This window comes from Notechis scutatus, chromosome 4 (assembly GCF_049901735.1).
Source record: "Notechis scutatus isolate UNSWTSFEM ecotype Mainland chromosome 4, rNotScu1.2, whole genome shotgun sequence".
Lineage (NCBI taxonomy): Eukaryota > Metazoa > Chordata > Lepidosauria > Squamata > Elapidae > Notechis > Notechis scutatus.
In genome coordinates, this window is record NC_142012.1 from 48,313,317 (window position 1) to 48,450,839 (window position 137,523).

Genomic DNA, 137,523 nt, shown 5'->3' on the forward strand with positions numbered 1-137,523 from the left:
TAGTCAAGACCTTGTTGATGATCCAAGCTCTGTAAAGGACCTTGGAATACTCATCTCTAATGATCTAAGTGCTAGAGCCCACTGTAACTACATAGCCAAAAAGGTGTTAAGAGTTGTTAACCTAATCTTACGCAGCTTTTTCTCTGGTAATATCACACTACGAACTAGAGCATATAAAACATTTGCTAGACCAATACTCGAATACAGCTCATCAGTCTGGAACCCACATTACGTATCTGATATTAGCACAGTTGAGAAAGTCCAGAAATATTTCACAAGAAGAGTTCTCCACTCCTCTACTCGTTGTGGAATACCTTATGCCACCAGACTTGAAATTCTAGACCTAGAAAACCTTGAATTACACCGTCTTCAGTCTGATCTAAGTATGGTATATAAAATCATACATTGCAATGACTTACCTGTGAGTGAATACTTCAGCTTCAACCATAACAACACAAGACCACACAATAGATACAAGCTCAAGGTTAACCGCACCAAACTTGATTGCAGAAAATACGACTTCAGCAACAGAGTGGTCAGTGTCTGGAATACTCTACCTGACTCTATGGTTTCCTCCCCAAACCCCAAAAACTTTAACTTAGACTGTCTACTATTGACCTCACCCCTTTCCTAAGAGGTTTGTAGGGGGCGTGCATAAGCGCACCAACGTGCCTACCATCCCTGTCCTATTGTTTCTTTTATTTTTCTTATATGTACCCATTTCATGTATAACTATGTATATACTTATACCTATTATCTTGTAAGCGATTGACAAATCAAAATAAATAAATAAAAAATAAAGTATGCTTTTCACATAGGGAAATAAATTAAAATGTAATCAGTTATTTCTGTATTAAATCATCTATTCACCAATGCATCATAAGTATCACCAAATCTAGTTTTTAAAAACTCTCTCTATTAATTTAAAATGCTTCCTTATTCATTGCAGAACATCTCATAAGGTCTTGTAGTAGAATCCTTGTTAAATCTATAGTAATAGATTCCACTTAATCAGACGTGACTCCCATGTACTGTGTAGCACAAGAACAGAAAAGCTTATTTGAAATATAAAATGACTGGGCTGACTGTATTATTGTTATTCCAATTTAAAATGAAGATAGCGGACACTGGCATTTGTATGGCATATGAAGAAGAGATAGGGATAAAAGATATAGGCATTGAAATTAAGAGGGTTCTTTTACTACCTGAGAAAAGCCCAAACCAAAACAAGAAGTGAAAAGCAGAGCAAGGATTGGGACAGCAGTAAGAACAGAAATTTGGTAAAATTTTCTTGTTTTAATTCTTATTATTTAATTTGCTTCACTGTCATCAGATGTTTGAATAAGCGCCAAATCAGGATGCTTCCAGAAGTAGCTTGAATTTGAAATGTCCACATGATTTCCTGATATAAACTGAGAAAGCAACTCTTCTTTTAGTTCAAATTCTTTTTTGTGCTAATCTCTATAAAGTGAAAAGTTAAGGAGGCATAAAGTCTCTTTCACACATTAAAATTCTAAATTACATTTAGCATTTCCTGGAACGGAGTCTGAGCACTGTGTCTGAAAAAAAGAGAACCGTCTTGTCCAAACCATCAGTCTTAGTTTTAAATTAGAGCTGCGGCTGCCACATATGGATATCTTAGAGCCGTGATGGTGCATGCAAAGGCATTTGTGCCAGCACGTGAATCACAGGCAAACTTACCTCACTGCGCATGTGCGCACCTCCCAGCTTATTTTTGGCTTGTTTGAGGCCTTTTTTGGCCTCCTAGAGGCTTGAGGACAGCTTCCACAGCCTTTCCAGGCTGAAAAATAGGCCCATTTTGTCACTTCCTGTAAAACCAGAAGTGACAAAACAGGTATATTTTTCAACCTGCAAAGGCTGCGGAAGCTGTCCTCAAGTCTCTGAGAGGCTGAAAAAGGCCTCAAACAGGTCAAAAATAAGCTGGGAGGTGCAGTGCAGGTAAAGGGGCAGCAGGGGGGATTGTATGCGCATGTGCAGGGGTTTGGGGGAGCATGCGCATTGCCTTCTGGGTGCTGGCATGTGAGTGCGTGCACTTGCACGCACACACAATTTTAGGCACAGAAGCCCAAGAAGGTTAGCCACCACTGTCTTAGAGCAATTCCAGACAACCAATCTTCCTTAACTTTAACTTTTTGTTGGCATCTACTGGTCATCCAGATGTTTGCAGTAAAATATGATAGGCTTACTTTTAATTTCTTTTAAAGCTCTGAATGTGTAAAATGCATTTAAGATTGATTCATCTTGCTCTATTTTCAGAACTATTCAGAATGAATGAAAATGCTAAATCATATTTACATGATTTGGCATTAACCCTGTTTTGCATTAATCATGTTTAAAAGACTCACCCAGTGAACTCCAGTGAACACACAGAAAAATGCATTTTGACACACCATTTCACTTTCCAGCAATCTTTATAATGTTTGGATAACTATTAGTTTCTATTCTGGTTTGATTGTCCAGAATGGGATCCTCCTAACTAGTACTGGTGAGAGTAAGGCCTTGAAACAGAAAATTTTTCTTTAAGTGCTGGGCAAATAAAGTTGAAAAAGCAGTTTGCAAGTATAAAAGGTTCCATTTTGGAACTCACCTGTGATGACTCGGGGCATGGCACAAAGGCAATATAGTCAGATAATCAGTAGGAGTCCCTTTATTAGCTCCAACTTTGCCCCACTGTCCTGGTTACCTTCTGGCTGGAGAAAAACTCTCCCAGGAACAGCCTTTGGCTGCAGAGAATCAAGTCCAAAATGTGGTCAACAAAAACTGTAACTATAAGTCCAATCAAGGCAGAATGAGGTAATTAGTCCAGCAGGGCAGGAGCAAGAATTCCAGATGAAGGCACAGCAATAAGTCAACACAGTTCGCAAGACATCAGGAGCACAGATAACCAAAGTCAACACAAGATAAACTCACATTTGTTCCCAACAGCTGCAGCACTCAGCATGCATTTCTTTTAAATTTTCTTCCCAGCTGTAGCTAATGAAGAGAATTAGGGCCCTTTCCTCCCCTGTAAGCCATGCAACCCACGTTGCTCTCTTCTCCGTTCCTCCCTGCATGCCCTAGGATGAAGAGGAGGTGGGCCTGGGTCTTCCTCTGAACTCCCTCTCCCTTATTCTATCTCTTCCCTGCTCTGCCCAGCCGAACTTTGCCCTTCTCCAGTTTCTTCCACAGCCAATGAAGCCACACTCCCATTCCCTGTCAGCTGTTCATCTTTCTCCTTGGATTAAGACTCAAACACTGATTGCTCCAGAATTCATAGAAATATACGGAGAGGGAAAGAGATAGACTTGCAAGATTCCATTATTATAGTCATTCTCCATAAAAGTAGTTTTAGCCTTCTTGTAAAGTTCATTTCCTGGTCTGATTTACCCAGTGGGACTGACATATGTAAGGATCTCATCATAATCATTCAGCTATTATTAATATTCTTCCAACATACTAGAAAATCTGCCTATTTCTCGGAAACCCCAATTTGATTAGGATTATAGTGTAGAATTAAAGAGAACACTTAAAATGTACAGATCAAGCAATTGTCAAGGTGCCAGAAATCAGTTAATTGCCCAGAAATCAGTTAATTGCCCAAAAAAAGCTTTATAAAAGCTTAATTAAAAAGAAAATGCACGCTTTTGCTTAAGCAAATTGGGACTGACTTTTTTAGACTGTGAAAAATAAGAGTAGCTCCTATTTTGCAAACTAATTGCTTGCTCGTTGCATGAGGGAAAACAGTGTTTAGAGGCTAGAATTCCACTTGCCAGATGGGAAGAGTTCTACAGCGCACCACAGCACTTCTATCTTTTTATCTGCATTTATATAAACTACCACACAGCATTCCTCCTTGTCCACCCAGTCTCCTACTCAGAGAGTCTTAAATTAGCTAATCAAGTGAAAAGTGAAAAGCCTCCAGCTGTAATCTCAAACACTAGATTTACTGAAAGGAAATATTGATGTTACTCTGGAGCAAGGTCCCAGTCTTGCCTTGCCTTTTTACCCTTACTAACAAATGCCAAAATGCCAAATGACTGGATCCAGTCCATGACTGTTCCCATTCCTAAGACTAGTAACAGCACAAAGACTTTTTACGCTATCATTCTGATATTCTATTCTGATAGTCTATTAAGTACTCCTAGTGAGCTATATGCCTGCTTATTATAGGTAATTGGATTCATTGTCTTGATCAAGAGAAACTCCTAGGTGATAAGCAGGATTTAGAGAGAGCAGGTCAAGAGAACCATGACTTAATTAAAAAATAGCATGTGGGAATTTATTTGAAATTAGAATTTATAAATGGGACTTTCAACATAAAGATGCATTGTGAATTGCTTCTATTCAGGTTTTCAGCCATGCTATCTTCCAAAATATTTTGCTTCCTTCAAAAGTCTTTGCATTTAAAAATTATCTGTAGTAATGAAAGTCTTGCAACAGCAGGAAGATGACTAGTGAAGGATTTTTTCCCCAAGACTAAAGGCTTTTATTTTTAACAATGCATCTTTCAACTGCTTGTCTCCTATATATAAACTAACTGGAAATGAAGCTACCTTAAGAAAACCCTTTCCAAATTCTAGCCCTTTTCATTGCTTTGTCCACAGTGATAGCCGGGTATTCTGTTCAGAGCATGGTTAATATGAGCCCTGATTAATGGAATCTCATGCTCCCCCCCTCCCACTTTCCACCCATGCCAGGTAAGAAAATACCTATTGATTTCCTGTCTGTGATTCTATCTTTTGATAGAAAGTGGGGAAAAGTTATAACAGTTATCATTCTTCCTGTCACTTTTCTAGAAAGGGAAACTTGACCAACTCTTGTCAATTTCACCAGGAAAGTGGGGTGTGGAAAATTTCACTAGTCTACTACTGAACCGGTTAAGTCAGAGAGCAGGGATTAGTGAAGAGGGTACCAACAAAGCATATACCAGACAAATGGAATGATAGGACAGAGTGAAGCTGGCAAGCAGGCACAATTTTTGAGGCACAATTCAGGTGGCTTTTGCCTTCCTAGACAGTTGACAATGACATCATTTATTACACTGGGATAAGCAGGAAGTGCAGAGCAGCCCTGAGAAAGAATTCACATGTGGAGAATGAGTGCATTATTAATATAGTAAATATAATATCAGGGTTCTTTCCTGTGAAATGTCATGTGCTGTTTCTGAAAGCTTTTGCTTTCTTAAGCTGCTTGAGGAAAAGTCAGATAATGTGGTGTAAGATAAAGATTATATTCATTTATCAGTTACAGAGTTTCTAAATTTCAATTGCTGATATTTTGAAGTACTAACCTTTCCATTCCTTGATTATAACTGCCATTTGTATATGTCAGCATTTTCTGCACTTTATTTTGTTTTGTTTTATTTTTTATATTTTTTTAAACCAAAAATACAAATCTCTATTCACATTAACAGTGTTTGTGTCATTATTAATAAATACCTCTCCTTTTATACATAAACATCAGCTCTTATTTTTATCCTCCACCCATTTGTGCCACCTATCCCAAACCGCATAATAGTCCGAATCATCTTTGCCTCTTAATTCCATTGTAAATTTATCCAGTTCCGCACAATCCATTATTTTTTGTGTCAAGTCTTCTTCGGATGGTATCTTTTCCTTCTTCCATCCCTGTGCGAAGGCTATTCTTGCCGCAGTTATGATATGTATAATGATGTATCAGATGACCTTGCTCAATTTTCCCTTAATTATTCCTAATAAGAATATTTCCGGTGTGAGTTCTAATTTGTGCTCTGTAATTTCTAATAACCATCTTTGTACCCTCATCCAATATTTTTTAACCTCTGGACACTGCCACCACATATAGAAGAACGTTCCTTCTTTGTGTTTACACTTCCAAAATTCTGCTTTTGTGTTTGGATAAATTTTGGCCAGTCTTGCTGGGGCTAGGTGCCACCTACAAAACATTTTATATTGATTTTCTTTAAATGCTGTTGACAATGTCAATTTTCAGTTGTCAATCCACATTTTTCCCAATCCTCTGAATTTATATTATGCCCTACATTTTTTGCCCAGGCAATCATTGATCCCTTTACTATTTCCTTTTCTAATTCCACTTCCAACAAATAGTTATATATTCTTGTTATAAATTTTATCTCCTTGCCTGTCAAAATTTAGTCCAGTTGTTCTAAGTCCTTTTCTATCCCTTGTTCTTCTAAGTCTTTCCTAAGTTTTGTCTGAATTTGTAAGTATGACCACCAATCTATAATTATGTCTTGTTCTTTTAATTTATCAATCGTTTTTAACTTCCCCTGATTATCTAATAGTTCTTCATATCTGATCATTTTCCTTGTATCTCTCATATTTGGATGTAATATCGCTTCCATTGGTGAGACCCATTTTGGTATCTTCATATAATGTTTTCTTTTAACCTTTTCCCAAGTTTGCAGTAGTGATTCTCTTATCAAATGTCTATGGAAGTATGAATGTGTCTTGTTTTTCTTGTCCCATAAGAAGGCATTCCACCCTGCTTGGAGGTCATGGCATTGTTTTATTTTATTTTAATGAGGATTGTGACAGTTTCTGTAGTATATGAATGCATAAAGAATTGTAAATGCTTAAGAAAATTGATTTGCAGCCAGAAACCCTACTTATACAAATTAGTGCTATGCTAATGAGGAACACTTTTATGAGAGCGAAAGACTGGTCTAATGAATAAGGTCTGTAGGTCAAAGTCCTCTGCTAGAAGATCTGATGGATTACCATCTCAATGTGTCCTTGGCTGCCAGAATCCAGGAGAGCTATGTCTCATAGTTTATAGACTCAAGACATGAAATACAAACAAATCTCCCTGATGTATGTTCAACATACCCTAGAGACAGATAAGAGAGTGTTAGAGTAGAATTAGCCATCAAGGAAGTATAGCAGTACATTTGTTAATGAAGACAAGAAAGAAGGGTGAGTCTAATTCAGAAAACTAATAGAAAAGGGAGAACATTCCTAGAGCCTAGTTAGCAAGATGATTGCCATTTTATTGCCTGCTGTTTGACAAGTGTGAATAGAATGAGAAAAAGCTGAGCGTGGGTTCGTCTCTTTATTCTTCTCTTTTCTTTGCAGTTATGAGTAAATGCCAACTTTCATGCCTAAATTCTGGCTTGTGCTTACTAGTCCAAATCAATCATAATTTTATTTTTTTGAAGATGATATTGGAGCAAGGGGGGGCGGAGTTTCAATTTTCTCTAATAAGATAGAAGTATGAGACTGGAGGCAGGCAATTCATATGTTGAATTCTTAACAAAGTGGGAAAGGTATGAAACAAGCCCTGTTCTTATGACCTAAGCACTCATGTAAGAGTCATTATTTACTGTGAGATAGTAATAAAGGACTGAAGCTTTCTTTTTTTAATTTTAAAAATTACATTTACACAAATGTTAAAAAAAAGTGCTGGGTTTCCATCATCCAATCATGCTGCCATATTGAAGCCAATGATTGTTGCTGCAGATCCCTTGGAGTCAGTTATTTACTTTTGAGGCAGGCAGCTTTTGCATGCTGTGTCAAAGCGGCAAAGTTAAATACTTATAATGTATTATATTAGCTGGTAGTTGTTGTTTTTAATCAAGGTAGCTTATCAGAATTAGTGAATGTGCTTGTCTGACTTTGTAATTTGTCTGCCATGAAACACACAAACTGAGAAATGAATAACCAGTTCAACCAGGAAATATACAGGTCCCTCCAATGATGTGGAAGAAACAAGTATCAGTCATTTCATTCTTAATAGAGATGTATTGTATAAAGATAACAATTATATTTTTTATTCATGTTAGTTTATTGCAGGGGTCCCCAAACTTGGCAACCTTAATACTTGTAGACTTCAACTCTCAGAATTCTCCAGCCAGCTATGACCATCATTAAGTGTCGTACATTATGATTCTCGACTCTTGACGAATATATCTTTTCTTTTATGTATACTGAGAATATTTACACCAAGACAAATTCCTTGTGTGTCCAATCACACTTGGCCAATATTCTATTCTATTCTATTCTATTCTATTCTATTCTATTCTATTCTATTCTATTCTCTGGCTTACTGTGCCAATGATGACCTTTACATTCTCTTATGACAGGCATTTCTAGCCCGAAAGATGTAGAATTTACATCTCCAATGGGAAACACAAAGAAGCTATGTGCAAGTCAATTCTACTGAACAGCTAGTTATATCTACACAATCAGGTTTTTTTTCATGCATACGTACTCATGCTATCACACCGTTATTTTGCATCCGTTTAGAGTTAGAAATGTTACACAGAACCCAGAAAAGGATTATTTGGGCAAAGAATGAAAAGCATGAAGTAAGGAAGAGAAAATGAAACATACATGAAAACCATTTATGGTGTTTATCTATACTTTTATTTTCATGAAAGCCAGGAGAACCCATTTCAGTTCATACTTCATTTCACTATTGCATTTTATGTTTCATTTTTATATTTTTAAACTTCTTACCTCTCTCTTTTAGCAGTTCTCTTCAGCTCCAGCCAATCACAACTTTCTTCCCAAATTTAACATATTCTTTTATTTTAGGAAGTTGGTTATCATTTATTCTGTTGATACAATCAAAACACTTCAATGTATACTGCTCACTCAGTTTAGTAAGTATTAAATCCATATTCATTCAGTACCCATTCACCCTTGAAACTATTTCTTTTTTATCACATATACTTCCTATGCACTCCATTCCTTTTATATACAACTTATCTTTATGTTTTACATCTCAAATTTTACTTCCAGATAATGATATGAAAAAAAATTGCTTCTGTAGATTTCTGCATTTATGTTAAATTGTGTTCAATTATTTAATTATTCCATATGACATATTCAAAATTACTCATTAAAATTCTAAATTCTCTTATTGTTATTAATTCACCTTATAATGTAAAAATATCTATTCCATTTATCCCTCTTTCTCTAACTTCTAGCCCTTTTTTATTAGCCATCATCTCTCACTCACAATAAAGTTTTAATTATTTGTTTCTTAGCTTGTCTCCCATATTCCTCTTTTGGATCTTTATCTCTATCTATTTCCAGTTCTTGGCCCTTCCTGTTAAACATTTCTCCCTTCTCTACCCAATTCCATTGTCTCATTTTCAAGTTATCTACTCTTACTCCTATTTCTCTCCCCAAAAAATCTCCCTGCAGTTCCAATTCCTGTTTAACTTCCCTTGAAATACTCTCCCCTTGGTTTATTTAATTGATCATTGTCATTTTTATTTCTATCTCCTTTTTGTCAATTTAACAAACACAAACTTCCAGAAAATGGCACACGCTGAGGTATTATTTTCTGTAAATTCTGTAAATTCCAATTCAAAGGCTAACCTTTCCCAATTTTCCAGATGTGTTGTATTTCAACTGCCAGGTTCCTATAAAGTAGTTTAACTTAGGCAGTTAAGCACTTTTGTGTGGTTCAGTAAGCTATTTTAGACATTAAAAATGTTTGTAAATATATTTTGCTCTGCTTATAGGTAACCATTGTTCAGCGTACATATTTTATCAAGCAAATGTGCCTACTTCTGTATTTGGGGTCTCTAGTTTAAAAGATCATAAAGTTTACAGATATGGTAAGGTGAAACTATGTGGCAGTCTGGAAAATTTTCAAATATGTGCACCAAATCCTAATATTCTCAACAATATCCATGTTCTCTGCCATATTCTGATTGCTGAAGCTTTGATATTCAGGAAGACTATACTAAACAGCTATTATCAGAATAAATAACAATAGACAAACTGTGCAAATGTTCTGACACAATATAATACAGTTTCCTGAATATCAACTTTACTGAATAAAAACTTCCGTACACATGAAGTAAGATGTCATGACTTGCACCATTTTTGTCAAGCTATTCTTTTCACCGGCTAGTTTTTCTATATGTTTATATAGTTAGGATTTATCCATACAAATCTGAAAGTCTTTGATTAACATTTGCTTAAAAATATGAATCTAGTAATATGAATCTCACAAAGCTCACATTAGATGTTACTTTTGAACAATTCCTCAGATCAATTTTTAACTTAATTAGAAAAGTAATATATGACAAGCCAAACACCTTCTCATACTTGTCTATGTATCAAATTGGAAGAGGTTTTTCTAACTTCCAGGAGACAAACAAATATATTAAATATATGTTCAACATCTACTACAATGGCAATAAAGGCTGATTGCAAAACACCTTAATTATTTCAAGATAATCTGAAGTCTCAAATTTTCTTATTTCCATCCATGTATAGGGGAATTCATTACAGTGCTAAATAATATTCCTGGGTCAATTCCTGGGTCTAGGAAAGAACAGGTCATTTCCTTTGAAAAAGCTTGTAAATACAAAAATTTGTAAAAGTTCATCCATCACTATTTGGAAACCCACATATCTGGCTTCATTAGTATGCACAAGAGAGTCAAAGTCAGTGCCAGACCTAGTCAGAAATAAGGTAACATGACACAAGGTGAGGTGAGGCGAGACCAGTACAGAAGCCCAGAAGAGCAATCTAGTTAGCTGGTGTAAAAGTAGTACATCCCCCATGGTGCACCAAGGATAGAATGAACTAGCAATCTAGGCTGCCAGGACTGCGTTGTATCTAGCATTTGTGGAGTTCTCTGATATTGTATGCCATATGCTAAATAAACAAACAAACAAACTTGCATATCAAGATTATGACCAGTTAAGAAGTGCTTATATAAAGAAATACTAGTTCACTAGTACACACAATCACTGAAGGTTAGAAGTGAATATTTCTGTTTCTGGTTTTAAAAGCAGCCTTATAAAGGGAAATCAGGATCAATATGCATACCACATCTAATGCTGGCTTTATAGGTCTCCCTCCCACAGTTGGAAGTGCTGGTTTCAAGGACAGATGAAGCACAAAGCTTGTGACAAGCAGCAATATATAAAGACCACATGCATACTGATCTTGATATGAATAGAAACTGACAGTCCCATTAATACATGGATAAAGAGATGTATAGCATATATTCATATTTCAAAACTCTTGATTATTGCTACCATGATATCAGTGTATGAAATCCTGTCAATAAATTCAAATTTTTCTGTAGCGTTTTAAAGATATCTTCATAAACTAATTTTTTTTAAAAAAATGAATAAAATTATCTTGTCTTGAATTAGAAACAGGGTTTTCATAAGGATAATCCTATTTCCTATTTTCTAATTATAAGAATGAACTGATCAATTGCTTCAATTTAAATCCTGTCAGAGGTCTATTGGTTTACCCACCTAAAGTAATAACTTCCCTTACAAGATAAAATCAGTTTGCAGAAAATATTTGCCTGTGTTTCAGAAATATATCCACAATTCTATTCTAACCATATTCACACAGAAGAAATATCTTCTTAAACAGGACTTTATTACCCTTTCCTGGGAACAAGCTTCATTCAATTAATGGACCTGTCTTAATTTATTAAATAACTGATTACTTGATTATGTGATGCCAAATTACTATCAGCTCTTAGTGACCACAAGATGTTCTGTTTCCAGCCTGGTCCTTCAAGTCTTTTAAAATGCAACCATTGTCACTGTAGTTGAATTCATATCTCTTTCTGCTGGTTATCCTCTTCTTCAGCCTCATGGACATTACAGTATCTTAAGTTGGTATTTGAAGACTCTTGTGTTGTGAAATATTTCTTATCTGTGATCCTTGGCAGTCTCGTACAGTTTTGGCAAGGTTTGTGCTTATCAAAGTTAGTTTGCAGCAGCCTTTTAACTGGGGATTCATAAGAATCATTAAAAGGTTTCCGTTCCCTTTGGTTTGTGTTTGTTTTATTGGAAAAGGGTTTGGGTCAGAACAGCTGCCAGTTCGCACTGGTTCTCTTGAGCTTTTGACCCTGCCCACCTGTCCTTTCATGTCCTTTATTTCCTGGGTTTTGAGCTCAGGTGAGTTGCGGCAGAGCAGATTGCCACACCTCAGCTGTTTGAAGCTCTCATAGAACCTGTAGTGAAAAAGGTTGAATCCCATCACTGGCTTTGGTCCTTGGAGTTGTGAAGCTTGGACACAACCTAGTGACTGAACAACAACAATCATTGTTTGAATTTCTAGGAATCAATTGCTATTTGTCTATTGATGTCCATACTAATTTGAAATGAAACCTCTTCTAAGTTCAGAGATCTTTCAGAAGACTTTCTCTGTTCTATGATTGTTATGATCTTTTATGTCTTTACAGATGTTATTTTAATACTAGATTTTTAAAATTGATCTAACTGATACAAAATTGTAAGATCGCTGTCTTTCTTGGCTTTAATTTATTTTATGTTCTTGGCAATTTTTACCATGTGTTCTGACACCCAATTTGCTTTATTCTATTTTTTGTTTTTGGCAGTCTCTTTTTGCATTGATCCTTAACAACTTTGATTTCATCCCTATACTGTACATAAGATTTAGCACTTTAAAGCAATTTCTGATGTTTTCCTTGAAAGTGATGGGTACACAGCATGCTAAAAATTAATATCATGGAGATTGATTGGCTTTGTCTTTCTGTTTTAGCTTGACTTGGAACTAGGATGTAAGCAGTTCAGTGTAATTATAACAGTTAGACTCTGGCTACATCTTTTCTGTTTTTACTGAGCCCTTCTATCTCCTTGTACCAATAATATAGCCAATTTGATGTTTATATATTCCATCTGGTGATGTCCATCTATACAGGCATTGTTCTGAAATTTTAAAATCAGCATCTGAAAAAGATGGAAGAAGCCTGGCAGATAAGTACCTGAGGCTGTAGTGTGGTAGTAAGCAAAGGGAAGTAATTATTTATAGAAGCAGTTATACAGTTAATAAGCTCCAGTTAGTAGACATGGTCTCAAATTAAGCAAAATATGGACAAAGTGGTTGTAAAATGTGCCTACTATTTTTCATCTATCAAATGTACTTCTAACTGTCTAGGTTAATTTAATTTATGGTAGCACTGTAATTCAGGTTTCATTGACATTGTAATAGTCTGTGCATCTGGCATTTCATTCAGTTTATGATCTAATGTGAAATATCTTATATGTAACAATCAATGTTTTAGACCTGTTCCATTGGACAGACTACTACCCCATATAGAATCAGTGGAAGGCCACCTAACAGCCATGTAGTTATGATATTGACAAAAGAAATTATTTGAAGTCTAACTTACACATGAGAAAGAAAATATACTTCATTTCCTGAAATGCGTTTCTTCATTTCATATGGCCCAGGTACTCTCCTCAAACTTTCTTGTAAATTAGTTCTTTAACTATATGTTTTAATTGTGTAATCGTATTTAAAATGCCTTTAATTTTATATAGGTTTTATCTACCTTTACTAATGTTATTAACTAATGGTATCAGATTCTATAATTAAGTCTATTGTAATTACATTTGGAGACAATCCAAATCCAATCTTTATTACAGTTGTAGACCAATATTTGGAGACAATAGCACTTTCAATTGCAGTAGAAATTGAACTGCAAAATAATAAAAGTAAATTGCTAAAAGTAATCCAAAAGATTGCCTCTGTCTGTTTGGTCCATCTCCAAAGGAAAAATGATCTGCCTTTATTAAGAAATCTCAAAATGAAAGAGCTGGAAATTTTACTTTTGTTAACTATGGCAGCTACATCATTACCTTTTTAAAAATCAGATATGGATACGGATATGGATTTAGGTATGCATATATTTCCTATATATAAAACAGTAGTCATTAATGAATAATTAACATTAAATGAGTACATTAATGGCAGTTTTCTAACTTTCACCACCATTTTATAATTTCCACAAATTTATCTTTACTTTAAAATATAGCAAGAAATTTTCACTGGCAACTAAATATTATCTGTTTCTCAATCTATGAGATTTTTTTTAAAAACTTTCAGTTTATGTAAGTCATTCGAGAATACTGAGAATATTAATACTGACTATTGTTCACATATTATGAAAAATAAAAATGAAGTGTATGTATGCCCATACTAATAACACCTTTGTTAATACAAAGCTTTCATTTTACCTTGACTTCCCATCTACCAAGAAATAATGTGCTTCACCTAAGGATGGTATGGTGAACAGATTTCAGAAAGCAAACATGTTTGCTAGTCATTCTAGGTAGGTATCAAAATAATGCCCCTAATAACTGCTTCCCGATACTTAATTTTTAATTAGATGGGGAACTGACAAAATAACCCACCCTTCCAAAAACACAGTCTTTCCGGTGATGTTATTCTATGATGCAAAAGAGAACCAGTTGGATTCTTACAGTGTAAGTGATCTTACAGAAATGCCCTCTTATCAGAAAACCAGATGAACTATTTGCAGGAACTGCAAACCAATAATAATCCTTAAAGAAAAAGTTAAAAACTCAAACAGCAAATGCATATACTTCAGCTGATTTCAAATGACAGCGATTTATTAATTCAAAAAGAGAAGAAGTTTTGCAGTAGAAATAGATAGTGGACATAAGTCTTTCTAAAGAAGATAATACTGTATATAGGTATAAGTCCACTGAACAAAGGTAACAACTAGAATCAAGAGACATATAAGGTGTTTGCAAATGAAACATGGTCAGAGCATTCAGAAGGAGACAATGGAAAACAAGATACAGGACTTCGACCTCTGAAGAGAACCAAATAAGTAACTATGTTCTACAAGAAGACAATGACTCATAATAAATTGGATACATTTTAAGGTGGGAATCAAATAAACACATGATGCATGCTGTCTGCCAGAAGAAAGAATCGGGGATATGACAGCACAACTTACAAAACTAATCAAGCCCATTCATAATCATCCTTTCCTGATGACATATGCGGCTAAATTATGGTGCAAAGAATAGCTATAAGCCAGGAATAAACCTTACAAGGACAGGTAAAAAGGTATTTGGTGAAGGAATGGCAAGCTTGAGTAGGAAAGTTTTAAAGTTAACTTGGAGAAAAAGAAATCTTGAATAAATTAGAATTAGAATTCTTTTATTGGCCAAGTGTGATTGGACACACAAGGAATTTGTCTTGGTGCAAATGCTCTCTGTATACATAAAAGAAAAGATACATTTGTCAAGAGTCAAGAATCATAAAGTACAACATTTAATAATAGTCATAGGGTACAATAAGCAATCAAATCATACTAGGAAACAGTCCATATAAATTGTAAGGATACAAGAGACAAAGTTACAGTCATACAGTCACAAGTGGGAGGGGATGGGTGATAAGGAGTGATGAGAAGATTAATAGTAATAGTAGTGCAGACTTTGTAAATAGTTGGACAGTGTTAAGGGAAATATTTAATAAATTTATCTGAAGAACCTCAGATAAGCATTTGTGCTCTTCAAAAATTAGAAGCATTGTTGCAATGGGGCCCTAAAATTCAGAAGCTTCCTATGCTTGGAATATTGGGAAACAAAATGAACTTTTATTTTTAGTTACAGAAAGACAAATAAAATGTAATAGTTACAACAGACCCATAAGATGAGTGGAATACAGAAATAAAAGTACAGTTTTTGTACACAAGGAATAGAACAGGGGTGTCCAATTTGCAGCCCGTTGGCCGGGTGCGTCACGCACTGGCCATGCCCACCCCCATTTTAGTGAAGGGAAAAAAGTTGTATTATGTCACATGACAACAACATGACACTGCAAGTTTGACACCCCTGGAACAGAGCAATATAAAGGGAGAAAGAGTTGGTCTCTGTGTTAAAAATATCCATTCCAAATAAAATAAACTAAGATTAATATAATGAGTGAATGCATAGATCAAAACAATATTGTTGTTAAAGTCTTATCATTACCCACACAATCAATGAAATGTATATAATACTTTTAAAGAACAAATTGCAAAGTTTAGCATGTGAAGTTAATTATACCAACATGCTAGGAGACACATTGTCTTAAAATAGTTTCCTGATTTTTCATGTCTTTGCAAAAGGCCAGAAGGGTCAATGACTGTGTTTTATTAATGGACTAGGAATGGAGCAACATTTTTCTTTAGAAAAGAATGAGGAGTATGTAAATTAATCAATTGGTAATATTGTTCCGATGGCAGGAAAGACTTTCTGGATAGTCCTATTCAAAGTTCTGCATTGTGTTTTCAATGAAAAACTTAATAGCTATGCATAATTGGCCAGGACAGGATGTCTGTCACACAAATCTCCAAAGCTCCATTTGATATTCCATTCCTCTTAAGTTTATTTTTCCTTACCAAGAGAATATTTGAGGGAGAGGTTAATTTCTAATTTTCTAGAGAATTCTAAATGTTATCTATTATCTTAATAGATAGATTCTGAATATCCACATTTAGTCTTCCATGAAAATGACATTCTCAAGTCCAACCCACCATTATCCAATTCTTAAGACAAAAAGCAGGCTTCTCAAGCAAAGTAGCTGGCCTTTCTCATAGCCACAGTCAAAATGGCCATAGAAGCACAGAATGGCCATATAGAAGGGGGACAGATACTGGACCAAGCAAAACAAGCAGTTCATCAACCAGATCTCATCATCCCAAGGTTCCTCTTCCATATACTTTAGATGGACCAGTTGAGAAGTTTTATGTTGGGATAAGAAGGCAAACCATGTGACTTTTGCATGGATACCTAAAACCAGGCTGCCTCAAAATCATAGTAGAGGTGCCCCCTACAAATGATTAACAGCTTGCTTTTATGTTGCTGTAAGCAGAAAAATAGGAAGAAACGTATGATTCTATATAGTTTTAATCAAAAATGGATTTAAAATGTTTAACACAGCACTGTTGTGTAAAATCCTAGTTGCAGGCTAAAACCATCCTACCATCTCTAGGGGCTTGGTTTGCATCTTCTTTTGGTATATAATCTTAAAAATATGGCTAATTGCAAATGCCAAAGTCTGAGTAAAAGCATTCCTCTTCATTTTCCTACCTTAATGGTTTGGTTTGGTTATTATCTGGCCTGTAAAAAATTCTAGAAAACTACAAGGCTTGAACATTATGATGGCCTTTAAGCTTATCAGTTGTCATGGCTTTAGAGTTTTCCTATAGACTATTGCCTAAGACATAATTGCAGAAGTTTGCAATACATTTACTGCATTTTACATACATATTTGGGGTGAATTATAAATTGGAATATAATATTTGAATCATGCTAATGTTATTAGTCATTATAACAACAGAACACTTAATTTTTGCTTTCACAAATAGTGAAAGTCACAAATAAGGTCATCTATCATACATTATTAGATTGCACAAATGCAGTATAAGGAAACATAATCCATGATTAATGCAATATATTGAAGGTTAACACAAAGATTCTTTAATACTGGTTTGGGGATCAAGGGAAGTTGCGAAGTTATAGGCAGGTAGGAAATGTTTCAGATTTTCTGTACTCTATATTTTTTATTATTTTAAAAAAATTTGAGGAAGGGGTTAATTTCTAGTTAATTTCTAGTACTATGTTACAGAGCACCTGATTATGACATTGAACATGTAAACAAGCTAAATTCACTACTAACATGGGCAACATCCTGCCCACACGCTTTTATCTTTCTTGGTGACTTCAATCTACCTCATATTAACTGGGCCCTAAACAAATGTACAACTGAACCCATACATGCAAACTTCTACAACACTGTTACAAATCTGGGACTAGAACAACTAGTAACCAACAGTACTAGACTTAACAACTGCCTCAATCTCATCTTCTGCAATAGTTTGAATTCAATTTATGGAATACAAACTAAAGAACCCTTTTCTAACAGTGACCACAATATGATTTACTTTTGTCTCAACATACGCCCACACTAAAATCCACACATGGTTGGAAAAAATGACAAAAAAGCATATAGATTTGAAACCAGAAATATTTTTATTGGGAATTTTGCCTGAAATATATAGTAAAGACTTGAAATACCTGATTGTAAATGTATTAACAGCGGCTAGGATTGTATTTGCTAATAACTGGAAAAAATGAGAAAATACCATCACAGGAGGAAATCATCAAGAAAATATTGGGATGTGCTGAAATGAGTAGATTGACATTTGAAATTAGAGAACAAGATGATAAACAATTTTATAAAATTTGGGATCTATTCTATCAATGGTTAGCCAATAAAATATAGTAATGAAATATGTAGACTTTTAGAAAATAATAAATATATAAAGATGTCTTCTTTTCTTATTACATCTACAAAATGATTCTAGGATAGATCTGGGATGATAATCTGAATTGTCATAAAACAAATTAAGTAAAATATGATCATTTTGGAAAACATGAATGAATAAAAATATAGTCAAATGATTGATTAATAATGATATTAACGTATTTAATATATTGATTGAAAATACGAGATTAAATACAATGTAATTATAATTGAAGACTATGAAAGGGAAGCACAAAACAATTTGTAAACCAACCGGCACACTGTATGTACATATATGGAAGATGATTTGATGTTTTTATGTTTTGTTTGTTTATGTTTGTTTTAAAAACCAATAAAAATTTATTAAAAAATCATCACAATGACGTAATCCCCAATTATGACTTCAAAAAAAGCAACTATGATGTTATAGACAACGATCTCTCATCCCTTCATTGGCAATCTCTATTCATTGGATGCAATACTGTTGAAGACCATTACAACATATTTTTACTTGAAGTCAAAAGAGTCATCAAACTATATGTACCAATAACAACTCCCAAAATGAGAAAAAAAAAACAGATTACCCATAACAATAAGGAAACTTCAATCCAAAAAGAGATCACTCTGGCGGAAGAACAAATCTGGTCACATTGCCAACTTCAAAAGCTGATACAAAAATTTATGCCACCAGATAAAGACTGAATGCATTAATTATCACATTAAACAAAAGGAAAACCTTCTACGCACCAATTCCACCCGCGCTTTTTACAATTTTGTAAACAACAAACTAAAAGACTCAAGGTCCATCCCACCCCTGAAAGGACCTAATGGTAAAGACTGCAATGATGACACCATTAAAGCCAATGTCTTTAACACATTCTTTGGCTCAGTATTTGTAAACAGCAATGGATCATGCCCAGCATTTCCTAGCTGAACCACAGAAAACTACAATGACCTAATACATATCGATTTTACAGAAGACAATGTTGAAAAAGCACTACGCAATCTAAAACCATCTCTATCTATTGGACCGATGGAATATGTGCCTACTTCTTAAAAAAGCTATCTACTGCCATAGCAGAAACTCTAAGCATAATCTCTGAAAAATCTTTCAGGACCAGCTCCTTGCCTAACCTATGGTCACAAGCCACAGTCATCCCCATCTTAAAAAAGGGAGTCCCCAGCCTAGTTGAAAATTACAGACCAATCTCCTTATGCTGTGTCACCTGTAAAGTCATGGAATCAATTATTAACCAATCCATTATCCTCCACTTAGAGACAAACAACCTACTCTCTAATAAACAATTTGGTTTCAGAAAAAAACTGCTGTAATCTGCAACTCTTACACTGCAAAAACATATAGACTACACAACTCAATCAGGGCAGAACAATAGATGCAATCTATATAAACTTCTGTAAAGCCTTTGATTCAGTGATACATGACAAACTACTCCTAAAAATAAAATCTTATGATATCTCGGACAACTGCATAACTGGATAGAAGCATTCCTGTCAAACAGACAACAAATGGTCAAAATTGGGAGTGTCCTATCAAATTCTGTACCTGTCAATAGTGATGTCCCCCAAGGCGGTGTTCTAGGACGAACTCTCTTTATACTATACATAAATGACCTCTGTGGTCATATTAAGAGCAAGTGCGTTCTTTTCGCTGATGATGTAAAGCTGTTCAATACCACAGACAATACTGCTACCCTTCAAAAAGATCTTGACTATGTATCAGAATGGTCAAACAAATGGCAACTTCAAATCTCAACAAACAAATGCTCTGTCTTACATATTGGCAAAAAAAAATCAAAAAATAAAATACAAGCTGAATAGTCAAGACCTTGTTGATGATCCAAGCTCTGTAAAGGACCTTGGAATACTCATCTCTAATGATCTAAGTGCTAGAGCCCACTGTAACTACATAGCCAAAAAGGCATTCACCGTTGTTAACCTAATCCTATGTAGCTTTTTCTCTGGTAATATCACAGTACTAACTAGAGCATACAAAACATTTGCTAGACCAATACTCGAATACAGCTCATCAGTCTGGAACGCACATTATGTATCTGATATTAGCACAGTTGAGAAAGTCCAGAAATATTTCACAAGAAGAGTTCTCCACTCCTCTACTCGTTGTAGAATACCTTATGCCACCAGACTTGAAATTCTAGACCTAGAAAACGAATTACATCGTCTTCGGTCTGATCTAAGTATGGTATATAAAATCATACATTGCAATGACTTACCTGTCAATGAATACTTCAGCTTCAACCATAACAACACAAGAGCACACAATAGATACAAACTCAAGGTTAACCGCACCAAACTTGATTGCAGGAAATATGACTTCAGCAGCAGAGTGATCAATGTCTGGAATACTCTACCTGACTCTGTGGTTTCTTCCCCAAATCCCAAAAACTTTAACCTTAGACTGTCTACTATTGACCTCACCCCTTTCCTAAGAGGTCTGTATGGGGTGTGCATTAGCGCACCAACGTGCCTACCATCCCTGTCCTATTGTGTCTTTTATTTTTTTTATATGTTCCCATTTCATGTATTCATAACTATGTATATACTTATACCTATTATCTTGTAAGCGATTGACAAATCAAAATAAATAAATAAATAAATAGTTTTCTCTGAATGTTATATATTAACATATAATAAAGCTCAATTCTATAAATCTGTCATTACATTCATGAGGCTTATATTACCCAGTCCCAGGGCATATTGAATACTCCTCTCTTGTCTTTTTTATTGTTGTTTAAGTAGAGAGGTTAAGTACAACAATAGCAACGAAGTTTGTTTCCTGATTCAAAGGATGTACATACCACTTCTTCCTCCAATTTATCCTGAAACAACAATGTTATGAGGAAGGTTGTTATGATAGAAAGTGAGTAGCTTAGAATCGGTGAACATTTAGGGCTCTGTATGGTTTTGAAGTTGTGTCTCCATGACCCTAGTCCAACACTTTGGCCCTTTCATTACAGTGGCTCTCACTATTTAAGTCTTGAACTGTATATCTTTTTTATCAAAACTTTTATTTAATGTTAGTACAGCAACATTTCAGCATTAAAATAAAGAAGAATGGAACCAAGGAAAATAAAACAGTCACTCAACTTTCCTTAACCATAGAGAATTCTGTCCAAATTTTAATATCAAATTAAAATTCTCAAGTGGAACCAAAAAACTTCTGCACATTTAAACCAAGCCATGTGTTTTTGTGTTTGTCATGAAATGACTTCAAAAATGATTGTTTTAATATTACATCTAATATCTCAGTTGGTGCCCTAAATTGAGTGATTGGTTGTGAATACTGAAGCATAACTATTTTAGATATTCTTATTGCTGCAGTCCTGCTAATGAACATAAATGTCTATCAGATATGGCTGTTTAAGTTTAAGAGGCTGGAAAATGAGAAGAAATTAGGGAAGTTTATTTCCAAATGCTTTTACAGTAAAATTATGAAATATGCTTGAAAATCTATTCCCAAACTGAATTCTGCTGAGCTAACTCTTCTCAGAAAACATGAAACTCTTCATTAAAGCAGATCTCATGTGAAAAATTAAATCATTCTCCCATTTCAACACTATTTCCTTAATCTATTTTAAATTAAGATTTCTTTTAGAATGATTCTTGCGGTCTAGGAATATCAAACAATGTCAATGGAAGCCCTTTTATTATTATCCTTTAATACTTTTTTTTTCAGAAGTTTCATGTTGATTCAGTTGTGTGCAGTTATATTGATCCTTGTCTGTCCTGAAGTTTGATATAGAGGAATGAAAATTTACATGTCTGTTTTTTACTTTAAGTAACACGTGCTAAGCTTTTCAAATACATTAAGTTTAAGAGTGCATTAAGTATTTTATGGCTTTGTTTGTTGCAGACAGAACCAAGAGTGAAAATTTTTACTATGCCAAATGATACTTTGCTTCCAATATATAGGAAACTTTATTGTTGAAAACTACTGATAAACTGCGGTTGTTAAGAATGTCACTGTCCAGCTATGTAATTTACAGAAACTATATTAGTTCCTAATAGTTTCAGAGTTTGAATCACAGGGCTTATATTAATTTACAATGGCCTGGCTCTATGTTCCAATGAAGTCTATAGGTCCCTAATCTCACTTTTCCAAGATATCTAGCTGTTTCACACTTCTAAGAAAATCAGTCTCCTTTACTTCTGTTGCCATAGTGGTGACTTCTCTACCATGAGACAATTCAAGGGTTGCCTGTTGTTATTAAATTCATTATATGCATTGTTTGCATTTCTAAAGTTAAATTTTAAGGAATTTTATAACTTTTAATGTTATTGTGATTGCTTTTATAAATATTTGCTTCCTTACTCATATATGATTCAGTACTATAAAATATACAGTACCCTATAGTCTGACACTTAAAATAATCCAATTAAAAATCTAGATATTGTAGACTTCCGGCTGATGTCGCTACGAGACCAGAAGCAGAGAATGGAGGTCTCCGTTCCTGTGCTGGCTTCTCACCATTTGTGGGCTCTGGACAGAGCCGAAAGCCACCTTGGATGGGTGGAAAAGCTAGGACAGGTGCCCGGTGAGGTTCCGGGGGAGAAGGCAACTTCCCCATGGGAATCCTGAGCTTGCTCTCTACGCCATGACAGAGAGAAGAGCAGCCAAGATGGCTGCTACAAAGTTGGGACAGCCGAGAACTAACTAAGCAAAGTGCTGGAGAGGAGATTGGGAACGGTGTATGGAGAAGGGTGAGAAGAATCTGGTTTATTTTTATTTACCCCAAAAAGACTATAACAGAAAAGATATATAAAAAATTGTATCAGTGGTGGTTTGGAAGATTGAAGAAGAATCGGGAAATACAAAGAGTTTAAAAGGAATTAATTTGGACTAATTTGGAATTGGCGATCAGACAGGATTTGGCACAGGAAGGCATTATTTTAAATGCTGGAAATAATTGTTCTAAAAAGGAAATAACATTTTATTTTTGAAAGAAATGGAAAAAGGGTGGCTGTGAAACTGGATTAAAAGTGCCACCGGTTGACGAAAGAAAAATCCTGCAGATCCCTTCAAGCTAATGATTTAATCAAAAAAGGAATGAAAGGAAGATTAAGACCTCTGGAAGCTGAAACATATTTAAATTAAATAGTAAGGAATATGAGAAGACATTACCCCTGAAATTATTGGTGACTTTGACTGATTAACATTGGGAAATAAAGATTGGAGGACATTCACCTTAAAAATTAATGAGACGCTGGTTTAAATAAAACAAAAACTACTGGATATTGGACAATTGGAATAATAAGTAATAAAAAGATGAGTGATATATGCAAAGAAATAAAGGTGGACCTTTGAGTTATGAGTGAGATATGGGACAGAGCTTTGGACTTATGCACTAAAATACAGAACATAGAGATTAATTCAGAAATGACGATGGAAGAAGAAGAAGAAGAAGAAGAAGAAGAAGAAGAAGAAGAAGAAGAAGAAGAAGAAGAAGAAGAAGAAGAAGAAGAAGAAGAAGAAGAAGAAGAAGAAGAAGAAGAAGAAGAAGAAGAAGAAGAAGGAGGAGGAGGAGGAGGAGGAGGAGGAGGAGGAGGAGGAGGAGGAGGAGGAGGAGGAGGAGGAGGAGGAGGAGGAGGAGGAGGAGAGGGAGGAGGAGAAGGGAAGGGAAGGGAAGGGAAGGGAAGGGAAGGGAAGGGAAGGGAAGGGAAGGGAAGGGCTAGAAAAAAAAGAAACCAGTGAAACAGAACAAGAGGAACAACAAACAATACAAAAGAAGATAAAAGAAAGCGAATTCAAGATATTAATGATTAATGTAATAAACAGAGGGGAGATATTAAAATTGGATTGCTGATAAATGAAATAGTTAGGAAATTACAGAAAGGAGATCAGAAGACGGTGGGGATAAATCTTGAGAAAAAGTATCAGAAAATACTGAAGAATGGAGGAAGTATTAAGGGAAAAAGCCAAAAGATGATAGAGAATGGTAAGCAAGCCAAAAAAACAATGAACTAAGACAGGAAGAGAGACTTGGGATGATGGTTAGCAATGGAAAAGAGGGGGACTCCACATGAAGAGGTACCTTAGTAGTAAAATACATATAATAGATTTTGAGGAGCTTGGATTAAGAATAAGAAAGAATAAGAAGGAACGATTAAAATGGAATAGTTATGAAAATAGGACTTTATAATAGGTCAATTAAGTAAAATAGATATATGTTTATAGAAGATATACTTAAGGTGGTTAATACTTAAGGTGGGAAATGGAAGGCTAAGTGGAGATTTATAGAGAATAGATGTAATTATATAGTATGGTATAATATTTCTAATGAATTATATATTTTATTATTCATGTGTATAAAGCAATGAGGATATATAAGTTTGCTATTATTGGCTAAAAGAAAATAAGATGGAAAATATACTTGTGTAAAAATGAGGAGTTAGACTAGAGGGAAGGGAACATTTAGAAAATAAAAATATATGCAACAGTGGCAAATGTAATATTGGAAAGGGGACAATATAAATTAAAATGAAATTTTGAATGATTAATGAATTGACATGAATATACTAGACTGTAATATGTTGAATATAAGATCAATAATATAAGATCAAGGAAGATAGAAATTGATTAAAATAAAGAGACTGATATAAAGTAATTTATGAGAATACAAAGAAGAAAATTTGGCAATAGATAATGATGTGATGCTAGAAAAAGGTAATGATTAATGAATTGATATGGATAGACTAAATGGTAAATATGCTGAACATAAGAATATATGACCAATGAAGATAAAGATTGATTAAAAACAAAGAGACTGATAAAAGTAATTTATGAGAATATAAGAAGAAAATTGGTAATAGATAATGATGCGATGTTAGAAAGCTGTATTTGTGATTGTGGACATGATGGATTTAAAATGTAAAACACCTGGAACCACACTGCTCTCTCAAAGATGTATTTGAAAAGTAAAAAAAAAAAAAAACTTTGGAGGGGGGAAAATCTAGATATTGTATCACTCCGGGTACCAAAGTTGCTTTACGCAATCCCACTGAATTACAGTGGTGAATTAACATTGTTTTGCTGTTCTCTTCAAAGCCATCACTGATTTATTCACTAAAGAAGACAAAAGGTAGTCATTAGTTAATGGCTGCAATTTTTTCAGATGATCATTAAGGAAAATAGTGAACTATGACTCAGAGAGAGAGAGAGAATGGTTGCTCCCATTTCATTCAAATAAGCTCTCTGTATAATATTCTGTGTTTATTTTGTTTTAGTTTCTTGCCCCCTCCCAGAGCAGAAGTTGCTTAAACAAGCAATATTTTCCTGAGCTGTTTTTCTCAGCAGGGCAGCACTTTCATAAAAAATGCTAACTACAATTTAATAAGTTCAGATCTATGACCTTAATTAGTTGATTAGAATCCTCTATCCAGCTCCCAATTGTTGCTTGAAACTGGCTAGGCATTAATCAGTTTCATCCTGAAGGCTTTTGTTGTCATAAATGCTGGCATTGGTTGGAAAATGTTTTTTTTTTTAAATTACAATATATTAACATTGTATTTGTGAATGGACTCTGAGGCAGTTGTAAATGAAGACTACCTGTGTGTTTTTCTCAATTCCCAAGACAGTTAGTTTATAAAGTACTTGCAGTAGAATAAAGGATGCAGGATGATATAGCTAATTGGTTTGTTTTCTCCAGCAGATTGGTGCAGAAGTGCTTTTGTAGATAGTTATCATTAAATCTCATTTTAATTGTTGATAGCAGTTTATTAAATCTGTCCACAGTCAAAGCTTTCCTGTGTTGGACAAAAGATGTTGGCACAGTAAAAGGCTGCTGAAAAAAATCTTCCATTTCTACATGCCATTTTGGATATAGTGGCACTGTGGAAGGTCGTTGTTATTTCAAGAGTTTATTTTTTATTTTATTTTTATTTTAATTATGAGAATACAACACAATATATCCAACTTAGCTTTGTTATACCTATATACATTTTACTTCATCATTTGTAATCTCCTTATTTAATATATTAATTACAAATTAATCTACTCATAACTACTAATATTTCAACCTTGTATTCTGCTATATAACCATTGATAAAATTTATTCCATGTTTTATCATATTTAGACTCTCCTTTCTTTTTTATTTCTAAAGTTAACCTAACTGATTCTGCACATGCCATAATTTTTCATATTATTTCTGTTTCTGGAGGTATGATTTCATTTTTCTGTATTGTGCATATATTATTCTGGCCGATGCCAATACATGTACTATTAGATACATTATTTCCTTCTTAAATTTTTCTGATATTATTCCTAGGAGAAAAGAATTCTGGTTTAAATGGAATACACTCTCCCACCATTTGTTCTATCCATGTTTGAATCAGTCTCCAGTATTTTTTGCAGCATTGCAAGTTCACCACATGTGAAGAAATGTGCCTGATACATCTTTACACTTCCAACAATTTGGAGATATATTTTTAAACATTTTAGAAAGCCTTGCTGGCAGAAGATACCACCTATAAAACATCTTATAAAGATTTTATTTATAAGCCAAAGCCAATGTTATTTTCTTATTTGTGGTCCAAAGTTTTTTCCATTTAGCCAATTCAATATTATAACCAAAAATTTTTTGCCCATGCCACCATTGTTTCTTTAACATGTTCTTCCTCAAGGATTATAATATATATCTATACAATATTTTTATTAATTTATCATCTGTCTCTAACAATAGCTTATCCAGAATTGTTAATTCTTTGTTAATACCCCTTGTTTTTCTTTATTGTATGAATCTTGATTGTATTTGTAAATAAGACCACCATTCTATATTTATTCCTTGTGCTACTAGTTCTAATCTAGTTTTCAGTACTCCTTGTTCATTCAGTATATCTCTATAAGTTACTATTTTCTCCATATTTATCAAGTTTGGATGTATAAATGCTTCTAGTGTGGAAAGCCAAATAGGTATTTTCATGTAATTTTGATATTTGATTTTGTACCAAACTGTTAACAGTGTCTGTCTTAAATAGTGTCTCTAAAAATAATTATGTGCTGTATCTTTTCCATACCATAAGAAGGCGTGCCAACCTATTTGAATATCATGACCTTCTAGTTTTAACAATTGTTTATTTCTCAACGTAATTCTTTCTTTTATCCATGTTAGAGTTGCTGCATAATATTATAACTCCCATGCAGGCAGGCCAAATCCTCTTTTTTCTTTAGTCTCTTGCATCACTTTCAGTTTAATTCTTGGTCTCTTACCCTGCCGTATACATTTTGACATTAGTTGGTTTAGATTCTTGAAGAAGCCTTTCTCTAGTTTAATAGGAATATTTTGAAATAAAGTATTTTTGGCAATATATTCATTTTTATAACAGCTATCCTGCCCATTAGAGAAAGTTGTAGATTCTTCTGTCTTTCTAGATCCTTCTTAATGTGAGTTGTTAATTTAGTATAATTATCTTCTCTTCACAATTTTAATGGCCATTTCAATGAAAGCAGGATTGAGATGTGAAGAGCCAAATTGATGTGGTCATCATTTTGTACTGGTCTAAGTAAAGATGGACAGCACTTCAACTAGTGGGGAAAATGGTATGAAGTCAATTCCTTCCTCCATTCCACAGTGGCATCCATGGGTAATGAGGAGTAAAAAAAAAAAGGCCAGATGGTGCAGGTGTCATTCCAACGCAAGCCCCTTTTGGACATGTGCACAGAGAGGAAGAGCTTGCATTGGGTTATTACATCTGATCTTGCCTTTTTAAATTCCTTGGCTGCATATGACATTGCTCATCTATTATATTAAATAACTGCAAGTTTAGATTCAGTTCTTTCAGATGCTGAGAATATATATTCACCTCCCTATGTAAGAAAATACACTAGCTGTTCAATGACTGCATCGCTGAAGGGTGGTACCTCATGCTATTGATGAGAAGACATTAATCACTGAGAAGTGGTAATCTTCGTGCCTAGAAAAAAACATGTGGCATTGAAAGAGAATACAATTTGAAACCAGCAAGAGACAGGATTGAAGGCTAAAATCAAATAATAATGTACAGCTCTAGTTCATCAAGACTCAAGAGTCCATATTTCAGTCAGCAAATCTTCCGAAATGCTGATATAGCAGAGACTAGTCCAAAGCCTGAACGCTTAATTGCATTTTGGGCCAATCTCATTTATATACTATGCATTCCCTTTGGAGCACACTTTTTATTGAAAGTATACTCCGGAGAAAAATATGTTATCTAAACATTAGTGATTCTTACATTTTCAGGGCAGTTATTTTAAAAGGGGGGGGTCCTAAAGTGTTATACAGCTGGCAATGATGGTCTGCTAATAGAAGAGATTTGTAATATTCCATCATACCCTCAAAACTGTTCTAGAAGATTGGAAAAATATGAAGCTGAATAAAGGGAAAAGTTAAAGAAATTAATGCTGGGAAGATCCATTATATGTGAAGAAATATGGTTAAAGAACAGAATAGAACAGAACAGAAAAGAACAGAACAGAACAGAATAGAATAGAATAGAATAGAATTCTTTATTGGCCAAGTGTGAATGGACACACAAGGAATTTGTCTTGTGCAAATGCTTTCAGTGTACATAAAAGAAAAGATACATTAATCAAGAGTCAAGAATCATAAGGTACAACACTTAATAATAGTCATAGGGTACAATAAGCAATCAAATCATACTAGGAACAGTCAATATAAATCGTAAGGATACAAGCAACAAAGTTACAGTCATACAGCCACAGTGGTAAGAAGATTAATAGTAATAGTAGTGCAGACTTTGTAATAGTTGGACAGTGTTGAGGGAATTATTTGTTTAGCAGAGTGATGGCATTCGGAAAAAAACTGTTCTTCTGTCTAGTTATTCTGGGGTGCAGTGCTCTATAGCATCGTTTTGAGGGAAGGTGTTGGAACAGTTTATGTCTGGGGTGTGCGGAGTCTGTAAATATTTTCACAGCCCTCTTTTTTACTCATGCAGTATACAGGTCCTCAATTGAAGGCAGGTTGGTAGTAATTGTTTTTTCTGCAGTCCGAATTATCCTCTAAAGTCTGTGTCTGTCTTGTTGGGTTGCAGAACCAAACTAGACAGTTATAGAGATGCAGATGACAGACTTAATAATTCCTCAGTAGAACTGTATCAGCAGCTCCTTGGGCAGTTTCAGCTTTTTGAATTGTCGCAGAAAGAACATTCTTTGTTGTGCTTTTTGATGATGTTTTTGAGGTTAGGTGTCCATTTTAGGTGTCCATTTTATAGTACTTGTAATAATTCTGTTACAATAAATTAATGTTTGATATTTGAAATGTTTCCCATACATTTGGTATCATTTATACTTGGGTTGGGTATCCCAAGAGAAAGATAAGGGTAAGTTGAACAATGTGACAATGAGTTACATCAGAAACATATGAGGTAAAACAAGAAGAAAAAATAAAAAATCAATTGGTAATGAATGGATGTGGCTTGAACATAAGAACGAGTGATCAATATGAAAGAAACATTTTCTGGTGCTTTGATTATATGGGACAAGAGAAAAAGAAAGTAAAAAGGGGTTTGGCTAAATGCAGCTAATGAGAACCTTCAAAAAGTAATGTATAAAGCTATGCATGGATATCACAGAAATAAGGGTAGTTTGTAAAGAGATAAAGAATGTAATGAATAGTGCTGTTGTAACCTATAATTTTTTCCTTTTTATTTTTTCTTATCTCATAACTGTAATTTCTTTGGCTTATAATTATATACCCATCTTCTTTGCTGAATATTGTTTATCTGAAAAGAAATGGCACAATTTATATATATGCATGCATTTATTTGTAGTTTAACGATCTTAGCATGAAAAAATAATGATCCAAATTATCAAGGTTCTATATGATAACTGCAAAAATTATGAAATACAATTTAACAAAGAGATTATTAACTCAATTCTTTATATATCCAGTCTATATTTTTGAATTACAGCTCTGACCAATAGCTATGCTGATTGAAGAATTTTGGATTTGAGGTCCAAATACATTTGGAAGATACTTTAGCATATTCAGGAAAATAGCAAAGGAAAAAGGAAACATTAACATCTTAAAATCCTTAAGATATCCATCTATCTTCCATCTTGTCTATTTATTTTTCTGTTGTGTTTTTTATATTGTTTGCTATATTGTTTGCTATATTGTGAGCTGTCTACTTGGTTTGAAATTAGGCAGTGCCTAAATCAAACAAATAAAAAAAATAATTAAATTATTTTTTAAAAAAAATTAAATTATAGGTCGGCAGACATACTATTAATTTGAATGTGAACTGACTGAGCTCATGATGATGTGTGAACTCACCTATCATGGCTAAGAATTACATTAAACGATGCCAGTATGGCTTGTGAAACAAACTATTATTTTAAAATCCTGACCAATATAATCTGTGAACACAATTTCAGAGTATTAAGGCAATCAAAATATTTGATTGAATTACAATAGATGCTTTCAAGGCTTTCGTAAAAGAGAATTTAAGACAGGGTCAAAGCAAAGGGTCTGAGATCATGCTGCTCTACTAAAATAACAGTACACAAAAGGCTTTCAGTCCATTACAAAGTACAAGTGGGTCAGCTATGCATACCGTTTGAGTCGTATCATTTATGGTGGCTGATTTTCAGCATTACTTTGGGGTTTTCTAATAAGTACAATAAAAACATCCCAGCCATTTCCTTGAATCAATAACCAAAAGCCTTTCTATATTAGAATCAAGTTAATGTGAAACCTGACAAAATTAATGTTTGTGCTATGTATGTATTTCTTGCTCACTGCATTTTATTAGAGTTTGTACACAGACTGTTGAAATATTAAATCTATATGACAGTTTCAAAAGTTGTTATAGTTACAAATAACAGCCGGTTACATTAACAGTCCATTCCATTAATAGTAACTATGGTTGTCAGATTTTTATGCTGTATTATATTAATTTTTTGCTGGTTGAGAATTGCCATTCTTTTTCATGCGCTGCCAGCTGCAGAAAAATAGAGTCATGGTCATTTCAAATTTCCTTGATGTTCAATTATATGAGCTTTTAAAAATGATACATTGCCCACTTTTTAATTAGTAAGAGTAGTGGCTTTAATTAGTGCTGTGTCATCAGTTTTTAAGATTGGCAAAATAAAAGAAATATTATTTGTAAGAAATAAGATGACATTCCTTTTCTTGCTCCCTTGATTTAAATAATTAAAATACCTACCAATGAATATTCCACTTTCAAAAAATAGAAAACTGTGTTAAAACCAGGTTTCCAATTTTACCTATATTTTGTAGAAAAGACATAGAACTATTTCATATTTGTTTTGTCTTCTACTTTGAACATAACAAGTAGCAAGGTTATTTAACCTACATGACCATGGGTCATATATTTTATCGAAACTCTCCTATATCTAACATAGAATAATGCTAGGCAATAAATATAATATTGGCAGGTGTGGCTAGTGAACAAAGTACCTTTTACTAAGACTACACTTACTTTTGCAGTAAGACTTATCATACGTATTTGATGACAGGTCTTTAAATAGTAAATATGTACAAATAATTTGACAAAGTGTCTTGTTCATGAGCTATCCTTAGTTACTTCCTATCCTTGAAGCCATGAAACGGCTACAGTGTCCCAAATGTACAGCATGTTTGTTTCAGGATGTTCCTGAAGTCTTTCGGAAATATATTGCATGCCCAAAAGACACGTCCATCAGAAATGGTGCACTTAAATAATCACACAGTTGAAAAGGAGCATTTAGGACACTGAGTCCATCCCCATGTTCAGGACAGTAGTGCAGGTTGAAACATTCCCAACATTGCAATCAAGCCTAACCTTAAACAAACATATTCTTTGTGTGTCCAATCACACTTGACCAATATGAATTCTATTCTATTCTATAAAAGTAATAATCTTTCACCCTCTGAGGTAATTTATTCCAACTATTAAACAATTCTTACTGTTATTAGGAAACACTAGGAATATTATCCTGTAGTTAGCTAAGAAACTAGGGTATATATTTTAAAGGATATTACTAAAATGAGGCAAAACAACAGTACAAAACAAAATATAAAAGATATAAAATGAAATTTGAGACATGGAAGCTAACTCATGACCTGGGCTTCTTTTGGTCTAAAATTAAGAGAATTATTTGAATGAATTCACAATTGTTTGTTAAAAATATTGTCCTTAGGCTCCATTAGTAATATAAAATATCCAAGTAATAGTGAAAGTAGTAGTACTATAAAATAACCAAATATTCAATATATCCAAAATATATTTATTGAAAGGAATGCTATACATTATTTTTTAAAAACAGTTGGAAAGATATAAAACTGACTAAAAGCAGAGGCTTCTGATTCTTCATATATCTTCCTTCATCTATAGATTTATTTGTTCTTTTTGACAGAGAAGAAATTTTGAGAAATTTGCTCAAAAATTCTTGCAAATTTGTTCATTTTCCCCTTTCTGTCTTGTACAATTTCTACATGTTATAACATTGAATAGAATTAATGTTATTAAAAAGATTTTGCTGTTCTAATTTTTGAAAAATATTAATCCTGATCTTTATTTTTTGAATTTCCCTTATAATAAATACAAATAAATGAATAAAAATTTATTCAATTACAATTCACACACAGTTTCAATAAATAATATAGTAAATAATATATCTACATTTACCAGAAATTACAGATTATTTAGCAGCATTTTCAGAATAAGAATATAAATTAGCAATTCTTTTGCAGTTTTATATACTTATATAAATCATTTTCTATTGATCAAACAAATCAATACATAGTACTTAAACTGAAGATTTATGATACATTTAATTCATTTGGAACCAACCTTCATCGAGTAAAACCCAAGATCTTGAAACATTGATATTGGTTGAATGTTTTCATAATAAATTTTGTGATTTTGTGACCATCATTATCCATCAAAGTAAAAAACAATGTCAATGGCTGGATTATACCTATTTTTCCTGGAAATTGCAGCATTTTTTAAAATATGTTTTTATTGAGTTTCTAATTTTCAGTATAAAGCATCATAGTTTCAACAACATTCTTGACATCTATACACATTCTTATCATAAATATCTTAACACAATGTATTTATATTTATCTAATATTAATTAATAACTTTAATTATGATCGTTATTCCTATATTCATACATAATTTACAAATTTACATTTCACATTCTTAAGGTTTCTTATAGTTAAGTTTCTTGTCTTATTTTTTTGTTCTGTTTGCTAACCAATCATACTATTTATTCCAGATTAGGTAATAATCAGAGTCATCTCTTTCTTTCAATTTCAACGTTAACATATTCATTTCAGCACTTTCTGTTACTTTTTGTAATATCAGTTCTTCTTTAGGAATATTGGGAGTTTTCCATACCTGTGCAAAGGCTATTCTGGCGGCTGTTGTGAAACAATCTAAAACCAAAACAATCTAAAACCATCTCTATCTATTGGACTGGATGGAATATGTGCCTACTTCTTTAAAAAGCTATCCACTGCCATAGTAGAACCTCTAAGCATAATCTCTGAAAAATCTTTCAGGACCAGCTCCTTGCCTAACCTGTGGTCACAAGTCACAGTCATCCCCATCTTCAAAAAGGGAGACCCCAGCCTAGTTGAAAATTACAGACCAATCTCCTTATGCTGCATCACCTGTAAAGTCATGGAATCAATTATTAACCAATCCATTATCCTCCACTTAGAGACAAACAACCTACTCTCCAATAAACAATTTGGTTTCAGGAAAAAACTATCCTGTAATCTGCAACTCTTACACTGCAAAAACATATGGATTACACAACTCAATCAGGCAAAAGCAATAGACACAATCTATATAAACTTCTGTAAAGCCTTAGATTCAGTGGTACACGACAAACTACTCCTAAAACTAAAATATTATCGTATCTCTGGACAGCTGCATAACTGGATAGAAGCATTCCTGTCAAACAGACAACAAATGGTCAAAATTGGGAGTGTCCTATCAAATTCTTGTACCTGTTAATAGTGGTGTCCCCCAAACAGTGTTCTAGGACCAACTCTCTTCATGCTCTACATAAATGATTTCTGTGATAATATATTAAGAGCAACTGTGTTCTTTTTCGCTGATGATGTAAAGCTGTTCAATACCACAGACAATATAATAAATACAAATAAATGAATAAAAATTTATTCAATTACAATTCACACACAGTTTCAATAAATAATATAGTAAATAATATATCTACATTTACCAGAAATTACAGATTATTTAGCAGCATTTTCAGAATAAGAATATAAATTAGCAATTCTTTTGCAGTTTTATATACTTATATAAATCATTTTCTATTGATCAAACAAATCAATACATAGTACTTAAACTGAAGATTTATGATACATTTAATTCATTTGGAACCAACCTTCATGGAGTAAAACCCAAGATCTTGAAACTTATTGATATTGGTTGAATGTTTTCATAATAAATTTTGTGATTTTGTGTCCATCATTATCCATCAAAGTAAAAAACAATGTCAATGGCTGGATTATACATAATTTTTCCTGGAAATTGCAGCATTTTTTAAAATATGTTTTTATTGAGTTTCTAATTTTCAATATAAAGCATCATAGTTTCAACAACAGTCTTGACATCTATACACATTCTTATCATAAATATCTTAACACATTGTATTTATATTTATCTAATATTAATTAATAACTTTAACTATGATCATTATTCCTATATTCTTACATAATTTACAAATTTACACTTCACATTCTTAAGGTTTCTTATAGTTAAATTTCTTGTCTTATTTTTTTAGTTCTGTTTGCTAACCAATCATACCATTTATTCCAGATTAGGTAATAATCAGAGTCATCTCTTTCTTTCAATTTCAACGTTAACATATTCATTTCGGCACTTTCTGTTACTTTTTGTAATATCAGTTCTTCTTTAGGAATATTTGGAGTTTTCCATACCTGTGCAAAGGCTATTCTGGCGGCTGTTGTGAAACAATCTAAAACCAAAACAATCTAAAACCATCTCTATCTATTGGACCAGATGGTATATGTGCCTACTTCATTAAAAAGCTATCCACTGCCATAGTAGAACCTCTAAGCATAATCTCTGAAAAATCTTTCAGGACCAGCTCCTTGCCTAACCTGTGGTCACAAGTCACAGTCATCCCCATCTTCAAAAAGGGAGACCCCAGCCTAGTTGAAAATTACAGACCAATCTCCTTATGCTGCGTCACCTGTAAAGTCATGGAATCAATTATTAACCAATCCATTATCCTCCACTTAGAGACAAACAACCTACTCTCCAATAAACAATTTGGTTTCAGGAAAAAACTATCCTGTAATCTGCAACTCTTACACTGCAAAAACATATGGACTACACAACTCGATCAGAGTAAAGCAATAGACACAATCTATATAAACTTCTGTAAAGCCTTAGATTCAGTGGTACACGACAAACTACTCCTAAAACTAAAATATTATGGTATCTCTGGACAGCTGCATAACTGGATAGAAGCATTCCTGTCAAACAGACAACAAATGGTCAAAATTGGGAGTGTCCTATCAAATTCTGTACCTGTTAATAGTGGTGTCCCCCAAGGCAGTGTTCTAGGACCAACTCTCTTCATGCTCTACATAAATGACTTCTGTGATTATATTAAGAGCAACTGTGTTCTTTTCGCTGATGATGTAAAGCTGTTCAATACCACAGACAATACTGCTACCCTTCAAAAAGATCTTGACTATGTATCAGAATGGTCAAATAAATGGCAACTTCAAATCTCAACAAATAAATGCTCTGTCTTACATATTGGCAAAAAAAATCAGAAAATAAAATACAAGCTGAATAGTCAAGACCTTGTTGATGATCCAAGCTCTGTAAAGGACCTTGGAATACTCACCTCTAATGATCTAAGTGCTAGAGCCCACTGTAACTACATAGCCAAAAAGGCATTAAGAGTTGTTAACCTAATCCTACGTAGCTTTTTCTCTGGTAATATCACAGTACTAACTAGAGCATACAAAACATTTGCTAGACCAATACTCGAATACAGCTCATCAGTCTGGAACCCACATTACGTATCTGATATTAGCACAGTTGAGAAAGTCCAGACATATTTCACAAGAAGAGTTCTCCACTCCTCTACTTGTTGTAGAATACCTTATGCCACCAGACTTGAAATTCTAGACCTAGAAAACCTTGAATTATGCTGTCTTCAGTCTGATCTAAGTATGGTATATAAAATCATACATTGCAATGTCCTACTTGTCAATGAATACTTCAGCTTCAACCATAACAACACAAGAGCACACAATAGATACAAACTCAAGGTTAACCACACCAAACTTGATTGCAGGAAATACGACTTCAGCAACAGAGTGGTCAATGTCTGGAATACTCTACCTGACTCTGTGGTTTCTTCCCCAAACCCCAAAAACTTTAACCTTAGACTGTCTACTATTGACCTCACCCCTTTCCTAAGAGGTCTGTATGGGGCGTGCAATAAGCGCACCAATGTACCTACTGTCCCTGTCCTATTGTTTCTTTTATTTTTCTTATATGTACCCATTTCATGTATTCATAACTATGTATATACTTATACCTATTATCTTGTAAGCGATTGACAAATCAAAATAAATAAATAAATAAAATAAATATGTAGCTATAAATATTTTGTTTCTTTTGGTATTCTATCTTTATTAATTCCCAAAAGGAAGGTTTCTGGTCTGAGCTCAATCTGATAACCAGTAATCTCTTGAAGCCAGTTTTTAATTTGAATCCAGAATGTCCTAGTCTCGGGGCATAGCCACCACATATGATAAAACCTTCTTACATTTCAAATTAATGGAGTAGACAGTTGAACTGTACAGAGACAAGTAGAGAAAAGTAAAGTCCTACACTTAGGCAAGAAAAACCAAAAGTACACATATAGACTGGGTGAAACCAGGCTCAATAGCAGTAACTGTGAGAGGGATCTTGGAATCTTAGTGGACAGCCAGCTAAATATGAGCCCGCAGTGCACAGCAGCAGCCAAAAAAGCTAATGCAATCCTAAGATACATTAACAGAGAGATACAATCAAGATCAAGTGAGGTACTAATACCACTCTATAAAGTCTTGCTGAGACCACACCTAGAATACTGCATCCAATTTTGGTCACCACATTATAAAAAAGATGTTGAGACTCTAGAAAAAGTACAGAGAAAAACAACCAGGATGATTAGGGGACTGGAGACTAAAACATATGAAGAACGGTTACAGGAACTGGGCTTGGCTAGTCTAGTGAATAAAAGGACCAGGGGAGACATGATAGCCATCTTCCAATATTTGAGGGGCTGCCACAGAGAGAAAAGGATCAAGCTATTTTCTAAAGTGCCTATTTTCTAAAGGCCGGACAAGGAATAATGGATGGAAACTGAACAAGGAGACATTTAACCTGGAAATAAGGAGAAACTTTCTGACAGTGAGAACAATCAACCAATGGAACAGCTTCCCTTGAAAGTTGTGGGAGCATCATCACTTGAGACTTTCAAGAAGAGATTGGACTGCCATTTGTCAATGGCTTGGGCAAGGGAATGGACTAGATTTTCCTAAGAGGTCTGTAGGGGGTGTGCATAAGCGCACCAATGTGCCTACCGTCCCTGTCCTATTGTTTCTCTTATTCTTCTTTTATTTTTCTTATATGTACCCATTACATGTATTCACAACTATGTATACACTTATACTTATTATCTTGTAAACAATTGGCAAATCAAATAAATAAATAAATAAATAAATAGATGACCTATAAGGTCCCTTCCAACTCTGATTATCTGTTATCTGAGACAAATTGGTTTGGAAAAATGATTCAGTTTCATGGCTGAGCATTACTCATAACTCTAACCCTAACTCTAAGTGAAATTTTCTCACGTTTCTTTGTTTATTCTAACATCCTTTGGCCATTTTTCATATGGAAATTGTCTCAGGAGAATCTATTATCCTATTTTGTACAATCCTTCTGTTTTCTGATGAGCATCCTTTTTACATTTATTTTAAAACTAATGAAGAAAAATCTACCTAAAGTATAATTTGCAATATAAATTATTTTAAGTTAATCTGCTTCCCAAGAAAGGTTACCTTAAAAACTAAATGCTGTATAAACAGCTTCCATGGAGGTCCAGCTAGCCCAGTATGTCTTAAACCACAGGACATTAAAGATCATAATGCCATAAAAACTTTTTAAAGCATATATTAAATGAGATTACTTAATTGAAAATACAATAATATTGCACTTGTTTGTTTGTTTAATTTATATAGCCACCCATTTGTGACCCGAGGCAACCTGCAATTAAAACATACAGTAACAAAACTTTTTAAAAAATAATTCAGTCATACAAACAACTATTTTGCTCTGAATATTCAATTGTGTCCAATTTTTGGACTTTGATAAATCCCACAGTTTTCTTGGCAAGGATGTTCAGCTCCTTCCTATAACTGAGAGAGTGTTACTGGCCCAAGATCACCCAATTGCCTTTGTGCCTAAGGCAGAACTAGAGCTCACAGGCAGCGATGGGATTCAAAAATTTTAACAACCGGTTCTGTGGGCATGGCTTAGGTGGTGGGTGTGGCTTGGTGGTCATGTGACTGGGTGGACATGGCTTGGTGGTCATGTTATTGGCTGGGTGTGGCCAACTCAATATCACTCACATCGAGGCACGCATCTCCTAACCTGGCCTCTCATGACTGTGGGGATGCTGCAACAGTCGTAAGTGTGAAAAATGGTCATAAGTCACTTTTTTCAGTGCTATTGTAACTTTAAATGGTCACTCCACACAAGCAAAGTACCAGCAAAGGAGGAGAAAAAAACTCCAGAGACGTTCCTGAGACAGGAAGTCTAGACCTGCCAAGAATGTAATAAGAGTTAATGGAGAGGCAGTTCCTGTAAACAACACCAGAATGTTTCCTTCCTGCCTTCCTTACAGGATTAGGCCAGTAATTTCTTCTCACAACTGGTTCTCCGAACTGCTTAGAATGTTAACAACCGGTTCTGGCGAATAAGTGCGAACTGATAGAATCCCACCCCTGCTCACAGGCATCCAGTTTCTAGCCTGATCCCTTAACAGCTACATCACAATGGTTCCTCCTACAAACAATGCAAATTAAAACTATGTAGAACAGTCACTGGAGAGCACAGTCATTCAAGAACAGCACAGCCATTTTCTGGGCTGCAAACTGAATGGTTGTTAGAGTTATTTGTTGCTCTTACAAAATACATCTTGACAACCTTTTAAACATTTTAATGTATGAAATTCCTTTATGCATATTAAATTTTATAATGTAATGTAGTTGTGAGAAATACGGTTGAAAAGTTACTTTTTTATTCGATATCTTTCATTTACCATATCTACCTCAAAACAGAAGACCAAAATCAGCAGCTAATTCATATTTTCTTCCTTTATGGATTTTAAGATTAAGAAAAGATGTGCAGAAAGAGGAGATCATTCCCATATTAGATGACCATTAGAATACGACAAAAAGATGTTTAAAATTATCTAACCTACCATCAGGTGGGGGGTCTAGGACAACTCACTGCCATAAGCTTGCCACCACCAGCTAGCCTCTGCCACCTCACCACTGCTAAATCACCACAGGACAACTCCACATGGCCAACTTGCCCAGGGATAACTCATGGTGGGAGGCCAGAGGCAGAGCCAGGAGGGTGAATGGGCAGAGCTCAGACAGTGTTGGGGCAGGTAGAGGGGAGGCAATGGTGACCAGGAACTTCCCATTTTTACTCCCCCCATTGCCATCGCCACTGAGCAGAGCTTGGAGTTGCTGCTAATGCCACCACCACACCAGGCTCAGAGCTGCCCCCGATGCTGCCACTATGCCAGGTTCAGACTTGATGATGATGATGATGTCATGCTGGGCATAGAGCCATTGCCATCACTGGGTGTGTTGCCTGGTGTGGCATTGCAGCAATCATGAACCTGGTGCATTGGCAGTGGTGGCAGTGAGGGTTCTGAAAATGGGAAATTCCCAGCCACCGCTGCCTTCCCACTCTCTGCCCTGACTGCTGCCACTCTCCCTGGTCTCTTCTGGTCAGAGCCCAGAACTGTGGCAGTGGTAGCAGTGAGGGGTGTGAAAATGGGAAGCCTCCAGCCACCACCTTCTCACAACTCATTCTGACCTCTACTGCCATCCTTGGCCTCTTCTGCTTGGAGCCCAGCGCAATGGCAGCACTGGGGTATGTGGAAATGGGAAGCCCCCAGATACTGCTGTCTGCTGTTGCCTGCCCTACCACACTTTGCACCCTGCCCATCCACTTGCATCCTGCCTGGCTCTCCCTCCGGCCACCAGCAACAAGTTATCCCTGCAACAAGTTGGCCACGTGGAGTTGTTCTCTGGTGACTTGACAGCAGCAAATTGACATAGGTGAGTTGGCAGTGGCAAGCTAGCCACAGCGAGTTGTCCGATTCTGTCAAATGGATGTCTAGATGTTTGCATTCTGTATAAAATAGTCCTAATCTACATTATTATGTAAGGTCAAATGGCAGCTCCAGTCTACTACTGTATATTAGATTCTACTAATATCTAATATGAGTTTACTAAAAGAAATGTAATATGCATGACTGACTATTTTATAGAATATTCTTTTGAAATATACCAAATATATAAAATGAAATAGAAAGCAACGTAAACAAAAAGCATATAGGAATTTCTTTACATAGAAGAAATACAACAAAAATTACAGATTGATAACTTGTTAAATAAATATAGGAAGAAATTTTTAAGAATTCCAATTAAAAGAACATGACAAACAGCAACGTTTGAGAAGTAACATGCAGCTTTATGTCAGATGTGGGAAGTGCAAATTTTTGCTCCTCAACAGTTCATTGAAAATGTATGAATGTAAGCAAATGTATTGTACATTCATTGAATTAGAGCAAACATATTGTAAAATAAATGAATTATGAAATATTTTTCATATACATTTAGAACTTAAGGCAGAAAGGATGACTTGCAAGGATAATGGAGAAATATAGTCAATGAAGTTAGTGTAAAGAAGAATTTGTATTGTTCTTTACTTTTTAATGTCTTTACTTTAATTTCTTTGATTTATTAACTCTTGCCCACATGCAGACCTCAATATATTTACCTATATCTCTCCAGCTAACAAAGATTGTAAGAACTCATTTTTTAGTCATGCTGAAGCAGAATCAAGAGCTTTGATGTAGTGAACGTGCCTTCTAATTTTCCTATTTTTGTATAAACATATACAGTATTTGCCTGAATTATAGTAACTTGAACTACACAACAACCTAGTAGTGGTACGGAGGTTAGAATACCATATTGCAGGCAAACTCTGTACATACCCTGGATTTCGATCCTGACAGGTCTCAAGGTTGATTCAGCCTTCCATCATTCCAAGGTTAGAAAAATGAGGACTCAGATTGTGGGATGCAATATTCTGACTCTGTAAACCACTTAGAAAGGGCTGTAAAACAGGGGTCCCCAATCCCTGGGCCATGGTCCACTAGTGGGTTGCAGCTCCCCAGAACCAGGCATACCATTCACACAAATGTAGCTGTGACTATGCCCACATCTGCACCTACCATTTGCATGAAACCATCCCCTCTCACCCCCACCTACCCTCACCCAGGTGGGCTCCCACTTCAGCATTTTCAAAGCATCAGGTATTTTTCCTTCTCTGGGGCATCTTGAGTATAGTTTTGGTAATATCTTGTGTAAACTTTCAGCATTTCAATCGTAACCCAGTCATTTACTGAAGCTTTGCCATTTTCCATTGATTTTATGGCACTTGATATCTGACATTTCCTCTTTGTGAGTGTTGAGATCAATCCCTACACTCTCTTAAATCACACTATGACACCAATGAACAACTAATGTCTAAGAATAAAATATATACTCTGCAAGTGTATGTACAGTTTCTTGGTTAGGTTCTAAATGGATCCATCAATATTTAAAGCATAGACCAAATCCCTTACAAATTTCTGTACTATTTTAACAAACAATTCTCTTTCAAGATAAATTATTAACTTAATCTTTTCTGTTCCCCAGTCATTCACACTGACAAAGGAAAAATAGGATCCATGCAAGGACACAGCACAGTAGGGTGATTTTTTTTACAGGGACTGAATGACTGTCTCCTCTTTTTAATGACAGATTTCTTCAGGGAATTCCTTAGGATCTGACTCAAGGCACTGGGTTAGATTTGCCTTTCACTAAGCTATATTGCTCCCCACTGGCTTCTCAAATCTGATATTGTTTCTTACCTTAGGGTTCTTCTCAAATGTTTCCCAACGTAGATTCCCAAGTACTTGCTGGACTCTTCCTCAAACTATTACTGTTTCTCTCCAAAGCAGCTTTCTTTGAATTTAGCTATTATTGATTTTTCATGCCACCTTTTCACCTTTTATGTCTACCAAAAATCCATTTCTTTGCTTCCTGGGGCATTTTTAATTTTGTGGAAAAAAATGGTTTCAGGTTTTTAGTTGAAAATTTGTATTTAGAAATTTGTTCAAAACAATTCATTGACTCTTTTATAATATCTTTTCATCATGTATTATTGCCAGATCATATTATATACAAACATTAATCATACATAGCAATCAGGACTAAAAACTTCATGGACATTCTTCCAAGGTGGAACATTTTCCATCCAAAAATCTGTGAATTATGCTGTTTCCTGAACCAAATTACAACTGAACTTTCACACTGCAAAGGACAATTAGACAATTTCTCAAAGTCTAAAAAGAGAAGGATTAAAAAGAAAAAAACACCACCCTTAACCTAGCTAAAACATATTTGCTTGTTCGTTAGAATCTTATTTTTCTCTCAACAATAAAGTCAAGACCAGTTGACTTTACAATCAGCACTGGATCAGCAATTTCACTATTGGATGAGGCATTTCATAATAAAAGGAAATGGATAAACAAATTGAATAGGAGAAAACACACTAAGTCCAAGGCTCCTTCTTCATTTACAATCGTAAGAGATATAGTAAAGCCCAGCAAGGACTGTGAAGCTAAACAATACTAAAAGGCTATACATGGCAGAACTTTGCCATCACTATAAAGGTCAACCTCTATCTGTTTTAAAGAAGTCAATTTATAGGTTTTGTCCATCCATGCAGCTAGAATTTTTAAAGTATTAAAAAAAATATTGCTGACAGACAAGTATCTCTGCACCACCTACCTTAACATTTATATGGCAAAATATTGATTTCATCTTGTCAAGTTTTGAACAGCAGCAATTATTTTTGAAGTACTGAGGAAACAGCAAAAACAGTCATTTCACGCCTAGTGCTCTTCTCCTCTAGTTGTTGCTTGCAAGGCTATCTTTATGTTTTTATGTATTTCAGGCCAATCCCCACATGTATATTCTGACCTTAGAAGGTGCAAAGTGGCTTAGACTGGAAATCAGTCTATCCTTACAGCATCCTGTGGAAGGAGAAACTAGCAGTGGCCAGCATGAATGCTACCTTCCTGTTGTTTTGTCCCCTGAGGCCTTAAGGCAACTTGAAGACAGTTGCACTATACCTAGTTACCAAATTTAAAAATCAGAGGTTGAAAGCACCTGCGTGGTGGGGCGGGCTGTAGGTGTGCTTGGAGGAAGATTTGTGTTGTGTGGGAAAGCAGAAAGGAAGAAATTGTAGCCAAGAGAGTGAAACAACAGTCAGCTCAACAGCCAACTGATAGTGAAACAGGAGCAGGCTTGGACGTCATCAAACTAATAACAGAGAAGCGGAAATGAAAACAAAGCCCAGCAATCTAATCACCCCAGCAGAGATCCTACAGCCTCACTGAGATCCTACAGCCAACCAATAACTGATTAATCACATTCATTTTCCCGTCCTAGCACAGACTAAGAAACTGCAGAGCCAACACTTTAGCAGCAGTTCAGAACAGCAGGTAACTACCAGAACTATCTTGGATAAGGCTAGATAATGGCTAAAGACTGTCTTATAAGCTTCAGGCAGCAATGGACAACAAAATTGTTGGTAGAACTGTTTGGAATAAGAGGAAAACATAAGCATGGATAAAGTCATTAATATTTAATATGGCATAGTCTTAGTGACAAGTGTTAAGGGAAAACTGGAGAAAGTAAGTTACTTTCCTAATTCCACTAGGTCAAGCCTGTCAAACTAGGCCTGTGGGGTAGATACAGCCCGCACAGGCCATGTCCATCGCGGCTCTGCAAAGGCAAAAACCATCCTGATACATTGCGATACAGCCCAATATGTCACGATATAGCCTGTGATGTGATCGGGTTTTACACCCCTGCACCATGTAATAAAAGCTTTCTGGAAATCCAAGAAAGATAACAATAGACTCTTTGTTGATAGTCTGCACCATTTCTCAAACAAACCCCTTATGTAGCACATGAAGAATACACATTAATAGGAAACTAGGACTTCAGTCAGCTAAAAATCCTGAAACAATACTTCGTATCCATTAGCTTAAGACCATGTCACACAATTATATGGTGCATTATTATTGCTCAGTAACTATGCAATAACCCCCAGGCTTGTTGAAGAGTAGATCAGTGCTACCATTACCATTTATGACTTTGGTCCATCAGCAAAAGTTGTCTTTTCCATGTCCTAAGTGTTTGCCCAAGACAAATACGATACTAAAATAACTGTATAATATCCATATACTGTAATTATATGAATCAATGCACATTGTCTTCTGTGTTTATGAAGAACAGGATATAAGGAAATATCTCTCTTAATGGTACCATTTATAATGTCTGCATAATTCATTCCCTTCTGGCTTGATGCCCTGTCATTGCAAATTTTTAGTGTTTTATAAATCCCATCTAAAATATCTCAGAAGCTGCCAGGCTTCAAAATGAAAGACTTGGCTTCTTTTCATTTTCACATATGGTGAGGTACTCTTCAATCCCATTCCCTGGCTCACTTTTCAGTTCTGCCTCTTAACTTATCCTTAGAATCTGACTTGATGTTCAGGTACACTACTGGATTCATTCTCTATAAGCTGCTTCGTCAACTCAGACTCCAGAATGTTTGTGTAAACCAAACCTACCATTTCTTTAAAATCTTACTGAGGAGATTATCAGATTATTATTCCTTTGCCCCACCAATGAGAGAATTACTAAAGATGTTCCATGAAACTATCTACCTGTAGGACATGGTCATTAGTTTGCTGAGAGATAGAAGCTCTATACATATTGGTACTGTTAAAATTATTATTGCTATTGGAAAGGTATATATACAATAAGCACCTTCCACTCTCAAACACAACAGATGTTATGCATGCATTGACTGGACACATCAGTATATTTATATTTAGCTCTATCATATTTTGTCAGTCTTCTAGAAATATCAGGTGAAGAAATTGGAAGACTTACTGTCAAACAGTGCATTGACAGTCTAAAGTCTCCCTAGTTCTTATTTCAGCCTGATATTGGGTTGTAAGCCTGATTATTTGGGTCTCATGATACAATAAACCACATGACTCATAAAATCAAAGTTCAGCTGACTTGGTGAGGTTTTAAATAGAATATTTTAACTTAGCTTTCAGAAATGTGTAGCCTGTTGTGAACCTTCAAAATATGACATGGAAACAAGCAGAATAAATTTAAGAAATCAGTATGCAGGAGCTAATTATTACTAATGGATTATTTACAATGGATTAATGTAATTTTATGCAGAACTATCCTACTCATGTATACTCAGAATTTAGTCTACTATCATTGTTTTTTTCCAGATGTGAATGAACACAATTATAATATAAATCTCATTCTGGTTGTCAAATCAGCCTAAATCATTCCATGCCTAAAGAGGTTCATCATCATAATTACATTACTATCAGCCATGATTTATACCAGAAAAATCATTCTGGCTCTGGTAAGAAATTGTTACATAAAAAGTCTTTAAATGTTCACTAAATCTCATAGTTGTTTTTCTATATTTGCAAAAAAAAAAAAAAAAATGGGGAGCCCATTTATCACTTACTATGTGGTAAACCATAATTTTTCAGGCAGCAAGCCCAGGTCTGAGGTTCATATCATCATCCAGCTTAGCTGAATGTCATAGATCCTAACTGGCTGGCATGGCATTCTCATCTTTGTCTTTCGTCTTTCATACTCCAAGATTCAACCAATGTTGAAAAAGAACTTTGTGCCTAACTGGATGCCAAACTGTCCTTGGAACACCTTTGCAGTTCTTCCGCAGGAGACAGAAAAATACTCATTCTGGCATTGTAGTAAGATTACATAGCAGTAGAAACTTAGGAAAAACAGATGAAGGCAACCCTTACTCTGCCAATTCAATTTGCCATGCTGTGGCTCACAGCTGGGCTGGCATTGCAAGTAGTTAAGACTATCAATCTCAATAGCATTTACTTTTAGAAGTGCGCATGGGATTCAAATATCAATCTTCATCCTTCTTTTTCATATCAAAAAAAGGACACCTCACTCAGTTGCTGCCACTGAGATCCCTTTTTTAACCTCAGATTTTTTTGATGTTTTTTCATGCCACAGAAAACTCTTCAGAAGCTATGCAATTTTTGTTCTAAAGTCTCATGTAAACCACTAGCTTGAACAGCCACACTTCAACTTTCACAGTAAACAAGTCCTACTATCACTGACCTTTAAACCTGTAGATTACTGGCCAGATAATTTAATGTAAAGACTAACAGTAACTGCAAGGAGGTAGAAATGGGACAGAGGAATGCTGTGTTATCATAATAAAGCAATAGTTAAACAACTATTTGGCAGCCTTATAAATCTCATAAATAAACAAATCAAATCTGAATGCCTAAATGTTATAGTGCTAACATGCAGATCTTTTAATGAACAGCAGTTGGAACAAGGGTATATATCAACTTTTTTATGATTCCACTATTCCAATATTTTTTTTCACAGCTCCTCTTGGGAAAGCATTATTGTATCAATGAAAAGTAATGTGGTTTGTTGCATATGTAGTCTCAGTGATGTTTACTGCTTATAATTGAAAGGGGACCAGTTAATCCCAGCTGTGGAGGTCTGAGGATATAGAATATCAGAGAAGCTATAACTGACATTCATGGGGGCAAGGCAAATGCACAGGACAGAAATGTAACCTAATTATTCACTTCTTCTGCTATACAAGATAATATGTTCTTAAAATCCCAAGAAATTAATTGAATATTAAATATCTATATTTATAATGTATTTTCATTCCTGAGGATATCTCAAATACTTCAAAACAACTTATGCAGAGTTTCCGGTTTGTCGGCTTGCATGGCGGTAGGGATTCGCGGCTGCGCGATCCTGCCGCGCTAGCCGTTTTGGGGCTTCGACCGGACGGGTGCGGAGCAAGGCTGCCCTGCAGGGTAGCTGAAGGTAAGGGGATCCGGAGGAAGGGTTTGGGGTGTTGCAGACCCCCTGGCCGGCAGAACCCCTGTTACCAGGGCGGTGCAGCGGCGGTCCGTAATGGCCGCCACAAAGAAGTTGACAGCCGGGCAAGTATGCGCAGGAGGAAGAAGAGAAAGTTATTGAAAGTAAAAGTTCTTCTTGGTCGACCCAGGGCTTTGAGATTTATTTAATTTAATTCCTGGAAAAGATGGTTTTCTGATGATTTCTTCCACAAGAAAAAAAAGCGGCTGTTTTGAGGTGCTGAAGGGAAAGTTTACTCTCCTCCCGGCGGAGATTAAGCCGGAAGGGAGAGGATAAAGAAAATATATAAATTTGGATCTTGTTGGAGGAGATGCCTTGAAGACTTGAGGACAGAAATACAATCTTAATAAGGCTTTAAAATATAGACTTGGATTCTTTTTTTTTATTTGTTTGATACCACCCTGGAAGAGGAAGGGGAATTTTGGCTTGCTTGGATTTATTGAGGATTGTGGATTTTGGGATTGTTTTGCCTTTCTCTCGGAATATTTGGTTGGTGTAAGAAGAAAGAGGAATAAAGAAAAGAAAAGACTTATTTATAATGGCTTTCCTTTTGAAGACCTGAGGGATGAATATGAGCAAACAAAAGCAATCTGCAAAGATGGCATGGAAAAAGCTTTTCTATTTCTAGAAATGGCGCTGGTCAATTACCAACAGACAATGGAACAGATGGAAATGGAAGAAGAACAACAAGGAAGAGGCGAAGACGCCATCTTCATTGAATTCCAAAACTTATCTAAGGAAGAAGGAAGGAAGAGAGCAAGGAAAATGAAGGACTTAAGATCTAAAAAACATTTGAGAAAGAGAAAAATATGATGCAAAGTAAATATAATGATAACAAACAAGAGAAAAAGGGAATGCAACAGAGAAGGGATCCCAGCAAGGCAGAGGTTAGAAGAAGAAGGGGGTAGGAAGATTTGGTGGGGGAAGAAAGAAAGGGGAAAGGCGGAGAAAAGCCTCAAAGCTTTAAAATTGGATGGGAGAAGAGGATTTTTTTAGAGATAAAGGATGAAATATAATTTTCTGTAAGAAAGATTCTGCTAAGGTACAGAAGATGGTATTGTAACATTTATATTTGAAATAGTAAATTAGAATGCTTTAAGATTTAATAAGAAATTAAAATGTTGAAGTTTTTATTAATGATTGATTCTTAAAATGTAATAAAATATCGAAGGAAAGGAGGATACAATGTATTTAAACATTTTTGGTGGATAGAATGTACCAAGCAGAACCAAATTGGGTATTTGTTATGTTGAATGTTAATTTTACTAATTTAGGGGAGGATAGAAAGGCATCATACTCTGATTAGTGATTTCAGGAGAAATTTTTTTCTTTTATTATAAGAAGAGATAGAGGGATAAATGAATGGGCAAAAGATACAATTTAATGATTTAATTAAGATGGATTAAATAAGATAGAAATGTGAAGAGTGATATGTGTTATTATTTTAGCCCATGCAAAGAGAGGTAACTGGGGCCAAGGTACTTTACTAAAAGATTTTTATGTTTGTTTGTGTTTGTTTGTGTTTTATGAGAATATTGGGGAAATTATTGTAGAAAAACAGGGAAAGATTCAATATGTAATGATTTGTTTGTTGTTGAAACTTTTAATAAAACTTGTTTTAAAAAAAAAAAAAAAACAACTTATGCAACTTTACGTGACTAAGAGAGGTGAATTTACTCTGGAAAACAAAATTAACTGGGGACTTATGTAAGGTCTAAGAAAACGTTTCTCAACTTTGGCAAATTTAAGATGTGTGGATTAACTCTCAGAATTTCAAAGCCATGGATAATGAAAAGATGAGACAAGGATCTCCTGCTCAACTATGCATATGTGTTAGGCTATCTTATAGATGATTCCATATGTGGCTTATCTTTCACTTGATCAGGAAAGAAATATTGTGGTTTTATATTGGCCCTTTTTATAAGTATTCTAAAATGAATGCTAAGCTTTCCTGCTTTCACCTATTTTATGTAGTTTGATAATCTTGTTGAATTCCTTAAGGCTATAGTAAAAGCGATTCTGTAAACACTTAATTTATGATATGATAAATGGTTTAGAGCAGGGGTGTCCACCCTTGGCAACATAAGACCTGTGGACTTCAACTCCCAGAATTTTCCAGTCAGAATGATTGAAGTCCACAGGTCTTAAAGTTGCCAAGGTTGGATACCCCTGGTTTAGAGTCTGATTATCTGAGCACCTAGTTTTCCTGCTATGAATCTACCTGCTTAAAAAGGCATTTTTTTAAAAATGCCTTTGTTTCTTGAAGCTCATCTATCTGATGTGTGAAAGAAAACTTTTTCTTGTATGGCTCCAATGCTATAGAATATATACCACTTGCCTCATTTCTTCCATCAAACATTAATTGAATTGATCTTAATGATCTTAATATCATTGGGCCAACCATCAAGCTAACCATCACATAAAATAATAGTGGGAAGGTGGGGAAAAGCTTTCCATCTTGTTCTTCTCTCTCAGTAATCTCTCTCTTTGCCTTTGCATCCTTTCTACTAACATTGACTTTTGAGACTTACAGGAAACTCAAACCCTAAACAGTTTAATATTAATCATGATGGTAAAAATAATGATAATAATGAAAAAAGGAAAATACTGTCAGCATTTCATCCCAAAAGCTTGAGAAGTGGATCCTGAGAAAAATGGTCCCTAATCCTTTTTCCCAGGAGTTGCAAATAAAAAGCAATAAGTACAATTTAAAAAGCAACAATATAAGAAAAGGGAAAATCTTGTTTCAAAATGTAGGTAGATAGTGCCTCAAGCCTTTGCAAGAGGATGAAATAAGTATTGATAAAATTATAAAAAGCAGTCAATTTCCAAAATATTACGGAAAGACTTAGTGGGTCCACAGTGGTTAGCATCTGGAGTCCATTTGGAACAAAAAAATACATTTAATGTTTTATGCCTTGCACAAGAACAATAAACTGAAGTCACACAAATCGTTAGAGACAATTACCAAAAATAATGAAGTTATAAAGGACAATAAAGCAGATCAAGTCTTCCAAAATAAAGGGTAAAATTGTGATGGTGTATTCTAACTTACTTATCTCTCCTATTGTGTGATTTATTCAGTAATTACCTGGATAAACCTTGGTTCTTGAAAATGTCCAAGTTTCAGTTGAACCTTAGGAATAATAGAAACTCTTTCATTTTCTTGGCATTATCTTAGATCTCAATCTCACAAAGCATCCCTCGCCTCTATACTCACCAAAGAAAGCAGCTCTTTTTGCCATATATCCCTGTAATTTTATTTCTATCATCTAGAAAAGTGTCTCTCCTTTCTGAGCTTTGCTTTTCTCTATTGACTTCCTGGGGAAGGGCCTGATTTGTTATTCCCCTGCTCAGCTTCACTGCCAAAGAAACTCAATTTGTTCTTTACTATGTCTCATCCAGGTCAATGGAGAGATAATAATCCTGCCATCTTTTTTTTAACATTCCCTTTCAGTTTCCTATGTAGACTTGTTCACCATATGGTTTTTTTTTCAAATTTCGTATTATGTCCATCTCATAGCTATTTTTCTTTAATTTCTCCCAATCTTTCTTCCAATTACATTTACCAGAGTTCAATCTCACATCTCAAGATAACGCTTTTTTAAAAGAGAAAGTGTGGAGCTCCGGGAACTCTTTTCTAAAGTGACTCAACTTTTGATCTTTTTAGCCAAAAGATGGGGGGGGTCTATAGAAAATTTCCCAAGGGTACATGTTTTCTGGGATGTTTTCCTTGATAAGCAAAAGTATGTCTTGCCTGATAGTTTTATCAGCTGCCTGGGTTGAGTGTGGGAAATCCTGTTTAACTTGCTTATCCGTATCACATCAGAAGCAGAGGTGGCATTCAGCAGATTCTGACCAGTTCTGGAGAACCGATAGTGGAAATTTTGAGCAGTTCGGAATACCACCTATGACTGGCCCCGCCCCCATCTATTCTCTGCCTCCCGAGTCCCAGCTGATTGGGTGGGTCTTCTTTTGTTGCCCTGCACAGGAGAACAGAGCTGGAAAGCAGGTTAGTGGGGTGGGGAGAGAATGGGCATTTTACAGTATCCTTCCCCTGCCACACCCACCAAGCCATGTCCACCAAGCCACGCCCACAGAACTGATAATAAAATGTTTGAATCCCACCACTGATCTGGAGTGACCCATCCACTACAGACCTTATGCTGTAACTATGTCTATGGAGGTTCTCAATTATCCAGGTCGTGATTGTCCTAAAGGTGCTTTTCAAAAGACAATTGGACTTTCTTGGTTTTTTCCTTAAGTATTCCTCCATATTCCAGAAGTAGTTTTTAAAATGTTCCAGAAATGTCAGGTTTAAAATGTGAGGTTAGCATCATGTTAATATAATGGGTTTGTGGAAACCCATTCTCTACACATATTTCATTAATATATCAGCAATTGTGCTCCTTAGTAGATACAACATAATCACTGCCTATTTGTAATTGATACTTGCAGTGCCTTATAGATTATGAAATTCTTTGCATTTTTGACAGCTATATGTACTCTTAAATAATTCCCATAAAGCTAATAAAATTACTGTGTAACAATATATTTACCTTGAAATAATTTGCACTGAGTTCAGTGGAACGTATTCTCAGAAAAGTCAAATAAGATTGCATCCTCACTCTTTAGTAGATACACAAAATATTTCAAGTTGAGATAGTAAACCATTCCTTACATATTAACTTTTGCACTCCTTAGAAGATACATCATAATAACTGCCTATATGTTATAGTTAGCTATACACTTGCATTGTGAAACTGTTTATATTTTTAATTTCACAGCAGTTATCTTTACTTTTAAGTTAATTCCCATAAGACTCCTGCTGGTTTGTTAATTTTCTGAGCAGTTTGGAGAACCGTTGTTGGAAGAAATCTTTTCCCACTTTACAGGGCTAATCCTACAAGGAACACGGGAAGAAAAGATTCTAGTGTGCCTGTATTTCTAACCTAATCCTTTTCTTAATTGCCACCCCTGCTGCTGTAAGTGTTTTCAGAAACTGCCTCTGGTAACAGCCTTAATGGTTCAGGCAGCCCAGACTTTCTGTCTGTAGCTGAGCTTCTCCTGAGTTTTTGTGATACTTTTTTTCCTGGGGCTTGAACAACTATCTACAGAAGGGTTGCCATAGCCATAGAAGAAATGGCTGACAGGCAGGATGCAAGCTTGGCATTCTGTCTTGATTTTTTACTGCCTTTCTGAGGGCATGTGATTTTTCCTTAAATCTGGATGATTTCCTTAGGATATGTTGTGAGTGAGACCAGCTGGTATCTTTACTTGGTGCAAATGGATCTAATGATTGCTCCTGGGTGCTTCCTCAGTTCACTGAGCACAGGAGTCTCTTATCTATGGGAATTCTTCAGTCATCCAGGTCATGGTTGTCCCAAAGGTGCTTTTTTTCAGGAGGCAATTGGATTTTCTTGGTTTACAGAACGTCCAGTTGCCTCTTGAAAAAGCATCTTTGGAACAGGAGTCTCTTGCATTGCTTCAGAGTGGCCAAGGCACATGATTGTTCACTGAGGGGTGTGTCCAGGCAAGAAAAAAGGAAATAGACTTCTGTACTAAGGCAGTGAGAAACCAATACAAACAGGAGAAATGATAAAACATTTCCACAGTGAAAAATTACTTCTAAAACAGTCCCTATATTTATTTCCTCTAATATTCACATAGGGATTATGCTCTGTGACATAATTGGTCCCTTAGAGATAACACTATAGAAAAACAGTCATTGGGTTGTATACATTATTCTGGACAATAATCAAGTGTCTCTCTTGGTGTGGCCTATAGAGTATTCTAAAATACAAATTAAGCTTTATTTTATCATGAATTATCATCTCAACACCTAAAGAGCTATTCATATTATTGGATGAACAGCTTCTGTCAGCTCAAGAGCTTTGTGTGACAAACTTAGTATCATGCTCCAAAAGTGTATGGGTTATTATATTATTTTAAATTATTTTTTTTAAAAAAAATCCTTCATTTTTTCTTTCATTATTTTTGAAGGATGTAGTAATAACAGGATCTATTCCCCACTTTCTTGTAGTCTTTCCTTTCATCAGTAAAGTCTGCAAGACAGACTCTTTTTGCAAAATACTTGCTCTGGTAAATTGAAAATATTGGAAATGTTGCCAAGTAGAAACATATGTTTTTGACAGCATTAATAATGGTGACAATCCTATCATGTCTGACCATGTACAGCAATAATAGGACGTGCATGAACCATATGAGTTAATGTTTCAATTCTTGTTATGAAATCTATGGAGCAAACTAACCATAACCAACTGTAATGAAGATTGTCTCAGGTGTCCAAAACAAAATATTTTATTGTTTTAATAAATCAAAATGTATACATTTTACAGTTTTTAAAACAACCTGCCATTATTTTTGCAACATTAGAAGATTTCATCTTTATTAATTTAAAATTCATATAAAGAATTTATGTCTATCTTTAACGTTCTCTCACACACACAGTTTGTGGGCAAAACAGATAGATTCATTAGAATCATGAACAAATATTCAAACGGCAAATGCTTTAGCTGAATAAAAAGAAAGAAGATGAAGTAAATTAAAGTTGTTCTTCAATAGTTATGAAAATTGCTTCAAGTAAGGAAAATTGATCTAAAATAATTTCTCACCCCATAGTTATTAAAAGAACTCCTGAAGAAAGAAGTATTCTAATATCAGCCATCAGAGTCAACTAATAATTCTGAAATTAAGTTCAGACAAGAGATGAATTCTGTAAAAAAATTTCCACATTAAGGTAGGAGGCCTCCATTTTATTTATTTATTTATTTATTTATTTATTTATTTATTTATTTTTGTCAATTGCTTACAAGATAATAGGTATAAGTAAAAACATAGTTATGAATACATGGATACATATAAGAAAAAAATAAAAGAAACAATAGGACAGGGATGGTAGGCACGTTGATGCGCTTATGCACGCTCCTTACAGACCTCTTAGGAAAGGGGTGAGGTCAATAGTAGACAGTCTAAGGTTAAAGTTTTTGGGGTTTGGGGAAGAAACCACAGTGTCAGGTAGAATATTCCAGACATTGACCACTCTGTTGCTGAAGTCGTATTTCCTGCAATCATGTTTGGTGTGATTAACCTTGAGTTTGTATCTATTGTTTGCTCTTGTATTGTTATGGTTGAAGCTGCAGTATTCATTGACAGGTAGGACATTGCAATGTATGATTTTATATACTATACTTAGATCGGACCGAAGGCAGCGTAGTTCTAGGTTTTCTAGGTCTAGAATTTCAAGTCCGGTGGCATAAGGTATTCTGCAACGAATAGAGGAGTGGAGAACTCTTCTTGTGAAATATTTCTGGACTTTCTCAACTGTGTTAATATCAGATACGTAATGTGGGTTCCAGACTGATGAGCTGTATTCGAGTATTGGTCTAGCAAATGTTTTGTATGCTCTAGTTAGTAGTGTGATATTAGCAGAGAAAAAACTACGTAGGATTAAGTTAACAACTCTTAACGCCTTTTTGGCTATGTAGTTACAGTGGGCTCTAGCACTTAGATCATTAGAGATGAGTATTCCAAGGTCCTTTACAGAGCTTGGATCATCAACAAGGTCTTAACTATTCAGCTTGTATTTTATTTTCTGATATATTTTTTTGCCAATATGTAAGACAGAGAATTTATTTGTTGAGATTTGAAGTTGCCATTTGTTTGACCATTCTGATACATAGTCAAGGTCTTTTTGAAGGGTAGCAGTATTGTCTGTGGTGTTGAATAGCTTTACATCATCAGCGAAGAGAACTCAGTTGCTCTTAATATGATCACAGAGGTCATTTATGTAGAGTATGAAAAGAGTTGGTCCTAGAACACTGCCTTGGGGGATGAACAGAATTTGATAGGACACTCCCAATTTTGACCATTTGTTGTCTGTTTGACAGGAATGCTTCTATCCAGTTATGCAGGTGTCCAGAGATACCGTAAGATTTCAGTAAGAAACACTTCAGTAAGAACACTCTAACTCTCAGTATGGGCAAAAATCAAGGAAAAACTACTTGAAAATACCAGTCTGGCTCTCCACAATGGAGGCACTAACACACCCAAATGTGATGGACGCAGGAAAAATTATAAGATATAAAGATATTCTAAATGAGAAGGGGGAATTGAAAAACAAACAAGAATTGAATAACCAAGGGATAAATTTAACACGGTGGCCACATGCACAGATACAATCTAGATACCATAAAGATACCAAAACATATGGTTTCTATAAAGAACCAATAGAATTGGATCAAATTCTAACAGGACCAGAGGATAAACTGATTAAAAAATTCTATAACTACTTCTTGACTATTAGAATGGAAGAGGAGCAGTAAAAGAAACTATGATAGAAAAAAATAAAAATGTCCATAGAATTGGACAAATGGCAAAAGCTGTGGAACAGAAACTATAAATTGACATTGTCTACTGCATATAAAGAAAATTTATACAAAATGTTTTATAGATGGCACTTCTCACCAGCAAGGTTAGACAGAATGTTTAAGGATATGTCTGGCAAGTGCTGGAATTGCAACCAAATTCTGGGCACATATTATTACATGTAGTGGACATGTTTAAAAGCAAAAAATACTGGACTAAAATACACACCTGGCTAGAAAAAAATTATAAGGGAACATATAGATTTAAAACCTGAAATATTCCTGTTGGGCATCATACCGGATAAATATAGTAAAAGAAAGGCATATATAATAGTATAAGTGATAACAGCAGCCAGAACTGTGTTCGCACAGCATTGGAAGGGCGAGGAGAAACCCCACAGAAGAAAAGATAATAACAAAAATTTTAGAATGTGCAGAAATGAATAAAGTAACATTTGAAATTAAAGAAAAGGAAGACACTGAATATTTTGAGGTATGGGATTTGTTCTATCGTTGGTTAAATAAGAGAAACAGGAGTTAGAAATTTGAAGATTTCAAGAGAAAGATTAATCTCACGATCAGGGTTGTTTATTGTAACTTATTGTGATTAATTTTGATTAGTTTTACTAATTAATATGTATCAATGTTATGAGGGAAAAGCACTGTTATCATGAAATTATCATTAGAGAAGACTATTACTATGATTATGATGAATATTACTCCAAGAAATGTAACCAGGCAACACAGTGTATATATGGATTTTGAACACATTGCTCTTTCTTTTTATTCATATATTAATAAAAAAAAATTTAAGGCAGGTCCTCAACTACCAGGCCATGGCCCTTTCAGAACAAGGCCGCACAAGCGGCAGGCACACTCTCACGTGTGTGTATAACTCCACTTGTGTGTGTGATGAACACTCCCATGTACATACATCCTGCTCACCTGGAACCATCCCCTCTCTCTTCTCCCACTTTAGTCTGCCAAGCCAGAAAGGTTGGGGATCGCTGCAAATGCTCAATTATAAGTCTTGAAGTCTAACAATGCAAGCCTAGAGAATATTAATTGATGTAGTGAAAATTTCATAGGAGGGACTGGGTAAGAAAATTATTTATAACTTTGCAAAGCACTTAAGGCACAACTGTAATTGGCATGGATCAAGTTCTGTGTAAACAAGATGGACATTTCAGCACCTCCAACAGCCTTGATAGCTTTGGAGGAGGAAGGATGTTGGTCTTGAAAGTTATCCAATGTATTTTTCAGACTAGGAACTCTACCTCAGAGACAGAGGTGTGTGACAGCCTATTTATTAAATTGTGCCATGGGAACTAACTGGAAATTCTGCTATCTGCCAGATTATTTTCCCCAAGTTGCTTAATTTACTCTTGAGGTTGGAGTTTAATTCCCTAAGTAACTTCAATTGCCAGTTTGAGCAATGTTTTTTATTATTATTATTACTGTTCACTACACAGTCAGCCAGATCTTCAGACTGGAATTTTTGTCTACCTACTATATCAAGTACATTCCAAGGACCTGGGATATGCAGATGTATATATTTGATGGTGTTACAGACATCATTGCAGGATATAAGCTGCTCCCAGCAAAGCTGCCTTTTGCAATTGACTGATGGTGAATGTGTCAATGCCAGTGGTATTCAAGTGGTGCTCCAGATGTTTCAAAATTTCCATGTATCTAGGCAGTCCTTTGGGTATTGCTCCAAGGGCTTCTATTACTATTGATACAACCATTGATTTCTTCCTCCATAGTCTCTCAACTTCAATTTGCAAATCACAATATTTTGTTATTTTTTTTCTAGCTGTTTCTCCTCAATTAGTGCATCACCTGGTATTGCAATATCAATGAACCAGATTTTTTTTATTCCCCACAATAATGATGTCAGGCATGTTGTGGGCCAGATATCTATCAGTTTGGATCTGAAAGTTCCACATGATCTTGACCTGTTATTATCATTATTTATTGGTTCATCATACAGTCAGACAAATGTTCAGATTGGATTTGGTGTTTTTCTCTACCAATTAAGTCCTTTCCAAGGGCATGGGATATGCAGATATGGATACTTGATGGTGTTACAGATATGGCCACAGAATGTAAGCTGTTCCCTTTAAAGGCACTTTTTGCAATTGACTGATGGTGAATTGTCAATGCCAGTGGTGTTCAAGTAGTGCTCCAGTTGTTACTATTACTATTGGAATTATTATTATTATTATTATTATTATTATTATTATTATTATTATTATTATTATTATTATTATTATTAATTAATTGTTGTTATCATTATTAAACTTATTAATTGGGTTTTGAAGTGTGTAGTCTACATGGGATTGTTCAAGTAATCACAGATCAACACATATAGGGTGCCATGCTCTGCATGTTGGGTTTTTGTTCTTGTGTTTAGCCCTTGTAGCCAATAGTCTGTAATCTGAACAGTTCACTTCGTGCTCCCCAAAACATCTATAGGGCAAATAATACAGTCAGGATGACATACCCAAATCTTATGCACATAGATGGATTCTGATTGACACTTCTGTATTTTCTGATCTTTCTGTTTGTGACAACTATTTCCTAATCTCTAATCTCCCATGGTCAGTGAATAGCTATAAATTACCATAAATAAAATTAATCATCTTAACTCTTTTCAATTAGCATTTGGTTATGATCATGGACAGAGATGGCATTGGTTCCTTTTTCCTTTTTTTGATCATTTTTTGTTCTTCCCACCCTTTTATTAAATCATTTTCTTAAGATAAATTGTTTTTAGATTAAATCCTCTTTCTCATAAACAAAACAAGAGCACTAACCCATTTTATTATGTAGCTTCTCCGATATAAATATATTTTCTACTTAATAAATCTTTGCTAACCCATACAATACTTAAAGTTGATCAAATTTATTGTTCGGTCTCCGTGTAGGCTTCACTTGGCCATTACTAAAACTAGAAGCCTCATTGCCTTCAAGAATATAGTTTCTGATAAATATGTTTATTGCACAGGTGTCTGGGGTGGACATTTAATGAATGATGATATGCTGCAAATACTATCATTCACAGTCTGGGTGAAATGTTGTAATGCAAGCACATAAAAGTAGGTTTAAGGCATGACATCACCACATGTGTCTTCACTTGGACATAAATTTAATATGCTGCATATGCCAATGGTTTATTACCTTAACTAAGAAGGCCATTAGAGAAATCCATTAATTAATTGGTATTAATCTATAAGATCCCCTTATAACAAAAGTAGGATTTTATTCTTGTTTCTCTTTTTCCACTTATGCAATGTAACAGAATGAGATATGAATAATTTTGAGTGAGAAGGACAATTAACATATTTGCATTGTTGCATTATCAAAATTATTTCATATTTGCTTTTGCCTAGAAATATCCCTTTCATTTCCTTTTTAAAAGACCCTTATTTATTTATGAAACAATCAAGTTTTTCAATATGTCTATCACATTCATGCTGAAGTTGAAGTAATATAGCATTTTAATATGCCAAGAACATGGTACAATATCAGGGGGGGGAAAGAATATGCAGTTATGCTTTTGAAGGTGGCCTAGCAGCTTCGATAAAGAGAGAAAATGCAGTATTTCTCCTTGGAAAAAATGATGTGTCAAGTTTTGATTAAAGTGAGTGACAGTAGCCAGCAGTGCCAAAAGTCAAATAGGGACAGCCCTTGATACAAAAAAGAAAAATTGAAAGAAGCTGCTGGTGCTCCACTTTTAGGAGCAGCTGTCAGGTCGTGGAGCTGAAGGAGAAACATGATGGAGGGACAGAAAGCAATTACAGCTAGTTTTTTCTACTTTGGAGCATAGGCAAAACATAATCAGAATAGCAACTGACCCTGTGCAAAAGGAAGGATGCGTTCTTACACCATTTTTCTTCTCTAGTTGAAATACATTCAAATAAAAGTGTGACAGTAAAGCTTTGAAATATTTAACATTCCCTAACATAACAGACAATACTGCTACCCTTCAAAAACACCTTGACTATGTATCAAAATGGTCAAACAAATGGCAACTTCAAATCTCTACATATAAATGTACTGTCCTACATATTGGCAAAAAAAATCAGAAAATAAAATACAGGCTGAATAGTCAAGACCTTGTTGATGATCCAAACTCTGTCAAGGACCTTGGAATACTCATCTCTAATGATCTAAGTGCTAGAGCCCACTGTAACTACATAGCCAAAAAGGCGTTAAGAGTTGTTAACCTAATCTTACCTAGGTTTTTCTCTGGTAATATTACACTAATAACCAGAGCAAACAAAACATTTGCTAGACCAATACTCGAATACAGCTCATCAGTCTGGAACCCACATTACGTATCTGATATTAGCACAGTTGAGAAAGTCCAGAAATATTTCACAAGAAGAGTTCTCCACTCCTCTACTCATTGCAGAATACATCTAAGTATGGTATGTAAAATCATACATTGCAATGTCCTACCTGTCAATGAATACTTCAGCTTCAACCATAACAACACAAGAGCAAACAATAGATACAAACTCAAGGTTAATCGCACCAAACATGATTGCAGGAAATATGACTTCAGCAACAGAGTGGTCAATGTCTGGAATACTCTATCTGACTCTGTGGTTTCTTCCCCAAAGCCCAAAAACATTAACCTTAGACTGTCTACTATTGACCTCACCCCTTTCCTAAGAGGTCTGTAGGGGGCATGCATAAGCGCACCAATGTGCCTACCGTCCCTGTCCTATTGTTTATTTTCTTTTATTTTTCTTATATGTATCCATGTATTCATAACTATGTTTTTACTTATACCTATTATCTTGTAAGCAAAAATGACAAGAATAAATAAATAAAAATAAATAAATAAAATAAACATGCACAAAGGTAGCAAAACACCGTTGGTGGGAAGAGGAAAGTCAGGGTGAGACCAATCAATCAGTGGAATGGCTTACCTGCAGAAGCTGTGGATGCTCCATCACTGGAGGCTTTCAAAAAGAGACAGGACAACCATTTGTCTGAAATAGTATAGGTCTTCTGCTCAAGCAGGTGGTAGCACTAGAAGATCTCTAAGATCTCTTCTAACTCTATTATTCTATATAACTTCTATACCTTACTTACTTGGCTTTCTTTTATTATGGAACAAGTTACAAGGTTTTCAGGTTCAGCTGAAGGCTTAAAAGGGCTCAACATTTAAGATGTAATTCTGCATATGTTTTCTCAGAGGAAACTCCATTAAAGTTTTGAATAAATATGCATACAACTGAGCTGCAATTGGGCAAAGCCTATGTGACTATAGAATTCATTACATCTAAGAAAACATAGTAATGTGGAAAACTATTCAGAATTAATCTGTTGCAGCCAAAGCAACAAAACAATTGGCCATTCTGTCAGGAATGATGAGGTTACAAGGCAGCCTTATAAATGTCCTCAAAATATTACTGAATAGCTGTATTTCTGATTAAATAATTTCTTGTGAACTATTTATTGAAATACATATAATTTTGGACTCTGGTGCTACATTAGACATGATATCCCCATTGTATCAATTACTAAAAAAAAAACCTTAAATTTGGAAAGTTCTGGTTTCTTGGCCTCAGTTGAAATACTTGGGAATAATTATATTTGTCTCTTGGTACCTAAAAATGACTGGAATATAAACCTTGCACTGAGATACAGGCAAATATAAATGAAAGCTATTACAAAAATAGTAACATTGGAAACATTAGCATGTCAAAAGAAAAATGTACACAGGTTAGAGCAGAGGTCTTCAAACTTGACAGTTTTAAGAGTTGTGGACTTCAACTCCCAGAATTCCTCTTCCAGTCATGCTAGCTCAGAAATTCTGGGAGTTGAAGTCCACAAGTCTTAAATGTGCCAAGTTTGAAGATCCTTGGGTTAGAGTAATAGTTTATTATATGTCACCTTGAACACAAATTAATCAAAGAGAAAAGCAGAACTGCCATTAATACCTGTCATATTCCCAATTGTATAGATAGTTATTTTATTTCTCCTGGGATCTGCCAACTTCCTGCTCTTTGCTTAGTATCTTTGTCTGATGACAAAGACCACATCTAGAAAACTATCCATCATTCAATTTGCATGTGTTAAGGGCAATGTAGAAAATTTAAATGGATAGTAGTTTCTCAGCTGAAGTCACTAGACAAACCTGAGATCTACCATGAGCCACTTTGTTTGGTATATAGTAAGTTTGGTATGTAGTAAGGTATAGATGCTTCCATGGTTGAACTTGGATTTTAAGAGTAGGAAGGAAAAAGGTCAAGTTGTGATCTTTTACAGAAAAACTATATAACAAAATGTTGTCCAACTACAACTCTCAGCATTCATTACTATTTGTCATCTTGGATGGAATATATAGTTTAGCAGCTTCTTAAGCCATGTGTTTCTGCTCAAAACATAATACAAATAAACTATCCATAATCAAAATGAAAATCACTTGATTATGGAATCACTTGAGTGAAATGCAGTATAAAAATGTGATGAATTCCCAAGACAGAAGTTGAGCAAGCCTATTGTTCAAAGCTATTCTGTTATGTTAGAGCAGGATTTGCTGAGGAATTCTGGGAATTGAAGTCCACAAGTGATAAAGTTGCCACATTTGGAGATCTCTGTATTACAAGGGGGGAAAGCCCTTTTTAAATTTTCCCAACAAATCTAATTTTGGGTTGTTGAATAGTTAAAGAGCAGAATGACTTTGTTAAATTGAATACAATTTGCCCTCTGTGCAAGATCTGTCAGTTGCTTGCAGGAACACTTTTTCTTCAAGATACCATTGACATGATATCTTTAGGATTAGTCAGTCACAATCTCATCAGGGCAGTGGAACATTATAAATCAAGATTTGTCCCTAGCTCATCTGACAGCATTTTTTTCTTTTCCTTTCTTTTTTAAAAAATCTAGATGCTTTAAATCTGTCCTGTTTGACCGTATAATGGAATTGCTAGCATTTAGCTAAAAGAAAATGAGCTTTTCTTTACATGATTTAATCCGTATCACACAATATTCATGATACAGCTCTTATTAGATTAGATTAACAGAGTTGGAAGGGACTTTGTAGGTCATCCAGTACAACCCTTGATCAGGGCAAAGCAATTGATGCAATTTACATAGACTTCTGTAATGCCTTTGATTCAGTGGAACACGACAAACTACTCCTAAAACTAAAATCTTATAGTATCTCTAGATACCTGCATAACTGGATAGAAGCATTCCTGTCAAACAGGCAACAAATGGTCAAAATTGGGAGCGTCCTATCAAATCCTGTACCTGTCAACAATGGTGTCCCCCAAGACAGCGTTCTAGGACCAACTCTCTTCATACTCTACATAAATGATGTCATGGAGTAGACAGCAAGCTCAGAGTTTTCACAGGGAAGTTGTGTTTGCCCCTGGAACCTCACCGAGTGTCTCCTCTTAGCTTCACCGCCCTTACAAGGTGGCTGTCAGCTCCGTGCGGAGCCCACAAACAGTGAGAAGCCAGCGCAGGAACGGAGAACCTCCATTCACTGCTTCTGGTCTCATCACGACATCAGCTGGAAGTCCCACGATGAAATGTTGAATGTCTTACTCAAAGAATAGTAAATATTTACATTGTTTAGAATTTCTAGGGGGGGAAATAGACACTTAAAACATCTTAATATAAATATATTTCTTAATATAAAAGAAAGATACGCTATTTTGAAATGCAAACTTTGGTACTTTTATTGTTCAGAAATGTTTTGCTGAATTATGATAGTAATCATAACTTCATATGATCAAGATTGGAATGAGCCAACAGGATTATTCCTGTGCAATATTTCCAATATATATATTTAGTGCTGGGCTCTTTCTGCAAAGATCTGCAAAACAAGAGAAACATCAATAATGCTTTTCTTTTTACTTTTCTGATGAAGACCCTGAGGAAAAAACAGGGCCCATAAAATAACTGTGAAAACATATGGAAGGGAAAAAGAAAATTGGTAACATATTTTTGTGCTGTTTGGCTTCTCTTAAAGCCCTAGTTGATAATAGAAATATGTCATGAACTGAGTATATTCTCTTTATATGAAGGGTTTTTTTTGGGGGGGGGGGGGGGATTAATCATTTGGATTAACTATAATTTGAACACCTGAGAGTTAGATGCTTGTTTTATATTTTATTCTGTATGGTGTTTACTATTTCATACAAAGAATAATTAGAATGTATTAATAGCCAAATATTTTTTACTTATGGAAAAAGGTAAACTTCGTATCACTGAAGTTGAGAATATTACCCAGAAACTACACACCACCTGATACTTTCAATGACACATTGCACACCTTGTCATAGTTCACAGAGACAGTTGATCACCTTTCTGACACATAGGCAACAACCACTATCAGGAGAGACTTATTTATAACTTCATATGTATTCACAGCAGGAACCTCAATGTGACCTTTCATTTTTAGCAATTAATCTTGATAGCTTGTAACTAACACCAGGTAATATGCCATTCTTTAACCATTTGCTTTTTTCACATGTTTACCTTATTGTTTTAATGTTGTAGACACAAGACTTAATCAGCTATAATCTTGCTGATGTTTCAGACCTATAAATCCAACAGCTCAGGATTTTTTTCCTTCAATGCAAACTCTGATCAATGCTCACATTATATTTGCTAAAGTAAGCCCAGATTATGTTCCTGACATTTTAATATTGTGCTTGAAAAGCAAAAAAAATACTCCTTGTGTTGAAATCTGGCACAGAAAAACTATTCTAACATTTTTCCACATTTGTTTTCCACAAATGTTTATTTTTTGATGAAAATCAAATTACTTTTACAGAAACATAAGCATGAAATTTGAAAATATTCTACAGTTCACTACTTTTTAAATTATTGAAGTATATAAATTGAATAATTAAAACTTAAAACCATAAGATTCTAATATATGTATAACACTGAATATTATTACTATGATTTTATGTAGAAATATTATCTATTGACTCCTACCCAAGATGGCTGTTGACTGATAAGGAGTTTTTTCTCTCTTGCCAACAATCTGCTGATTTTGCTGCCAAAGGAGGTTCTCTGGCAGTGTGGATTCCTGGATGTGAATGGGACCACTTAGGAATGATCCAAGATTCCAGTTCCCTGTGATTCCAGTTCCCCGTGGTAGTGGTCAGAAAGCCACTGGGCATCTGTCTTGGGTTTTAACTTTAACACTTTTTGAATCTTCTGTTTTGCTCTACTTTTTATCTTCAAAAGTTGACTGATGGATTGAATGTAATTTATTTTATTTTAAAATAAAATATTTTTAATTCTAGCTGTTTTTTTCCCCTCTGATTTATAATGTTTTGAATAAACTTTGTTTTTCCATAAGGAAACACAGAGTGTTCTTGGATGGTAAAGCCTTCATTTCATTTATATTAATTGAACTCTTGCCATAGGGTTTTTACATTTTATTAATTTGCAAAATATTTGGAGTTTATTTTTTATTTTAAGCTTGGATTGAAATAGCTTGAAAATATCTTCCCTGCTTTTTCATTTATTGTTTCACTTCATTTCAACGTTCTTTATTTACTGGCTCAGTTACACAGAGCAACAATGCATCAGATTACAGGCAAGCAAGGATGGATGATTTATGGAAAAGGACCATTTGGTAACATGCAATTTTTAGTAAAAAAAAATTGATGAAATGATATTGGTTGTTATGATGATAATGATAATATTCAGATACATGTAGCTCTGGATAAATTAGATTCACAAATGGAATCTAATTCAGTCCTGGCCCATTGGAAAGTGCTGTGAACTGTACAGACATAGAACTAACTAAGTTGATTGCATACGCCTCTCTAAAATTCAAGAGTGCATTTTTTTTTTACAACAGCAGAAGCTTGATTGAATGGAGAAGTGATAAATTGGTTTTCTCTAGGAGAATTGTAGGAAATTGGAGAATGGATTTATCACACCTAATCAGAAATCATTTTCATTTGGACCAGCAATGGGATCCTACCTGTTCCACTATCGGTTTGGTGATCACGCGTGCATGCACATGCACCTAATGTGCATACATCCAGCTTTCCCCACACCAGCTGAAATTTGCATCTGTTGTAATGACGAGGCAGTCGAGGTGTTTGATCATGATCACATGAATCATGATGACTTTATTGGAGTCTAGCCTTGTATTTATACACATTTTTAGTAATCCTCTAACATTGGTTAACTTTGGTTGTTGCTCAACCTTTGTTACTGTCTAGCATAGTAATTAACACAATTAATTATCTCTAGTTAAAGTCTAACACATGTTTACTTCCTCTCTCTAATCCTCCTTTACATTAGTGACTTGTTTGCCTGAGTTGTAATTACTTGTAAACATTCTTAATCTGAGGTTTGCCATCCAAGATAAGAGCGTTCTTGCAATTACAACTCTACATGCATCGCCAATCAGCTGAGAGGATAAAGAAGAGAAAAGCGCAGGGGCAGGTGGGACGGCTGATCCTGTGCTTTTCTCTTCTTTCTCCCCTCAGCTGATTGTTGGAGGCTTTTTTTTTTCTCCTCTCAGCTCAGAGGTTGTTGTTTTTTTTACTACCTCTTCCCCCAAACGGGTAGCATACCACCACTGATTTGGACTTTGTCGGGAAGATAGACCTATTGTGGAGACTGAATTTATTATATTTAACCAAACAACAATTGATAAGAAACAGTATTAAAAAAAACAAATGTGGATATTTTGTCCAGAATGAATTATTATTAACTCTTGGGACAATTCAGGATAGATATTGTGTAGTGGTAAATTTTCTATGAATAGATTATAGTGATAGTTTGTTAAGGGAGGGTTTTGAAACTTTAATCTTGCCTTATTATCATTGTTCTTCCTGTTAACTATTTTGTCATTAATATAGTATATAGAAGATGACAGGTCATTAATTTACAAATAGATGTAATCTAAAAAACAATAGGTCATGTAAGGGGTGGGAATAATATTGTAATAATATATTAATCAGTATTTAACTGGGGAGGACAATAGATGCATATGTGTTGTTTTTTTATGCATTTTTCAATGTCTTGTTTGCTTTGTGTGTTTCTCTTATACTTAGAATGATTATTACTGAAGCCTCTACATTTTTTTAAAAAGTGTTCAACATGATTTCATTATAAAGGCCCTAAATTTGTTTCCTTAAAAAGCAAAACTTATCATACCATAGTCTTTTCCAGGACACTCTTAATTTTTCCTTGATAATTGTGAGATATAATTTTTGGGGTAAAGATAGATTAGATAGATAGATAGATAGATAGATAGATAGATAGATAGATAGATAGATAGATAGATAGATTAGATAGATAGATAGATTAGATAGATAGATAGATAGATAGATAGATAGATAGATAGATAGATAGATAGATAGATAGATAGAGATATGATAATGCGTATTAGACAAATTCTTTAATCTACTGACTTCCTTAGCTTGAGATATAAATAAAGAATACATTGTAAAAATAAAAATTCTTAGCTTTAGAAAGATCTTGTGTGAATTGATCCACTGACTGTCATTATATAGATAATATTTCAGATCCAAAGAGATAGATTCTTATACTGTTAATATTCACTGGAAAGTCTAAGAAAGCATCTGCCTATCTCCAACATAGAAATGGTGTTATTTAAATAAAAGATTACACTGAATTATCAGGAGTGAAGTAGAGAATTGATGAAACAGATGGCTTTTCTATCCATTCTAATTTAATGTTCCTTTGCATATTTGTAGCATATTGTTACTTCTTCAGGGATGCTTTATAGTAAAACTTTATAGTTTTGTTCTATATACTTTTAAAGCCCATAAGCTTCTAAAGTAATAACAATTTGACTAAGTAGAAAAGTACGATTTCTTGTTATTGGAATTAGTCTTAATAGGCATAAGCTTTGTGTTCATCCACATCCCGTTCCTTCTCTCTCTCTCTCTCCCCATCTCTCTCCACACCCAACCCACCTCACAGGACTGTTGTTGTGGGGAAACTAGGAGGAGGTAGTTGTATTGCATTTGTTCACCACCTTCAGTTATTTATAAAAATAATAAATCTAGGAAATGAATACATAAAGTGAAAATTGCTTGCATAAAAAAACAGTAATAAGTACAACTTAGGAGCAAACCCTAGCTACTTACTGATGATATTCTCTTATTGTCATGGTCTCTTACTATCTAAATAATATGTAATAATTCATGATGATCTTAAATTCTATATGGATTTACTAATAGTAATACTTTTCTTATGTTGATGTACCTTTGACGAAAAAAAAAGAAAACAACTTACTTCCTAGCACACAGCACATTTTCATGCCAAATTTTGCAGAATCAAATATATACAATAACATTTTTTAAATACCCATATAATTTTTAACCTCAATTTGTGATGAAAAGAAATCAATATGTATGTAAGAATAGAAGTAGTAGAAGCAGTCTGAATCAATTTATAATTAAACCTATGAATTTAATTATACTTCCTCAATTAACTACTTTCAATATTTTTCCTATTCAGTATTTCATTCATATTGAAAAATGGTGACTCTGACTTTATATATAAGATTTGCTAGATCACATTATATTTGGAATTAGATATTGAAGCACTAACTTAATTTGTTTGATGCTTGAAAGAACAGGAAACAGAAAGGATATGAAATTTTGCTACATGTAATATTGCTTATGAGCTTTTTATGCATTCAGACTGTAAGAGTTGATTAGTATCAGAATATAAAATAGCCTTTTCTTTGGGTCAATGCAAATGTCTCACAATGGTCTTTGTTATTTTATAAATCATTTATCTTGAAATGCTTAAAAAATGAGTTCTTTAATGTACCATGGCACCCATGACCATCAGTATATGCTACAGCTTTCTATTTCAGATCTTCAAAGAAAAGACAGTAAATAGCAGATAAAGTCACATATGCAGTTAAAAAATTGATTGCAGTTGACTAGATTTGCTGAATAATAAAAAATGATATTATACATGGAGGGTAGAGAAACTATTTTTAATTATTGCAAATAGAAAAAACTGTTCACCAATATTTGCATTTCAAAACTATGCATTTTTCATAAATTAAGAAAGATCTACCAAGTGTATTACATATTATTACATCTATGAGAAGCTATATTAAAATATCCAAATGTAAACTAATTTTAGACTAATCATCAATTATATTTTCTTGTAATTTTGCTAAAATAGACTTATTATCAGACCCAAAGTGCATTTACCCAGAACTAAGTTTAAATGAATTTAGTTTCATTTTCTTTCTGCTTAAACTGTTGAATAAAAAGTAATGTTACAAAAAAGTAAGTTGAACCATAATTGTTTAATAGTTCTTCAATATCTTCTGTCTGTGGTATCACTGTTAAAATGTACCATTTGACCAGTAAGTTTCTACTGCAGCTAATTATGGCCTAACCAAATTAATGTTAAAAATTTAAACTCAGTGTATCATGTTTGCTAAACTCTATGAATAAAAACAAAGCTCTAATTTTTGAGAAAGCTGTTTATTCATCATCAGAAAATGATCTCAGTGACAAATGGTATGCCATGATATGCATAACTTTCTTGCTTGTAAAACATGGCTTTTAGCTCACTATCAGAGGTGGTATTCAGCAGGTTCTGATGAGTTCTGGAGAACCGGTAGCGGAAATTTTGAGTAGTTCAGAGAACCAGCAAATACCACCTCTGACTGGAAATTTTACAGTAACCTTCCCCTGCCACGCCCACCAAGCCACGCCCATAGAACCGGTAGTAAAAAAAAAAATTGAACCCCACCACTGCTCACTATGTTGTATGAACTCTACCCATTGTAGTATATCCATCAAGCTTTTGATTACAAACCATATTCAGTACCATGTGTGAAGCCAGTCCCTATGTTATACAACTTATAACCATGTTATACAACTTATAACCATGCTATACAACTTATAACCAACTTATAACTTATATAACCATGAAAATCTACAATCAAAGAATGCTATATATGTAAGTCATTGGTGGGATTCAAATATTTTTACTACCGGTTCTGTGGGTGTGTCTTGGTGGGTGTGGCAGGGGAAGGATACTATAAAATCTCCGGTCAGAGGTGGTATTTGTTGATTCTCCAAACTACTCAAAATTTCCGCTACCGGTTCTCCAGAACTGGTCAGAACCTGCTGAATACCACCACTGATGTAAGTTTCTTTTCAGAAGTTAGCACACAATATGTAGGCTCTGAATTGTGAAAACAAGATACTGAGGGCAAATGCATACATTCTACTATGATTCTCAAGTAGATTAATCTCAAGTAGATTCTCAAATAGATTGTCATGAAAATATATGCACAAATGTCATGAATTCATATGCAGAAATAACACAATCAGTCAGCTGTGCAAACACGTTTTATCTGACTCAATTCTTCATATATCACAGATCTTTACCTAAAAATGTTGAAATCACACAAACTCCCAATGCCTATACACTTAATATACATATATTGCTCTGTTATGTTACCTATATGATCTGCTGATTGGAAAATGTGTGTGTGAGAGAGAGGGTAGGAGGGAGAGAGGGAGAAGGAGAGGGAGAAAGAGAGTGTGTGTAAGATCTTAAAGCTTTTTAGCATATTTCGTTTAGGGTTGATGGAATGAAAACATCTGAGTAGATAGAGAACAGAAAAAAAATTATCAAACAGCAGAACGAAGATAATATATGAAAGGAAAAAATTAGCAGGTAAGCAGCAGAGATGCTAATCAGAACATAATGACTTTGCTGGAAGAAAGGAAATGTAAAACACCAATTTTTAATGCTCTGCACACTTTGTTTCCCTGTTTAAAAGTTCGGGTGGTTCCTGGCCATCCCCTGCTGAACTTGGCAATCAGGAATTGTTGTTATTTGGTAAGCAACTTCTCCTTTAGGCCCATACCAGAGAGAATCCACTCAGCAAGTACCTGATTAATTTGCAAAGAACAAATGATAGGCTGTATTAGGGATATACACCCTAGCAGAACCTGCACGGCAGTCAGGCAGGCAGGCAAATATGTGAGACAAACGTTTTTGTAGCTTACACTCAGTAAAACAGATACAATGTGCTAGTTAAATAGTTTATTCCAGTAATAGTTTTAGCATAGTCATACAGTCCATATATCACTAGTTCAGTCCGTCCGGGGATTATTCAGTTGCAAAGTCCAGTGTCGAAAAAGAGGTCATTAAACCTCAATCCAGTAAGCCAGCAATCAATCCAGTTCTCTTGCTCCCTCTTATGGCAATTTACAGCCGCATCCAAAATTACATGCTTTGCAGTTAAAGTGACACACACTTAAATTCACTATCATAGTCTATATATATTATTTTACCCAAACTACGTTAGGTAACCTATGTTATTCCTAACAGGCTGAATTGAGACAGAAACCATGAATAAGTGCCACATGAACTCATGAATAAGTTCTTCCCATATTTTGCTGCAACTCAACCCTTTCCAACTTATCAAAGAGCTTACCTACTTAAATGCTTCACCAGTCAAAAGAAGGCAAAGTAAAATCATTTTCAAAATGCCAAATCAATACCATGGTTCCAATTTATATAGGTTTATACTATCCTTGAAACTTTTTATATTTAGAATGTATTACAGTGTGATTAAGTCAGCTTCAAATTCAAATGTCCTCCACACCTTTGTCAGTATGATACTCTAGGCCAGGGGTGTCAAACTCACATCGTCACATGACACAGGTGTCACGTGACATATCTGGACTGTTTTTTCCTTTCGCTGAATGGGAATCAGCGTGGCTAGCACATGATACATCCAGCCCGCAGGCTCAGAGTTTGACAGCCCTGCTCTTGGCCATACTTTATGATTTGGTTGATGAGACTACAATATGTGGGGCAATAATAGAAAATTCATGGACCTCATGTTGTAGGGGTTTTTATTTTTGTGGCTCTTATGGATCTAAACTGTAAGCTTAAATAAATATCTAGACATGGAAAGCTCTGGTAGATACAAAAAAAAAGTTAAGAGATACAAACATTTATATGATCAAAAATAGTTTAGTTTGATTTAGAAGAAATAAGACAAATCACTGAATTTTGCTGAACTTTTTTTTATGAACAGGCATGGCTAAAATCATTTTTTTCACATTAATCAGCAAGTGAAGCAAATACAGCAAATGCAAAAAAATATATTCATTAAGAAGAGATAATAGCTGTTGCAAACACTTTTCCATATAAACATATATTCCCAAGAATGTCAACTATAATTAATAATATATTATTTAATAATTTTAAGAAATAATTTTAAGAAATGGCATGACTAAAGGCACTATGATTTATAAAATTGTAGACTTTAAGGGGATATTTAGATCAAGGCCAATCTCCTCCTCTATCATGAATATAAATTAAATTATCACCAACAAATACCTGAACACATGCAGTGAACATAGCTTATTTTCCTTGATTGGTTCCTTTGTTGAAGGGCTCTTACTGCTAAGAAGCTTTTCCTACTATGTAACCATTTTCTCCTATTAAATATTAACTATTTTCTCCTATTAACTATTAACCAAAACCTGCTTTCCCATTACTAAAATTATACTTCTGCATTTTTCATTCTGAAACACAAAATTGATCCTGATATCAGTAATATGTTCCTATTGTTCCTGTTAATTAACTTTGGTTTTCTTTTTATCCTACATTGTGTTCCAGAGGTTTCAAGGTTATTGTTCATTATTTATTATTTACTAACAGGTTCCACAGTGAGTTTGAAAATTACTGTCTCCCACAACCATACTGTCTTTAGTTTGTTTGTCAGATAGTTTCCCAACTATTCAGTTACTAGATCCATTGACTATTAATAGACTCTCAAAGACAATCCTACATTACCAATCTAAGTTCAGCCAAATTTCCTGCTGTAAAGTGCACCTTCTGTGTTGGAATACATATATTGCAACAGCAACCTTGTCATAATTATATAGGGTTGCTACATAGTGTAAAATGTGATCATGTAAGTTTTGAATGTGTGTAGCAGACTCACAGTTGTAAACATTTTTCCTATGACCAATGAATGCCATTATTGTCAGAATGATGCGATGAGCACTGAGTGATATAACAGATAAGGCCCAGCTTGAGTATCTATACCAATTTCTCTTTTGTCATATAACGGAAATAATGCCTGAAGAAGGGGTTAGATTATCTGACTATAGTGTGATTATCTGACTATAGACATATATAATTCTTCATCCCATAAAACCCCTTCTTTAAAAAAAAACCCTATTAAATGTTAAAAGATTGTATATGTGTTCAAAAACATGTAAAAGAGAAGCGGTTTCTTGACTTTTATCCCATTATCAGTACAAGTTTCTGAGCAATTACATTTTTCTTTTTTAAAAGTTCCTAATTTATTAAATTGTAAAATCCTTGAGCTGTAGGGCTTTCCTCACCTTTTCTCAGATCCTGAGCTCATGCATTATCTTTAAGTTACTTCAAATGCATCTCTCCTGTAGCCTGTATTATCAGCAGGGCACCTTCACATGTAACAATTTAATGAGGCTCCAGCACAAGTCACAGGTCCCTAAAGAAAAGCATTACCAGATTTGCTTCATTTATTCCTTCTAATAATCATACCATTACCTATGCTTCTATTTTTAATTAGTGATATCTAATGATTAACACTGGCCAATTTGCATCCAATTATATCCCTTGAAAAATTAGGGTTGGCTGTAAAGGCTGAATATAATTAATCACTCACTAAAAGGTAACTTGCCTAATTATCAAAGATGATTATTCTATATTTGCAATAGTGCTGAATATCTGTGGCTCCGGTGTAAGATGAAGGTGAGGGTTCGTTCTCTGAGCTTGTGGGTTGGTTTCTGAATACTTAGTTACCAGGCTAGGTAACAACTTCAGCATAGCTTAGGAGATGCCAGTGGCGGTGTTCTTCTGTTTATAGTGGCTTGAGGTGTGGATGTGTCAAATGGGGATCTTGTGATGGGTCTTGTGATAAGGAGATCTTGTGGGGGTGCAGTGCGGCCCTTAACAGCCCATTTTTGCTCCCAGGGGACTGCAGGGAGGCCCAAAACAGGATGTCTGGGGGCCTTCAAGGGAGAAAGTAAGCCTTCAAGGGAGGGAGGGAGGGAGGGAAAGAAAGAAAGAGAGAGAGAAAGAGAGAGAGAGAGGAGAGGGAGGGAGGGAGGGAGGGAGGGAGGGAGAAAGAAAGAGAGAAGGGAACGTGAATGAAGGAGGGAGGGAGGGAAAGAAAAAGGAGAGGAAGGAAAGGACCACAAACCCTGGCACTGGATGCAGCTTCAGAGGATGCTTTGAAACAGCACAGGAATTCAGGGCTGGAAGGCACCTTGCAGGTCATCTAGTCCAACCCCCTGCTCCAGCAGGAGACCTTAAATCATCTTGGTCATTTTGGTGCCTCTAACACAGAGGAAAAATTCCCAGAAATCCGCAGGCATTGCCCAACCTCTCCCCCCCCAGTAAAAATAAAAAGAACCTAGAGCAAAAACTTCATGAAGTATTAAAAAGAAGAATAGAAAATGGGGCCACGCCCACCCAGTCACATGGCAACCTAGCCATACCCACTTAGTCACATGACACCAAGACACACCCACAGAACCGGTAGTAAAAATATTTGAATCCCATCACTGCATAAAACCCATCATAAGACACACTGATGACTAACAGCTGACCCATCACAAGACTTGACACACCCATACCTGAAGCCCTTTTAAACAGAAGAACATTGACACTGACATCTGCTAAACTATGCTAAAGATGTTACCTAGCCTGGTAATGAAATGTTTGGAAACCAACCCACAAACTCAAAGAATGGACCCTCACACTCATCATTCTATATCTTCTTAAATAAAAAGAATTTAGAGGAAAATACTCAGCAGTTCAGGAAAATGGATAGTGGACATCTGTGTTTAATGAAATGTAAAGAGTTCATAAACAGAGTTCATAGAGCACTGGAAATATTGTGCATCTGACATCTATTTATATCTGGACCATAACCCTTCATTGAAAGAAATAGCCAACAGGAAATAAATACATGTTCCATTAATTTATATATTATTTTCTTCTTTTATTTTGCTTTTACTATTCCATACAACAGTGTTAAAGCTAATTAACACTGTTAATTAAACTAACAAAATTACTGATTCAGTAATTCCTTTCCATTCATTACAACAGATTTCCTGAAAGTACATATCATTAAAACGATATCTGAGATGTCATAGAGCAAAGCCAACACAATACTTCAAAAGTTTTTCTTTTATCTACTTGCATGAGAATGTAAAAATAAAATAAGGCATGCTGGTTTTAGAAAAAAGAATTCCAGGAACAACTTTTTTAAAGTCTGGTGTTAACTTCTATGGATATATGACAACAAAATCAGGACATATGGACAAATAGGAGATCCAGTTTCTGAAAAAATAGTTACAGCTTCTCTTTAAGACATCAAAAATAGAGTCGATCTGATCTAATGGTTAAAGCTTCGGGCTAAAAACCAGGAGACCATGAGTTCTGGTGCCATCTTAGGCACGAAAGCCAGTTATGTGAGTTTGAGCTAATCACTTTTTCTCACTTTTTCATAGCATGGTTGTTATGGGCCAATAGGAGGAAGAAGGATTAGGTATATTTGTCATCTTGAGATTTTTATAAAAATAATAAAGGTGTGCTTTAAAAAATGATCTTTCTTTTTTTTTTTTTTTAAATAAATTTATCTTTCAAAATTTACAAGTGAACATTACAGTTCTATTTAGGACCAATCAAGATGTTACAAATTTTTCAGATTTGTTCATGAAAACTTTGTTTAAGAGAGAGGGTTAATTGTTTATTTGCAGCCTGAAAACAAATTTTGAAATTGAAATGTGATTTAACTAATCAATGATACTGACAGATCTACCATTACACTGCCTCAGCCCTGCTTCGCTTTCATGGCATCCTGGCATAAAAAATGGGGAATGGGAAATGAGGGAATATGAGAGAGAATGACAGGAACCAGAAGTGCCAACCAGAGACAACGGCTGAAAAATCCAAGAACACAGGCATGGGAACAGAATGAAAACACCCACTAAACAGGCACGAAACTTTAGAACTGTTACCAAACACTTGCTTGAATATCATTGGACATTACCAAAATGACCAAAGGGGGAGGGTCTGGGAGAAGGCAAAATCACTGGGTTTACATAGGAATATTCTGATCTGGCTTTGCTTTCGCTGTAACCACTTGGATTTAGTAAAAGTATATCTTTCACCAAAAATGGAATCTAGGTTTTTCTTTCCTAAATGCCCAAGTTGGGACAGGCCTGACAGATACTGCATTACTGAACTTTCCAAAGGTTTTGTATATAAAAGTTACTTTGGAGGAAAAGGGAGAAAAGTGCTAATACAGATTTATGGGTAACTTTGTAAAATAGAAAATATAAAATTTAAATTTTAGGTCTTGGGTAGTTTCAGATGCAATTACAAAACTTTTATTATTGATCATTGATTAAATCACAGGACTAAATATAAAAATTCAGCAGTTGGAAAATTCCTGTTTCTTTTAATGTCCTCCAAATGTGAAACCTCTCCTTTTGCACTAAATTAAATACTGGTTAATATTTCATTTTCAATATGTTATTTTATTTATATAGATTCTTGCTTCTTATTAAATGTATTGCAGTCCACAATCATGTTCAATGAGATCAGAAGCCATGTATATTTATTGGATGGGTGGATGGATGGATCGATGGATGGATGATAGATAGATAGATAGATAGATAGATAGATAGATAGATAGATAGATAGATAGATAGATAGATAGATAGGCAGGCAGGCAGGCAGGCAGGCAGGCAGGCAGGCAGACAGGCAGGCAGGCAGGCAGGCAGATGAATGATAGAATGTTTGGTTTTAACAGCATATGTATGTATGCTGTTAATATATATGTATTATACACACACAATACAATATATTAAATTCAAAAGTTTTATTATAAGCAGTTGTTTGTCAGCACTGAAATAGATTGCCCTAGATCCTTTTCTGTCACCATATACTTTTCCTCCTTTCCAGATTATCAAAGAAGCTGACTCAAAGATAGACCATTGAGAGTTGCTGACAGGTGCCAGACACACTGTGGCTTTCACTAATTAGCAAATGTGGGAAATGAAGATGAACAAAATTTTAAATGATTGACTTATTATCAAGCAAAAGAGAACATAAGACTACCATTCGGTAGCTCTCCAGTGGCACTGAAATGAATATCAGCTTCTCCCTAGGGAATTATTTGGTACAGACAAAACAGATGCATGTTGGCATGGTTTCTAAAATCTAATATTTCCTGATTTAATAAAACAACCAGATAGTTACACTTTTTGTTGTCATGTGGATCAGAGAAAATATGCTCACTGAACTAAATACTATTCTCTTTGTTCTTTCTGCATTCTAGAAATTATTGTCAAGTGTTGCATGATATGTTAAGTGGCAATTTGCAGAACAATTAACACAGACCCACTGGAACTCAATATAATTTATTTTCTATAAAATTAAAAGAACTAAATCACTTCCAAATCCTAACATCATGTTTCCATCTCTCCAGATTGTTGGGGGCAATATGCTAACATTATAAACTGCTTAGAGAGGGCTGTAAAGCACTGTGAAGTGGTATATAAGTCTAAATGCTATTGCTATTGCTAGAAACAAGCTGGCACATGCTACCTGTCTCTTCTTTAGCTCCACAAGATGTTCTTTTGTAGCCTGGTTTACTCCTGTCTCTTTTTTTTCACCTGGGGAGATGTGCATATTTCTGAGCAAAGCCCTAGGTTCTAGCCATATAGCATTTAACTTTTTTTAAAAAAAACTTTTTAAAAAAGATTTGGCATGGAAAAAGGAGCCTACATCAGCGAAGAGAACGCAGTTGCTCTTAATGTGATCACAGAGGTCATTTATGTAGAGTACGAAGAGAGTTGGTCCTAGAACACTGCCTTGGGGGACACCACTATTGACAGGTTCAGAATTTGATAGGACACTCCCAATTTTGACCATTTGTTGTCTGTTTGACAGGAATGCTTCTATCCAGTTATGCAGTTGTCCAGAGATACCATAAGATTTTAGTTTTAGGAGTAGTTTGTCGTGTACCACTGAATCAAAGGCTTTACAGAAGTCTATGTAGATTGCGTCTATTACTTTGCCCTGGTCGAGTTGTGTCGTCCATATGTTTTTGCAGTGTAAGAGTTGCAGATTACAGGATAGTTTTTTTCTGAAACCAAATTGTTTATTGGAGAGTAGGTTGTTTGTCTCTAAGTGGAGGATGATGGATTGGTTAATAATTGATTCCATGACTTTACAGGTGATGCAGCATAAGGAGATTGCTCTGTAATTTTCAACTAGGCTGAGGTCTCCCTTTTTCAAGATAGGGATGACCGTGGCTTGTGACCATAGGTTAGGCTAGAAGCTGGTCCTTAAAGATTTTTCAAAGATTATGCTGAGAGGTTCTGCTATGGCAATGGATAGCTTTTTTAAGAAGTAGGCACATATTCCGTCTGGTCCAATAGATAGAGATGGTTTTAGATTGCGTAGTGCTTTTTCAACATTATTCAACAATTCAATAATTATTCAATAATTAGGTCTGCAGAAAAAAACAATTGCTACCAACCTGCCTTCCATTGAGGACCTGTATACTGCACAAGTCAAAAAGAGGGCTGTGAAAATATTTGCAGACCCCTCATATCCTGAACATAAACTGTTGCAACTCCTACCCTCAAAACATTGGTATAGAGCACTGCAAGCCAGAACAATTAGACACAAAAACAGTTTTTCCCTGAACACTATCACTCTGCTGAACGAATAATTCCCTCAACATGTCAAACTATTTACTAAGTGTGCATTACTATTACTATTCATCTTCCCATCCATCCTTTCATCCATCTCCTCCCATTTATGACTGTATGACTGTAACTTTGTTGCTTGTATCCTTATGATTTTTTTAAATTGACTGTTTCCTCCTATGATTTGATTGCTTATTGTACCCTATGACTATTGTTAAGTGTTGTACCTTATGATTCTTGACAAATGTATCTTTTCTTTTATGTACACTGAGAGTATATGCACCAAAACAAATTCCTTATGTGTCCAATCACACTTGGCCAATAAAGAATTATATTCTATTCTATTACAGATTTTAAAAGGAGTAAAATAACAATTAGCAAATAAATAACAAGATTGTCAAAAAAATTTGACAAGAGTCTGATTTAAGGAAATTTTAAGGCATTGGGGCAAAGTGAATCTTAAAATTTTTTATTTTTGTGGAACTACTTTTGAAATAATTAAATAAATAATGCATATCTTTATCAAAATATAAACTGTTCAGAATTTTAGCAAAGAGGCGTTTCATGGCCCCATCAGAGCCTGAGTCCACAGAGGAGGATGAGCCAGAGCTGGGGTCTATGGAAGTTGAGGGGGCAGTCTCGTTGGCTTCAGAGGAATGCAGGGAGGATGAGGCAGCTCCGGGTCTCTTGGACTTGGGACAACCTGCGTGAAGAATGGGGGCAGGATGACTGATAGAGGGGGGAAGAGAGGGCAGGCAGAGGAAATGAGGAGCAATGGAGCTCAGGTGACAAGCAAGAACCGCCCCCTCCTGATCCCCAAGCATGGAGCGGGAACAGCACAGGCTCACCCGACAAATTGGGAGGAGAGCACCGCCCCTCTTCACAAGGCACACCTGGGGACTGAGACTTAAGAAGATGCTGTGGAGAGGGACACTTGTCAGGAACAAACATTGAAATAATGAAGTTTGTGTGCTATTGTCGATATCTGGAGTTCGCTGGACTTCTTGCCTTATAATAGCTTTGTTCCTTTGCTTCCTGAACTCATTGCCTTGTTCCTTTGCTTCATTGGACTCCTTGACCTGTTCCTTTGCCCCACTGGACTTCTTGCCTTGAAGCCATTGTGCTAACAGTGTTTTGCTAGACTACTCACAGTCAGAGGCTGCTGGAGGTATATGTGTATGAGCACTTTGCTCTGGACTTGCCATAAATGTGGGAACGTCTGGGGGAAAGTTGGACCAACAAAGGGGCATTTTGAACTATCAGCTGACTTTTTTGCCTCCGTGCCTTGTTCCAGGTCATCACAAGGCCATTGGTGAACAAATTAATGTGATTGTTACAATGAATAAGTTTTTACTGAAATCTGAAATGGAAGAAGAACAAATAAAAGATTGTGTGGTAGAATGAGCCAAAAATTTCAGTTGCAACATACTGATGGACCAATAGAAAAGATGGTTGAAAGGACTAAAATTTACAATACGTTATAACTTTTTAAAATTTATTTAAACATACACATGCAAATAGGCAAATACATTGTAGTAGAATGAAACAGCTTGAGGGCTATAAGTATTCTCTAACATGTGGACAAACATACTATTTCTAATAATTATAGCAGAGAGATACTGAAAGATGGAAATGATAATTTTTATTATGAATCTAAAATGCATAAGCCTCAAGCTGGTCAAAAACATAACACTGTTGTATAAAATAATTACTGGATATTATATCCAAAAAAATTCTTATGCACAGCATAAATTAAATTGAAGATCAATTATTATTAAATTACTGCAGACTCATATGGAGTTCAGGGGGCAAAAAATCTCAAAGTGATAATAAAACCATCACAGCCATTGCTCACAAAACACAGCTTGATAGGCTCATATTTAAGATTAAATTTGGTGTGACACTGAAAATAAGAGAAAAACACTAAGTTATAACTTAAAGAGAATGTTTACAAAATGATGTACCATTGGTATATGACACTAGAAAAATTATCTAGGATATATTTGAAGGTACTTCATATTTATTTTGCAAATGTGGAAAAAATGAAGGGTCATTATTGTTAGGGTTTGAGGATTAACCCCTAGCAGAGTATTGCAGCAGTAGTCAAGCCAGGCAGCCAAACGAGAGTGGAAGGGCCCCAGAGTATACACACACTGAACACAAACACTGTTTGTAGTTTAAATAGTTTTTAATCCAGTTAGAGTTTAAGCATTGTCATTCAGTCCATTAAGTCATTCACAGTATTTCCATCCAGTAAGACTCACTAGTATAGTCCAAGTTAAGAGTCCTTGCAATATCTTTATCAGCCGATAAAGATATCTTCTCCTCCTCCGGTTTCACTCTCCAGAGAAACAAACGCTGGATATTCAGCAAACAGTAGCAAACAATAACAGTTCAGTCACAGGCACTCACAGTCAGTAATCACAGTTAGTCACAGTAACACACAGTTACTCGCAGCAGCACACAGTTACAGTTACAGCCAGTCAGCTTACCAGCTTCTAATGCTTCCTTATATTGTAACTTCAAACCGCACCCTTAATCGGCTAATTGCCTGCTGCATTGTGCTTAAAGTGATAAGCACTTAAACCATGATATCTAAGTTTTATATATTTATTCACCCAAACCATATTTGGTATCAATGTTATACCTAACATACTCCCCTTTTGGGTGAAATAAATATATAATACCTTTACAATCTTATCCCATATTTTTCACAACTCTCCTGGTGCTTACTGGCACCTTGGGCTTTAGTAAAATTATCAGCTAAATTGTCCTCCGACATACAGTATTCTAGCTGAATCATCTTACTTTTTACAGATTGTCTCACGTTTAGGTATCTTAGATCTGTATGCTTGCTCCTTGTTTTTACTCCAATATTTGTGGCCATTTGAATTGCTGCCTGATTATCTTCATGAATAATTATAGGATAATCTACTGTTATACCTATATCAATTAACATTTGTTTATACATTATTAACTTTGTACATAACAATGATAAACAGGAGAATTCTGCCTCCATAGTAGACAAACTTATATGCTGTTGTCTTATTGACTTCCAGCCTATTAATGTCTTACCCAGCATTATGGCTGTTCCTGAAGTCGACTTTCTAGTGTCTCTTTCTGATGCAAAGCTAGCATCTGCATAAGCACTCAGAATTAAATCACCCTTTGGTTCTAAATACAATGAATAATTCATTGTCTTTTTAAGATATCTTAATATCCTCTTAGCTGCAATCCAGTGTCTTTCACATGGTGCAGAATTGAATCTAGCCAACTGATTCACGCAGTACGAAATATCTGGTCTAGACCAATTACTAATATAACTCAAACTACCAATTAAAGATTGATAAATCACCTTATCAAACTTCGGGCTTTGTTCATCAGTGTTGCTAAACTCCTGACTCATTGGAGTCTTAGCCGGTTTACAAAGCTCCATATTGTAATCTTTTAGCAATTTGCTTATCTTATCTTCCTGAGATATCTTAAAACCTTTCCGTGTTTTCTTTATATTCAAACCGAGATACTTCTTTATCTCCCTAATTGCTTGATCTTTATTCTCTTTCCTAATGATGCTATTATTTTATTTGCTTCATCATTAGTTTCAGTTATCAATGCAATGTCATCTGTGAATAGTAATAATAATGATACTTTCCCATTTGTCTCCCTTTTAAACAGACATGGATCGGCTAAACCAGCTTTAAATCCTATATTGTCTAGTTCCTTTACAATATACTGGTTCCATTCATAGCCTGATTGTTTTAGACCATAGAGGCTTTTCTTTAACAACCAACAATCATTATTATCCTTATTTTCACTTTTAATACCAACAGGTTTTTTCATATAAATAATATGTTTTAATGGGGCGTGCAAGTAAGCAGTTTCCACATCTAAATGGTTAACTATATAGTTTTTACTAGCTGCCCACACTAAAGCTGCTCTCAAGGTTGCTGCCTTAAGACTAGGTGCAAACACCTCATCATAGTCATTAGCATTCTGCCTAAAACCTTGGGCTACTAACCTTGCCTTATGGATTAAATTACCATATTTATCTATTTTTACCTTAAATATCCATTTGCAGCCAATGGATTTCTTTCCTACAGGTAATTTGGCATTTTCATACACCTTCATATCTCTTAATGAATTCAGTTCCTTATTCATTGCTGCATACCATCTTTCTTTTTCCTTAGTAGGATACTTTTTAATTTCTTCTACAGAATTAGGAACTTGATTAATCTGACACACTGTGTTAGCCCGGTACCTATCAGGCGGTCTAGATACACGTGTAGTTCTTCTGGGAATTACAGGGCTTACAGGAGGACTTTGTTGAACTACTACCTGTTCATCTTCCTCATCCTGTTCAGCTATTGAACCTGTTTCTTCCTTTATGGGCACTATTTCATCCTGTATTTTTCTCTTTACTTTATTTTTAAAGTTACAGGGATAACTAATGGGATTTCTATAGGATTCAATAATTACATCTTTATTGGCATCCTGTTCTAATTTCTCCCATCCTTCATGTTCTAGAAATTGGGCACTAGCACTACATAACACTTTAGATGTGCCTTTCTCCCAAAATCTATATGCCCTATGGTTTGCCTGATAACCAATGAAGAAAAATCTTTTAGCTCTATGTTGCCCTTTTTTTCTGAGTTGTGCAGGAATATGCACCCATGCTGGTGCACCAAATGTGTGCAGGTAACTTAGATCAGGTTTCCTGCCATGCCATCTGGTAAATGGTATTTCACCTGTCGTTGTATTAACAACGTTGTTCAATATGTTATTAGCACACATTGTAGCCTCCCCCACAAAGAATCAGGTAACCCAGAATCATTTAACATTGTTCTAACCATTGCCTGTAGTGTTTGGCCTCTTCTTTCAATAAAAGCGTTATGTTCTGGCCTGTATGGAGCAGACTTCTTATGCTCTATTCCAGCTACCTTAAGTCTGTTCTGGAATTTGTTATTAATAAATTCCGTACCATTATCTGTCACCAGGGTTATCAGTTGTCGTTTAGACTTTCTTTCAGCAAACCTAAGCCAATTGAAAAAATGTTGATATGTTTCAGTTTTGCTTTTCATTAAATAGCAAAACCCATATCTAGAATAATGGTCCATAATGCTCAGTATATATCTAGCACCTCCCATACTGGGTTTCTTTGGACCTATTATGTCTGCAAATACTACTTCTAAAGGTTCTTTTGTTTTGAAACCATTTAGCCTATTTGCAGGCAATACTTTGCTCTTATCTTCACAGCAAACATTACAACGCAAATATTTATCACAAGGTTTTAACCTTATTCCTTCAGATAACTCAACTGTACGTTTTAGCATTTTAAAATTTACATGCCCCAAACGCCTATGCAATAAATGGATACATTCTTCATGAGGCTTTATATTATTAAATACAGTTTGAGCTTCCCCTTTCTTACTATTATCTAAGACATATAATGTTCCATTTAAAGCTGCAGTTACCCTTTTGTTATCTTTTTCAATTATGCAATTATTATCCTTAAAAGTAATTACATAACCTAATTTATCTAATACCCTTACTGAAAGCAAATTAAACTTTAGTTGCGGTACATACAACATTTTTATATCCTGGTTTATGTACGGACAACGTGCAAAACCTTGACCTTTCGCTTTCAGGTTCCAGCCATTGGCAAGTGATATATGTTGAGAACTTGTAGACATTTTTATAAATTTTGTCTTATCTCTTGTGATGCAGTGGGATGCGCCACTGTCAACCACCCATAAATTATTCTTCACATCAGAGTTGCTAAACGTGGCTAGTTCAAATGCTTTCTTTGGCTTTTTTACATTCTGGCTTTTTCTCTTTTTGCAGAATCTTGCCAAATGTCCTCTGCCTCCACAATTAAAACACTTTTAATTGTGTATGCCGTTGAAGATAAATTCTCATCTTCGGGTGCTTTATTTTCTTTGCTGGTTTCTTTCAAGCTTTGAAGATAATTTCTCTTCTTTCTTATCTTCTCTCAGCTCGTCACGCTCACGCCTTCTTCTGGCTTCTTCTAGTAGCCTGCCTGTAATCTCGGTTAATGAGAGGCTTTCTTTTGGCAATACCTCTAACGAAGTCACATAGTCATCATAGCTTTGATCTAATGAAGATAATATTATGTAGACTTGTTGCAGTTCATTAAATATAAGCTCTTTTCTTGCAAATCTTGAAAAATGCTTTTCATACAGTTTAAATGAACTAACATATCTCCATTCCTCTGAAGATGCGTTCGAAAAAGCTTCCGTGTAAGATTTATATGTGCTCCTACACTGTCCCGAACATAAATCTTCCTGAGGTTCTCCCAGCAGTTTGCAGCATTTTCTTCTCCACGAATATGGACAAGCTGCTGATCACAGAGAGTCAGTCCTATGATGCATAAAGCCTGCTCATTCTTCAGTTTAAAGTCTTGTAACTTTTCGTTATCTTCATCATTAGCAGGATCCCAGCTACTCACATCTGGTGGGTTTGCTATAATGTCCCAAAAACCTTCTCTGCGTAGAAGTAAACTACATTTCATTGACCATGAAACATAGTTTGTTCCATCCAGCCTGGATATCATGGACAGTTGTGACAAATTTACTTGTGCCATTACTCTTCAGATATTTTGACTATTTTAAACTAATTAAAACAGTTTGTTTTTACAGTAATGTGCAACTCACACCAACTCTCTCTGCTATATCCTGGTTAGTTAGACTATGCTGCTGGGCCCATAACCAATGTTAGGGTTTGAGGATTAACCCTAGCAGAGTATTGCAGCAGTAGTCAAGCCAGGCAGCCAAACGAGAGTGGAAGGGCCCCAGAGTATACACACACTGAACACAAACACTGTTTGTAGTTTAAATAGTTTTTAATCCAGTTAGAGTTTAAGCATTGTCATTCAGTCCATTAAGTCATTCACAGTATTTCCATCCAGTAAGACTCACTAGTATAGTCCAAGTTAAGAGTCCTTGCAATATCTTTATCAGCCGATAAAGATATCTTCTCCTCCTCCGGTTTCACTCTCCAGAGAAACAAACGCTGGATATTCAGCAAACAGTAGCAAACAATAACAGTTCAGTCACAGGCACTCACAGTCAGTAATCACAGTTAGTCACAGTAACACACAGTTACAGTCAGCTTACCAGCTTCTAATGCTTCCTTATATTGTAACTTCAAACCGCACCCTTAATCGGCTAATTGCCTGCTGCATTGTGCTTAAAGTGATAAGCACTTAAACCATGATATCTAAGTTTTATATATTTATTCACCCAAACCATATTTGGTATCAATGTTATACCTAACAATTATCACACATAGTGGACTTTTGAAAAAGCTAGAAAATTCTGGGTGCAAATACATTTTAGTGGTATGAAGGATTTTAAAGATTTTTTAAAACATTCAGCTGAAATCATATTTTGTTGGTATTTATGGGCAATCAATTAAAAAAGACTCATGGAAGATTATTTTTAATGTATGGTAGCTGCAGCAAGATTATTATATGCACCAAGATGGAAAGATTCAAAAACATCTACAACCAAGGAATATTTGGTGAAGATACAGAATTTACAAAAATGGCAAAATTAACTTGTTGATTAAGGAAGTACATTTATTAGTGACTGGAAACCCTTTATGGACTTTTTCCTTAAAATATAAAAATTGAACTGATGATTTGATGGTTAGAAAGGATAAAATATGGAAGGAAGGAAATTGTTAAAGAGATAGATGGATTATAAATTTATTTGTAACTTCATAGATGAAGCTGCTTCTCTATATTTTTTTCTTTATCTATTCCCCATTTTTTTTATTTTCTTTCTTAAATTTGTATCATTTTTATTATTGTATAACATTCTTCAATAAAATAATTTTCTAAAGAATTCATTCTGGGTTTTTTTAGTCTTTTGGGGTTTTATTGTTTTTGCCAGTGTAATATTTCTAAATTCATTATCAGGGAACATTATAAATAAAAACAAATGAATAAATAAATGTAGGAAAGGTTGCTTTCTGTGATACTACCTTCAGAAAATTCATTAAATCACTCATCATGATTATATGCAGTTGCAATAGGTAGATGTTGTTTTACAACTACTATTTATACAGTATAAGCTGAGAAAAGTTGTTGTACTGTTTTACATTATAAGAAACATAATATTTGCAAACATATAGTGTAAACATAAATATCCACTTTATAAGTAGTAGATTATTAATTTACATTGAATAAGTGTCAATAGGTTGTAATTGCCCCAATTACAACTTCATCTTGAATCAGTTCATGTTATAAGTATAATGTTATGGGGTATTATTTAAAATTCTGATTCATGGTTGACATTTTTCCTCACTGATTTCAAATATTACAAATGCACAGAGTTATGAAATATGAATCCTGCGCATACTTCAAAATGGGGATTCCATTTAACAATATCTGCACAATTGAATTTCGGCGTATATTTCCCAGAAAACATTTCTGTACCAAGAATGCAAATATTACAAACACATGAGTTTATAGGTTAGTACGGTTAGTTGGTTCACTTCAAGTCCTCACAAAATTACAAACTAATGCACTGTTATTCCTAAAATTCATATTTCATATTTCTGCTTTTAGACTATTTTTTCCTCCAGCTTTATTATTGTCATTATTCAGAATTAACTCTCCTATCCAATCCCATGTTTTGAGCATTTTTTTCATTCATTGGTTTTCCATTTGTCCTTGACCAGTTATTGTGTATTTTTCTCAGCCTGAAGGATTGCAGCCAAAATGATACTTTTAATCTCATTTTCTTTTTTCCAATCTGCATTTTTTATATTTGCCATTTGCAATTAATGTATCCCATAAGTGTTTCATGATATAAATGTTTCATTTGCTCAGTGGATTAATGTTGAAAAATGTAATAATACTAATACATATTAAATGAGAGAGGGATTCCATTTATGTCTTTGACATCAGCAATTTCAGAAGGAACAAGGACAGCAAGATTATCAGAACTTTTAACTACAATTTACTGGTAAGTACAACTTTAGCTGATTTTTTTTTAGTACATGAAATTGATTAAAATAAATTCTCCAATTAAACATAACTTAATTTTTAATCAAAACATATGTCAACATTTGATAATCTATATCAAATCAAGAACACATAAAAATTGCTTTTGGTAAATTCTGATTTAAAGAATTTTGAGACCAAAGTTATTTGACTGAGAAGCTATTTGAAAATCATACATTGGTCTCTGTTTTATACTTTATTAAAGGATATTATTATTATTATTATTATTATTATTATTATTATTATTATTATTATTATTATTATTATTATTATTATTATTATTATTATTATTATTATTATTATTATTATGGTTCATTATATAGGCAGCCAGATGTTTAGAGCTGATTTAGCATTTTTGTTCACCTATTGCAGTGTGGCTAACCTTTTCGACACTGAGTACCAAAATGGAGCGCCCACATGTGTGTGCGCATGCCAGAAACTGTAAGAGCAGCTCCCTGACGTGCATGCGCATGAGTACCGGAAACCAGAGGCTTAGCTTCCCGGCACATCCAGGAACGCCGGCCACCTGGTCTTCTGGTTTCTAACATACATGCACACGTGAAGACCAGCTGGCCATTGCACGCATGCACTCTGTGGAGCTGCTCTTTCAGTTTCCAGTGCTCCCACATGCGCAAAGACTAGCTGGCCAGTGCACGCATGTGCTCCAGGGAGCTGCTCTTCTGGTTTCCTGGTGGGGGGGTTGTCTGCCCATGGCTTTTCTGTTGCTCTGTTTATGAAGAAAATATCTCTGAAATAATAATTCAATGAATCATGCATTGTCTAGTATGTACAGAATCAGGTATGTATATCTATATGTATCCCTATCTATATGTCCACACACATACATACACATACATACCAATATGTTTCATTGAATTGGTGTGTTTTGTATTTTGGCTTTTCTAATATGGCAATTCAAAATTTGTAAAATATTTCACCTGAAATGTACAATATTATTAATTTTAGTAATTCTTACCCCTAAGAAATATTAAATAATCTACTTTTGTTACAACATAAATAACCTACAGAGTATGAAATTCAAGTTTATTGATGATATCATAATTCAAGTATTGTCTAATACTTGTCTAAAATTAATGTCACTGTTCATGAATCAAAGTAAATAGTCCTTTGAGGAGGTTTTTTGCTGCTACTTGCCAAATTAATAATATCTACTAGTTATTTCTTTTTTTAAAATCACTGGAAACATTTAGAACTATAGTGTCAAAACACTGAAAAGTCTTAAAGTATTACATACAGCTAAAAATAATGTATAATATCTTTGAAATATTTATCAAGTATATGTGGTGATATCTCACTAGTTTTGGGTGTTTAGTGTCCAATGTGGTGCTTGGTTTCCTAGTTCTTTTTATAATATGTAATGCATATTAATTAATCTGAGAAGACATGGCTAATTCTACTGTCTTTTTCTTTTCTTTTCTTTTGTGAGATGGGCAATCATATAAATATGATACATATATAAACAGAATTGCCCAGTTGCTATACAAAGCAGAAAAGAAAGTACTACATGGACCCTAGATAGTAATTTTCCCATTTCTTTCTTATACATGATTGGATGGATTGGGTTTATTTTGGTATTGAACATTTTAAAAATACTGCCAGTTCTTTTCTAATGATAGTCATAATGCAATAGGGTTGTCTTAAAATACTGTCATAGAAGCATGGTAGAGATTTTAGACAACACTAAATAGGAGATTTATTCCTGCATGAAACCAGAAACGGTATTGAATCTTGGTGAATTAATTTGAAAAACAATCTGTACAAATGAGTATAAAATTTACCATTGACTGAATCCAAACTAATTGTATTTTCATAGATAATGCCACAAAAAATGAAATGCCAACCTATTAAATTGCAAGCTCTTTCCCTTTCTTAGAGTGGAAGATCAAGCAGTACCTATTGCCCAGAAAAGTTTATGTAAAGTTTAATCAATTTTAGATTGAGTTTTTATCTCAGATAGTAAGCTCTTGATTGTACAATTCTTTCAAAATTGCTAGTGTTGAAATTTTAATCACAAAGCAGGAAGTGTGACAGCATCTGGCATGCAACAGCAATTCCTTTTTGCTTAATCTATATTTTCAGGATTATCTTCTATTTAATGTCTCCAGTTGGATTATTTACCAAAATTAATGCTTACAACATATATTCCTGTTGTCCTGTCTGTTTGCTGATATTCAACTTGTGTGATAGGTAAAGGGTTTGGCATGACATTTCAAGCCTAATTAAATATTTGCTTAGTGAATAATATCATTAAACAGCTGCTTCAATATATGGCAAATGTTAAAGATATCTTTTATGTTACCAAATGCAATTTGGGAACTTTAATTACAATATCTAACAGTTTAGAAAAGTAAAGAAGGGTGCATCTTAACATTATTTCTACATAGAAAAAGCTAGATATTTGATGGAAATCTAGATGGAAATTTGTATCTCGTAAAGCCAAGCTGACCAGCTGCTAATTTCAAAAATTAGCAATCGTATCATGTTCTATACTTTATAGGTAAAGATATACAGGTGCCAAAATATCTGTTTGCTATTAAAATTCTCATGACTGGGCAAAGTGGTACGTCATGAGGCATACCTTTTTGAACCAAGGTTCCTCAAATGGGCTAACTTACAGGATGTGTTCAAAATCCAGAACCTATAAACATATAAACAACCCAACACTATTTATTACACTGTTTGTTCAGCTCTTTCAGTTATTTATAAAAATAATAAATGTGGAATATAAATAAATAAAGACTGTACATATTTTGATGTTTGCATGAGGATTTTCTTAAAAACATTTCCTCTTTTTGATACCTGATTAGGTTCATATATCTACTCTTTCTCTGGTTGATTTAACTGTAATACTTTCTCCTGTGCTGCTTGTAAACATCAGTTACTAAATGTAATGTCCAAGATAAAATATGACTGCTGTTATTATCAAGTAAGCCAGAAATGTTAGAAAATAAATTTTTATTTCTAAAAATATTACAAAAGTTGTAAGCAATTTGAATATAGTATTGATCTCACAATGCACATCAGTAAATTCACCATAATTCTCCACAAATATTTTTATCTCATTCCAAATTAAACTCTTGTTGAGATACATCTGGTCCCAACTAATTAATGCCTTCTTTCTATGATTTGCTATTCATAGTCAGGGACATTTCTCAAAAAACACAAAATACCATATAAAGACAAAATGTATGCCAACAGCTGCTCAAGTACCTTAATTAGCACTTCTTTACATTAGTTTTGGAATATTTAAATGTAGAGTTGTAATTGCAGGAATGTTACAATCTTGGATGGCAAACCTCAGATAAAGAATGTTTCCAAGCAAATACAACTCAGGTAAAAAAGTCACTAATCTAAAGGAGGATTAGAGAGAGGAAGTAAACATACGTTAGACTTTAACTAGAGATAATTAATTGTATTAATTACTGTGCTAAACAGTAACGAAAGTTAAGCAGTAACCAAAGTTAACCAATGATGGAGGATAATTAAAAATGTATATAAATGCAAGACTAGACTCCAATAAAGATCATCATGATTCAGTTGTTCATGATCAAACAACTCGACTGCCTCATCATTACAACATTTAAATTATACAGAAATGTATAATTAAATTTATTGAAATGATCTTGCTGTATATTTACCATGTTGAATATTTTCATTCAACATATGACATTTGTGAAATGTCACATAGAACAATTTCCTGGAAGCTATGGGTTATTCATCCTGCTAATGGTTGAGTAGGATCCTAACCTTCACTTATCCTGTACATTGTAATAGCATTTTGTTTTTTTCTAATTGTATATGACAGGTATTCATATGACTGAATGTATGACTATAACTACTTGTCAATTTTCATCATCTCTCACTGAAGTGAGCATTTAAAGTCACAATTGTAATTATAAAATGCATAGTTTAAAAAAACAGTAAAGGTTGTATTCTACAAAGCATTTGGAATCATTTTAAATGAATGTATATGAGTACACATATACACACACATATATACAGTATATGCTTATTTCAGTGTCAAATGTTCTATATGTGATGTGTTACAAATCAAATTAATTTTCTTAATTTGCTACAATGGTAATGATGATAAATACCATGCTGTCAAGAGCTACTTCATGAAGATGTAAATAAAAACACAAATTAGGTTTTGTGTGTTTCCTAGAAATCAGATTATGTATCGACTCTGTCTTCATTTACAATTGTCTATTACTTCCCAATGCATGTTTCTCCCCAATCTGCATCACTGAATTGTCCTTCCTGACTGCCACTACAATTCTTCTCTCAAAGTTTCTCACGTATCATTACCTAGTACTGGGGTGGGATTCAAATTTTGTAACAACCAATTCTGTGGGCATGTCTTAATTTGTGGGCATGGCTTGGTGGTCACGTGACTGGATGGATGTGATTTGATGGTCACATGACCGGGTGATTGTGGCTAGGTGGCCATGTGACTGGCAAACCAAATACAAGTGGTCCTTGCTTAATGGCCGGTTGCTTAGCAAGTGTTCTAAATTATGATTGACCCCCCCAGAGCTACTTGATCTGTTTTTGGATGTTTGATCTGCTTGATCTGTTTTGACAGCCATGCAAACACACACACACATACACACACACACTCCCTTCTAACTCTGCTATTCTATGAGGATCTCCTGCTGGAGCAGGTGGTTGGTGACTTTCGAGATCCCTTCCAGGCCAGTCCTAGATAGCTGTGCTGTTTCTAAGAGTCTTCTGAAGCCAGGGTTTGTATCCGTCCTTCCTCTCCTTTTTTATCTCTCCCTCCCTCCTTCTATGTATTTATCTATCCATTCATATATCTCATTCACTTTCTCCTCTCTCCCCCTTTCTTTCTTTCTTTCTTTCTTTCTTTCTTTCTTTCTTTCTTTCTTTCTTTCTTTCTTTCTTTCTTTCTTTCTTTCTTTTCTTTCTTTCTGTCCCTTCCTTCCATCCATAACTTTCTTTGTCTATACCTTTTCTTCCTTTCTCCCTTTTTCTTTCTTTCCCTTTTCCCTTTCTTTTCTTTCTTGTCTCTTTCTTCTTCTTTCTCTCTCTCTCTTTCTTTCCCTTTCTCTCTCTCCCTCCTGTCTTTCCCTCTCTCTTTCTCTTTCTTTCTCTCTCTCTCCCTCTTTCTCTCTTTCCCTCTCTCTTTCCCTCTTTTCCCTCTCTCTTTCTCTCTTTCTCTCTTTCTCTCTCTCTTTCTCTCTCTCCCTCTCTCTTTCCCTCTCTCTCTCTTTCTCTCTCTCTCTTACTCTTTCTGTCCCTTCCCTTCCTCCTTCCCTCTCTCCTTCTAAAGCTAGGAGAGCCACCTGAAATACACACACACACTTTCAACATCGCTTGTTAACTTACGTTCTTCCTGGCCAGTCTCCTAGAGTCCCAGGGACCAGGTGCAATTGCTCATTCTCACCCAGTCCTGCGCTGCCCAGAAAAGCTGACAGGCAAGGTTTCTGGGTCCAACAAAAGGGCTGGGGGTGGGACCTCCTCCCCTCCCTCAAGAGCCCACCCCACCGGCATCCCAACTGCCTGGAAACTTACCTTCCTCCTGTGGCTGGTGGCAGAGGGAAAGGTGAGCCAGCCAAGGCAGAGCCTTTGCCACTCGGCTACCTGCCAGCCTGCATCTTATCCCCTGCTCAGGTTCTCTACAGCTGCTGGGAGGAGGTGTAGGGAGCAACCAGGAAGCACGCGTCCACCTGCATCATCCCTCTGCCAGCCCCCCCCCTTCCTCGCCCAGCCAAATGTTTTAGCCAAGTGCAGGCCGCCGAGGAAGATCCTCTCTCACGAGGCTTGACTTGCACTATTCTCACAGAATGCGGCCTGCATTCAGCCAAAGCACGCAGGCCGGCAGGCGGTAGAGGGAAGGGGCGGCAGGCCAAAGGTGCAATAGGAGCCTGGGGGCATAACGTTGTGCTCCCTGGCTGCCCCCACCCCACCCCTAGCAGGCAAGGCCAAGCAGCTGTGGAGAGGCAGGGGGCGAGATGCAGGCTGGTGGGGACCCAAAAGGTGACAGATCAGGCAGGTCGCCTTCCTCTCTGCCACCAGCAAGCCAGATAAGCTGGAGGCTGGGGACAATTGTGGGGGGAAGCTTGCTAGGCCATGAGTGCCGCATGGGCGGCATTGGTGGCTAAGCCATCCAGGCAAGTGGGGTGGGGGGGGGAATTGCTAGGCATGGTCAGCTAAGCAAGCCAGACAGGGATGGGGGGCAGCTAGCTGGGCCACAAGTGCTGAGGGAAGCAGCATGGCGGTGGCGGCCTAGGCCAGCCCAGGAATCAGGACTCAACTGGGGCTTGTGGCGGCAATGGTGACAAGGGCGAGGGCGGCAGCAGTAGCATGGTGGTGGCAGCCTAGGCTGGCCCAGGAGTCAGGACTCAACTGGAGCTGGCAGCAGCAGCAGCATGTAGGCAACCTAGGCTTGCAGAGCCTCCTTTACCTAGGGAGATCATGGTGGAAAGTGGACAGCAATGGCTGGCAGGCGGGCGAAGACAGACTGCAGGCAGCAAGGGTGCATGGTGAGGATAAGGAGGGGTGGGATGGGGTGGGCGGGGCTAGAATGCAGTCAGCTTGTCACCCATGTGCACAATGTCATGCATGCACGATAAGGACTGACTGGGCAGGGAGCGGAGAAGCAGGTGGAGGGGGTAGGGCTAGCCAGCAGCCCGGTTTACCAGTTCTCCGAACTACCGGAAATCATAACCACCGATTCTACCGAACTGGTCTGAACTGGTAGAATCCCACCCCTGCCTAGTACACCCTTGCCATCTCCTCATTAGAAAAATATTTACAAAATGCAACTTTGCAAAGGGTGATTTATGTGTGGAGGAGGCAATCTGCCACAAATCTGAAGAGCCCAGTATTTCCACTGCAACTTTCATCATATGGCTAAGTAGGCAAATCATTCTCAGTTTAAAATGTGGCCTGCCTGTTCAGCTGGGTGAACAGCTCAATAGAGCTGTCCTCTGGCTGTGCATATTGTTTTCTGTTGCACATATAAGCACCAGCTTTGACAAGCTGTTGCTGATATGGGTCTTTTTTTCACTCACTGAAGTCAAAAAGAAAAATTCCATAATCCTTTGTTCTGTTATCCTCATGACATGACTTTGAGGTACTCATTATTGCACGCCTTCCAGGTCAAAGAATCATAGAAAGAAGATTCTCAATCATGCATCTAGAAGAATTTTCCAACAGCCACTTGAAGAAAATAACAAGCTGTTTCTATTAGTACAACTCGCCAGGCTTGGTGTGTTTGATTTTTCATTCAGTGCTCCAACAATACTTTTTGGTCTATGACACAGAGAAAAACTGAATGAGAAATTAAATAGAATCAGCATACTCATTCCATTCAGCTGCATGTTGCATTTTACTTTATTGTCCTAATAAAACACCATTTAAAAAGTTCTTTTGTGCTCTACTTTCTGGGCACTTCCTTTTTTTCTCTTCCTTTCCTCTCAGTTTACCAAATTTAAAAACATCCAAAGAGACCAAGAAATGGCTAGTGAAGGCTATACCATGCTGAATATCAGCAGGGACTTTTCTAAAGAGCTTCAATTTTTCTCTGAGTGTCAGAAAACCACATTATTACATCCAGCTGCAAGCTGTTTTGATTGAGCTGAAAGTCTGATTTAACTTAATACAAATGGCAAATTGCTCTTTTATTTATCCTTGAAAATATATGTAGCTGTGAAGTACTACATTTCCTGGTAGCCTTGAAAAAAAACTGCAATAGAAATTATGGGTTTCTAAAATATACTCTTATGTGTCAGCAAAAGTTATGAATATGCTTATTTCCAAGTGCAAGGAATAGTAAAAGTACTTTGGCAGTCATCAACTCCTATTTAGCTAGAAATAAGTACACCATTTTTTTTCTCAGCATCCTCATCAGCTGTTGTTGAGAGATAATGGCTGTTAAAAATTGCATGCCATCTGGCCACCTATTTAGGTCATCTATTTTGAAACTACTGTTTTACATATTTTGCTACACTATTGCTTGCTGAGTAATAAAATAGCAGTGCCTTTATTTTCAAAATTAAAATATAGATCTGATAAATCAATGAAATCCATATGGAACACAAACTCTCAATGCTTTTTCCTGACACAGAACATTGCTAGAAATACAGTAAGGTAAAGATAGATGTTCTCCTTGCACATACGTGCTAGTCATTTCCAGTTCTAGGGGGCGATGCTCATCTCCGTTACAAAGCCAAAGAGCCAGCACTGTCCGAAGATGTCTCCTTGGTCATGTGGCTGGCATGACTAAATGCTGAAGGCGCATGGAACACTGTTACCTTCCCACCGAGGTGGTCCCTATTTTTCTACTTGCATTTTTACATGCTTTCAAACTGCTAGGTTGGCAGAAGCTGGGACAAGTAACAGGAGCTCACTCCATTATGCAGTGCTAATGATTTGAACCGTTGAACTGCTGACCTTTCTAATCGACAAGTTCAGCGTCTTAGCCACTGAGCCAGCACATACAGTAAATAATTACAAAAGAACATCTTACAAAAGAACAGATTAATGCTTATTCTATAACGGCCTTACTGAAAATATATGTAGATAATTCTTCATTAGTTATGCCCTATTAAACTCTACATCTTTTTCCTAAATATAAAAAGATTAGAGGTTGGTCAAGATTCCCCAAGATATTTTGTACTAGGATGTGCAGGTTTTCAGATTGAAATTCCATTAGCTGCTTTAGGACTTGGGGGGAAACTATTCACAGCATCTGTGCCTTTGCAAGAAAAGACACAGCTGCTTAGTGTACTCCAGACAGATGTGGCATTTTTTAATCACATATCCTAAAGCACCTGAAAAAAGCTGAGTCTCTGTATATCTCTATTATTAATCTGATCAGCAAATACTCTTGTTGCTCTTCTAAGTTAACTGTTTTCTAGACTTTTATAATAAAGAATGAACTGTACACCTAAGTAAGGTTTCACAGCTTTTATATTTCTTTTGTTCTGCTACACTGAGATTTAGGCAAATCTCCCAAACAATGTAAGGAATGTAACCATTATGTGCTTCTTGATTTGCAGGATAGCCATCTTGGCTGAGCCTCGAATGGTTCCCTGTGACTAGAGATATTCCCTGCATGAGAAGGCAGAGTTTATACCTGCTTTCAATATTAAAGGAAAATGTTTGCAAAAGATAACGTTTAAATCTGGGAACAGATTTTGGAATTACTAAATTGAAAATTAATTGCAATTGATTAGAGTCAAATTTATACGACCGCCCATCTTACTCAAAGTGATTCTGATCAGTACACAATGAAACCAAGATTAAAACATTCAATGAAATCAATTAAATAATAAATATGGATAAATACGAAGTAGAGCAAGATCACAAGAGGGGAAATATTACATATAATATAGCCAGCACATAGATTCTGTGCATTGTGTTGTCCTTTATATCTCAAGCTGAAAAGGTTATTTGAAACAGGCAAGGGCACACTTTCCATCTCATTTACAATTCATCATATACTCTGAAAGAAACTGCCTCTTTTCCTGGGTTAACATAGTACCCGTGCAATCTATCAATCCTATAAAATAGACAATATTAGGAAACAAATGCTATCTTGGTCAAAGTATTTTTATTGGAATAGCTACATTAACAGAATGTTGTTCAATATGTTTCTCTCCTGCCTTCACCTTTATTTCTATGTGAATTAAGTGGGCTTATCTAAGATGTTTTCTCACATTAGATTCTTGGAATGGATTCAACACTTTTCTTGTTTTTCTGGGTGTATCAGCATAAGGCTATCAGGCTGGAAGAGGTAGTTTATCAGAATGTGGTTATTACTGTTTTAAAAACTCTGCTTGTTTTCTTTTGGTAAAAAAAATATGTTTATAAACATAGTAAAGCTTTAAGGATGACCAGATTGTTTTCTAACTTAAGTTCTACTCAATAATTAAAATAATAGAAACTGTAAACTAATGTTCAAGTTTTCTAAAACATAGATATTTATAGGACATTTGGATTGTTAAGATCCAGAAAGGAGATGGAGATTCATACTGTGGGATGTAAGAACCGAATTATTCAATACTCACAACACAGGAACAGGTCTGGTTCACAATTCAAAGGTTTATTAAAGAAAATAAGCGTTTGCAAACGGGCCTTCAAGTCCCTTCCCAAGTGGATTGGGTACAAGAAGAGCAAGCTTTCATATTCAAACAATACATTTTATACCCCTGCACAGAACATGCCACGCCTAAGAGGCCCTCCCCACATACCCCTTATTCTCTATATTCTAAACTACAAGCTTGAGGGTCAGAATGACATTGTTTTCTGTGTTTTAGTGTCTTATCTTGGTTTTGCTGCTGGGCTGCTGGGATTTACTTTGGGAGGATATTCCCTTGTTGCCTAGCCCTGGCCGATCTTCACGTTCTCCAAGAAGATTATAACAATGGATCGTGTACTTGTGACTGAACACATTTTAGGTTATAGGGTGGGGGTTTTATGCAGAAAAAGAGAAAAAGAGGAAGTTAACAAGAAGCATCAGAAAGAGCAAAAGAGGATCTAACTATATAAATTCCATTATAAAAGAGTAACTTATATTTTTTTTCATTCAATATCTGATACTAGCCTAATCCTTCTCTAATTTCCAATATCAATAGCAAAGATCTGCAAGGAAATTGCAACAATGAGGTTTTGAGTGATCAGAATAAGCTACTACCAACATTCATAAAGCAGAGCTAAAGCGTGTCTCTGCTCCCCTTACCTTGCTTTGCATTTCCAAGCGCATGAAAGCTTCTCACTAATATTGAATCCATAAGTGGCTATGTTATAACAGTAGGATCATCCATCAATTACTATCTCAAAACCTCATCCAAATTGTATAACTACACATGTGCAGATAAATGCATTTCAGAACCATAAATAAAATTCTTGAATCCATACAAAGACATGGGCATTTTGTGCTCAAGGTTTTCTTTTCAGAATATACTACATGTATCAAAGGGCCAATGTTGATGCACAGATAGCATGGAAGATGGATTCTATTTTTTGACTGCTATCCAAGAGATTGATCAGGTACTTACTTGACTGGTTTGGAAAGGGGAGTAGTAGAAGGTAATTGTCCTGGGCCTCACAAATGAAAGATATCACTCTAGAATAACCCAGAGTTTTGACATAATCAGATGAACCAATGTCTTTCATTCAAAGCAGCAAAACCTATTTAAAGTATAATGCCAAAAATTATTTCAATATTTTCACTTTTGCAATTTATCCCAATTATTGTGCTACTGATTTCAATGAACACAGAGCAATAAAGAAAAGAATTGCAATGTTGTAAGATGCAGAAAGAAAGCAGAAAGAATTCTGTATTGATCATTCTGTGTCTGGGTATCACAGAGCCTTAATAAAGCCCTAGAATTGTGCCTGTTTTAGCTACTGCAGTATTACAACCTCAATTGCTTTCAGATCATTCACTAAAACATTGATAATTTTTATTTTTAGAATGACATTATTTAATGTATAGTTTGCAAAATAAAAGTCCTGCTGAGTTTTATTTCACTTCCTTAACCAAATTACATTCATTAGTCACCCTGCTTGCTTCTAGTCTCAAACTGTACTTACCAACCTCGTTTATCAGTTGTCAATCTTTAAAAAGGAGGCCTTTCTTAGCTTCTTAAATGTCCTTGTCTAATTGTTAATGTACAATATGTCTTATCAAAGGATGACTATTTACGACAAAATCTTATCTTCCAGGTATTAAGAAGTTTACCTCATTTTCTCTTCCACTGGGAATTATACTTCCTCTTTAAAAGGTTTCTTCTGAGAATAGGACAAAAAGATAGGATGTTCTAGATAAAATATATGATAACTTTGACTTGAAACATGGCCATGTCTACTCACTTTAGTTTATGCAGCAGTACTGCTGTCATCATATGATAATCTGATGGACTTTGATACCTGATGGAAGGTAAACCATCTCTTTTCTACAGTTCAGCTGTACTTTATTTTCTTTCTAACTCAAACTGATCCTCAGAATTGGTTTTGAAATTTTTGATACCTGACCATAAAAGTTATTCATTTCTCATAGGTTTTAGTTGGTATTTATACAGTTAATGATTATATATTGATGAAGATTTTTTTTTCTTCAAAGTTCTATTTGAAGCCAGAACGTTACACTTTTGTTGAAACTTCACATAGAGAGAGAATGCTAAGAGTGAAATGTACCAGATGAGATATTTTGCTCATTGTGCAAAATGCAAACAGTGCATCAAATGTTGAAATGTTTTATAAAATAAGAAAATGTACAAGAAAACACAGGGTCAACTAACGTGTCTCTTTGTAAATTAAAAGGATCATTGAAATTGCTCTATTAAAAGGACAAGATATAATTGAATTCAAGACCACAAATCAAATAAAAACTAATAAAATCAAATGCAGCAGCAACTGAAGGAGCAGCAACGTAACTAATGGGAGATATTAGGAAAATAAGAATCAGTGGCAGAAGATAAACTAAAATAAATGAAAGAAAAACACTGTCAGAAATAGAAACATGGCTAATATATAGTTCAAGAGCAAAAAATGTTCAACAATAGCAAATTGAGCAAGTATCATAAAAAAAAAAAACAATTGGTAGAAAATCATGAAAATAATCATCCTTTTCAATATTTTGCAAATCCCTCAAGACTGGCAATGCCATCAGGCCCAAGAGTCCTGGGGGCCTGGGGGTCCTAGGGACTGGAAATGGCTCCCTTACTGCAGTTAATATCATCATAATTGCTTGGGGTGGGATTCTACCAGTTCACACCTATTCACTAGAACTGGTTGTTAACATTCTAAGCAGTTAGGACAACCGGTTGTTAGAATAAATTACTGGCCTAATCCTGTAAGGAGGCAGGAAGGAAACATTCTGGTGTTCCTTAGAGAAACTGCCTCTCCACTAACCCTTATTACATTCTTGGCAGGACTAGACTTCTTTGCTGGTACTTTGCTTGTGTGGAATGACCATTCAAAATTACAATGGCACTGAAAAAAGCAACTTACGACCATTCTTCACACTTATGACTGTTGCAGCATCCCCATAGTCATGAGAGGCCAGGCGAGGAGATGGTGCCTCGATGTGAGTGATATTGAGTTGGCCACACCCAGCCATAACATGACCACCAAGCCACGCTCACCCAGTCACATGACCACCAAGCCACACCCACCAACTAAGCCATGCCCATAGAGCTGGTTGTTAAAAAAATTGAATCCGAGAGAAGGTGGAGCTTCGTCGCTGCGATACAGCTGCAATCTCAGGGCTCCAAGATCGCAGCTGGTCGGTCCCAACGGACCTAAACCGTCCCGTAGAGACAGTGACAGTAAGGGGCGCGTTCTGTAGATCTCTGGGACATCGCAAGTCCCTGGTTGATCCAGAAGAAGCCCTTTTACCATGGGCGGAGAGGCAGCCATTAAGCTGCTGAAGCTGGGACAGCTCCGGAAGGACGAGATAGAAAGAGAAGTGTATCGGCTGGTGAGGATCTTTTTTTTTTACTTGGGACTTAAGGACACCCTAGAATGAGAAGAAATCTGTAAAATCCTTGACAAAAATTGACTTAGCGGCGATTTTTTTTTTTAAGAATGTCAAAGTGAGACTTGGCTTTTTATTTTTACTTTTTTTTTCTCTTCATTGAACTTCTATTGCGATCTAGTCAATCAGACTGGTTTTTTCTTTTATATTTACTTGCTCTCTTTTCTCCTTTTTGACTGTTTATATTTTATAAAATAGAGGCCCCCTTTAGTATCTTTTTTTAAAATATACATAAATATATATATACTTTTTTTTCTTTTTAGGCTTTTTTTAGGGGGAAAAAGGTTGGTTGGTGGTTTTAAGAAATTTTGTGGTTTTAAGAAATTTTGTAACACTGCCAACTAGAGGCTTGAAAATATTTTATTTGAAGTTGAGAGCTGGGAAAAAAAATTCTTCTCAAGGCCACTGGAAGCGATAAGATAGAGGGAAGAGCACTGGAAGATGTTTATACAGGTGCTCTTTGGGACTTCTATTATCAATTGAATATTTGAATATTTGAAGCTTGGCTTTGAAATTTGTGGAGAAGCCAAATAAGAGCCTTGGATAAATAAAAGGCAGTGTGTGCTTTTTTTTTTTTTTATCTTTTATTAACTGTTTTATCCCTCCCCTCCAACCCCACAATATTTTGTAATATTGGTATACTTATTTTTTATTTTACCTCATTTTTATTTTATTTTTAAAGGGGAAGCCTCAGAATATTTGTTTTTCATTTTTTTTTTCATTGGGATATTTGCCTCTTTATCTCTACTTTTGACTTATTTCTATAGCTATTTTCCATTTTTTGAGGCCTTTCAATTGGATTAAGGTGGGAAGAACCTGAAGAACTCCTTTTTTTCCTTTTTCTTTGCTTATTATTTTTTAATATTGTTGGGCTTTATTTTGTCTTTTTTTCTCTTTATTTTTAATTTTTACTTTTGAATTACAATTGAGTATTTCACAACTGGATTAAGGTCTTGAAGAACCTGGAGAATTTCTCTTTTTTTAATTTTGGGCTTTTTACTTTTTACTGGCTTTTTTTTTTTTTTTTTTGGTGTTTTCCTTTTTCCTAATTGGATTACAATTGGTTACCTTATTAATTGGATTAAAAGAGCCGGAAGACTCTGAGCTACGGAATGAGTAAGAAAATTTTACCTTCGGGCATCTCAACTTCTGCTCCTGTCTCCCCATCATCTGGAGGACGACTTTCAATAATGGCGAAGCAAGATAAAGCACAAGTGGATTTAACGATGGTTATGCAAGGAATACAAGAACTTAAAATGAGTATTGAACAAAGAATGGAGAGTATTGACCAAAGAATTGGGAAGATTGATGAAAAATTTGAAAATGTTCAACAAATGATGGTGAAACATGATGAGAGAATCCAAAAAATAGAAGAGAAAGACAAGCAAAGAGATGACACAATTGGAAATATTAATAGCAGATTAACAATGGTTGAACAAGAAAAAAGTGGGATGTTGAAGTGGGAGATGGACAGGTCAGAATTTTATCTTAGATTCCAAAATATTGAGGAAGAAAAAGGACAAGATTTGGCTGCAGTAATGATTGAAATTTTGGCTGGAGCCTTGGAAATAACAGAGGAAAAGATGATGGATGGAGTAGATGAGATATATCGAGTCTTCACAAGATATGCGATGAGGAACCAATTACCAAGAGAGGTTCATGTCAGATTCACCAAAAAAACTATTAAAACCCAAATATTACAAGTGGCAAGAGAGAAGGTGTTGAAATATAAAGACAAAGAGATTGTGGTCTTAAAACAAGTACCTAGAAAAGTGAGAGAGGTCAGAAGAGAATATCGATTTTTGACCAAAATGCTATTGAAAAAAGAGGTGAACTATAGATGGCTGATTCCAGAAGGATTAATGTTTACATGGCAAGAACAGAGACACAGAATTGATTCAATTGAGAAAGCAGAAATATTCTACAAGGAATTTTTCGAAAGAAGAGAAATAGAGATAGAAAAAGAGAACATTTTAACGGAATTTGAAGAGGACCAAATGGGAATGGGAAAAGAAGAAGGCGCAATAGGTGGACAAGTGGAGACCAAAGAACAACGTGAAGTAAGATCCACGAGAGCTGTTAGACCTAAATATAAAGCATAACCATGGAGGAAAAAAAACTGATTTCCATGAATATAAATGGACTGAATTCAGCTACCAAAAGAAATTTTTTTTTTCACAAATTAGAGAAGCTAAAACTTGATATAATTTGCCTACAAGAAGTACACATTAAAAAACAACACGAACAATTACTGACACGATCAAAATTAGGGAAAATATTTACTTCTCTGACTCACTGTAAGAAAAGAGCAGTGGTTTTGTACATTAAAGAAACCATTCCAGCAAAACTGATTTATACTGATGAAGACGGAAGAGTATTAATGGTTGAAATAGTGGATAATAATACAAAAACACTCTTGGTTGCAATTTATGCCCCGAATGATAAACAAGAAGAATTCTATAAAAAATTACACATGAAAATAATTGAACTGGACTATGCTAATATACTTATGATGGGAGATTTCAATGGAATTGTAGACAATAAACTGGACTATACAGCAAAAGCAATACGACAAAATAGGAAGACTCTCCCTAAATCCTTTTTTAAAATGACAGATGAATTAAATTTAAAAGATATATGGAGAGAAAGAAATGCTAAAATTCAACAATATACTTTTTATTCAAATAGACATTTATCATGGTCCAGAATAGATATGATTTGGACATCAACAGAATTATTATCCAATATTCAAGAAATAAATATTGAAACAAGTACATGGGCAGACCATAATCCAATGACAATTAAATGGAAAGGACAAAAAAGAAGATCTAGATGGACATTAAATAATACTATTTTAAAGGGAAGAAACTTTACACAATGGATGGAAAAAGAATTGGCCTTCTTCTTTAATGAAAACAAAAAAGAAGATACTTCAATACAGAATGTTTGGGATACAATGAAGGCATATGCAAGAGGATTAATAATAGACTATACAAAGAAAAAGAACATTAGGAAGAGGCAAATGATTAAAGCTCTAGAAGATGACCATAAAAAACTGGAAAAAGAATTACAGAAAACGCCACAGAAAAAAGATATTAAACTTAAAATGGACATAATCAAACATAAAATGGATCAAGTAGAGAAAGAAGAACTGGCACAAAAAATTAGAAGTGCTAAACAGAACTATTTTGAAGATGCAAATAGGCCAGGTAGATGGTTAGCATATAAATTGAGAAAAGAGAAAGAATCAAGGAAAATATTACAGTTAATAGACGATCAAGGTCAAATTTGTTATGGTAATAAGGAAAAAAAGGCAATCATTCGAGACTTCTATGGACAATTATATAAACAGGAGGATCTTGATGAGGAAAAAATTAAACAGTATTTACAAAATGCTAACCTACCTAAGATACCTGATGAAACTGGGAAAATGTTAGAAAGTGCTATAACAATGATGGAATTAACCGAAGCACTCAACAGACAGAACAATGGAAAAGCACCAGGACCAGATGGTCTCCCGGCAGAATTTTATAAAACATTACAAGAATCGTTGAGCACTTCACTGTTAGAAGTCATGAATGAAGTTATGATAAATAAGAAAATACCTAAAACATGGTCAGAAGCTTATATTACACTTATCCCAAAAGAAGGGGTTGACCCATTACAAATTAAGAACTATAGACCTATTTCCTTATTGAATGCAGACTATAAAATCTTTGCTTCAATCTTGGCAGAAAGGCTTAAAAAATACTTAAACAACTTTATTCACCCTGATCAGAATGGATTTTTACCAAAGAGACAAATTAAAGATAATATGAGGGTAATCCTGGACACATTGGAATATTACGAGGTGCACCCTGAAAAACAAATGGCTTTGATATTCTTAGATGCCCAAAAGGCATTTGATAATGTGAATTGGAGATTTATGTTATTATTATTGGAACAGATGGGCTTTGCTAGAAAATTTATCTAAGCAATAGAAGCCATATATTATAAGCAAACGGCAAAAGTAATGATAGACGGAGAATTTACAGACTCTATTAATATTTAAAAAGGTACAAGACAAGGATGCCCATTATCTCCTTTGTTATTTGTATTGACCTTGGAAGTGTTAAATAGAAATATCAGAGAGGATACAAACATAAAAGGAATGAAAGTTAAAAAGGAGGAATTTAAATTGCAAGCCTTTGCGGACGACTTGGTCTTTATTTTGGAAGACCCTCTAGAGACAGCTTTAAAACTATTGGAAAAGATAGAGATGTATGGTGAGATGGCTGGCTTGAAAATAAATAAAGACAAAACAAAGATTCTGACAAAGAACATGCTATTAAGACAAAGAGAAGAGCTGGCAGACCTATTGAAAATTCAAGTTACGAACAAAGTTAAATATTTGGGGATATATTTGACGTCAAGATGTACTACACTGAAAGAGAATAATTATATTAAACTTAAACAGCAGATAGCATCTGATCTGAAAAAATGGGAAAATCTACAATTGTCATTGATAGGTAGAATCTCAACAATTAAGATGAATATTTTACCCAGAATTTTATATTTGTTCCAAACAATACCAATTAGGTTAGGTAAGGATTACTTTGAAGAATTAAATAAAATTGTGTTGAAGTATATATGGCAAGGTAAGAAAGCGAGAATAAAATTAAAACTCTTACAGGATGCTAGAACTAGAGGAGGATTTGGCCTTCCTAATTGGGAGTTGTATTATCAAGCTGCAAACTTAATGTGGGCTAAAGAATGGATAACGTTAAGAAAGACTAGATTGTTGGCATTAGAAGGACATGATTTATTATTGGGTTGGCATGCTTTTCTATGGTATAAGGGAACTAAATCACAGGGTTACTTTAGAAGGCATTATATACGGGAATCGTTATGGTTGAATTGGGAGAAAATTAAGAAACAATGTTATTTGAAAATCCCAGTTTGGTTATCAACTATTGAAGCTTTTCTTATCCTATAACCTATAAGAAGGAACAAACAGTTAGATATGGGGAAATACTGGATGAAAAGGGTGAACTTAAAACGATGCAAAATTTAGAAGAACAAGGTATAAAGATGAATTGGTTTTCATATGCGCAAATACATTCAAGGTATCTTAAAGATTCTAAAATGGAAGGATTTTATGATAAATTGACTGATTTAGATAGGATTTTGACAGGTACTGATGAAAAAGTGATCAAAAAATTATATAGTTATTTATTGGAAATTAAATTAGAGGAAGAACAAGTTAAAGAAACAATGATTGCTTGGGGGAAGAATTTTGGATATGGGATTGATTTAGAGAAATGGCAAAAATTGTGGTCTCAAAATTACAAAATGACAATGTCAACAGCATATAAAGAAAATTTGTATAAGATGTTTTATAGATGGCACTTTCCCCCGACAAGAATTGCAAGAATGTTCAAGAACAAATCTGAAAAATGCTGGAAATGTCATCAGATTCCTGGCTCATATTACCATATGTGGTGGACTTGTGAGGAGGCCAGGAAATACTGGACCAGAATTCGCATATGGTTGGGAAAAATGACAAAGAAACATATAGATTTGAAACCAGAGATTTTTTTATTGGGAATCTTACCTGATACATATAATAAAAACTTAAAGTATTTGATTGTAAATGTATTAACAGCGGCTAGGATTGTATTTGCTAAAAATTGGAAGAGTGAGAAAATACCATTAGAGGAAGAAATTATTAAGAAAATACTGGAATGTGCTGAAATGAGTAGATTGACATTTGAAATTAGAGAACAAGAAGATAAACAATTTTATGAAGTTTGGGATCTTTTTTATCAATGGTTAGATAATACAATATAATAATAGAATATTTAGAAACCTAGGAAATAACGAATATACATTTTTTCTTGGTTTTGAGAACATTTTTAGAATATCTTATTAAGATAGACTTGGTATGATTTTATGATCTGTTATAAAATAAATTAACTAAATTATAGTTATCTCGCTTAAGTATGAATTAGTAAAATTATAGTCAAATGATTCTTTAATAATGATATTAGGATATATAATTGTTGATTGATAATATGAGTTATTATGTAACATAATTATTATGATGACTATGAAATGGAAACCAACCGATACACTGTCTGTAAATTTATGAAGAATGATGATGTTTTTATGTTATGTCTTATGTTTTATGTGTTTTTGTTTGTCGTTAAAATCAATAAAACTTTTACCAAAAAAAAAAAAAAATTGAATCCCACCCCTGCTTATACTTGCTTTATCGGTTGTTATGTTTTTAACAATGATTGTTTTATATATTTATTATTTTCATTTTTAGTTGTTGTGCACTACCCAAAGTCATGTTCTTATGACATGGCCAGCCATATAAATATGAGAGAGAGGGGGGTGAGGGAAGAGAGAAAGAGAGACAGAGAGACAGAGGGGTGTGTGAAAGATAGTCACTATGGATTCCTTCAGTGCATTTATACAATCTCAAAAGAAATTAGTGTATGGATCCCTACATTCAGAAGCTAACCTGATGTGATGGCTTCCTCAGACACCTCTCAAAACACCAGTTTGGATGAGGAAGAGCCAGGAATGTCTGAGGGTGTGTGTGGAGGAAACTCTGGAGGTTGTCAGAGCTCCGAGTCAGGAGCAGCAAGGCTGAGTACAATAGGGCAATCACAAGAGGAGTGATTGAATGAGCAGCCATTTGAATTAGGGACAGGAGAGGCACAGCTGTAGCTGGGAAGTCCAGAGGCTTCAGGAGGAGTTGCAGCTGGCTAGCAGAGATTTGGAAGAACTGACTCCTCCTTAGGGCTCAGAGGAGGGAGACGTAATGAAAATCAGTCAGGTTACTTATGAGGAGGCAGCCTCACCCCTTTTGATGGGATGCACCTTAGAGCAGCTATTTAGCTCAGCAAGTGGAGTGAAATGATGCCGGGAACAATGCACCCATTTCCTTGCCTTGTACACGTCAAACCTCTTTGTCTCTTGCCTTGAACCTTGTTTCCTGACTCAGACTGTATTTTGGACTCTGGCTTATGCTTTGACCTCTGGGCTTGCTTCACAGATTTTGTGCCTCATGGACTTGTTTTGCCTTGTTGGAAGAAATATCCTTCTGGGTTCAGTTCCAAATGGGGAAGAAAGACACTGGAAACATGGTGACTGCTTGGAAAGATGGTTTAATGGTGGACAGGACCACATGTCTTGGAGTTCCAAAGTGAAAAGGATGATCACATGCTTCAAGATGTTGGGTGAAGGAAAAGAAGGGACAAGATGCTGAGAGACCCTTGGTTTTATGCCCTCTGTTGGGATTTGAATTTAAGTTTGTATTCTGATTGGTTGTCAGACTCCCATCAGGCCATGCAGGGGCAACCTTGTACGCTGTCCTGAGTCCCAGGCTTAGTTAAGCCTTGCTGGATGATGATGTAATGAAAGGGCTTTGAGCAATTCCAACCTTTGTTATGTAAAATAGACTGGCCCAGGTCAGAGTAGTGGTCCATTAGCAAAAATGGGGACTTAGTTTCTGCGTTATTTCATTTTTCTAGGAGAGAGGTGGGTTTTAACTTCCAACAGCCTCACAGACTTGCCTTAGCCTTACCTCTGCATTGTGAACTTTTCTTGTCCTATGGACATGTTGGGTTTCTTCCTGGACTGAACTGTGAATTTCTAGGGGGTTTGCTTGGTTGTTGGTGTGAGGATTTCTGGAGAAGCCTATTTGGGGCTTGGAAACCCTCAATTAAGAACTTTAGCCTACCTGTGATATGTGTGTGTGTGTGAGAGGGATCAGGAGGCTTATTCTTCACAATTGTGTGGAATATTGTGTATTTTTTTCAGTATGGCTTTGAGGAAAAAAGATTTGGTAAAAGATTTCATTAAGTGAGAAAGAATATTTGGCATGAGCTTTTGTTAGAGTTTGCAGCAATCCAATCAGCACACAAGTAAATAATTCAGCAGGATTCATTTATAGTTTATATACAATAATATAAAGTATGATGCATGTCCACGGTACACATGCAGAATCCAAAAGTCATAATCACAGAAGCAATATAAACACAAAAGCAATATATTACAGAGGAGAAGATCCAAGGACAAACTAAGTCTTATATACAAACCAGTAAGTCTAAGCCACGCCCAGTCTCCATCTGGCTCACAACAGGTGCTGTTTCTTAGTCACTAAACAGTTTCCATTGGCTGACCTGTTACCATGTCTATTCCAATTCATGAACTCTCATACACTGACAGTTTTTAACCAGGAATTGGAACAATTCCAAAAAATGTCACTCCCTCCTTACCTCAATCCCATATTGTTTTGTGACATATCACCTAATCTTTTTTGCATTGCATTCAAATAAAATTTCCTTTATTAATTCTATCTTTGCATCTTTCATATTTATATATGCAGAATGGTAGAAAAGATTTTTTGTTTTGCTTTGAGAGGAAACATTTAAGGAATAAATATTGAGTTTTGAAAGAAAACTGAGTGATTTTTTAAAATATATTTTTAAGGATTAAGACATTTTAGACCTAACTAACTACTGCTGCATAGAAGTGTTCACATCTTGAAAAACTGTCACTTAGTTTTTGTAGACATTTATAAACTTTTCTAAATTAGTTCTCCAAAGTTGGCTTATTTATGTTTTACTTGCTTTTAGCTTCTTTCAGTTGCTCAATTTTGATCCATATATACTGTACATGTTTAAGATGTGTGTGTGTTTGTGTTTGTATCTTGTTATTTTATTGTTTATCCAATCAAAAGTTAAAGTAAAGCCAAAAAAATTACAACCACTTTGGGAACCTGATTTCCAACTTTTATTATTTGTCTAATTTATTCATCAATTAATCCACATTTTCTCATTTTAATTAGATTTCAGCATATATAAACATCTTGGTCGCCTTAGAAAGCGTAGCCACGTGTGCCTCTTTCATGCTTCAGAGATATTGTAAACTAGCCCTTATCATTCTAGAGCATGTGGCTAGGTAGCTGCTTTTGACTTAGTTGAAAGAAAAAAATCCAGGTCCAGGTCCAAGCCAGGAATAAAATGGAGGGTGATGGAAAGAAAGATTGTTTATTGGTGAACAGAACCTACACATTCACAGCATGCAGTTCTGGGACAGCTGACAAAATGGAGTTGAGAGTAAGGTGGGTTTTTATACCTTTTTTTATTTCTATGGAGTCATGTAGGGGTCATGATTGGCTCTATAGGCAAAAGGGGAAAGGCAAATCCTAGGTGTTTGTCTGAGCTAATCTTGTCTTGCCTAATTGGTTATCTGGAGTTTCTGTCTGACCCAATCTTTCTGAATGGATTACCAAATCTACATTTCTAAAAGCTAACCTCCTCAGTTGTTGCTTGAGACTGGTGCCGGTTTCTGCTTCTCTTAAGATTTTGTCCCATTTCTCCTTTAGGGGAAATATTCTATCCTGCCTTTTTAATATTCCCCAAAATATTTCATTCTCTAAGAGGGTGGGTGGGTGCTGAGTTTCTACAACTTATTAAAATTCATCAGACTTTGCACTAGTGAATTGTTGATTGCCTCACATTCTTTGAGGATTTAAACCCATGAAATAGTTCTTTAAGATTGTCAACATTCATAATTTCTAGCTTTACAGATTCATTGTAGCTTTTGACCATGTTTGTCTCTTCATAACATTATTTCTCCAATGTTATAATCTTTGGCTTCATTCTTGGCTTTTAATTGCTTGGTCTTCAGTTCCTTTTGCATTGTTATTTTCTTTACGAGCATTTTTTCATTTTTTTAACATGTTATTTGGACCTATGCTTGTAAACTTTCATTTTTCTAATGCTTTTAAGATTGGAACTCATGGTTCTGTAAAAGCATCAACTTGTTTGTAAATGCACTCAAATGCTCAGTCACCTTAGGTCATTTGATTAATGGGCCATGACCTTTATGTCTCTAAAGATGTTAGAAGGCATATGCTGACATAGCAGCTCTTGAATTTTTCTTCCTTAATATATTGCCATGTGATTATTGAATTACAGCTGGCTATAATTGTAGCTGATTTTATTACTTCATGAGTGTTAATCTAACCAGGCTTATTAAAGGTTTTGTTTCAATAATATTTGGTTTTATATATTTACAAGCTAACATACAGCTTTAGCCTATTGTTTTCAGTTTTATTATGGAACATTATTGTCTTTTACTTACTTTGCTCTCAGAATGTAGGAATCTTTCTATACCCCTTAGCTGAAAGTTCGTAGTTATAAGAACCAGCTTAATTCTTCGAAGAACCATTTTTATTTCTTTTATGCATTGTAAGAATGATTCTTCTATTATTATAATCAGTATAGCTTATTATTATTATATTTACACGTGCCCACGTGCTGTTTAGATATACTGATGGCTATTAAATATACATAGTGCTCAGACCCACATCTTGAAGGTGGATGAGTAGTCAGTAAGAGTTGGAAACATTTTCTTAAAGCAAACTTCAAGAATCCAAACACACAGATGCCTATGGAAATATACCGTACCCTAACAGCTATATCCAATGCATATACAACTGTGAACTCATTGAAAGAAAAGTTTACTATTACAAAGCCCTATCAATCAAACAACCTAGTGTACAATTTCTCCATTCGTTCATAAAGGATTTATTTTATAGTACAAAGCAGGATAAGGGGAAGTGTACAAATGGAAAATTGTATTTGCCAGATGGTCTGTTTATCTTGCAAAGACACCAGGTGACTGGAGGCTATTATCTTTCTAAATTACATATCTTCTGTAGTTTAACCTAGCCTTTAACTTTCCCCACTTCACTTCATTTCTGAATTAATTTGAATTAATATTAAGAGAACACTTGCCAAAATGTTGGATGGTTTTTCATTTTTATTTTTAATGCAATAATCTGTCAGTAAGAATCTGCAAAACATTTTGTTTGTGTTTTTATAATTTGGAACCAGTGTCCTCATTGAAAAAAAGATTACTCATCAGGAAAGGTCAGAACAGGTGTTTTTAGAAGATAACAGCAAGAGAGGTTTTAAATGCTAACAAGGACAAAATCACAGCTCTTGTCCTTTCTAGTTACTGCTTCCGATACAATATATTAAACCTTTTAATCTTTTGCTGTATTTACCTTATTACACCTTTCCACTTGGATATTTACTGCCACAAGGCTCACATTTCAAACTAAATCAAGGACTTGATGATATGAACTTGGCTCCCCCCCTCCGCCCCATTCTTTTTCAGCAGAGAATTCCTTTTTCAGCTTCCCTGAAAATTCAACTTGCAATTACTTAGCCCTTAATGTTCAGATTCTCTCTCTTCTCAGAGTATGTTATCTTCAGTAAACACTGTGTTGAAATTTCAGTTTTTTCTTTCAGTTTTTTGTATGCTGCCCAGAACCAGAGATAGATGATAGATAGATAGATAGATAGATAGATAGATAGATAGATAGATAGAGATATAGATATAGATATAGATAGATATAGATATAGATATAGATATAGATATAGATATACATATACATATACATATACATATATATATACATATACATATACATATACATATACATATATATATACATATACATATTTACATATACATATGCATATACATTACATACACATATACATATATCATATGCCATCATCATATATATATATGATCTGATGATGGCAGATGAGATCTGAACGCATTCAACTTTAAGCACAACTAATGCGTGAAATACGAACAACTGAATGCCATACATTAATACCGCGAAAATTTAAGAAGATATATATATATATATATATATATATATATATATATATATATATATATATATATACACACACATATACATATACATATACATATGCATATACATACACACACCTCACTTTAAGGAATTATATTCCAGGCAAAAACCTATATTGAAAACTCAGAATTAAAAAAATATAGTGAAGATCATACAGAAATTTTAAGCAAGTTTTTAAGATTTAAGAGCTGTTGGTCTGAGCTCCAAGCTTGATAATTTGGTTGCAAATGTTTTATTGTCATTTGAAGAGACATCATCAATATGTTTTGGATCTGCAACTAGGCCTGATATTTATTTATTTATTTATTTATTATTTATTGATTTGATTTTGCCAATTGTTTACAAGATAATAAGTATAAGTGTATACATAGTTGTGAATACATGAAATGGGTACATATAAGAAAAATAAAAGAATAAGAGAAACAATAGGACAGGGACGGTAAGCACGATGGTGCGCTTATGCACGCCCCTACAGACCTCTTAGGAAAGGGGTGAGGTCAATAGTAGACAGTCTAAGGTTAAAGTTTTTGGGGTTTGGGGAAGAGACTACAGAGTCGGGTAGAGTATTCCAGACATTGACCACTCTATTGCTGAAGTCGTATTTCCTGCAATCAAGTTTGGTGCGGTTTACTTTGAGTTTGTATCTATTGTGTGCTCTTGTGTTGTTATGGTTGAAGCTGAAGTATTCATTGACAGGTAGGACATTGCAATGTATGATTTTATATACCATGCTTAAGTCAGACCGAAGACGGCGTAATTCAAGGTTTTCTAGTTTTAGAATTTCAAGTCTGGTGGCATAAAGTATTCTACAACGAGTAGAAGAGTGGAGAACTCTTCTTGTGAAATATTTCTGGACTTTCTCAATTGTGCTAATATCAGATACGTAATGAGGGTTCCAGACTGATGAACTGTATTCGAGTATTGGTCTAGCAAATGTTTTGTATGCTCTGGTTAGTAGTGTGATATTACCAGAGAAAAACTACGTAGGATTAGGTTAACAACTCTTAATGCCTTTTTGGCTATGTAGTTGCAGTGGACTCTAGCACTTAGATCATTAGAGGTGAGTATTCCAAGGTCCTTTACAGAGCTTGGGTCATCAACAAGATCTTGACTATTCAGCTTGTATTTTATTTTCTGATTTTTTTGCCAATATGTAAGACAGAGCATTTATTTGTTGAGATTTGAAGTTGCCATTTGTTTGACCATTCAGATACATAGTCAAGATCTTTTTGTAGGGTAGCAGTATTGTCTGTGGTATTGAACAGCTTTACATCATCAGCGAAGAGAACGCAATTGCTCTTAATATGATCACAGAGGTCGTTTATGTAGAGTATGAAGAGAGTTGGTCCTAGAACACTGCCCTGGGGGACACCACTATTGACAGGTACTGGATTTGATAGGACGCTCGATTTTGACCATTTGTTGTCTGTTTGACAGGAATGCTTCTACCCAGTTATTCAGTTGTCCAGAGATACCATAGGATTTTATTTTTAGGAGTAGTTTGTCGTGTACCACTGAATCAAAGGCTTTACAGAAGTCTATGTAGATTGCGTCTATTGCTTATAGGAGATACCATTGGTGATCCTTTCAGTTGTTCATAGTTCTCTCTGTCAAATCTGAAGTAGGTGGTAAAGCATAGTTGGAGGACATTTGCTTTCTGTTTCAGAAATATGATCTTGTGGTAGCTCACAAACCAAACTCAACTTTCAGATGGACCTTATCAAAACCGAAAGTGCAGACAGAAACAAACTAAAGATCAGGTGTCATACCGTATATCAAATCCAGTGCAGCAACTGTGAAAAGAACTATGTTGGCCAAACAGGAAGAAAACTATCAACCAGACTACATGAACACTTCCTTGCTATCAAAAGACATGACCCGTTATCCCTCATGTCTGCCCACCAAGATTCAGAAGGACACAAATTTGATCTAACTGGAACCAGGGTTGTAACCCAGATGAAATCAAAGAGAGAAAGAGAATTCCTCAAAGTCTGGTTTTCCACTAATAAGTCAATAAACAAATGTATTGACATCGATCCAGTTTACCAATCACGGAGAATAAAAGAAGGGCATCAACTATGATACCAAAGATAGCATTTAAAATGAACAAACAGGCACCTCATTATGCAGCAAAAATCACAACCCATCAGCTCACAAGAAATCAGACCATGTCTCAGTAACAACCAGCCATTCAAACAGACCGAAAACAGACCATGACTCAGCAGTATCTGAACAAACCACACGAATTTACATCACACAGGTGGTACTTAAAACCAAAGTCCATGCCTTGGTAACAACAGCCAGCCCATCAAACAGTCCAAAGTCAGACTATAACTCAGAAGTAGCCGAACAAACAACATCCACACTAATTTGCATCACATAAAAAGGTATTTAAAGACCAGTGCTCTGACAGATGAGCACAATCCAAAGCGCACTGATGATGTCTCCTCGAATGGTGATGAAATGTTTGCAACCAAATTGCCAATCTCGGAGCTCAAACCAACAGCCCAACTACCAATCTGAGCTACTTATATTCAGTGGTGGGATTCAAATAATTTAACAACCGGTTCTCTGCCCTAATGATTTCTTCCAACAACCAGTTCACCAAACTGCTCAGAAAGTTAACAACTGGTTCTCCTGAATTGGTGCGAACTGGCTGAATCCCACCACTGCTTATATTCAAATATATTTCAAAGATTAAAGAAGCAATAAAAACATTGAATATAGTGTCATGGCAGGCCCAGATAGAATGATAGCACAATACTATAAAAAGCTGGAATGGGCACTGATGGAATCACTATTGAAGATGCTGAATGAAATTCAAACAACAAAATCAATACCAAATTAGGGAAAAACATAGATAACGCTAACACAGTTTCTTTTTTTAAGCTTTTTTTTCTTATAAATATTCTGTATTTTTCTGTTTTATTATATTTAATAAACTTGAGCACTATATTGACTGTCTTCCATTATAGCTTGATACAAGATACTATCCATGGAACAAAATTGCCACACTAAATATCATACCTGTTTCTGCTGAATATATGTAATGAGTGGGGTTTTTATCCCATGTTTGGAATTGACCAGTTTGGGGTTTGTTTGTTTTTTGCCTGTAAAACATTAGTCTTTAAAAAAAGGAGGGACCCAATGATGGATTTCAAAGATCAGTCATTGTGCAGGGTGCCAAGATGTCTGAGTGCCTGGGCAGCGTTTATTCTTTTATACAATTTTTACAAGCAAGGAAGAGTAGCATAGATTCAGCATTTGGAATGGAGAATAAATCACACATGGATGAAACTTCTCAACCACATTGGTATAACCTCCCAACCAATCTTAAGACTAGTGGTGATGTTAGTAAATGAGATCACCTATATGTCTGGAAAGTCCAGGACTTTCCACCTTCACCAAGATATGAGATCATGCAAGTAGCCAGGAGGCCCCATATAGGTTTTAAACACTGCAGTTTGCTGCTGGCATCTAGCGCCATTCATAGGATCTCAGTAGCTACTACAACACAGATTACTCTGTCTTTAGAAAGGCCACTTCCATGTTTGCAGACAAATTGCATGAATCTGATCATAGTGTTGCCACTGAACACAAAATTTTCCAGTGCATCTTTCAATTGCCTAATCCTGTGATGCAACTGCATGGAAATGGCTTGCAAAATCCTTTTCCAGATCTCAGCTCCTTCTCCTTCTTCCACTTGGTCAAGTATTCTGCAAGTCCATGGTTAATAATAACTGATAGGTGGATTTCCCTGGTTCTTTTCTGTTCCTACCCATCCTACCTATCCTATCTGGAATTTTTATCAAGTTGTAGCTATCAAGTTGTGCAGGGCAATACTTAACAGGTCACAAATGTAACAGTGGTTTTGAATGTTAATGGTGTTTTCTTGATAAATATACTGCATGTGTCAAAACATTTCTGCAAAGTATCTTCATCTGAGATACAGAGAGTAGGTCTCTAAGGGGAGTGAAGTCTACTGTTGATTAGGACATTTTGTATTTGATGATTGTTTATTTTGCCTTTAATGTTCCAACTTTCTCTTTCCCAATACAGTGATCCTGTAAGTACTAGTTACACTATGCCTGTAGTAATATTACTACCTATTACAAAAGTCAACTAAGATAAGGTAAGTAGTTAATTTAGATTAAAAAAATAATGCATTGCCTTCCTGCAGGTGTAGTATGAGTCATGTAGGGGTTTTGGATCTCATTCTAAAACAATGAAAAAAGTTTTCAGTATATTATTCATTCAAAACATGAAAGTCATGAAATCATGAATTGTAATGAATGCTGCTGAACCACAGTCCCTTCTGAATTTTTTCTAGGTCTGCATAATGTTTGGGTGAATATGCACATTTTGAACAAGTAAGTTATGCCCAATAATGTAGATTCTTCAAATATTATTTAATTATGGATTGTTTTCACCTTCACACAAAATTTCTTATGAGAAAATTCTGAAAGTTAGGAGAATAGCTATTCTAATGTAAAGTATTGTTTATAGGGATTACATTTTTTTTTAATTTTAGCAATGTTTATTTAAAAGGAATTTCTTTGTTATCGTTTTTCTATAGAGAAAAAAAGCAAACAAATCAGGTAATATACTCACAATCAAAACAGGTAATTAAAATACAGGTGGTAAATTAGCTTTGTCTTGAGATTGTTAATCAGCAAACAGCCTACTTAAATTAAAATACACACATAATTTTAAGAAAGTATAAAAGAGATATAAGAAAGAATCTTCATGGTTCTTTCCAAATGTGGAATATTTAACAACTAGAGAACCATCTCAAAGAAAATTCCTTGGTGTTTCCATGTCATTCCAGTGCAGATTGACCATATGAAAAGTGTTAAAATGACCTCCAAGATTAGAAGACTTAAATGTCAAGATATTTTTTGCTTGGAGTCTCAAACCACTTATTGCACATGCTTTTTTCTCTAAAATACTAAAGTTTCTCACTGATAACAGTGAATGCACCACAGGGGTAAGAACAGGATTTAGTTTTCTTTTTTAAAAAAACAGTATCAAGTTGAGGGAAAGTTGAACTTTAAGAATAATGTAATAATGGTTTCAGATAGTATCTACTGATACTAAATATTACTTTATTTTTTAAAAAGAATCACTGACCTCCAGATTCAATCGTATACTTAACAGTTTGTTGCCCGTGTCTAAAACTGCCCAAAGTCAAGACAAAATGAGACAAAATAAAATGATAATAGTGTGTCAAAATATGCTGTTGTAATATCTGCATTATAAACCATCCACCATTTCTAAGAAAGACTTGGGAGCATCTAGTAATCCTACAAATTTTGTCAAACTTTGGTTTCTATCATTTCATTTATATTCAGTCATATCTGCTATATCTACATAATATTCAGTATCTGGAGAGTGCTGCCATTCTCTTACCAAAGTACCGAGAAGTTGACTTTATTGTCAGTTGAGTTATACTCTTAATCATATTGTACTCATTGCCTGACTTCATTCAGGCATGAATCATTTAGAATTGTTTCATTTTTTAATAATTACCAACAGTTTATTCTGGAAGAAATGTGCAATCTAACTTGTTTGTTGAAAATGGTAAGACGTGCTAGAATTCAAGATGGTATGGGAGCTGCCAGAATCCAGGAAATTACAAACCAATCAGCCTAACATTAATACCTGGGAAGATGCTAGAAAAGAAAATCAAGCAAAAGATCTGAGAACACCTAGAAGCAAGTAAAGTTATATTCAGAAGCCAACATGGATTTGCCAAAAGCAGATCATGCCAAACAAATCTTTTCATTCTTTGACAAAGTGACTAAGTTATGGATCAGCAAAATGCTGTAGACATAGCATACTTGGATTTCATTTGATAAAGTAGACCATAATCTACTTCTTGTTAAACTAGTGGGAATAAACAGCATCACCACCAGATAGATTTGTAACTGGCTGACAATCCGCATTCAGCGTCTAGTCCTTAATGGAACCACATCTACAGTATATGGAACGAAGTAAGAAGTGAGATACCTCAAGGTTCTGTCTTAGGCCTGGAAGTCTTCAATATTTTCATAAACAATTTAGATTAGGGAACAGAAGGGGAACTCATCAAATTTGTAAATGACATTAAGCTGATAGGAATAGTCAACACCCCAGGTAGTTCTCGACAAACTTGAATACTGAGCCATATCTAACAAAATGAAATTCAATGGAGATAAAAGTAAGGTTTTACAGGCAAGAAAAATGAAATGTACAGGTACAGATTAAGTGAAACTTAATAGCAGTAACTGTGTGAGGGATCTGAAGTCCTTAGTGGACAATCAGTTGTACACTGCTGGTTCAAATATGAACCAGCAGTGTACAACAGCAGCCAAAAAAGCCAATGCAATCCTAGGCTGCATTAACAGAGGGCTAGAATTAAGATCATGTAAAGTATTAGTACCACTTTATAAAGTTTTAGTAAGACCACACTTGGAATATTGCATTCTGTTTTGGTCACCACATTATAAAAAAGATGTTGAGACTCTGGAAATAGTCCAGAGAAGAGCAAGAAAGATGATTGAAGTCCTGGAGACTAAAACATATGAAGAACATTTGCAGGAATTGGGTATGTCTAGTCTAGTGAAAAGAAGGACTGGGGGATAACATAATAGCAGTGTTCCAATATTTGAAGGACTGCCACAAAGAAGAATGAGTCAACTTATTTTGCGAAGCACCAGAAAAAAAGGCAAGAAACAATGGATGGAAACTAACCAAGGAAAGAAGCAACTTAGAAGGCCAGACAGTTGTCAGGACATTGATGGCCTCATGGGGCAGCTCCACACCCTCTGCCTTGCTTTGTCTTCCACCCCTCTGTTGTGGTTAGCCAGCAGCAGGTGCAGATGGCTGAGGAGAACGATGACTCTGATGAGGGGCCAGGACTATCAGGGAGTGGACTGCTGCCTTCAGAGATTGTGGGAGCTGGCAGCAGTGATGAGGAGGTTCCCAAGGAGCCTGTGCCAAGTGCACGTGCACAAAGGATTACTTGGAGGAAAGAACAATTACAGCAGCACAGGTGACTCAGGAGTAAGGCTGCAAGGTAATGACCCCTCCCTCAAGAGGATAAAAGCCAGGTTTGAAAAAGTATTCTTTGCAGAAAGCAAAGAAGCTCTTAAACTCAACTGGTGGACATCTTAGTTCATGTTTGGATAATTTTGTAAATTAGTTCTTATCTCTGGGTTTTTGGCAGCCTTGACAAACAACTTGGCAAGACTCTTTCTTATTGAAAACAAAAAACTAAAATTGGAAAGGATAATGAGATTACAAATAGTAAAAAAAATTAAATACTTAGGAATTTGGTTGATGGCTCAATGCAAAACTCTAATGGAAAATAATTATAATAAATTATTTCAGCAAGTCAAAAAAGATTTAGAGATATGGGTTAAATTGCAAATCTCATTATTAGGGAGGATTGCCACTATAAAAATGAACATTCTGCCCAAATTTATTTACTTATTCCAAACAATACCAATAAAAATACATAAAAATTATTTTGTGGAACTTAACAAGATAATTACCAAATTTATTTGGCAAGGGGAAAAAAATGAGGATAAACCTAAAGGTAATGCAAGATACGAAGAGCAGGGGAGGTATGGCACTCCCAAATTGTGGGTAAATCTGTCAAATAAAAGAATCTTATTTCTAGAAGGCCATGACTTAAAGAGGGGATGGCACGCATTTTTATGGGACACTGGAAAAATTAAGCAGAAGTATTTCCACAGACATATAATTAGAGATTCCTTATTGGCTAATTGGAACAAAAAAAAAAAAACATTATTTAAAAATCCCAATCTGGATGGATCTCAACGATGAAGGCGATGATACATCCAAATAATCTAGATCTTAATAAAATGATAAAATACAAAGACCTTCTTGATGCGCAAGGAACTTTAAAATCATGGCAAGATCTCCAAGAACAAGGGCTACAAGTAGACCTGTGGGCTTATCTGCAAATTCAAAATAGATATAGCCAGGACAAGAAAATTTTTGGAATTTATGCTAAGGCACAACAATTAGATAAAATCCTATTAGGGCCAGATAAAAAAAATATATAACTAAATTTTATAATTATTTATTAGAGGTGGAATTAGAAGAGGAAGTAGTCAAAGGCAACATGATAGCTTGGAGTAGAAACATAGGACGTAGCATTACATTATTAGAATGGGAAAAGGTCTGGACAAGGAAAAATAAAATTACAAAATCAGCAACATATAAAGAAAATGCCTATAAAATGTTTTATAGATGGCATCTCTCACCCTCGAGAATAGCTAAAATGCCTCCTAACATGAATCCGAATTGCTGGAAATGTAAAAAGAAACACGGAACATTCTTTCACATGTGGTGGTCCTGCACTGAAGCCCAAAGATACTGGCATAGAATAAAAAAATGGTTAGAGAAAATAACAGCGGAGCAAATTGAATTAAAACCAGAATTCTTCTTATTGGAGATATTTCATAGACAAATTTCTAAAAAAGTCAAATATTCTGCACATTCTTACTGAAGCCAGAATAACCTTTGCACAGTGTTGGAAACAAGCAGATATTCTAACAGAGGAAATGGTCATTCAGAAGATAACAGCCTGTACAGAGATGGATAAGTTAACCTTAGCACTTAAGGAAAAAGAAACATCAGAATATTATAGAAGCTGGGAATGCTGGTATGACTGGACAGAACAAAAATAGAAAATATATCAGTAAATAACGTAAAATGTAAAAGAGGTAGCAATTATATACTCGCAATAAGATGTATTTGTAAATATATCACCAATATTGATAACAAACAAGGAACCATAGACTGTCAATAATAGAATTGCTAGTTTTTAATCATTTTTTTTCTTTTTCCTTTTTTCTGTGTGTTGTGTATGTGTTTGTTTGACATTTTAGTTGTATAATCAATAAAATTTGTTTAAAAAAAAAAGATGGTGATCTGTGAAGGAAGGCCCAATTTATTTCCCTCTAATTCCAAAACTATGAAAGCAATACTCTTGGATTATTTTGCAGAGAGTAAGTATTGTTCCTTGTAATTTTTACTCCTATACTCAAGAAGCAGGTTCTTTTCTTCTTCTTTTCCTAAGATGCAGACTTCCCTTGAACAGGATCCAATGTCAGAGCTGGCTTTTGAAGCAATTACATCAGTGGACATGACCAGTGGTGGGATTCAAATATTTTTGCCACCGGTTCGGTGGGCGTGGCTTGGTGGGTGCGCTTTGCGTGCGTGCACACACTTTGTGTGCATGTGCGTGCCAAACGCACACTTTCTGCAGGCATAGAGATGTTTGTACAGGTGCAAAGGTGTTCTAACCAGGGGTGGGATTCAAACTTTTAACAACCGGTTCTGTGGGAGTGGCTTAGGTGGTGGGCATTGTGTGGTCACAACCACACAAGCAAAGTACCAGCAAAGGAGGGGGAAAAAACTCCAGAGAAGTTCCAGAGACAGGAAGTCTAGTCCTGCCAAGAATGTAATAAGGGTTAACGGAGAGGCAGTTTCTGTAAGCAACACCAGAATGTTTCCTTCCTGCCTTCCTTACAGGATTAGGCCAGTAATTTCTTCTAACAACCGGTTCTCCAAACTGCTTAGAATGTTAACAACCAGTTCTAGCGAATAGGTGCGAACTGATAGAATCTCATCCGTGGTTCTAACTCACCCCCTGCAAGCTTGCATGATCCTGGTTGCTTCAGCAGCTGCCACGTGGCACTATTCTGTGCTTCACAAAGCAGCTGTGCTTCAAATTCAGTGGATAAAGGTGAGTATGGGAGCCTGGGCAGGCCCAAGAGCAGTGGAGAGAACCGGTTCAATCTCTGCTGCTCATCACTGCTACCAGCTCAGCAGAACCGGGCCAAACTGGCAGAATACCACCACTGGACATGACACTTCATCTGAGAAATTATCTAAACTTTTCATGGGGGGAGGAGAAAATAATCTACAACCCTCATTCAAATGGGTTTTACAGAGAGCTATTTCAAAATTCCATCTGATGATGGTCGTAATTTTAAGATTCTTGCAATGTTACAAGTAATAAATTGCAATTGATCAGAATGTCCTGATAAATGGAGGGAAAAATGGAGGAAAAAACCACTAAAATTAAGAGGTTAAAGTAACAAGAAGCTAAAGATAAGACAAATGAGAAATTGATTGCAGCTTAAGCTACTCAAGACAAAACAAGATATAAAAAGCTAATGGCCTGCCAAGGAAGCTTTCAAACTACTCAAGGTCAAGCACACAAACTCCCCTCTACTTAATTTAATCTAGAACATACAGTTTCTAAAAGAAGTCACAGCAAAGTGTGTTCATCCCTGTTTCAGCTATACAGTGCTGAATGTATTGAGGCATCTTCTAAATACAAATACTTTCAATCTCCAGTTCCTGTTATTATTGAATCCTTTGGGGGTATGATTATGACAAATGATTAGTAATTATATTTCTTTAAGAATTTCCTTTAAACCCTTTAATTTTTAATTTTGCATTGGGAATATATATTTAGTATTGTTACACTATTTTTAGAGGGTTGTTCTTAGAAAATCTAATTACAGTGCTTTTAAATTTTTATTTAAAAACTACAAAAAGAAACTTTCAATTATTGTCTGTTTGTACAACAGAGAACATGCAGAATAGGATTTTGATTTTTTTTTATTTTATTTATTTTGTTTTGTACCTTGAAGTCAGTCTTGAGTCAGGGTGATTGTCTGAAGAAGTTCATGAAATTTTCTTGGAAAGATTTCAGAAGTGATTTGCCACTGTCTGCTTTCTAAGGCTGACAGAGTAATTGGCCAAGGTCACTCAGCTGGATTCCTGCCTAAGGTGGGACTAGAACTCATGATCTCCCAATAGACGTTTTGCTGTAAGCAGCATTGCATTATTACTTGCATGCCTGTCTCTTTGAAACATATGTGCAATGTCATAATGCATATACATATCATGATGACACATCACTGTTCTCATCAGCTGATTGATTTTATGTCCTTCTGGAGGCTACCATATAAAAGTAATCAAACTCAATTTTCCCCCTAAATTACAGTCTTCTACTATGGTAAATTAATAGTGCTACGATACAAATTATCTTGTAAGCCAACATATTGCCCATATCCTACCTATTAAGAAGCATATGCTGACACATTCTCAGGACATTCCAATTTAATATATTTTGCATTACAGATTGGTTTGATTCCCTTTTCTTATTTATGCTACCAGTTGTCACAATAATGAGATAGTCACAACTTATTAGAAACCGCAATGTCCTATTCAAATGCCACATATTGACTTCAATGATTTTTTTCCACAGGGAACAATGGCACAAAAGAAGCAAATCCATGAAACTCAAGTATTATTAAATCGGGCTTTTTTGCAGAAAAAAATGTCAGTCAGCATGAATTAGTCTGATGTAGTATCTTTATTCTGTAAACAGTCACTTGATGCATAAATTAAAATGCAGGCTCCCAAGATCAGACCTGTCTTAAAAAAAACACCCTCCCAAAGTAAGCAAATATTTTAATTCACGGTCTAAAATTCAGTGCAGAATAAATTAGTCAACTTAACATTTGCAAGGACATGCATATCTAATGCTTTCTAAATATCCTGAGCAATCAAATTTATCATGTCTTCAACACAAAATCCAAAAAGAGAAGCCTTTTCTTAAAGGACAAAGAAACTGCTATAGTCATCCTCATTAGTGTTTAATGCTTTGCCAAACAATCAATTTTTAAAGATTCTGAGAGCACACAAAATTCTTTTCAAACAGCCAAGTTACTCCTGCACTGGAAAACTTCCTTTTAATCAAAAGCAGGCCAAATAGTATTTCATCAAGAACCATGGCTGACATTCTTTATGAGAAAATAAGCAAGGCCAGTCTTTAGTACAGACCATCTGTCCTGTGTGTGAAGAAAGATTACTGTTTAAAGTTGATAATAGCCTTACATTAAATCCTGAAGTGAGATGAGCATTTATTATTGCTAGCTATCTTATACACATTTCACAGAATGACAAGTTTGTCAACTGCTTATATTACTTAATGTCTGTTCATAAATCTATGTTTGGTCCCAAAGGCTTTTTGAAGTACAATGGGATATCAATGCAATGCTGCATGTATGTTCATTGTTGCCTGAAAAAGGACTGGTAAATTCAAAAACTCATTATTCAGAGACACATTTTGTAAGTCTTATTTATTCTCAGCCTGTATTTTTGTTTTCTAATGGACAATTTGAAATAGAGAACTTCATTTTGATTTTAGCATTTAAAGGAGATTTCTTTCTATTACCCTGTTTCTCCAACAATATGGCCTCCCCCAATAGGAAGTCCCAGCATGTTTTATAGGCATGAAATGAAATTAAGCCCCTCCCCCCAAATTAAGTCCTATATTAAAACATGTGAAATGGGGGGGAATGGTGGGGGGGCTTGCCGTTAGGAAGTACTTTTGTTGCACACCCGGATATGGTGCTGCCTGCGTTGACCCCGATACGAAGTGCCCCACCAACGCCGAGGTCAACATCCAAGCCATCGCCGCCCGCCCGCCCGAAGATGCAAGGGGGGGGAATTAAGTCACCCCCCGAAAAGACGGCCTAGCCATTTTTTCGGGGCTCAAAAAAAAATAAGACCCGGCCTTATTATATGAGAAACACGGTACATACATGTGAAACTGCTCAGTTGGGCAGACATTACACATTTAACTAGGAATGTATAGCCACTGGTTCTTTCTCTACCCTGTGAATAGGAAAGTACATCATATAATTGTCACAAAATGCTGATAAGAAGGAATTGCTAAATCAGACTGCAGTAGTGGATGTAGTAGGGCATATAACATTTATTTGGTAGAAGACAAAATGATGAGGATAATACTCATAACTTTTCTAGCCTCCCATGATACTCTTTACTAAGACTATGCACACTTTTAAAGGGTAGTTAGATTCAACAAATCTTTCTGGGAAATTTTGCTTTAAAATTCTTTTTGATGTGGGCTCTCACACCTAAATGAGGATGATCAACTTGCTTCCCATTAAGAAAACCAATCCATATTAATATTCTGCATATGCACGGTGTGAAGTCCTACATTCTACCATTCTAAATCAACTTTGTTGCATAGAATTAGCATTATTTTAAATGAAGCACTGAGTTGCTTGCTTGTTTTTTTAATTTTTGTAAGGACAATGGTGTAAGTATGGGGCCAAGAATTTCCTGACAGTAAAGAAACTGAAGATGGCTGCTTTCCATTTTTTTAAAAACCATTTAAGCAGATATATAACCAAAATTGTGTTCATGATCTTTAATTTATTATAGCACACCCTATAATATTTGTCTTCCCTGTAAGGAAAGATCACAGAGTTATTGTAAGTTTAGATTGTACAGGGGAAAAATAAGTTTGCCCAGTGTGGAAAATTGAAGATATTTTGTGAGTCAGTCTATATAATTATACTGAGGTTTAAGATAAACAACATTCATAATTCAGTTATATAATTTGGTTCCATAAGAAGTAGTAAAAATTACCCATTTGGAGCTTTTATCAGAATAGACAATTCATATAGAACAGGGGTGTCAAACTCATGTCGTCACGGTGGCATCACATGACATGTTGGGACTTTTTTCCCCTTCACTAAACCAGACGTGGGCATGGCCAGTGCATGATGCATCCAGCCCATGGGCCAGGAGGTTGACAACCCTGATGTAGAACATACCTACCAGTGTCTGCAATTTATGAAAATTACATGATCAGAGCCAGGATACTTAATACCAGCTGCTGAGAAATAACAGCACAAGAAGAGTGTTCCATTTAACAACTTGGATAGCCTCTCCTTATCTTTTTAAATCTGTGTATAACCCCTTTGAATCAACCATCTGGGGCCAAACAGACACATATGTTTCTAACTAAGGCTCAGTTATGAAAATAACATAGATCTAAGAATATTTGCACATGGCAGTAGAAGAAGAAAGCCTCATCAATGTTTTCTTTTTTCCCCAAGGCCTAAATATTTCTCAGACAAATTAGACTTTCAACAAAGAGTCTATTGAGAGCAAGTAGCATTCATTCAGATTATATCTTAGATTCCATTGTTAGTTAAATGTAATAATGGTAAAAAGCAATGAACCATAATGATTTCTCATTTATGAAATGCTGAATATAGACAATTAACATGTATTAAACAATAATTGGTATTACTGAATGAGTACATGAATTTTCACAAAGAAAGCATATGCAGGTTTTATTTTTATGAACATGCATTTTTCATTCAAGAAGCAGCAATTGTCTTGTCTTACATTTCACACATTTATAAAAATTCTGATTTTTAGAAAGATCAATAAGCCTATGAATTATTTTTATTTCTAAGATATACTTTTTATTCTTACTTATTTCATATATTTTTGTCGGTTTAATAAGAAATATTTCAAAAATGTCCTTTTCATCCTTCTAATAAGAATGTTCGTTTTTTAATAATTGCTAGGTCAGAATTTGTTCCAAAAGAACTATGACCATGTAAATCTTGTCCAAGAAGCTGTACGCCATAAAACGTAAAGAGGTTTACATTTTTTAAAAAAAAAAGTTATATTTAATGTAATCATATTTTTAAAGGCTATGGGCACTTGTGTTCTATTCAGATTTCCTCTTTCACAGTTGCCAGTTTCCTGGTGACTCACTTGGCTGGACTTTCTCTGCAGCAATATAGCTTTTCATTGGAAAGAAAATGCTTGCCGTTATGAAGATTTTGCCTAATCAACATTGGAAAAGAAAAAAAATAATTTGATTTGGTATGAAGTGAGTCCTTTTACTCAAGAAGCAATTTGTAGCATGCTGCATTTGCTTTTGTGCATGTACAAAAGAGGGAGGAGAGATTTAGCATAAGCAGAATTGGAGTGGGCAGCTCAGCTGAAATGGCATATTATTTCTGCCTCAATCCTCCTTGCAGCAATCAAGTGACATTTGACTATGATGCATGTTAGGAATCTGTCCAACAATTAGTTGGGTTGGCAATATATAAACCAACAATGTATGTTTGTAGTTTTAAGACAAAATCACTGTAGTCCGATTGGTTGATTGTGTTCCAAGTTGCCATAAGAGGGAGCTAGAGATTGCAGCTTGCTCTCTCTGACATTCTGTATCTCTGACATTCTGTTGCCACCTAAGATTCTCTGTTGTGCTTATACTTTGATATCTTTGTTTACTGTAAATGACAAAAGCAACCGGTAAGAAGACTTTGAAATTGGATATTATTTTGGACTGTAAAACTTATATGACCTGGACTGCTTGTTGGACTATGCTATTTCTTAAAGTAAACTTTAACTCAATTTAGTGTATCTGAGTGTGGCTGAATAATTATTCATAACTACTCTCATAAACGTTTCCATGTGCATATCCTTGCTACTCAATGGTTATTCTGTACATATCATAACATTGGTTATGGGCCCAGAGAGATATTGAGAATCAGTGTGAATATACAGTTTCATATTCAGCCAGCTGATTGCAGTTTATTGTTAAACTACAAATTGCACTAGAACAGTCAACCAGTATATCCCAGAGAACCCGGATGGATGGAACAAACTATGTTTCCTGGTCTATGAAGTGCAGCCTACTTCTGCATAAAGACGGATTATGGACTGTAGTTAATAGTCCACCGGATGTAACAGCTTGGGACCTATTGAATGATGAAGATAAAAAGAAAATAGCTGACTTTAACTGGGTTCATGAAAAGGCTCTTAGTATAATTGGACTAACACTGAGTGATCAGCAGTTAGTCCATATTCATGGTGAAGAATCTTCTGCTAGGTGTTGGGACATTTTGAAGAGGATTTATGTTCGAGATAGTGTGGGTGCACACATACACCTTACACGAAAACTGTTTAGAGCCCGTCTTATAAAAGGTGGCAATATATTAGCTCATTTGGATTTTATGAAAAGGACTTTACAAGAGCTACAAGAAAAGGAACTGATTTTCTCAGAGTTGCAGCAAGTTTACATCATTCTTTCTTCTTTGGATGAAACTTATGATGATTATGTGTCTTCACTGGAAGTTTTAAACAGAGATGAACTTACATTGACTGGCATAACTGGAAGACTGTTAGAAGAATCAAGAAGAAGACAAGATAGAAATCAACTGAGAGAAAGACAACCACAGGAAGAAAAACTGTCTTTAACTGCCTATATTGTTAGGAAATGTTTTTCTTGTGGGGCTAAAGGTCATATAGCCAGATACTGTAAAAAGGGTAAGAAACAGAATGCTATTAATATGCAGAGCTTATAAAGATGTTAGTTTAACCATATCAAGTACAACTACAACTGTAAACCATGATATATGGGTAGTTGACAGTGGAGCATCGCAGTATATAACTAAAAGTAAAGAGAGGTTTTTTAACATGAAAAAGATTAAACAGCATGTATCATTAGCTAATGGATGGAAATTGAGAGCATCTGGAGAAGGTACTGCATATTGTTCATGCATTAATGAACATTTACCGATGTTATATGTACCTAGAATTATATTTAACTTGCTATCTGTAAGAGCAATGGTAAAAGCAGGATTTGTTGTAACTTTTCAGGGAGATAAATGTTTAATTGAAAAACAGGGTAAAAGTGTTACTGCAAGATTGAATAATGTCATGGTATAGTAAGAAACCTATATTACAGTAGTTTGAATGCTTGTTAGCATGCTTGATTCCTTTTGTGTCTTTTCATTGCTTCTTATCTTCTTCCTCCTCCTCCTCTTTCTTCATCAGCATATGATGACAAGAGCAACAAAAAGAAATCAAGAAAAATGTTAAAACTGAACAAAAAGCATGTGCCAGAATCAATCGCTCTAAAATCCACTTTAATGAGAAGCAACTAGTCAGTAATATATTTTAAACAACATTTAATTGCCTGATTACTTTTCTTTGTTATTTTAAAATGAACTCAAAAACAACCATACTTCATATTGCACATTTTCCATAATTAACAGGAAAAAAATTCTGTCTTCCTGTTTCTCACTTTCCTTGGCACACATACACAAACTGAATGGTCCTTGAAACCAAAAAAAGAAATGATACATTTGCCTTACAAAAAAGAATATACAAATGAAGGCATATATACATGTCCCAAGATCCAATCTGGGTCAGTCACGTGGACCAGAGGTTTAGACTTCTGAGCTTTTGGATAATATTAGAATGTGCAGAGATGAATAGATTAACATTGGCAATCAAAGAAAAAGAAGAAACTGAATACTATATAGTATGGGATCTATTCTATCAATGGTTGGAAAATAAAGAAATAAGTTAAAATTGAATAGATGAATATATAGAGAAATAAGCTAAGATTGTTATAAAGAAAATACATAAGCGCAATAGTTTATAAAGAAAATGTGATTAATGATATTTTGGCAAGGAAAATACATTAATTATAATTGTTAGCAAAAGATATGTGTACCCAGTTCACACACTGTTTAAATGACAGATGGATTTGTTGTAAATATAAAATAAAAAACTCAAATTTAAAAAAAAGGACTCTTCTGAGTCCAAAAACTGTGAGCGAGGAAAAAGCCGGTAACAGGAGGGGTCCATACTCACTGCGGGGAGCAGTGGAGTCCTCCCAGACCCCTTTTTGGTCTGAAAACTGCTAGGCAGGAGAATCCCTAACAGGAGGTATCCATACTCCGATAGGGAACCAGAGTCCTCCTGGATCTCTTTTTGGTCCGAAAACTGCTGGCGGGGCGGTTGTTTCACTAGGAGACTCAGTTCGCTGGGACCCAGCAGAGGCAAATTGAATGATTACATCAGAGGGGAAACATGGGATGCTCTAGCTTGACGGCCATGGTAGGCTCCCCAATGAAAGACTTGCTTGATGCCTGGGACGAAAAGAGGCAGTTGCCTGTCCAGGTGGGCATGACGAAGAAAAAGAAAGAAAAAGGTTGTGTAAGAAGTGGGCTTTGCTCAGGGATTAAGCTAGAAAAACAATTTTGCGAAATAAAGGTACTTAAAAGAAATGGGAAATATATAAATAGGAATGTTGGGGGGTTTTGTTTGTTTGTTTGTTTCTCTCTCTTCCTTTCTGTCTTCCATGCAACCATGTGGTATGTTTGTTAAGATTTGTGCCTTCCCTAATTTAACTGACTTTTATGGTGGGAATGACCAGGGTGTGGAAACCTGAGAGTTCTGTTTTCCTTTCTGTTTTGTTTTTCTTGTCTTTGCGTATATAGGTTTTGTCCTTGAGGTAATTGCAACTGTTAAATATCTCTGATTCCCTAGAGATAGGCAGAATATTATATTTCCCTGGATGACAAAATGAGAAACATGTTTTTAAAGACAAAGCAGCTCCCTGCTCCACTCCTTCAGCTCCAGGGTGATGGGATTAAGACATGGCCCTCAGGATATGATAGGATTAGCCCTTTGCCCATCTCACCACATGGCACATCTCTCTCTCTCTCTCTCTCTCTCTCTCTCTCTCTCCTGTCCACCATTAAACCATCCTTTTTCCAGTGTATTTCTTCCCAGATAAACATTTCTTCCAACAGAGGCAACCATATTTTTAATAGGAAAAATCATGGAAACAGAAAAGTTACCTTTCAAAAATTCTGGAAGTTATAACAGAATATAGAGCTAGATATACTGACAGCCAAAAGTAAATGGATATGCTTCTTTCTTAATTGCATTTTTCCTGGAAATCAATGTAGGGTATAAAGAGAGACTAGTTAATCAAGAGGTATGATTATGGACCAATGTGATCCAACTAACACATTATTAACCCCTAGGTTTATTACAGTGGTTTCAGAGACCAGCAGTTACCTTCATATTAACTGTGAACCGTTATTTAGAATCCAAAGTGCTGTGTAATTCTTTTGTATCTTTTGGTGCAATGCTGCCCTCCTGTGGAAGGAAAAACCCACATCTGGCACTGTACTAGTTTTCAATTACATTTAGTTCAGAATCTCCTGCAGATACAAAAATTGAAAGCAAGCCAAATCAAATATGCCTTTAGTAACATAATGCTCTTATCATTAAATGGTTATCAGAGAGATGCTTACAGTTTTTCTGAATGTCTCTTCAGATTTGGAGTTTCAAAATTTGCTAAGAGTAATTTTGCATTCTAATGTGAACCCAGCAATATTTATAAGCCTGTTCAAACTCAGTGGAATTTACTGCTAAATAGTATAGGATTGCATTGTTAAAACGTAGCAATGTGTCTGTTCCCTCCTTTTAGGTATAACCTTATATATATATCAAAGATCCACTGCTTTTGCCTTCCGTAATTTCCCCTACATAACATGCTCTTTCACTTTGTCCATAATCCATCACTCTTTTTATCCATATATAGCTGTACAAAAACTTTCTTAATTCCCTTCTTTTCATTTTATTTGTTGTTCTGATTGGAGTCCACAATGTTATAGTGAACCAGACTTAATTAGTTCTTTCACCTGTATAATGTGTAAATTGAGCTAACATAATTACACTGGAAATGAAATTGATATAAACAGCACGGGCAATTAGGCATCAGTAAAGTCATATCAATTAACATTTAGACCAATTATATCAATTCATGACAATCAACATTAACTCTTATAAGGGTCAGAAAAACGATAGGGGTGATAAAGGTTATATAAAACAAGTTGCAAAAATATATTCAATAAACTGGCTATATTAAGCCTAGAAATAGAAAAGAAAATTCATCAAATATCTTACAGCATGTCAGAAAATCAAGTTGTGTTTAAACTATATCAGGCTTTGTATACCAAACCAAATGTCTTGTATATGGCTCAGAAATATGGCCCAGGGTAACTATCTCAACATCTTTACACATGGTGAAAGTGCAGGTACTGAATGAAAAAAAAATGCAACCAACATTTGTCCACTATTTGCTTGTATTTATAGGAGGTCTCAAAACCTCCAAGGAACACAGTAACAGAAATGTGTATAAGACATTTTCCAATCTATCTTCCTAAAATGAAATGGAACTTTCCTAGGACTAAGAGAAGCCTAAAGACTTTTCTGGAAAACTCATCATTCTCTTCAGATCCTGTAGAAGAATCCCAGTAACATCCTGCATTGTAGTTCACATTTGGTTTGCAATATAGATTGTTCTAGTTTCTTAGTCTTGCATCATCACCATGTTAGACTGCCTGTGTGAACCTTCTCACCTAAAATATATATTGTCCTATTTCTCAAATACTGTCATATTTCTATAGAAATGAAGTTCATGGCACTCAGTGAACTTTCTACAGTGCTTTGTTATTCCAAGAAAGCCAAGACCCATTTATACCCTGATTACCAATTTCAAAGACAGGTCTTAACTGTGGTAAATATATATATAATGGTTTCTTATTCAGAGAAAATTATTATATTGTTTATCATATTACTTTATTCAGGGAAACAAAATATTGGGTACATACACAGTAGGTTTAGCTTCTTAAACTCAGATTTAAAGCCTCAAGTATCAATAAACATTTTGGTTTGTTTAAAAAAAAAACTGGAAGACCAGCATAATTTCACATACCTAAATTTTCCATGTTAATATCTCCTTCTCCATAAATAACCCTCTAGTAATTCTGAGTATCTGTCCTACTATGGATATAAACATGTGCCAGCTTTAATGAAAATCCAGTATTTTATGGCCTCACAGTTTTAATAGTACTTTCCAAAATCTGCATAAATATTAATTGTTCCTTCCCTAATACTGTCATAAATATTTGGAAAACTTCATAAAATAGCTCATAGTGACAGTGTTACCTTCTGCTGTACATTGCTTTAATAACTTCCCCTAGGAGTATAGATTAGTTCTTTGTCAATAGATAGCTATTGTTATTTTCCAGCAAAGTGATAGAAATGGATGGAGTCTGGCAGAGTTTTATATCATAGGCACTGAAAGAATCAAGTTGAAGCAAGTTCCTTAATGAACCTAGCTCATTTGGAGGCTTGTTCAAATTACTGGGGAGATACAGCTTCAACCACAATACAAGAGCACACAACAGATACAAACTCAATGTTAACCGCTCCAAACTTGATTGCAGAAAGTACGACTTCAGCAACAGTCAATGCCTGCAATGCACTACCTGACTCTGTTGTGACATCCTCAAACCCCCACTCCTTTAACCTCAAACTATCCACTATTGACCTCACCCCATTCCTAAGAGGTCTGTAAGGGGTATGCATAAGTGCACCATCGTGCCTCCCATCCCTGTCCTATTGTCCCCATTTATTCGTATCTATTTCCTGTATCCTTACTCATGTTTATACTTATACCTATTATCTTGTAAGCGATTGACAAATCAAATAAATAAATAAATAAATAAATATAATTGTAGTGCCGATTATAGGGAATGAGATTGCTAAACCCAAAGGCATAATAGATAGAACAATAATGCCACAGTCATCTCACTTCAAAACATAATTGGCTCTTTTCAGCCTGTATAGAATGTACTATAAATCTCATTTACTATTAAAATAGCTTCGATTTTATACTTTTGGTTCATTATCTATAAAAATGTTTTCTTTAATAATTTTCCCTCTCCTTTCAGTTCACATACAGCAGTGAATTTTGCTTTTAACAAGCATGAAATAGACCTAGTGATCCATTTGGAAGGAATCTGTAGGTACAAAAATTAAAATATAAGTGGTCACAGCTTCAATTGAAATTGTTAACTTAATTGATGTATAATTTAAACATGTGACAAACACCTAATTTTGCAGTGTGCTTATATTCTTTAGGTTTGAATAAAAAAGTTTTTAATAGTTTTTATTAGACATTTTCCAACAATTTAAAACATATTTACATTTCCAACAATATTACAGCATTGTCATCATTCATATCAATTGCTATATTACTTTATATCTATTGTTTATCCAGATATACCAGGTGTCTCAGACTAGATAGTACTCAGTTTCAGTTTTATCTTTTAACTCAAGGGTCAGCCTGTCTATCTCTGCACAGTCCAGGATCTTTCTTATCACTGTCCCCTCAGCTGGTATAGTCTCTTGTTTCCAGGACTGTGCATATACAATCCTGTCCACTGTTATTATATGTAAAATAATATATAAATATATTTTAGCATCTGTTTTAATATTCCTAATAAGAACAGTTCCGGTCTGAATTCAATTTTTCCCCATTATATCATCTATCCATTATGAATTCTACTCCAATACTTTTTTGCTTCCGAGCACGTCCACCACATATGGAAGAAGGTGCCCTGTTTGTTTTTACATTTCCAACAATTTGGGCTTCTATTTGGGAACATCTTCGCCAATCTGGCAGGAGGTAGATACCATCTATAGAACATTTTGTATATGTTTTCTCTATACGCTGCTGATACGGTTAATTTACCATTTTCCCCCAATATTCTAATTCAATATTGTATACCATATTTTTCACCCAAATCATTATTGTTTCTTTTACAATTTCTTCTTCCATTTTGAAATTCAAAAGAAAATTATATATTTTGGATAACATTTTTTCTCTTCTTTTCCCTGAATTATTTTGTCTAATTGTTGTTGATCTTTATAGAATCCATATTCTTCTTTATCTTTTTTTATATCTTGCTTGAATTTAGGGCTACCAGTCCATTTCTATATCTTCTTGTTTGAGTTCTTGTACTGTTCTCAATCTCCCTTGTGTATCTATCAAATCCTTATACATGTATTTTCCCATTTTTTTTATGTCCAATGAACTAGGGTATATCATCACTTCCATTGTTGACAGCCAGTTATGTATTTTGGAGTAACAGGTTCCCCCCCCCCCCCCATACCTGGATTAATGCATCTCTAATCTGGTGTCTTTGGAAATAGGAGTGATTTTTGTTTCACTCTTCCCATAGGAATCCATGCCACCCTCGCTGTAGATCATGTCCCTCTATTAGTAATATTCTTTTATTTTCTAAATTGATCTGCTCCCTTATCCATGTTATAGCCACTGCATAATAATATAATTCCCAGTCCGGAAGTCCAAAGCTACTTCTGCTTCTTTTATCCTGTATTAGTTTCATTTTAATTCTGGGTTTTCCCTGCCCAAATAAATTTAGTTATTTTTTGTTTAGTTCCTCAAAAAAGGATTTACCTAGTTTTATTGGAACAGTTTGGAATAGGTATAAAATTTTCAGTAATATACTTTTTAATTGCAGCAATTCTTCCAATTAATGAAATATGCAGTTTTCCCCATATTTCCAAATCTTTTATTTGTAACATTAATTAGTTGTAATTGCTTTCCTTAATTGAGGAACATCTTGCTGTCAGCCAAATACCAATATATTTTACTTTTTTGACTATTTGTATTTCCAATTTTTCTTCTGAATCTTTTTTTGGGTTTCCGTGAGGTTTTTTACTAATATCTTTGCTTTATTTTTATTTATTTTAAATCCTGCTACTTTACCAAATTCTTCAGTTTCTTGTAGCAGAATCATTCCAGTTTCTCCAGATTCTTCTATAAATAATACCATCATCTGCAAATGCTTGCATTTTATATTCCTCTTTCCTAATTGTAATTCCTTTTATTTCTTGTTTTTCTTTGATACATTAAGTAATAATTCCAGTGAAAGGATAAAAAGAAGAGTTGACAGTGGACATCCTTGTCTCACTCCTTTATTTATATTAAATGACTCAGTTCTGTCCCCATTAAACAACAAAACTGTTTGATTTGAATAGATTGTTGATGTCATCCCTATAAATTTTTCTCCAAAATCCATGGCCTTCAGTTGTTGTATTTTTTTAATAAAAAAAAGTGTTTAATATGCATCATTATTCAACTTGATGCCACAGAATTATGCTGGGACTATAACCCCTTTGGCTATGTTGCTCAGGAAGACTATTTTGTAGCCAAAATATAGACAAAGCCAATTCAAATGAAAAGGTCAATTGATCCTGCAGATGATGAGAAAGTTATTTCTTTTGTGTTATGCTAGGGGTGTCATCTGCCTGGTGATTCTTAAAAATGAACCAATATATAATTCCTCTAAATCAACAAATATACCATAAACTTTCTTTTTCAAATGCATATATTTCTCAATAACTTCTGATGAGCATATGTGTAGTCTGCAAACACCCTGCCTGGCATAGAGTCACATTGTGATCTCAGTTTTTCTCATTGTCACCTGTTCTATGTTTTGAAACACCATCCTAGACATCCCAGATTATCATTTTTACATTTACTCTTGCTGTCTTCCTTTTCATATTGGAAAACAATAACTGCATCCAATTGTCCAACCACTTGTCGGATAGGTTACTAAAGAAAGAATTTTTAGTTCCATGTTAAACAAGTTGTATAGCCAAAGGATAAGCAAACCACATTTGAGTTACATAATCTATACCTAAAACCTCACAATTTTTCAACATTCTTTCAGGAGTGATGACTTTCTTTTCTTTTCTTTTAATTTAATTCCATTTGCTTTGCTAGTAACTCTTTGTTTACACCATTCCATCCCTCCAGAATCCCTTATAACATTCACAATCTATGCTTATATCCTTCAAAATTGTTCTCCATCTCCGCTTCCTCTTTAATCCAAAAAAATTTGGCCTTCCAAAAACAGTTAAATGCAGAGGTGTTCTGGAAGATTTTGCAGAATTGTTATGATTACACTTTTTATGGTTAGTTCTGTTTTTATTGGGTTTTATATTTTATTTTGTTCTTAGGTTTTCAAACTGTAAACTACCAGGAATCATTTT

The 137,523-nt window shown here is 35.1% G+C and overlaps 2 long non-coding RNA genes across 3 annotated transcripts; one reads left to right on the forward strand and one right to left on the reverse strand.

The window, feature by feature from the left end:
- Positions 1-2,641: 2,641 nt before the first annotated feature.
- LOC148130728 (uncharacterized) lies at positions 2,642-72,315 on the reverse strand. Of its 2 annotated transcripts, none has more exons than XR_015749614.1 (3): positions 72,230-72,315; positions 8,457-8,554; positions 2,642-2,744 (listed from the first exon to the last, which is right to left on the reverse strand). It is a non-coding gene; the product is annotated as an uncharacterized LOC148130728 (long non-coding RNA). The 2 variants fall into 2 exon arrangements; XR_015749613.1 differs by lacking the exon at positions 8,457-8,554 and adding an exon at positions 50,557-50,601 and having other exon boundaries at positions 2,687-2,744.
- A 15,037-nt stretch (positions 72,316-87,352) lies between these two features.
- LOC148130729 (uncharacterized) lies at positions 87,353-127,767 on the forward strand. Its single transcript, XR_015749612.1, has 4 exons — positions 87,353-87,608; positions 116,974-117,046; positions 121,850-121,934; positions 127,529-127,767. It is a non-coding gene; the product is annotated as an uncharacterized LOC148130729 (long non-coding RNA).
- Positions 127,768-137,523: the final 9,756 nt, after the last annotated feature.